The sequence below is a fragment of the Ursus arctos genome, unplaced genomic scaffold (genome assembly GCF_023065955.2).
Source record: "Ursus arctos isolate Adak ecotype North America unplaced genomic scaffold, UrsArc2.0 scaffold_5, whole genome shotgun sequence".
In the NCBI taxonomy this organism is placed as follows: Eukaryota; Metazoa; Chordata; class Mammalia; order Carnivora; family Ursidae; genus Ursus; species Ursus arctos.
The window spans coordinates 62,656,547-62,800,725 of record NW_026623067.1 but is presented as its reverse complement, the minus strand read 5'-3'; the positions used below and the strand labels follow the sequence as shown (position 1 = coordinate 62,800,725).

Here is a 144,179-nt window from a genome sequence, read left to right as displayed (position 1 = left end):
AAGTCAAATTTTTTAAAAAGATTTTATTTATTTATTTGAGAGAGAGAGCACGAGAGGGAGGAGGGTCAGAGGGAGAAACAGACTCCCTGCTGCTGGGCAGGGAGCCCAACCCGGGCCTGATCTCGGAACTCAGGGATCATGACCTGGGCTGAAGGCAGATGCTCAACAGACTGAGCCACTCAGGAGCCCTGAAAGTCAATTTTTGATTCAAATAAAACAGAAGAGAGTTGATAATAAAAGTTTGCCCAAGAAATGACAAATGTACCTCATAGCCAAGTACAAATCTCAATTTACAAATTACTCTTAAGCAAATTATACTTTGACAACATCTTGTACATTTTAGAGATTGCATGATTATAAATGAGAAATTTGAAAATTATAAAATATATTTTATTGTGTGTAACATCTTTTAGAAAATATCCTGAAGAAGGTAGTGTATTTATCATTTATAAAATGAAGCAAAGAAATTGAATTTAGAATTCTTCTTGTAGGTTCACTGAATGAACAAAACTTTCCTATAGATCTAGAAATTGGCATTGCTCTTCCTGCCTGTGGTAAAGCCTTGAATATAGGGACAAGGCAGACAGTTTGAAAAATAAAAGGAGTTTCTCCTCTCTGCTGAGGAAGGAAGCACAAAGTGATTGGAGCACATTGAATTTAGGCCTTCAAGATGAAGAAGTCCTTGTACAGGTATTTCTTTGCCTCTGACACCTTCTGTTGGGGGATAACTCTGCCAGAGGGTTACTCAGGAGAATACTTTTTTTTAATGCAGAGAGGGCTGCTTCATAAACCTGACGAGTATGGCATGGAAAACAGGATATTCTTCAGTTGAGTCCTGTGAGTCATGGCTCAGACGAGGCATGTGAGGTCAATGGCCTGCCTGCTGAGATCGGAGCAGTAGTGAAGGGAAGGATCTGGTCAGTACCATCTCGGAGCAAAACTGCCTCCCCATCAGCATGGTGGCCTGGCCCTACCTACTTTTTTCTCCTGCCTCATCCTTCCAGTCAGTCCAGTTGGGAAGCTGCTTATGCCCCTGTGTGGAAGGGACAGGTTTCTCATCTGCTCACTTTGCTAAGGTGGCATAAATTACTGCTAGGAATCGGCCCTTCAGAGAGCAGGGAACCTTTGCACCAAATGCTCCTGTGACTCTGCGGATCAAGTTGGTGACTTAATAGTCTAATCCACTGGCAATGATTTGGGCACAAATCAAAGGATTTAGAACTGGAAGGGACTTTAAATATTTTACTTATTTATTTGAGAGAGAACGGGCAAGTAGGGGGAAGAGCAGAGGGAAGAGGGATACGCAGACTCCGTGTTGAGCTTGCCCCAGGACCCTGAGATCGTGACCTGGGTGGAAATCAAGAGTCAGGGGCCTGGAACCTACTTAGCCACCCACACACCCCTGGAAGGGACTTTGAAGACTTAAAAAATCCAATCGTATCATTTTATATGTAAAGAACTGAGACCGTGTGAGTGCCACAGAGCTAATTAGTGCCAGAGAAATGGGACAAGAACCCGAGTGTCTTGAGCAGGACCCTTGTAAACGGAAGAGCCTGTCGTTATTTCATGAGATCTGTGAGAGCTGTCTCCAGGCCAGTGCTCATTACTACGTGTAGTTACTAAGTGATGTTGGTAAGAAACATAATTTTAGAAGGGGTGATTTGGGGCTTCGTATTTAAAGAAATGAATTGTCATGAGTCTGTCATGTGCAAACGAGTGCCAAACAATTATCTTAACACTGTTTTATAAAACAATCATAAGCCCCACAGCTTTTCCTTATTGGGTTGTGTCCTTAACTGAACTTATGGAGATTAATACTTCATCTTCAATCCCTCTGAGTGTCTCATGCACACACTGAGAAAGCTAAAGTTGAAACCCTGAATTCTCTGGCTCATATTTAGAGATGACTCCTTTTCCAGTAGATACTCTTTATCTGAACCTTAACATTAGATAGCTGGGCATTCATTTAATGGGAAGATTTAATTTTTGTTCCTTCTAGGCATCCTGCCCAACTTGCAGAGTGGAAATCCTTGCGACTTTTTCTTTTCACTTATCCTGATATGTCTTGGGTAGTCATGTAGGTTTACACAAGGCAAAGAATGTTCAGGAAGCACAAACAGACAGACAAAAACACTTCATTATTAGCATGCTGGAAGTAAATTGCATTGCTTTGGTCCTGCTCTCCGTAAATACAGTAGTTCACCCCCTTATCCACAGTTTCACCTTCTGTGGTTTCAGTTACCCTCCATTAAATGTGGTCTGGAAGCAGATGATACTCCTGACGAATCGTCAGGAGGTCAATAGTAGACTAATGCTACGTTATGATTCCTACGTCATCACCTTGCCGCCATCTTTTCGTGCAGGCATTTTACCATCTCTCCCTTTTTAAAAAAGATTTTATTTATTTGTCAGAGGAGAGAGTGCGTGTGCGTGAGAGAGAGAGAGAGAGCACAAGCAGGGGGAGGGGCAGAGACAGGGAGAAGCAGCCTCCCCAGCGAGCAAGGAGTCCCATGCGGAACTCCATCCCGGGACCCTGGGATCATGATCTGAGCCGAAGGCAGATGCTTAAGTGACTGAGCCACCCAGGAGTCCCCATTTTACCATCTCTTATCAAAAGAAGAAGGGTGAGTACAGTAAGATATTTTGAGAGAAAGAGACAGAGACCATATTTACATAATGTTTATTTTAGTATATTGTTATAATTGTTCTATTTTATTATTATTGTTAATCTCTTACTTAAGTGTATATGTATAGGGAAAAAAATGTAGTATATAGCGTGTTTGGTACTATCTCCAATTCCAGCCAATCACTGAGGGTCTTGAAACATATCCCTGTGGATAATGGGGGCCTATGGTACATCGAAGAACAGAATGCAGGTACTGGCTCTATGAAAGTTTGGGTGGTTTTTTTAAGGTTTTATTTATCTTTTTTAAAGTAAGACTTGGGCTGGAGATATAAACTTTTGAGTCATCTCTGTGTGGATGGTTATAAAGATATTGAGTAGACAGGGGAGCACCTGGAAAGAGAATGTTTTAAGAGTGGATTTGAGTAAATGCTTTGCTTTCCTCTGGGAATGGGTCTTTTAAGTCTTGTCTTAAGTACAGAATAAATGTCTTTGATTCTTGATTAAAGTCTTTCAGGTTTTAGAGCAAGTCGACAAACTGATGAATTGGGCAGAAATGTCCCTAAAATTATGCCACACAGGTGGACCTTGCTGGGCTTGTTGAAAAGTTTTTCTTGTTATTGTTGTTATTTATTTGGGCTTGTTGAAAAGTTAACCAACAGACATGAAAGAAATTTTTAAAAATCTTTAGGGAAAATAAACTTTTAGCTATCTGCTTGATGGGCAGATGGTGCATATGAGATAAGGTCAGGTAAAGTGCATAGACCTGCAAATCAAATTAAATTCTGTGTTGGCAAACGAACTGATTAGAATGATCAAGGATGTCCTTTCAATCTAAAAGTAGCTTGAAGGTGCTTTTTATGTGTGTGAAGAACGAATTAATCTAAAAACAGAATTAACTTAAAACATCCCTGTTGGTTTTTAGTGAGTTGAAAGTGTTTATTTCATTCTTTGTGTTCACATTCCTTCAAAATGTAACATTTAATTGTGGTCATAGGTAGGAGGGCTATGTTTCTTCCTTAAGTTCTTGCTCTTGCCCTATCTGCCAGTAAGTGGGGTTTAATATTCCTTCCCTGATTTGTTAATTCTGTGTTGAGAAATTATCCTTTCAGACAACAACAAACATTTATTGATTATTTACTACGTGGTAGTGATTGTTCTGGATGGTCTTACATTTATCATCTTCTTTAAGAACAAACATACTTGTTAGGCATCTACTTCAGTACTGGCACTGCGAAGAACACATGTAAGTAGGATCAAGAGTTTTATCCTTATGGTGCATATGGTCTGGCTGAAACAAAGAGACAAGAAACCAGGAAACAGTCAGGATACACTTTAGTGCTGTACAGGCTAGAATAATCTGAAAAGTCTGCCTGGTGGAGGTAGCAGCTGAGTTGGGTTTTAAAAGAGGAAGCAGAATGGAGGTGGGGAGGGGACATCCCTAGTGGAAGAACAGTTGGAGAGGTTGCCAAACTTAGTAAAGCCCAGGAAGAAAGTAAGCCTAGCTGCTAGCTGGAGATACCCCAACAGAGCATCTTCCTTAAAGACCTTGGAGCTAGGGGTGCCTGGGTGGCTCAGTCGCTTAAGTGTCTGCCTTCAACTCAGGTCATGATCCCAGGGTCCTGGGGTCAAACCCCAAATCGGGCTCCCTGCTCAGCGGGGAGTCTGCTTCTCCTTCTGCCTGCCCCCCTCCCAGCTTGTGCTCACTCTCTCACTCTCTCTCTCTCAAATAAATAAATAAAATCTTAACAAAAAACAAAAAACCTTGGACCTTAAGCTTGTAACTTTTTTAGTCAGCTAGGTAGCAAAAACTCATTAATAATTTTCCTTTAAGAAAAAAGTAATAGAGTATTTTTGTAGACTATTTGGGAAGGTACAACTGTGTATAAGAAAGAAAATTTAAATTACCCCTAATCCCACTATTATTATTATTATTATATTATTATTATTTTGGTGTATATGCTTCAGGAAAATCTTGTATGCATGCAGATGGACAGAAAAACATGCACAGAACCAACCAACAGCTCCCCAAAAGTAGTGTTTCCATGGTACTATTATATTGTTACATCCATTCTATGGAATACTGTAAATAAAAATATTGGTTATTTACAAAGTATGTAGTACATGCACACAATAAAATACTATGAAACTTTTAAAAAGGTTGAAAGGTAAATGTGGATAGTCAATATGTATACTTTCATAGAAGGAATCCCATCATATGTTACTAGGTGAAAAAAAAAGCATGTTACAAAACATTGAGGAATAACCCATTTATTGGCATTATTTTAATTTTTAAAAAACATACCAGAAAAACCAATAAATGGGGCACCTGTGTGGCTCAGTCAGTTAAGTGTCTGCCTTCCGCTCAGGTCGTGACCTCAGGGTCCTGCAGTAGAGCCCCACATCCAGTTCCCTGCTCAATGGGGAATCTGCTTCTCCCTCTCCCTCTGCTCTCTCTCTCTCTTGCAAATAAATAAATACAATCTTAAAAAAAAAAAAAAAAAAAGAGGGGCGCCTGAGTGGCTCAGTCGTTAAGCGTCTGCCTTCGGCTCAGGGTGTGATCCCTGGGTTCTGGGATCGAGCCCCACATCGGGCTCCTCAGCTGGGAGCCTGCTTCTTCCTCTCCCACTCCCCCTGCTGTGTTCCCTCTCTCGCTGGCTGTCTCTCTCTCTGTCAAATAAATAAATAAAATCTTAAAAAAAAAAAAAACCAGTAAAGATATAGATTTTGGGTTATTTTCCCATTTTTAAATATTTTTCAAAAACATAGTTTTTACTGGCTACATAATGTCATCATATGAGTGTGCAAGAGTTTATTGAGCTATTCCTTTGTTGTTCCAATTTTTCATCATTATAAAATTACACACACACGAATACCATTATAGATTCCTAGAACTATTGAGTCAAGGGAAGTAAACATGTTTGAGATTCTTGCCAAATTGCTTTTTAGAGAAGCCATCATGATTTTTTCATTTCTACCAACAGTGTAGAAAAATAGTCTTCATTGTACTTAAAATAGTTTACATTACTTTTTAAAATTAATAGGAGCAAAGGTATTTCATATCATTTGTATTTGTGTCATTTGTTTTACCAGTAACGTTCAGGATTTTTTATGTTTATCGGCCACTTATAATTTGTATTTGAATAATTTACTTCTTTACAAAAATTATTTTATTTATTTATTTATTTACTTTTTTTCTTTTTTAAGACCTTATTTATTTTTTTGGGAGAGAGAGAGAGCATGAGTGGGGTCGGGGTTGAGAGGGAAGGAGAGGCAGAGGGAGAAGGACAAGCAGACTCCCTGCTGAGCAGGGAGACTGACATCAGGCTTAATCCCAGGACCCTGAGATCATGACGTGAGCCGAAGGCAGATGCTTAACCAACTGAGCCACCCAGGTGCCGCTCATTTACTTCTTTTTAAAAATAGTTATCTTTTACCTATTTTTCTATTGTTATAGTTATTTAAAAAATAATAGACTTTTTTAGAACAGTTTTACATTTATAGAAAAATTGAGCAAGAATTACAGAGATTTCCCGTATACCATCTCTATGTACTCTCCCCTCAGTTGTGTTAATATAGTATATTTGTTATAATTGATGAGCCAGTATTGATATGTTATTATTAACTAAGGTCTATAGTGGGTTTACTTTTTGTGTTGTACATTCTATGGGTTTCAACAAATGTATGACACGTATCCACCATTACAGTATCATACAAAATAGTTCTACTGCCCTAAAAAATCTGTGTTCATCTATTCATCCCTCACTCCCACATAGTCTCTGGCAACCACTGATCTTTTTATTGTCACAATAGTTTTGTGTTTTCCATGATGTCACAAAGTTGGACATCATGGAAATCATACAGCATGTAGTCATTTCAGACTGGATTCTTTGACTTAGTAATATGCATTTAAGTTTCCTTTGTGTCATTTCATGGTTTGAGAGCTCTTTTCTTTTTATTTTTTTTTTATTTTTTTATTTTTTTATTTTTATTTTTTTTAAAGATTTTTTATTTATTTATTTGACAGAGATAGAGACAGCCAGCGAGAGAGGGAACACAAGCAGGGGGAGTGGGAGAGGAAGAAGCAGGCTCATAGAGGAGGAGCCTGACGTGGGGCTCGAACCCGGAACGCCGGGATCACGCTCTGAGCCGAAGGCAGACGCCTTAACCGCTGTGCCACCCAGGCGCCCCTCTTTTCTTTTTAAAGCTAAATAATATTCAATCAATTGAATAGATATTCCATGGTTTATTTATTTACCTATTGAAGAACATCTTGGTTGTTTCTAAGTTTTGGCAATTATGAATAAACCTGCTATAAACATTCATTTGTGAGTGTTTGTGTGGGCATAATTTTCAACTAATTTGGGTAAATACCAAGGAATGTCACTGCTGGATCATATGGTTAAGAATACGCTTAGTTTTGTTAGAAACTGCCAAACTCTCTTCCAAAGTGGCTGTACCATTTTGTGTTCCCATCAGCAATGAGTGAGAATTATTTTTTATAGTACTTTAAAAAACCTATTAATACTGATAACTATAAAAAAAATCTATGCATAAACTGTCTATGAAGGAGAGCCATTTGTTTGCTTCCCTGCCCCCCACCTGCCTGCTTATTGACTGCATTTTTTAAAAAAGATTTTATTTATTTATTTGACAGAGAACGAGAGCACAAGCAGGGGGTGCTGCAGGCAGAGGTAGAGGGAGAGGCTGGCTCCTTGCTGAACAAGGAGACCAATGTGGGTCCTGGGAATCGATCCCAGGATCCTGGGATCATGACCTAAGTGGAAGGCAGATGCTTAACCAACTGAGCCACCCAGGCGCCCCATTATGGACTGCATTTAATACTCTTTTTCAGGAGACAATTTTACTTCCCGGTAGTTAAATTCCTTCAGAATTAGATTTGTAATGCCGGATGCTTTGAATTTTTTATTATAATAGTAATTAGGAATTATTTTCCATGGGGCGCCTGGGTGGCACAGCAGTTAAGCGTCTGCCTTCGGCTCAGGGCGTGATCCCGGCGTTATGGGATCGAGCCCCACATCAGGCTCCTCCACTATGAGCCTGCTTCTTCCTCTCCCACTCCCCCTGCTTGTGTTCCCTCTCTCGCTGGCTGTCTCTATCTCTGTCGAATAAATAAAATCTTTAAAAAAAAAAAAGGAATTATTTTCCAAGTTTTAATAAATTCATATATTGTACTCAACAACACTACATAGAATACATGTCAACATTTTGCTATTTTGTTACACAATAGTAAAATCTTTCACCAATTTTGTAATAGGCACAATTGACATATATAAAACAACCAGGAAGACTGAGTGTGCTCAGCTGAGTTATTTTTAGGTTCATAAAAAATATTTTGTTAATGTAATTTTCAGATTTCTTATCTAAACATTCAGAAGAACAGGATGAGACCTTTAATATTATCAATGCAGGGCTCATCTGTTCCCTCCTTTGCACCCGTACCAAGGAACTCCTAGGACTGTCCTGCAGAAATGAATTCATGTAATCATAGACTTCTGAGCCAGAAGGGCTCTCAAGATGTTTTTTAGTTCAGTCATAAGTCTGACCCATTTTAAGTTTGATGCTTGTCCTAATTTTCCACAATTCCAGATGTTCTACTCTACCGAAGCAGAAAGGTTCACAAGTTTTTCCTTTTTTAAAAAGATTTATTTATTTGAGAGAGAGAGAGAGAGAAATAGGGAGAGAGAGCAGAGGGAGGGGCAGAGGGAGAGGAAGAGAGAGAATTCCAAGCAGACTTTGTGCTCAGCGTGGAGCCGGATGCGGGGTTCGATCTCATGACCCTGAGATCATGACCTGAGCTGAAATCAAGACTTGGATGCTCAACTGACTGAACCACCCAGGTGCCCCAAGTTTTTCTTTCTTCAGTATGTTCTTCCTTTGGTCAAACCAGTTTTCTTACCTGCAGTTAAAAAATCATTTCTTTGTGGTTTTTTGTTCAAAAACATCTGTGAGCATCTCTCTTGAAAGTTGCTAAGGTAGAGCTTAAATGTTCTCACCATAACAACAAGAAAATGGTAATTATGTGAAGTGGAGGATGTGTTAACTAACCTGACTGTGGTAAACATTTTGTACGTGTATCAAATGATCACATTATAAACCTTGAACTTACACAATGTTACATGTCAGTTATAACTCAGTAAAGCTGGAAAAAATGTAAATCCTTAATACACGAAGACAGGTTCCCTCCATCTCCCACCTGAGCTTTTGTGTCATTATTCTTAAATACGCCTTTCTTTTTCTTTCTGGCATTTTCTCTTATTCTTCAACATACATACATACAAGGATTAATTCATTTTTACCTGGGGCTGCTGAATAAGTTTTTATTTAGGAGGGGACTTTTAGGATTTGGAGGATTCTAGGAGGAAGAAAATTTCAAAGAGAAAATTTCAACTAGGGTGAGCAAAGGATGTGAGCGTGATGGAAAATATCATGTTTGGGAAATCCCAAGGTCTCCTTTTATGGCTAAACAGTGTATTTATAAGAAGATGTGGGGAAAGTTGTGGAGGAACCAGATAGTCAAAGGCCCTGGGCTACCCTGGGGAACCGGATTTTCGGCTGTGGGCAAAGATTGGTACACAATCAACTCCGTTCAAAAGCGAATTCTGGAGGTCCACACACCACGTGGGGGGCATTTTGGAGTGGGAGAGCATGGAGGCAGGGAGACAAGTTATAAACCCATTTCTGTTATCCAAGTGGAAGTGGCTAAGGGTTTGAAATGAAGCAGTTGCTTTGGAATTGAGAAGAGAGGCCAATTTTGGAGGATGAACTGACAGGTGATAATGACTAAATAACTGTTTCCAGAATTCTGGGATGGTCAAGTGGTTGATTATGTGCCAGTTATTTCATGCTCAGATTTGGTCTCAGAGGTCTTCCCTGCTCTATACCTCCTCTACATTGTACACTACAGTTCCTAGCTCCCCCGCCTACTGGCTTCTGGTTGGGCACAGCCAAATGGGAGATGGGAAAAGAAGAGAAGCTAAGATATTCCTCCCCTCTCTCCCTGGTCCATGGCATCAGCAGCAGTGGCTGAGTCCCCTTGCATATCTAGCTTCTGCTATGGTCCAAGGTTCCAAATCCCATCCAGTGGCCTTGGCTCTTGGGCACCAGGACACCACCTCTTTGTGTTGTTTCAGCCCTAGGGGTGGTAGCAGCTTCCTGCCGTTGCTTATCTCTGGGTTGCCTCATCTCCCTCTGTTTTCTCTTGCAGCTTTTCTGACATCTTTGTAACCAATTCCCCATGTTAAATTCATTCAATTGAACTACCCAATGTAGGTTTTATTTTTCTGACCAGATCCTGACTGATAGAGGTGTAACGATGTAAAGAATTGGGCAGCACTAGAGATTAAGGTAGGAAAGGAAGACAATTCACTTTTCAATCCGTTTTGTACTTTGATACATGGTGCCTACTGTACTTGCTCCCTCTAGGCCATTCTTCACAAAGCTAGTCAGGGCAATTTTTAAAAAAACCAAAATAATCATATTTTTCCTTGCTTAAAACCTCCCAGGGGCTTTCCATCGCACCTAGAATAAAAGCTAAACTCCTTACCTAGGTATATAAGCTCCTACCTGCACCTGCTTATCTTTCCCTCTTTCTTTACCCTCTCCAGTCACACCGGTCTCTTGCTATCCCTCAAACTCACCAAATTAATTTCTGCCTCAGGGCCTTTGCATGCCCTGTTCCTACTGCTGGGAATGCTCTTTCTCCAGTTTTCCATGTTGTCTTCATGCAGGTCTCTGTTCTTGCGCCACTTCTTCAGAGATACCACCACCACCACCACCACCGAACTCCTTATTCCAGTTTGTTTTCTTCGTCACATGTATTAATCTATGAAATTATATCCCTGTATCCTTCTACTTGTTTAGTTTTGAGGGCAGAAAATTTTGCCTTGTTCCCTTTTCTATTCTCAGCACCTGAAATAGGGTCTGGCATATATTAAGGACTGTGTAAATATTTGCTGATGAATAAATGAATATTTTACCTTTACAAATCGTTGTAGAGCAGAGGAGCTTTGTTTTGTATGTTTTATTATTATTATACTTATTTATGTTATTATTTTACTTACATGATTTCTCTTCCTGAAATGCCCTCTACTGTTCCATCTTCACTATTCATCTTTCAGAATGGTTGGAATCCTTTCCTCTTCGAAACTTTCCCTCCCTACTCCACACAGAGAATTGACTTCTCCTTCCTTTGGGTTCCACTGTACCCCAGCACAATTGACATTTTATTGCACATACTTAATATTTTCACCTTTTCCTAGATACTAATCTCTTATAGGAAGTAGAAATCATGAGTTTTTACCTCTTAAGCTTCAGTACCTAGAATAGTGCCTGACACACAGTTGCACTGGGAACACATTTGTGGAATGAATGAATGAATGAATGAATGGCAAGTACAGGAGACTTGCCAGTTTCGTGTTTCCATTGGTTTCCGTGTACTATGGACCACTGGGAAAGGAAAATGGTTCCATGTCTCTAAAATGGGGATGATAATACTAACCTCACAGCATCTGTGGAGAAGATTGAGATAATGGAAGGAACGCTCTTAGGGAATTATAATGCAAATAAAACTCGTCATTCCCATATTTTGGTGAAAGTGCTGCTTCTACTGATAAGGATGCATCCAGATGTGAATATGGGTTTTACCTGAGACTTGCCCACAAGGAATCTAGAATGTTCAGGATGATTTGGGAAGAAGGTACCTACCTGATGGAAGTAGTGTTAAGACAGACTTCACAGAAAAAGAGGAAAGTGTCCTTAGCAGCAGGTGTTTGGCTTTTTTGGCGGTTTAGTTAATCCTGGGAGGAAGGCCTCATACTGCAGTTTCTAGGGATGAATCTACAGAGCCCATAGTTGGGAGAAGGTACATGCTTGGGGAGGTTCTGCCCACAGCTCGACTTAGGTGCTGGTCTAAGATGCATAGAGTCACATACTTGTATCTTTCTTTTCCCACGTGAACCCAAGTCTCCAGCCCAGCATCTGGAAGGACTGATCGTCGCCTGAACACTGGGGTGTTGGGTTCTGACAGATGCCCTTTTGCTCTGGTGCTTTTAACCCCTCAGCTCCTGTTATCTGTAACTTAGGTGAAAGTGTGTGGTCCACTCTTTCTGCCAACCACCTTTATCCTTTGTTATTCTGCTGTGCCATTTGGAAGCCGAGAGGCTGTTTTGTCTCCAGTTTTATTTTGCACTGAGTATCACTAAGTACCTAAATTTACTATTAAGCAAAGACCAGAAGGGAGAAACAGATTTTAAAACATTTGAAAGTACTTAAGTGCCAAAGTGCTTTTTCTAAGGATAAAACTAATGACAGAAAGTTGTTTTTCATCCAAGAGTTTGTGGAAGACAAAAACAATTCATTAGGACACATCTTGATTGAACCTGGGGGGCATGGTGGGTGGGGACATTGGGTTGAAAGCAGGGGGCTCTGTGTAAAATTGACTGTGGTCTCAGAATTTAAAATGAAGTCATGCGTGCCGAGGTACATTTCCCCATTGTGTCAACCACACCATCCTTTCGTGAAGGGGGTCTTAACCATAATTTCAGGTGCATTTTTAGTTTAAACACTTACGGAAAATCCCAGTTCTATTAAAACCATTATGGATATTTTTGCTGATGCACAGAGCCAAGTTTTAAAAGAAACAACCCGGGGGCTCAGTCAGTTAGGCATCTGACTTGATTTCGGCTCAGATCATGATCTCAGGGTCTTGAGACTGAGCCCTCTGTAGGGCTCCACGCTCAGTGGGGAGTCTGCTTGGGCTTGTCTCCCTCTCCCTCTGCCCCTCCCCCAGCTCGTTCTTGCTCACTGTCTCTTTCTCTCAAATAATTACATCATAAATAAATGCCCCGAGTAGGACCTAAAAAAGTTAAAAAGAATGAATTACCCGCCTTCCCCAATTCCCTGCCTTTTAAAAGTTAAGTATTCTAACAATATGTATGTGAGTGGGTAGCATTCAAAGATTAGTTGCTCTTTTCTGTACTCTCATATTTCTATGTTCTTTCCTCCTTTGTTTTTGTTAATAGCAGATTGCATTTAATTGCATGTTTCCACATCCATCTCCCTCATTAAACTTGAGCTCATCTGGGACAGGACCAGGTCTCACCCATCTTAGATTCATCATTGCCTATGTTATGAGTGTGCCTAGTGCAGAGTTGTTTTTCAAAAACTAGTTGTTGAATGAATGAAACATCATTTTTAGCTCCAGGCCTTTGTTTTGCTCCTGGCCTATTTAGATAATTTTTAGTTGATAACAAGCACTGGTTCTTAATCAGATCAGAAGATGCTCAAGTTCATTTTTATTATTTTTTAAAAATTATTTTTATTTTATTTTTTTAGAGAGGGAGGGAGAGAGAGAGAGAGAGGTAGTGGACAGGGGCAGAGGGAGAGAGAGAGAATCTTAAGCAGGCTCCACACCGAGTGCAGAGCCCAATATGGGGCTTGATTTTACAACCCTGAGATCATGACCTGAGCTGAAATCAAGAGTTGGACACTTAAGTGACTGAGCCACCCAAGCGCCCTGCTCAAGCTCATTTTTAATGAAAGAAGTACAAATTAAAACTCTACTGAGGTGCCACTTTGTCATCTGTCATATCTTTGTGTATGTCGTACACACAGTATCAACCCTTTGCTAGTTGTATACACTAATAGTATTTTTAGGGAAGGCCTTTGGCCATATCTGTAAAAATTCCAAATGAACACTGGAGGCAATGATACATACACGAACATTCACTGCGGCATTGCTTGCAATAGCAAAAGCCTGGAAATGAACTCTATATCCAGAATCGGGGACTAGATACTGGTTTAGGCTTCCAAATGGCACAGCAGAATAACAAAGGATAAAGGTGGTTGGCAGAAAGAGTGGACCGCACGTTTTCACCTAAGTTACAGATAACAGATAATGGTTTAGGCATACAGGTACAGATACAGGGCCTAGGAGGCAGGGTATCAGATAATGGTTTAGGCATACAACAGACAATGTAGTCCAGAGGAAAAGAGAGTAAGGCAGCTCTGTATATACTGATATGGGATGATTGCTAAGATCTGTTGTTAAGTTAAAAAAACAAGATTGAAGACAGCATGCACTGTATGCTACCATATATTACATGAAGATAAGATACCAAGGTATATTTGCATGTGTATGCATAGCTATCTCTGAATGGACTTATGAACCCTAGTGATATGGCTACTTCAGGGAACTGGGTGGATCAGTAACAGGAAGCTATGGTTTCTGTTACTCATAACACAAGGAGTCCTATTTGACCTGCCTTTTTTTTTTTTTTTTTAAACAGTACCATTTTTCTATCACTGTTAGGATTAAGGCCCGAATCCTTCTCACGGCCTGCAAGGTTCTTCATGACAAACGCCCACCTACCTCCCCTGTCTCATCTTCAGCCCCTCTCCCTCCATGCTTGGTCTTCTTTTAGTTCTTCAAACACCATTTGCTTTCCCGCCTCATGGCCTTTGCAGATGCTGTTGCTTTGCTTGCAACAGTCCTCCCCATCATCTTCCCCCGCCTGACTCCTAGCAGCCCTTGAGCCATCAACTTTGAGGCCACTTCATCAAAGTGACCTTTGCTATCCCCCGAGACTAGTGTAGTCCCCTGATAGATGCTTCCATGGCATCCCAAACTTTCCGTATGAAACACGACAATTACAACTAATAAATTACTTGCTTGATGTCTGTTTTCCTCACTAAGCCACAGGGGATGTGTATCGTGGTTACTTGTACACATGTACCCAGAACAGAGCAGGTGCTCATAAACGCTTGTGGAGGGAAGAAATGAAGGGTGGAAGGATGGGAGGAATGAAGGTAGCAGCAGGGAGGGGGTAGGAAAGGTAGCCAGATAAGGGAGAGGGGAGGGAAGGAAGAAAGGAAGTAATTACCAAAACATTAAAGCCCAATGTAAAGAGCTATCCCCTTGGTGTTCTTCATTAGTAATTAGCTTATGGGCCCAGTATTCTCAGACCTATTTGAAAACTATAGTGTTAACTCCATGGTCTTAAAATTTATGTTTTATAAAATTGAGTATTTTGGTTTATTATGTAGTAAAAAATAATTTATCACCACTGATGGATTTTTGTTTTATTTTAGCCTAGAAATCATGTTATTCTGAATATTTATTCTTTTACCACTGAGGGGCAGTAGTAACCTTTTTTCACACAAGAGGTTACGATTTCAATTTTTTTGAGGGGGAAGCTGTTTCAGTATATACATGTGAGGACTTTAGGCTATTTTAAATATTCCACATATTTTTACACCAATGCTGCTATGTTTAAGTATGAATCAGATGGTCTTTGGTTGTATTTAGAATGAGATCAAGCCTCTTACCCTGCCTCCTAGGCCCTGAATGAGCTCTAGCCACACTGGCCCTCTCATGCCAAAGCCAGCCTCGCTTCTTACCTCCCCCTGGAGTGCTGTCCTCATTTAGGTCCCTGCAACTCAGAAGGGCTTTCCAGAACCATTCATCGAAAGTAGGTTTTCCCAGGGACCAGACAGGTTTTATGAGGCTTGAAGCTTGTATAATTTGAGAAAAAGAAACAAAATTATGAATATAAAAATTCACACAAAAGCGAATATTTATTTAGAATAAGAAAATAAAACAACAAGGAGAAAATGAAAATGGTTGTAGCCCAACCATCAGGAAAGCCAGAAAAAGAACATGTGTTTTTATTAATGAACTGCCTGACATAACACTTTTTTACTCTACAATTTTGGCTACGTACTCTTTGATCACGTCTTCATATGACAATGATGGTGTGATATTATTTTCTATACAGCGAATACAAAGATAATTCGTCTTTGGAATAGTATCCTGGATTAAACTGTGTTTTTATGATTGAGAGTTTCAAGACGTTTCCGTGGTTTTACTACTCACTGTTGGTAAAGTCATGCAATTTTTAAGATTATTGTCAAAATTTGGGAAATCTCTGTTGGGCTTTTTTCATATATGGGCTCTAAGACTTTAGGGCATTTCAAGTGTTTTGTTTTGTTTTGTTTTGGGCTGTATGGGGGTGTGTGGCATGTGTGTGCATGCAGAGGCCTCCACAGTAGTGGCTGCCCTTCCTTCTGGGGGCTTGGAAGGGGCTTGTGCAAAGGAAGAGCTCCATTAGCTTCATGGTCAGTGGCCCTCTATCTCCATTCCCCAATTACTTGTCATCACCTCACTTGGTTTTCATTGTCCTCAGTACTTAAGACAATCCAAACTTATCTTTTTTTTTTTTTAAGATTTATTTATTTGGGGGGGCTCTCGAGCGCCTGTGCGCATGCACACCAGTGGGTGGGGGCATGGGAGGGGGGCAAAGGGAGAAGGAGACAAGCAGACTCTGAGCTGAGCACAAAGTGTGGCTCTATCCCAGGACCCTGAGATCATGACCTGAGTGGAAATCAAGACTCAGCCGCTTAACTGACTGAGCCACCCAGGCGCCTCAATCCAAACTTATCTTAATTATGCATTTGCCTGTTTACAGACTGCCTTCTCCCACTTGCAGTGTAAGCTGGCAAGGAACAGAGCCCTGAACAGTGTTGTTCCGGCTGTGCTCCCAGAGCCTCCCACAGGCTTGGCCTAGGCGAGGTTCTCAATCATTTGTTGAATGAATGAGTGAATGAATTAATGTGGGATTTAATATCAGTCTCTAAAATCTGTTCTTAGAATTTATGAATGTTGATTTTTCCTAAGAACCATTTTAATGGAACTTAATTGCACATCAAGTGTTATGAGCACTAATTGTGCTAATTGGATAATTTTCTGAAATGGCAGTTTTTACTTGAAATCATCACAATGTGTTCATTTCTTTGACTAGAAGTTTTGAAAAAGTAAAGCCACAGATGAGAGTTTAGAATTTATATGGACCTCGGATATTTGATAGAGCAGCTTTCAAGCTTTCTTGCTCCATTAGCCCCCCAAATAATTTAAAAACAAAACAACTGACACCCTCACACATTTAATGTTATTAATTTTTTAAAATCATAAATTTAAATATTTGCAAAGGCTGTAATTTCTAACAGTGTAAATTGACCCTTTAATTGTATTAATTAGAAACAAGATACCAAATCAATTTGACTCCTGCCTTCATCCATTTTAAAAATACATTAATGAGCTCTTCTTTAATAGTCTCCCTGAAATCTGTGTTTTCATTCCACTCCTTCTCCTCCTTTCAGTGTCAAGTGTTTTTAGGGCCGAAAGTCTTCTATGGATGGGCCCACCAAATTTGTCTACAACAAAAATATGTATGTACATTTAAATTTAAATTTTTAAGGTTTTGTAATCATAGACTCAAAGTATTAAAAAAATTAGGGGATTGAGTTATTATAAGTACTATTCATACACAGATTAAAAATATAAATATATGACAAATTTTGATATGTAATTATGAAAAGTAAAATTTTATTCAAAATGCATTTCTTAATCAGATGGGTGGAACTAATATTTCAATAAATTTATGTATCCATGTTTGAATATTATTTATGGCTAAAATTACACAGCATTGATTGGATGCCTATCTGTTGTTTTATAGTTTCAAGTTCTGAGAAACCTTATTCACATAAGTAGGCAGACGGGGAAGAATGTTTCGTGAGAGCCCTATCACTCAGTTCTCTGAGCTCCTTGCAAGTTTTACACCGTAAGCTTTACGATAACATACCATCAAGAATTGTTATTAATGCACGCTCAGCTACCATGTCCTGCTTCTGTATTGAGAGCAAAGAACGAAGAACAGCCCGACTTGCAAAAAGATTAATACATCAGTCATTAAAGTCATTCACTTTCTCAACACCAGGATTTAGGAATCTCTCTGTGTTTGGTGTTTCAGGGATTTTCACATCTTTGGACAATCTTGGGTTTTACAATGAAATGCCATAGACAGATTTGAGATGAGTGAAGGGTACATTTTTTAAAAATTTTGATGGTGGGGAGTAATTATTAAAGGAGAGGTGGTAAGGAGAACCCACAAACACCTGGACTAGAGCTGTGTTTTCTGGCAGATTAATGGCAGGAAACAGTCCTTTCAAATGGAAGTTGAGGATCTGAAATTGATGTCCTTGAAATGACCTCTGTTTGTGTACCAAAGTGGAAAGTCTCAGAGTCACATTGCTGTTTGGAAGACCATGCGTTCAGAACCTATTTCAGAACCAGCTGTCCCCCACCACACACCTTCCCTAGGACTTTTTCACTCTACTAGCAATTAATGGTTTTCTTTAAAAAAAAAGTATGCTCAATTATAATTAGCTTGTAAGGTTCCAGCAACTGCAGTCAAGACTAAAATATGAATAAACTGTAGAAGGAAAAGAGCATTAGGCTCTGGCAGTGTACCGTGTCAACTTGTAGAATATGCAACTTATTCTCAGCATGTATTATTTATCTAGGAGCTTCATACTTGGCAACTGTAGTAGGGAGTATCAAGGGTGACCAACAATATTTAAAGGCAATTGGTAAGATTATGATTATTTACAATCACATCCACCAGGGTAAGTAACACACTCTTTTAGAAAAATAAGCTGAAATTAAAATACAAATCCGGTATTCAGTGATTCAGTTTCAGTTCACTTAGCAAATACTTATTAAGAGTCTGCCATGTGCCAAGAATGTACTGGTTGCTAGAGATTTTGACATTAGTTCTTAAACTAATTAGCGTATTGTAGAAAGGCATGTACAGGATGATAAAGAGCAGCTGACGCTGGGGCCACTTCTGGCTTAACTCAGTTCCGTTCTTTTGGTTTAGGTGGCTTTATGCAAGCCTCAGTTTCCTTTTCTCAAAAATGGAAATAATATGTAGTTTCTAGTATTACTGTAGGGCTCAAGGAGATAGGTAAGAAACACTCAGAAGATGGTGACTTGCAATTTTGTTATTATTATCAGCACTTTTTATCCCTCCTCCACCCCAGCACCTGGCATGGTACCTGCACACAGGGGTAGACAGGCAATAAATGCTGTTGAGTCCACAAATAAGTAGACACATAACAAATAACAAACATTTAATATGCCACTCTATCCATAAACAAAGGAATTACATTGTGAGCAAAACAGGTTATTATCAAAGGTACAGTTTTTTACCATATTCAGTCTGTTCAAATGCTAAATAACTTTAAAAGTGTTTATTTCTGCCTTCTGCTATTCAATGAAAGCATAGGTCTCACTTTTAGAAAGCCTCGTGTTTTCAACTGTTCTCCCATCATTTCTTTGTTTCTTTCTTTAAAGCAGAATCTGTGGGGTGAGAATGATTGTAGGCTCTTTTAAAATAATACAAGATAGTTCCAGGAAATCCAAAAGTTTCCTAGAACTATACGGATCTGGTGGGAAAAACATTTCACATTTTTGAGACTTCCTAAGGTGGAAATGGGGAACCAATGCCCTTGTGTCCTGTTGAGGTGAGAGTTTAAAGGACCATGGAGGACATATGTTTTGTAGTGTTTTTCTTGTGCCAATTGGGTCTGGTCTGGTGGTACTAAGGGGAACTCCTTCCCCTTTCCGAGGTGAACAGTGCAAGGGCCAGGCCTTCAGGGTCTTTCCTAAAGATCCCTTTCTGTTTGCTCCCCTCTCCCTGCCTCTCCTTTCACTGCTCTGACTATTCCATCCAGGGACAAGGAAGATCGGGGAATGTGTGCCTTGTAAAACACATGGTGGGGGTCCTATATCCCATGTACACGTCTGGCTTCAGCTTTGGTAGTTGTAACATGCTCTTTACCTTGACCTGGATCCTACTTCTTGCTCTTAATCATTACAAAGGGTATTCGGTTATTAAAATTCGGAGACATAAATAAAGCCCAGGAACTAGAGAGCAGGCTTTTAATTGATCACTCTACCTGGCTCCATTAATCCAGTCCTGAGTATGCTTGAGGAAATAGATTTTAAAGTTTCCCTTAAAATAAATATCATTATTTCTCATTATACTTCCTTTCATATACAAAACAAATTTTAAAGTATTCATCAGGTTATGTTCATAGTTGAGGTGATGTTGCTACTCCCCCTCTCTTGTCCTGTTCGAAAACTTAAGCCCAGCTACTGAATTGTGCAAGCAGTTGAAGAGAAGAATTAGGAAGTTGTTTTGTTCTCTGTCCTAGCTCTGTTTTTCATTCTCTGCACGCCTACTCCTGCCCACAAATCTAAGGCTACAGTCTTTCTCTATTAAAACATATTTGTGCCTACAGTGTACCCACTGGTTCATTTACACAGCTCTGCTCCATCCTGATAGTCATGTGCTTCCGACAGGTGAATAGCTCCGGGCAGTCACCTGGAGACAGTTTTCTGCAATAACACATATGTTTCATGACGGGGCTATGTATCACCCTCATTTTCCAGGCATAAGATGTGACAGGTTCCGGTTTTTTGTCCTATACCCTTAAGATATTTGTACTTTTTTTCATGTGTCTTTTTATGCATGTCTTAGCAAACATTTTTAGTTTTTCTCATCTTCTCAACGATCCTCCAGCTATTTCCTTGTCCCTGTGTTTTTTTCCCTTCTAGTTTGTAATACAATACTTTGTCGTTCTGGTGATATATTAGTCAAAGATGATTTCTGTGGGGCGTATAAGTAAATAAATAAATAATAAACCATGAAACCTGCAGTGAAAAATGGGGATGTTGCAGGAGGAAAACTTTAACCAAAAAAGAGTAATCTGGCTGAAGGCTGGGTTGAGGGCTTGCTGTATTTAGGTAGGTGGAGTGTGTCTTTCTTTCAGCTTCTCTTTCTCTGTTGCTTCCTCATTCCTTCCTCCCCACCTGCAGCCTTCCTCAGCTGCTCAGAAGCTCAGAATGTTTTCCAGCTTCCAGTCAGGAAGAGAAGCAGTCCAGGGAGGACAGCCTTTGAGGTGTCTGCTATGCACACCGTATCTCTGCCTGTCTTTATACTACTCCCTTCCTCACGGGAAGGCTACCCAGTAGCCATTACTGTATTAGATGACTCACCCCCAGCCATGGTGGATTGGACCAAAACAGAATATCTAATCCAAACTGCCAGTCAGATTTTTTTCTCCACAAGTCCTGATACATTTTTTAAAAAAAGATTTTATTTATTCATTTGACGGAGAGAGAGAGAGAGCGTGCAGCAGGGGGAGAAGCAGGCAGAGGGAGAGGGAGAAGTAGGCTCCCCGCTGAGCAAGGAGCCCAATGACGTGGGGCTCCATCCTACCCCTCTGAGACCACGGCCCGAGCTGAAACCAAGAGGAGGACCCTTAACCAGTTGTGCCCCCCAGGCACCCCCCTTCTAACTTTTCTTAATATAGCACTAACCCTGCTGTGATCCCTGCATCATTCTGGGGATTTGAGGGGCAGGACTAGCTCACCACCAGAAACTCACAGCCATACTGCTACTATAGCTCCAGGAGGTTTCTGTTACTGGCAACTACAGTCTCAGCTATTATGCCATCAAATAACTTAATTCTTATTCATGTATTTATAACTTTTCCCAATGCCATGCCTCTGGTAAGATTCTTGCCTAGGGAAGTTAATGTATGTCCCAAAGGCATAACCTTCTTGTATCCTTTGAGTCCCACCTTATTGGTGCCTTATATGAGGCTCGCCCTCCAGAGAAAGCTTACAGTTTTGTGGTTTTCCTCCAGCAGAACTCAGCAGCTTCCGTGTAGGAATAAAGAAAGTGTGTGTGTGGGGGGGGGGTTTGCTCCATGGCTGGGCTTTTCAGGGAGCCTGTGGCAAAGAAGAGAATGAGGAAGGGAAGGTGTCAGTGGGAAAGCAGTGAGAGGGATGACCCATGAGGCCCAGGTTGCAGAGCGCTGAGTGTTTCTCTGCCTTGGCTGTTCCTGGGAATCAGCTAGGGAGCCTTTCAAAGTTTTGCTGGTTGAGTCCCTTCCCCAGTGCATTTGATGTCATTGACTAAGGCAGTTTCGTCATCCTGAGCTACAAAATCTCCCCAGGTGATCCTAATATTTAGCGAAGGTTGCAAAACACCACTGCATGTAAGCAAAAGAAATGAAGTTAAATAGGCACTGGCAGATTGGAAAGGGAATGAAAGAAAGGTCAAGGTATTGGAGATCCTGGGTGTAGGACTGACTGAGACCTGGATTCAGAAGGGAGGCTGCTCTGAGAGCAGGATGTCAGCATTGATGGTAATACTGAGTTTCCGGTGTGGCTCAGAGTGGACCTGCTGCACGGAGGTGATGGGGCTGGTAAGATGAGGCTGCACCCTGGGTCCCTCTCATGGAGGGTTGTCATTTTCTGGGATACTGACTAGAGGCTGAGGTTGCAGGGAGAGCACGTGAGGAGGTGTTCACGCTCTTGCTGAGTGGTGGAGGGACTTGGGGTGGAAGATTGAAGGGACAAGGGTGGTAGGAGACTGGGTGTTTGGAAGACATGAACCTCAAGGGAGAAGAGGCTTTTTGCGGTGAGGGAGGGGTGGGAAAGTGATGGTTGGAGGTTGTCGTGGGGAGTTTAGAGGAGCTGTAACTACCCCCTTCCCTGTAGACAGTTTAGGAGAAGGTAGGTATATAGGAACTCAGTTTTCTTTTTTCTTTTCTTTTCTTTTCTTTTTAAAATTTATTTATTTATTTATTTATTTATTTATTTGTTTGTTTGTTTATTTGACAGAGAGAGACAGCCAGCGAGAGAGGGTACACAAGCAGGGGGAGTGGGAGAGGAAGAAGCAGGCTCCCAGTGGAGGAGCCTGATTTGGGGCTGGATCCCACGACTCCGGGATCACGCCCTGAGCCAAAGGCAGACGCTTAACGACTGCACCACCCAGGCGCCCCCGGGAACTCAGTTTTCCTCCTGTGGGTCTTTCTTTCTTGTGTGTCTCCCTTATTAGTCACATGAAACACTTCGCTTCTGGTCACCAGGTTGGTGGTGGTGGGGGTTCTCCCACACCAAACAACTCTCTCTGGCACCAGCTGGGTGTGCTAAAACTTCACTTAATCTCTAGGTACATAGTGTCAGATTGCACAGGTTAAGGGCTCAGTCCTACAAAACTGCCCGCCCCACCTCCTTCCTTCAGATGCTAATAGCAAGTCCAGGTTCTCACCTGTGCTTCTGACCAATTGGCTGTAAATTGGTATCCGCCACCGTCTCCTGGGGTTTGGTTAATTTGCTGGAGTGGTCCACAGAACTCAGTGAAACACTTATTTGTGTTTACCACTTTGCTAAAGGATATGATTAAGGATACAGATGAACAGCCAGATGAAGAGAAATATAGGGTAAGGTCTGGGAGGGTCCCAAGAGCAGGAGTTTCTGTTCCCATGAAGCTGGGGTGCATCACCCTCCTGGTAGAGGTGTTCACCCACCTGGAAGCTCTCTGAACCCTGTGCTATTGGGATTTTACGGAGACTTCATCACGTAGGCATGGTCAATTATCAACTCCATTGCCAGCCCCTCTCCCCAGGATGGAGGATGAGGGGTGGGGCTTAAAATTTCAAGCTTCGAATCACAGGCGTGGTCTTTCTGGTGACCGGCCCCATCCAGGAGCCCACCCACAGTCACCTCAATAGAACAAAAGATATTCCTAGTGCTCTTATCACTTAGGAGATTTCTAGAAAGGCTTCAGGAGCTGTGTTCCAGAAGCGGAGGGCAGAGACCAGTATATATTTTCTATGATCTCACAGTAGGGAAATGAGCAGTCTGCTGTAAGACAGAGCTGTAGTAGAAGTGAGGTCCTGGAAGAGAGCCTGGTTCTTCAATACTACTGAGGTTTGGTTTCCAGATGACTGAGGATTTCTGTGTAAAATTTTCCAGAATTGAGTGAATAGATTTTTTAGGATCTATCACAGCCTGTGCCATACAAGGGTCACAAATTGGCTGAATTCAGGCTCATTTTGTTTAGATCCCAACAGGCTTTGGGGGAAAAAGCTGAATTTGAATGCCTTTGTGCAGAGCCTGCTGTCTCCAGTTTACCCCAGATCCCACCTTAAGCTTTTTTTTTTTTTAAGATTTTATTTATTTATCTGAGAGAGAGCACGAGTGGGGGTGGGAGAGACAGAGGGAGAGGGAGAAGCAGACTCCCCACCAAGCAGGGAGCCCAATGCAGGGCTCAGTCCCAGAACCTGGGATCATGACCTGAGCTGAAGGTAGACACTTAACAGCTGAGCCTCCCAGGTACCCTCCACCATTAAGCTTTAAACGAGCTCTTTCATGCATATGTATTACCTCCTTGGCCCCAAGATTTTTGCTTCCTTAATTTTTTTTTAATTAGGAAAAATTCTGAATACAAAAGTAAAGACAATGGTATAATGAATCGCCCTATACCTTCCCCCAGACCTGGAGCCTGCTGTTGGGACCCTTAGAGAGGTAAACAGAGCTGTACAATCCACATTTTTGTTCATGTGACATGCTTCACTCTCACCCTACCCTGGCTTTCTAGTCGTTCTTTGTGTTTCTATGGAAGCAGCATCTTTTTATACACTTTCCCACATAATCACTCAATTCATATTTGTTGAGCCCCCCCCCCATGTGTGCCACATCCCCCTTGCAGGCCCTGGAGCTAAAGCGGAGAGCAAAACAAATAATTCAGTGTCTATGACAGGAAGCAATTGGAAGGTTCTGAATTGAGGAGGGACATGATCTGCTTAGTTTTTAAGAGCATCAGCCAAGGGGCACCTGGGTGGCCCAGTAGGTTAAGCATCTGACTGTGCCTCAGGTCATGATCTCAGGGTCCTGGGGTTGAGCCTGGCATGGAGCCCTGTGCTCAATGGGCAGTCTGCTTGTCCCTCTCCCTTTGCCCTTCCCCCTACTCATGCTCTCTCTCTCTCAAATAAATAAATAAATAAAATCTTTAAAAAAAAAGTGTCACCCAGGATACTCTGTGGAGAATAGATCTGAGGAAGCAGGGAGACTGCTGGAGACACTTATGTGATAATGTAGGTAAGAGATGATGGTGGTTTGGTCCAGGGAGACAAGGGGAGGAAGGAAGTGAAAAATGGTTAGATTTTGGATATATTTGGTGGGTAGATGTGACAGATTTTGCTCATGACTTGAAGGTGGGTGTGAGAGAAAGAGAGGAGTGAGGGGGGACACTACGATTTTGGCTTGAGCAACTGGAAGGTGGGAGCTGCCATTTTCTAAGATGCAAGATAGTGTGGGAGGGGCAAGTTTAGGTGGGCAAGGGAAGAACAGGACCTTGTCTCCACAGTCAAGGTGGGCTGCTGATAGGGCTCTGGGAAATATTTTTATGGGATACCTGTCTATATAAACAGTTTGATTTAAATAATGTATTTGATTTAAAATGTGTTTAAAAATTCATAAGCTTATGTGAGGTTTGGTGATTGGTCATGTGATTTAGAATACTGGGTTGAAAAGAGATACTTCTTTTTTTTTTTTTTTTTTGGAAAAGAGATACTTCTGTATTTGCTCCTTGTCCAGCTAGTGTTGGTGAAGATTACCATTTCTCCCTGTTGAGGAACAGGAACTATCTCTTCTTCTTTTTTTTTTTTTTTTTAAGATTTTATTTATTTATTTGTCTGAGAAAAAGGGAGTCAGAGAGCATGAGCACAAGCAGGGCGAGCATCAGGCAGAGGGAGAACCAGGCTTCCTGCTGAGCAGGGAGCCCAATGTGGGGCTGGATCCCAGGACTCTGGGATCATGACCTGAGCTGAAGGTAGATGCGGAACTGACTGAGCCACCCAGGCACCCCAGGAACCATCTCTTCTTGTTCATTATTGTCAAATGTGCCACCTTTCATACTTTCCACCAAGAGCAAAAGATAGCATGGTATTACTGCCCTCAATGCCATGGTTCTTTGGAAGCTGTTTGTATTGACATAATATAGATCTTAGGTCTGCCATTCCCTAATACCATTTACTTAACCGTGACCGTACTGGTCTTCCTGATGCTACATCGTCCATAGTGCAGCTTGGGGCAACAGGCTTCCACTCTCTCAGAGGTGACTGCTGTGCTTTTTGGATTTTTAAAGTATAGATGTAGAATTGTAAAATGGGAATTTTACCTGTAAAAACCTGTAAAATGGGAATTTTAAAGTATAGATGTAGAGGAGTACATCTTCCATCCATGGCATTCGGCCATAAACAGGGCCTTCCTAGGATGTGATTGACTGTGTTCCTGCCCTCAACACACATGCATCAGTAGGCAGCGCTGGAAGAAAGTTTCCATTCACTCAAAGAATGTCCATCCCTCGTCTGGCATGCCTTAATACTAAGTTGGGAGACTAGGACAGCACCATATCCATAAGAGACCAGAGGACATCGATGGGAATGGCCTGTTGACAACGTGGAACAGTGTCTGGAAAGCCCTCAGAGAATGAGGCGTGGCCACCACTAGAGGAGGCCTGACCCAGGGGGTGGGGTGGGGGTGGTACTGTTGGGGTAGCAGGAAGTGGTGATGTCTGGGGAAGGATGTACAGGGCAAAGAACACCCATTGCCACCCCTGCTGCTCTTGACGGCTGTGGCCTGTGGGTAGTGCTGAGGTGGGAACCCCAACAGTTGAGAGCCATCGCGGGGCCCCTGTAGGCTGCTCAAGTCAAGGGCTGACAGCGATCTTTGGTGGCCCAGAGCCCTAAACTTGTGTGTGTCTGACTTGAGTGTTAGCACTATACTGGGAAGGTCATCTCACTTGATTCTGGGACATTAACACTGCACCTGCCAGTGGGAGCCATCCTATTGCCAGGTGCCCCTGCTGGAACTGTGGCCAAACAGAGTCCCAGAGCTCCTTCGGGCACTTGGTGATTCCAGGAGTGAGGTGGAAATGGGAGGAGGTATTGAGGGTCATTGGGCACCCAGAAGGGAAGAAATAGGGACCAGGTCCCCTGCTGACCTGTCCAGCGCTGGGGTACCTCTCCTGGATGGCTCAGCCGGCCCTGACCAGTCTTAGCCACCAGACAGGGACTTAGAAAATTTTGAGGGAGGCATTTCTGATGAACAGGTCCATATTTGGAGCACCCTGCTTGGACAATCACCGCTAGGGGCTCAGGGCCCCGGCCAGGGACTGACTTGTGTCTAATGGTCAGACCGACATCAAATACATGTTCTTGGAGATGGTCCAGTCTGAAGATCTAAATCTGGGCGCCATTAAGATTCTGAAAATGGCTTTATGGGAGAAGGAAGAAGTTCTGAGGCTTCTAGCTCCCAAATGCCACCACCTTAATAAAACCCGAGAAGGAGGTTCTCTCCCTTCCTAGGTAGAAGAAAAACCCTGAACAAGAATTATTGGCTTGATGGTTTCTAGAACTTCTGTAGCTTATGCAAACCTACAAAGAACTCTGAGTCCTGAAAACAGAAACAGTTCATAATATGAAAAACCGCAGACCCAAATCTCCCTAGGCAGCAGTACCTGTGGGGAGGAATGACATTTTTCATTTCCCAGTGCCAGGCCGAGTCTAGGCTAATAACATTTTCCCTGCCCTCTGAACAGTGTTGTTTGTTTTAGTCTGCTGTCTGTGTAGTCAGGGGAATAATTAATTAACAGTTAAGCCTGCTGGAAACATACCACCAAGTGGCACTCGGTAAATATTTGTTCACAGCGGTGAGGATATCACTTATCTATACCATCAAACTAGAAACAGAAAATTGTGGAGTTTTTCTCAGCAAAGTGTTAGAGATCTGTCATCGTATAGATGAGAAACTTGAAGGTCAGAGAAGCGAGGTGATTTATCCAATGTTGTAACAGTGCAGTAGGGGCAAAGCAAGCCTTGTACCCCAAATTCCTGATTCTAAATTTATTCATTGCTTTTTCTGCTACATTGCACTAGTGTTTGTGGGAAATGGCTGAATTCCACTAAGCAAATTCATATGTTGAGACATTAACCTTTCCAAAGAACAGTAAAATCTCATTAAGTCAGAAATAATTGGAAGAAAGGCCAGGATGAATTGGGGGAAAAGTTTGAACTATTTTCAGAGATAATCAGCTTTTTCCTTTCAAGGCCATGGAGTAAATTGGAACAAATAACCACAAAATGAGGCTGAATAGAGGTCTCACTGAACCTGTGTGAAGGAATAAACAGGAATGATTCATAAATGGTACATTAACAGTTTGCATGTAAGTGACGACAACAAAAAATATAGGCATTTGGAGAAATAAATTTTTGTTAAAAATAAGCTAAATGTTTTCCTTGAAAACTCCTTGCAAAAATTTACATAGGGACTTTTACGAGTATGGCAGTCAAACCATGTGTTAAAATTATCATGCCTTTGACTTAGTGGCATGTAAATTAACCTGCTTGGTTTTGCTGTACTCAAATTGGCATTATTTCTGTAGCTCACAGCAGCACAAATGATGACATGTCTCTCACTTTCCATCGCTTTGATTTTTTCATCTGTCCAAGGCCAACAGAATGCCTGCAGCTGCTTGAAAACTGGAGGCATTTTCCATCTATTCCTTCCCTGCCCACACTCCCAACCACTTTTCACCAAATGACCCTCCCCGTCCTGTCACCATCTATGAGAAGTCCGTATTTGGCCATCTGTCAGGTTTTCTGCTCACACACTGACATTAAGTTGTTCCTGAAGAGGTTTAGAAACGTTGGGCCTTGCTGTCTCTAACTCTGTTGTTTAGCAGAACTGTCAGACATCCTACTCCTGAAGCAGTTGGTAGGCATCTTCTGCTTTTCTCTCTTCAGCCTGACTTCTTCCTTTATTGTGTAAGAATTAGGGTTGTCTACCTGGCAGGTAACATCCAGAAGCCTCCGCACTGGGCAAGGAGATGTTATTGACTGACAGGAGACTATTTGGGAAGACGGTCTGCGTAATGAATGCTCTCAGCCAAGCTATGTGCTCAAAGCTGGGAAAAAGGATCTCTTGGGAAAATGGGCGCATATATAAAGCTTTCTTTGCTGGGAGAGTTGTCCTGAATGGGATTCAAAGATCCATGTATCTAAGGAAAAAACGGACCAAAACAGAAAGGAGGGCTACAGATATTTCTGCCATTTGATGTTAGTTTATTCTGATGAAATAGCTTCACTTCAAAGCACAATAGAGCGCCTCAGGCCTTCCCCACTAGTGAACTGCTGCCCCCGTCTGGAGAAGTTGGAAACAGAAGCTTTCATTCCTTCCTGTCCAGTTCTGTCTCCACTCCACAGTGTTCCCATGGCTTCCTTCCCAAGGGGAGTTTGCTACAGTGTAAAGCGTGGGGCCATAAACTGCACAGCATGTGTTCAGTGAGTTTACACTGATCTGAGTAATGCAAAGATTTTTATTTCCTGCCTGGAGGATGAACTCCTTAGTTTTGTGAACTCTATGTCCTAGTTCCATTGTCCTTCTACCAATAGTCCAAACTAAAACCACCTTTCTTGGCAGTCTGGGACCAGCAAGAAGTCCTTTCTGACTTGGCATCCTGCCGTAGGAATCTTATCCTTAAAAGGGAGAGTTTGAACTCCTGATCTCTGGGGTCCCTCTGGCTGATTCTGTAAAAATACCTTTACCAGTGAGAAATGTCTATTTAATTTGAAGAAACTCCTATGTATTAAACAAAACTTCCTTTTATTGGACAAGATTTCTGGAAATAAAACACATGCATTTGGTGGGAGGGTTGAATTTCAAAAAAATTTTCAAAATAGGAAATCTGCCACTAGGAGGCAGTGTTGACATGCAGTTTTATTAAAGCATATCCAATATAGGTCCTTTTGAGGGAAATATTTTTTAAATCAAAGGATGTAACAATGATTAAATCAAAGGATGTGAGCATGGTAGAAAGATACCATGTTTTGTGTGGCAATAAAGTTCTGAAGGGTATTCAAGGGGCATCCATCTTACATAGTAATAGAACAGTGAGTTGAATAAATTTCTATCATCTATTAATGAAATATGGAACACTGAACCTGATTTGAGAGTGAGAAATGGTAGATAGCAACTTTGTAAAAAAAAGAAATAGCATTTACTTTCCTTTTATTGCACCTCAAGCCACGTGCAGCCTCTGAAAGCCATGCTGCTTTGGCTCTATTTCTGTGCACTGGAGGATGAGGGGTGGATTCCCAATGATCTTGGTAAAAAAAAATTCTAGAAATTTCTTTCCCCTTAAATACTGCTGCCCTGTCCTTTAAAACTCAAATACTTGCAAAGTAGGAAGGTTGAGATGAATAAACTGAGGCACAGAAATTTCATGTAAAACGTAAGCAAGTTACAGAATGAAAATAAGAATCAAATACAAATAGCTGAAGAAATCACAATTTTGAAACAGCTAAACCAAGAATGTGTAGAAAACAGCATGAACTCTTCATACATTAAGAGTAGCCATGTTTATGCTAATATCATCTTCACACTTGAGCTCTCATTGGAGAGTAGATATTATCAGGTAAAAATATCATAGTTCTCAATCTAGGAAACTTGGATAGAGTTTGGAGAATCCCTATTTTTTTCTTTATTCTACTTTTTTTTTTTAAAGCTACCAAGGTAACATTGTTACCCGGCCTTACTGACTGAAAGCATTTAGATGCATCAGTTTTGGGCAGGGTGGAGAAAGCCTAGATACGGATACCTTCTTTCCTCTCCCCATTGCTCTGTCATGGGTCAGGAAAGAGAGAACAACTCTTGAACTCTGAGAGGAGGACTCTGGTCTTTTGATACTTACTGATGATGTATCATATGACTGATATCTAAGAACAAACTTAAAGAAACAGCAATGTCCCCCTATCTGAAGTGTTCCATGACAGTGTTTTTCAAACTGTTGGGTCATAAAATCAGTTTGAAGGGTCTCAGCCAGCATGTTTTATCAGTGAGACAAGATGGAAAGGAATGGAATAGAAAATACCAAAATGGATCACACATTTTATTTCAGTGGTTATATGGTACATGTTTTACTGGGCTATTACATAACTTTTGTTTCTTACTAAGGGTCATGTTCAAAAGAACTTGGAAGTCACTTCCCTGTAGCACTTTATCTGTCTCTGTCATGTCAGCTCACATCTCATCCTCCTTACTAGCCTGCAAACTAACTAAAGTGGGAATGAATATCTGAATTACTTGTCATTGGCCACAGCGAATTCCCTAATACCTTCTGTGTGGTATAGGGAACCTGTTTAAGATTTACTTCTTACTTACTTTGCTTTAAGTAAATTTCTGAAATATACTTTTGAAATTGTCAAGTGCTATTTGTAGTTCTGTTTTGTTTAGCTACTACCAATTTTATATGTAGCCTGACATTAACATAAGCATTACTTTAAAACCATCTTTTCCTTATTTTTGGGAACTGTGGCCCAAACATAGAAGTCACTAAAAATGGGTTTCCCTGAGGCTACTGTGCAGATATAAATTTCTGTTTTTCAAAGAGCTCTTTCAGCTGCTGCTCAGTTGTGGCTTCTTTCTGCTGCATCAGCTCGGCTGTTCCTTTGGTCACTCCCCAGGCATCGGGCTTTGACATCGAAGGGTTGTATGGCCTGCCTGAGGCTATCCGAAGATTCTCCCAGTATTCTTTCCTGGCCCTGGGTGAACAAAACACACAACATTAGACTCCTTCCTAAGTATCTATGTCTGTGTGTTACTGAGCTAGAATACCTCCGCAGAGTTGTCTTTGGACGCTTGAGGCTACATCCATTAAAACACATTTATTAATCTGGACTAAAACTTCTTTTTCCCAGGATCTATAGGTCTAAAATAACTTCAAAATAATTTTTTTAAAAGATTTTATTTATTTTGACAGAGAGAGCACAAGCAGGGGGAGCGGCAGAGGCAGAGGGAGAAGCAGGCTCCCTGCAAGCAAGGAGCCCAATGATGTGGGACTCAATCCCTGGACCCTGGGATCATGACCTGAGCTGAAGGCAGACCCTTAACTGACTGAGCCATCCAGGCGTCCCTCAAAAAAAGTTTTTAAATTTAATTTTTATTTTTTAAAGTATTATGTATTTGTTTTAGAGGGAGAGAAAGAATGAGTGGGAGGGGCAGAGGGAGAGGGAGAGAGCATCTCAAGCAGACTCCATGCTGAGCACAGAGCGTAATCTGGGGCTCGATCTCACGACACTGAGATCATGACCTGAGCCAAAACCAAGAGCTGGACTGCATAGCTTAGTCAGTTAAACCTCTGCCTTCGGCTCAGGTCATGATCACAGAGTCCTGGGATCAAGCCCCATGTTGGGCTGTCTGCTTAGTGGGGAGTCTGCTTCTCCCTCTCACTCTCCCTCTGTGTTTTCTCTCCCCCACCCCCGCCGTCATCAAATAAATAAATAAATAAAATCTTATAAAAAATTAAAAAAAAGAAAGAGTTGGATGCTCAACTGATTATGCCACAAGGTGCCCCTGAAATTATTTTTTAAAATATCTGCATAGGGATCAAAAGCTAAGAATTTAGGATAGGAACGTTCTCGGTCGACTTCACACTGCCTCCCCATCCTAACTTCCTGGCACTCTGCCTCATGAACCAGCTGAGCTCACAGCTGCTGTTCTTCTCAAACCCACTATCACTTCTGCACATCTCACCCTACAGATCCAGCCTCCTCCTCCTTTCTATTTTCACTGTCTTCTAGTTCAGGCCGCATCACATCTGATACGATTCTAGCAAAGGCTTCCTCTCAGGTTTCCCTGTCTCAAGGCTATTAAAACTTGCAAACTTAACCTTGGATCACTTGAGAAATTCCAGTGTGATAAGGTCATACACAATTCATGAGAACAAACAGAAGTCTGCCTCCCAGTCCTGAGGTGTGTCTTCTATCAAATCCTGTCTCTGATATTCCCACACTTCTGGTTTCTCAGTACACCATTCTCTTTCCACCTCTCAGTGCTTTCATGTAGGCTCTTCCCTTGTCTGGCAATGTAACTCATCCTTCAAGATTCAGCTCAGGCATCTGCTCTCTTAGAAATTCTTCATTAACCCTCCTCTGCCTTTTGCCCCCGTGGGCATTAGCTCAGACCCCACAGCACCTGTGCGTGTCTTCATACTTGAACTTACTATACCAATTTGAACTTACCTGTTTATCTCTCTGCCTACTAGACTGTTGACTCCTTGGGGACAGGGCTGTGCCTTGTTCTGGCTACCTCAGCGTCCACAACAGTGTCTGATACAGTTGTGCAGAGTCAATGTGCCGAACAGAGTGCAACGGCTCCCTCTGCCTGGGTGCTCATCCTTCCTTCACCCCCTGTGTTATCTCGTGGCTAGTTAGCCCTTCAAAATACAGCCCCCAAATCCCTTCTTCTAAAACATCTTTCTGTTAGACAGAGATAGCCATTCTCTTCTCTTGTTACTTTTTAAATCTGTGCCTCTGTCAAAGCGGTTACTACAGTATAATCCATTGACTTTCTTATCCATTTCCCTGGTAGACGATACAATTCTCTAGACAGCTCTTCATTTATTTGCCCCGTGCTCTGCACATTGCCTGATGTAAAATCTGTTTGCTTATCGTTCATCTTCCCCGCTGGAGTGTAAGCTCTGAGGGCAAAGACCTATCTTATTCGCCACTGTCTTCCCAGCTCCAAGAATTGTGCTTGGCACAGAACAGGCACTTAGTTAATATGTGTTACATTTAACTTACACTTAAATCTTAACAACCAGTTAATTCAATGTTGTTGAGGGTCCACCACATGGTACTATCCCAGAGCATGAAATCACATTTCATTGCAACTTGCATTATTTATATGCCAAATCTTAAAGTCTTCTCCAGAAATCACTACATAAGGTTATTCTGTAAACATCTCTGTGAAAGAATTTAAGAGGGATAACTGAGTACCATCATTAGCTATATTCTTTGTTATGACCTCACTTGGACATATTCACAATCGAAATGAGTTTGGTTTGGCAAGTATAGTTAAGAAGTTCTTACCTTGCTCTAATCCACGGTTTGGTGTGCATGTCCAAACCACTTCCCCAGCTGCCATGTTTGTCCGAAGCTGGGGGCAAAAAGCCCCTTTCGGGGGCCAGCTCCTCTGCGATTGCCCTGATGTGGTAGGGCTCAAATCCACAGCACCCGCCAATGTACCTGACCCCCAGATTGTAGGCCTCTCTGGCATATTTTTGAATATCCCATCTGGTTGCAACTCTGGGCTCCAGTCCTATAATAAATGGAACGAATTCTTTTTTTTTTTTAAGATTATTTATTAGAAAGAGAGAGAGAGAACAAGCAGGGGGAGGGGCAGAGGGAGAGGGAGTAGCAGCCTCCTCACTGAGCAGGGAGCCTGATGTGGGGCTCCATCCCAAGACTCTGGGATCATGACCTGAGCCAAAGGCAGACGCTTAACGACTGAGCCACCCAGGTGCCCCTGAGTGAATTCTTTAAAAAAAAAAATATTCAAAATAAACAGCTATAATAAGTGTGTAATTTTCAATAACTGAAATTAAGTAAGTTGTCAACATCTAATTCTTAACTTTTTATTAAAAACTATTAGGTAATTTGTGTTTATTCAGTTTTAAATGCTGTGGTAGCCAACCTTCAAGATGGTTCCCAATGAACCCTGCCCTCTGGTGTTCTAACCCTCGTGTAGTCCCCTCTCATATTCTATCAGGTTGGTCTGAGAGACCAATAGAATATGTCAGAAGGGATCGTTAGTGACTTCTGAGGCTGGGTTATACAAGGCATTATGATTTCTGCCTCAATCTCTCTTATTCTCTTAGAACAGCTGATACGTTGTGAGAATACTCAAGCATCACAGCAGAAAGGCCCATAAGCTAAGGGACTAAGGCCTCCAGTCAATAGACAGCAAGAAATGAACATCTATTCCCAACAGCCAACTAAGGGAGCTTAGAAGTAGATTCCCTAGCTCCCATCAGGCCTTCAGATGACTACAGACCTGACCAATATCTGGACTGCAACCTCATAAGGGACCCTGAGCAAAAACTGTCCAGCTAGGCTGCTCCCAAATTCATGACCCACAGCAACTCGGAGGTATAATAACTCTTTGTTGTTTAAAAGCACTAAATTTTACAATCATTTGTTCTATGGCAAAAACACAGATGCCAGGGGAAGAAAGGGATGAAGAAAGGGGGGGTAATCAGAAGGGGGAATGAAGCATGAGAGACTATGGACTCTGAGAAACAAACTGAGGGCTTCAGAGGGGAGGGGGGTGGGGGAATGGGATAGACTGGTGATGGGTAGTAAGGAGGGCACGTATTGCATGGTGCACTGGGTGTTATACACAACTAATGAATCATCGAACTTTACATCAGAAACCAGGGAGGTACCGTATGGTGACTAACATAATATAATAAAAAACATTAAAAAAAAAACACACAGATGCCTTGCATTCCTCCGTGGTTCTTCTAGATGGATTATTTTATAATAGCTTACTTCTCTGAGGGTCCCTGTAAAATATAGTACATGATATAAGGACCTTAGAATGGAATAGGAGGCTGGCCAGGCACTGGCCCTGCTTACCTCTCTGGCTTGATTTGTAGGTAGACTCACCCCTACTTCCCAAACATGCTTTCTCCCTTTTCCCAAACTACAAGTCTGCCTTCTTTGTTCAGATTTGTTATGCAGTGACCCAGTGATGGCATCTTCCCCTCCCCCCCCAAACTCTACAGTATCTGAGTAACATTCAGAATAGGAGAAAAGTGTCTTGGACATAAATTGGTCTATGCTTTTAGTTTTTCTAATGAGAAAATTAAGATCTAGAAGAACTAAGGGGTTTTGCTAAGGTTATATGATTTGGCAACAGAGCTGGAACCAGGGCCACTATCTTTGCTGATTTCACCCAGAAGGGTATCCTTTTTACCAAACTATAGGTAAAAGGTTCAGAGGTCTTTTTTGCTTGCTGGTTCCATCTCTTCCTTCTACCGTGGTCCAATATCAAGGAGTTTTTGGCTGTAGGGAGAGAAGCTGAGGGCAAGAGATGAGACGTGCTGCCATCTCTTCACTATGAGAAAGCTCTGTGGCTACAGATTTGTAAATTTGTCAAACACCGAGACATTGAGATGATTTATAAAATGTCTGTCTTACCAAAGGGGAATTCCGGTAGATCGATAAATCCCTGTTTGCTGCAGTCAGGAGTGTGGTAGGCCAGTGGCTGACTCATCAAGTGGCCTTTCAGACGGGCAGCCTTCAAGCCTTCTTTCATGAGCTTCACAGTTTGTAAACTAATTGTGGGGTCAAAATGGCAGTTCACACCAACAATAGAAGCTCCTGCAAGTGGGAAGAACAGTTTAGCTTTAGGGATTCACCAGATAACCCCAGTAGGCTCAGTTCTCCTCCCTTAATCAGGGAGCTTTTATTTGGAACAGTGAATTGCAAATACAGCCTTTGGTTCTTGCTTCCTTGCGAACCTGTCTTACCTCTGGGTGGGAATGATTGCTAATAGGCAGCAAGGGCTTTCTGTGAAAGGTGTTTTGAGGAATCTATTACATTTGAAGTGTCATTTATGCACAGTTGGCTGTCCATCTTTTTTCCAGAAACTCATTACTAGAGTTTTTTGAACTCAGTATTTTAGAAGTCAGTTTTTCAGTCTTTGATACAATAATTTTTCAACTCTCCCAGCTGCTCAGTGGCACCTGTGGTTATCATACCACTCATTTGAGGAGCAGTGTTTCCTTTCATCAGGCGGATTTAATGATATCACTAATAGAGATTCCAGGAGCAGCTAAGCTGATGCCACAGGTCATGGCATCCAGGGTTCAGTGGCAGGCATCTCAGTGGTCCTCACTGGGCTGGTGTACAGTTGCTCCTTCGTTCTTGTTTCAATCCTGCCACCCCTTATGCCTCTGAATCAGGGTTTTGTTTTTGTTTCTGTTTTTTGTCAAGAGCACCAATGACCTCAGTCTTGCCAAGGCCAGTAGTTGCTTCTCTGTTCTCATCTTCCTCAACGTCTTGGCAGCATCCAGTCTCCCAGACCATCCCCTCCTTCATCAATACTCCCCTTCTCTTGGCTTCTCATGCTCTGAGTGTTGCTCCCACCTCACTGGCTGCTTTCTTTGGATGTTGGGTGCGGAGCCGCCGCTCACGGCTGAGACTTTCAATCCTGCAGTGTCGCAGGAGCCCCGTGAGCCATCTTCTTGTCTTCACCTGTGCTTCCTCTCCAGTCTCAGGGCTCTCAGTATGAACTATATCCAGAACTCTCCAAATCCCTCTCTCTAACCCAGACCTTTCCCTTGAGTCCCAGACTTGCATATTTAACAGCTCACTTAACATCTTCACTTGGATCTTGATCACCTTCTTCTTTCTTCTCCTTCTCTTTTGTTTTTTTATTTTTTTGGATGTTCTGCTGCCAGAGTTTCTCTTTCCTTGCCTGACTTCATTACACTAATGAATTAATCATAGGTTGGCTACTTGTTGGATGTCTGTTAGGTATGAGGGTCCTCCTAAGGGGCTTTTAGAAATACAAATACAGGGCATAGTCCCTGACACCACGGATTTCATAATTTAGCACGGGGCTTCCCAAGGTTTGCTCCATGAAAGTAAGGCTCTGTGATCAATTAAATTAGGAAGTAGCTGTTGACTTTGTCCCTTTCTTGGAGACTGCCAATATACACAAACATATCAAAGACTCTGAGAAATTCTGTGTATTGTTCCAATTTTAGTATATGTGCAGCCTGCATGAGCACTAAGGCTCTGAGAAATTCTGTAGTAAAGAGACCCGTTTAACTTGGTTTAATACAGCATTTCCTTCCTTCCTTCCTTCCTTCCTTCCTTCCTTCCTTCCTTCCTTCCTTCCTTCCTCTTTCTTTTTAAGATTTATGTATTTATTTGAGAGAGCGAGAGAGAGCAGGAGGAGCAGAGGGAGGAGAGAGAATCTTAGCCTGACGTGGGGCTCCATCTCACGACCCTGAGATCACAACCTGAGGTGAAACCAACAGTGGGATGCTTAAGGGACTGGGCCACCCAGGGGCCCCTAACACAGCATTCTCTAAATGTATTTCACTACAGAACCCTACTAATGTTCTCACAGATTAGAAAATGTCGACTGAGGATATTCCAAATGAGTGGTATAAGTTTAAAGTCTTATATTTGCTGAGAGGAGGGCGTGTTCACTTGGGGTAGGGAGGATTACGTAAGGGGACGTAGAGGTAGAATGTGAGCTAACATTGGAAGATGGACCGGATTTATTAGGCGGATATTTATTGAGGGACTGTTTTGTGCCAAGTGCTGTGCTAGGCACAGGGCACTCAGTGCTGAGCCAAAGAGACATAGCCTGTGCCCTCTTTGATCTTACAGTCTAGTGGGTCAGACATTAAAGAGATAAAGAAATGAGACAAGCGGCAAGTGCTACAAAGAATATAAATTGGGTACAGTGATGCCAAACACTGTGGCCACCTACCTTGAATGGAATGGTCAGGGAAGAATTAGATGCAGGCCAAGAATCTCTGCCAGTTAACAATGGGGTGATGAAAGCCTCCTCTGATCTTTTTGAAACAAGTTAACTTGCTTCTTCCCTTCCCCCATTTTTATATTTCCAGTAAAAAGTTAGGGTTATTTAGTTTCATTCCTAAATCTAATTGTTATTGTTAATGACATGTACGAAGTGACTTTCATGAAATACCAGGAGTTGGATAAAAATCAGAAATTAAACATAGCCAATCAAAATCTCCCTGTTGCACAGAATGAGCTGGACTCTTCCACTGACTCCTTGCATTAAAAATGAGGCAGCTTTAAAAGCAATCTGTGAGTTTCCCCTGATTGAAATGAAACCTAATGTTAGGAATGGAAATTATTTAAAAAGATAAATTACATGGCTCCTATTTCATACCAAAAATTTTTTAAATTTATTATACCAATTACAAAAAAGTAAAGCATATCAGGAATTTTTTTTTAATTTTATTTTTTTTTTCTTTGTTTGGCAAAGAAGGCAACTGCCTGAAAAGTTATTGTCTAGAGACCTCAACTTAGGGTTAAAATAAAACACACTTTTCCTCATGCTCCTTTTGATTTACTAAAATTCTTCCCATTTCTAGGTGTTACACCTAGGTCTAGTTGCCCCTTTCAAAAGGCCGGTATGTGTGCATGTTATTTTTCTTTATTTTACTTTTTTCTCTTTAGGAGTCAATAATGATATTATCAACACTGCTAGGAAAGCACATTAGTGGTTTTCCTTTTAACAAAAGTAGTATATAATGATTCATAAGTGGACCTACATTTGTACATAGTTTTAAAAGACTCACTAATTGCAAACTGGTCAAAATCCATCATCACCTGCTTTAACCAGGCGCACCGCACACTCGCCGGGGCTCACGCCGTGCAAATCTCCCTCTGGGCCGATGCACATGGTTGCTGCCACAGGTTTCCCAGACGTTTTCAAGGTTTCGACTGCCCACACAGCCTCTTCAACATGCTCAAAATACTGAAATAAGATCAGGTTAAGGTACTTTTTATCTTGTTTCTCCCCAGACAATTAGAAAACTTATTTTATTGCTTAATAATTATCACTAGATGATTGGTCTTCAAACTTTGAGCTGTGACCCATTAGCATTTTTTTAAATGGAATAAAAGGGTGATTACTGTGAACTGCAGTCAGAGGTTTGAAGAACACTTCATTAGATTAACGGGATCATTCAGTGGAAGCCCTAAATTGGAAACATTTTTAAAACCAAATATTTCCTAGCCATGATTGGCAACTAATTTCACATGTTCCTCATGAAAGCAGAAGGTAGAGAAAATGTACTAGGCGCGCATGTCTCATCTTGGTCATATTTTTGTTTACCTCGGCAATCAAGAAGTCCACGTTCTTCTTCATAAAGACCTCTAACTGTTGCTGAAATACTTTTTTAACTTCAGTCTCACTCTTGCAACTAAGGTACGAAGGTGTTTGACTCACACCTCCTGCCACCAAAGCATCTCCCTCATCAGCCACTTGCCGGGCAATGTCACAAGCAGCTTCGTTGACTTTCTGCCCCTAAAATGGGTGAAATAGGATATATCTCATTTTCATGCAGAACTGAAACCAAATTATTATTCAAATGTCCACATCTCAGTTGGATGTTACCATAGAGAGTTTATTCTAGAAGATGACAGTGATAGAATAGTTCAATTTACCAAGCTGAGCAATTTGCAGTAACACCACCACCAGTAATAGTAATGAAAACACTAAATCTAATGATGGTATCTAGGCTATTACATACCAAAGCTCTGTGAGAGGATAAAAATCTTTACATAGAAGGATCTGGTATCTTCCAGTGCCTGCACTTAGAAGAATACCTAGCAAATAGTGATGATGATGATGATGATGATGATGATGATGATGATGATTTGCTCTTAAGATCAATAAGAATAAAATGTAATTAAAATGACTACAGGGGCGCCTGGGTGGCTCAGTCGTTAAGCATCTGCCTTCGGCTCAGGGCGTGATCGCAGGGTCCTGGGATTGAGCCCCGCATCGGGCTCCTTCACTGGGAGCCTGCTTCTTTCTCTCACACTCCCCCTGCCTGTGTTCCCTCTCTCTCTGACTGTCTCTCTCTCTGTCAAATAAATAAATGAAAATAAAATCTTTAAAAAAATAAATAAAATAAATAAATAAAATGACTACAGAATTCATGACTTTTTGTCATGTATTTTCTTAATTAATGGATAAATGTATTGCAAGGTATTTTCTAATTACTGGGACATTAAAAATTGACGCTTGTCTTCAATAAACCCCAGTGCTGTAGCTCACACAGACTCATGGAGTTTTAGAACTTCTTCTTTTGGGGCTCCTGGGTGGCTCAGTCAGTTAAGCATGTGACCTCAATCTCAGGTCAGGTCTCGATCTCATGGTTGTGAGTTCAAGTCCTGTGTTGGGTTCCATGCTAGGTGTGGAGACCACTTAAAAAACAAACACAAAAAAAACTTCTTTTTCATTACAGGGATTGAAAAATTATCACTTTGACAGTGTAGGTAAATGGTTTGCCCAACATGACACGGTTGATTATAGCTGAGTCAGGAAGATTCCAGGGTCACTTTGCCCTTCCTTGTGCCTTTGACCTTCCCCCTACATTGTCCCATATTAAAAAACTGTAAGGATGTAAGAATTTGTAAGGATATCCACTCAGCAACTTAGGAGACTGGGAGAATCATTAATCATTAACTACCTCTTCTTCATTAAATGCCTTTCTGTCAATTTTGGGGACGCCAGCTAAAACTTAAAAGAGTTATTCACACATATTTCGTTTCTGTATTATCTGAAAACTACATTCTGAGTGACTGGGAAAATGCTCTTTTTATAAAATCCTAGTGAAACTTAGCAGGTGTTTGTGTTTGTCAGGAGAATTAACTGCACAAAGTAAGAAATGAGCAATCCTATATCACACATATATCATTTCTATATTATCTAAAAACTCAACATTTTTTTCTATGAGGGCTTTGATGGTGACGTGTGTCAACTATGCCCTTCTAAGAATGCCAGGTATGGCTTTACTCACAGATATTTTCTCTGCAACATAGTTTCCCCTGTTCTCCAGCTTGTCTTCACTTGCGTAAAAGGTGAAGGTTTGCATGACATTGGATCCAGCCCTGAGGAACTCTCGGTGAAGCTGGCGAACTGGGAGATTGAATGAGGAAAACTATTAATTGCTATCAGTTTATAACCCATGATGCTTTCAAAAGGCTATCAGAGAAACAGATATGAAAATATCTGCTTACATTCTTTACTTTCCTGAGAGTGAATGCGAGGTAGATCTGGGGGCTCTTGCTATGAAGAAGAGATTACTTCTACCATGGATGTGGGGTGAAGGGAAGAGGGAGGTCCCATAGGGGAGGAATCATTTAATATTTTTGTTGGGCAGAGAAGGTAGGGAAAAGCATTCCCTACAGAGGGAAGGGCCTGAACAAAAAGGAAGAGGCAGGAATAGGCTTGGCATTTGGGGGTACGGCAGGTAGTCTGAGCAGCTGGAGTTGAGAAGTAGGAGGAGATGCAGTTGGAGAGGGGGACTGGGCCAACAGAGTACAAATGGCCCAGCACATCATCCCAAGGAGTCTAAGCTTCAGACCATAGGTACGTGGAAACACCAGCACTTTGTAACCAATTGAATGATGTGAGTAGCTCAGTGTATTTGAAAGATAATTCTGTTAGTAGAGTGGAATAAGAATTGGAGCAAGGTTCCTAAGCATGGGTCCATGGATGAATGCCAAATGGCAAAGCTTTCACAGGCTAAAGAAAATATGTTGGGGCATTTCCCCACATATAACCAATTATATTCAATTTAAGGAATTATCCTTTGCTCTCAAATAGTGGTCCTAAACTCTGGTTGCCCATTAGACACCCTATAAGCTTTTTAAAAATAATGGATGCTGGGGTCAAATCCACAGATATTCTAATTTAGTTGGGAACTGAATTTTATCTTCTGTTTTATTGAGAACCACCATTCGGAGTGATTGGGAAAATGTTCTTTTTATAAAATGCTAGTGAGACTTAGCAGGTGTTCGTTTTTGTCAGGAGAATTAACTGCACAAAGTAAGAAATCAGCAATCCTGTATCCGGCCCTGAAATCTATTTTGAAATTTCAGTGGCCTTTCAAAGCCAAGGAGTGACTACGTTAGAGGTTAGGCAATTTTTAGGACACTGGAGTTCCTGGCCCTTTAGTCTGGTACCTTTGCATCCCGGGGGCCTAGTAGAGTGCAGAGAACATAGGAAGCTCAGTGTGGTTTTTAAATGAAGAAATCAGTGAGGCCAGGAAGCGTCTGACTATCAGAAAATGGGTTTCTAAGCATGGAATCTCTAGTTCTGAGAGGGAACTTAAAAGCATGCCTGATGAGGAAGCTTCAAACTTGTTTTAATTAGCAACAGAACCAATTAAAGACATTTTATTCGGAGTCCCTGTTCATCAATCATAGAGCTGCTTTGGTTGGAGCACGGTGAAGGGCCTATCGATGAGGTCCCCGTACACTAGGAGGAAATGGTTTCTAAACAGGAAGTCCACCCAGCTGGTCCTTGGGTGGATTTCCAGAGACTCTGTTAAAAAACTCTGGAATGGTGTGCGAATTGTGCATGTGTACATTTTACACGTCATTTTACACCCTTTTCTTAAATTTTCCCACAGGGCAGTGGCCCAACTCCTTGCTCTTAATCGATTTGATTATTCTGCCATGCTTCTTAAAGCTGCAGTGCTTCTCAAAGTGTGACCCAACTTAGACTCACCTGGGGGCAATTAATATGAATTCAGATTCCCCAAGCCCCCCCAGATCCAGCAAACCTTAATTCTTTGCTGAATTCTGTGCTGATTCCACTGGGTGTGACCACAACTTTTGGCATAGACTTTAGTAGGAGAATTAGTCCACTTAAATAAGCCCAAAATACTCAAGAAACAGATGGCCAAGAGATAAATGTGCTGTTTCTGTATTAAGAAAGTCAAAATCAATGTCAGAGCCGTTTCTCTTGAGCTCCTCTAATGTGTAACTTTAAAAAAATGTGACTTGTAAAATTGAAGCTTGTGTTTAAATCACAGTCTTATTTTATTTACATGGCAGAGTTTCCACCAAGGTAGCTTATTGTTAAATACCAGTTTCACCCAAGAAATATTTCATGGAGTTTAACTCAGCAAGCAGACCTTAAGAAACAAAGCGCAGATATATTTTAAATCCTCATTCTTGGATCTTAATTATTCTATTGTGTTCCTTAAAGCCCTTTAATGCAATGCTTCTCAAAGTGTGGTTCACTTTGCTATCACCTGGGGATGGTTATAAATATGTGGGTTCCTCGACCCACTCACAGACCTAATGAATCCAAATCTCTAAGCAAAGGCTGGGAATCTATAATCTTTAACAAACTGACGGTGCAATGAAAATTTTAAGACTACTGCTGTTTTAGCTTCCCAAGCCTACTGAATTCTCTCTTTTCCTCCCTCCCTCCCTTCCTTCCTCCCTCCGTTTCTCCCTCCCTCCCTCTCTTCCTTCCCTCCTTCCTCTCTTTCTCTCTTTCGTTCCTTCTTTTAGGGCAGAACACAGTATTATTTCTATTTTTATTTGGAAATATAAAAGTTGTGTATATTTGCTAGGCTTCATGGTGTGACTATAGCTCTTTTACTTTGAATACGATTTAGGGATAGTGTGATTTAAACACAGAATTTCTATACTTCTCTAGCAGAAATGGATGAATACACTCAAGATACTATCAAGAGAAGAAACAATGAATTTAATAATAGTTAATACTTGCAGTGTTTCAGATGCGTCAGGCAGTATTTTAACGACTACATATAACTTATTTAAATCTCGTAACAATCTTATGAGGTAGATGTCAATATTATCTCAGTTTTATAGAAGAGGAAACTGAGTCCCAGAGAAGCTGAGTAATTTCCCCACAGCCACACAGCCTAGTGACTGCCAGGATTTGATTCACTTAGTCCGGATCCAGAATCTGTATGCTTAATTTTAAAGCTGTACTGTCAATTTATGTGTTTTGTTAGTTTCTGTCTTTTATCACTGAGTTTGCTAAAATATGCTCTTTAATAAACATTAAAGACAACTGTTCAACTTGTATAGTATTCACAAGGACTTCCTCCGGTTTCCTCTGAAAGAGGCAGGCATTCTTTCACAGTGTTGGCTACTGATGCCTGTCAGCTGAGACCTTCATTAGGAAGTGCCCTAGGCCAAAGGGAGCTTCCTTGCAAAGGGCTAAGCCCTCTCCTGGGAGAGGGGAGAGTTGGTAGTCTGCATGCAATGCTGGATCTCTTGGCAGGACAGAGCAAAAATCCAGCTCCCTTGCCTTGATCTGGGGCTACTCTGAAGGGCCTGTCCAACTCCAGAGCTTCCTGGGGGACTGGCCAAGTTGTCTATAACAACTGCATCACAGTGTAATTCCTCCCTCTGCCCAATCCTGCTTCCCCTACTCCCTTCAAGGTGTTATTTCATAAATGCACTTCCCATTAAAACTCCTGAGCACAAATCTCCACTTCTGGCCCGCTGGTAATGAGCACCTACCTCACGATGGGTGATAGAGCTCCCAGCATGCGCTAGGGGTACAGTTGTTTAAAAACGTTCATCTGTGGTAAACTGGGATGAGATGCCCTTAGAAGGGAATGTACTAGCAGGTGCAGTATCTCAGATGTTTGAGAGGTTCAGAGGCAGTAGTAATTATAAGGACTTTAGAATCAGATGGCCATTGTGGGGAACAACCAACGTAGTAGAGAAAGACAGTGAAAGGTTAAGGGTGATTCATCACCAATTTAAGGCAAAGTATGGAAGTCTGATTGTCTCCTGGGTGGCATATAAACTCACCTCTTGTAGCTAGAGAGCAGAAAAAGCTGAGGATCTGGCCCAGGACTGAATTATACAGGGAGAAGAGAGTCAGAGAGGTTGAATTCTCAACCAGGCAAGCCTTCCGTTGCCAAAGTCAGGGCCTGGTTAGGAAGAACTGGGTCCCTGAGATTGGGATGAAGACATATGGGTGGAGTCACTCATGAACCTCAAAAACCTAGATCCCCCTTGAATTCTCTGGGCCTGCAGAAGTGGCCCATTTCTCCCTTTTAAGGATTAATGCTTCCTACTTGCTTTAGGCTGATGTAGAAACCTTGTTTAAGACAGCATTATTTCCCTCATGTACCACCCCAACACCCCTCTTGGCACTTCACCATAAAAGATTTATGGTCAAAAAAGTCAAGTGAGAATAACGTGGGTGGGTACAGGTGCAGGGTAGGTAGATAGTTGAGTTTAAATAGAATGGGACGAGTATACGATGGATTTAACTAGTTGGCAACTGTACAATGGAGGAGGGCTTATCTACAAGACAGTGATTGATAGTGTAGGTAAGGATGGATGATGAACATATGGGGAGAGAATGGATAAGAAATGCTAACATGGAAGGGATGAAGGAATGAAAATCTTGATGAAGTTGAGGAGTGGGAGAATTAGAGTGAGCAGAAAAGATAAAAGGTGGTGCTCAGAGAGTGGGGTCCTTGTAATCTAGACTTCAGAAGTAGACGGTGGTGATGGCAAGTTCTAGGAGTGGGTTGCTGAGGTGGAAGATGGAGGAAAAGTTCATTTGGGGATGAGGAGGAGATCAAGGCACTGACAGGAAGGGTCCTGGAGAGACCATCTGCATGGACATCGAGGTCCCCTAGAGAGGGTCAGGGAGGGAAGGGCAGAGAGGAGGGCAGTGCGCCAGCTTCTAGACTCACCTAGAGTGAAGGGCAGGAACCGTGAGGTAAATGTGGGCGACAGCAACAGGGAGGGCCACTGTGATTATCCAACATGTGACTCTGTCCTTACATACCTAGCACAGTGCCCAGCAGGCAATAATAAATGTTGGGAAATGTACCGTAAATGGATCTGTTTGATGGTATGCTCCTAGACTGGTCATTGTAGTGCTCTTTTGTGAGAACTTAGAATAGAGCTATGCACCAACCTGCTTCTGGGTGTTCCACAGCAGCCTCTGGGGTCCAGGGGCCTGCCTTCACGTAGCCCCTCTTCTCCAGTGCAAAGACAAACCCTCCATCGCCAATCACAACTTCTCCAGCGTTCAAACGTTCTAGGATGCCCTAAAATTATAGATGAGGGGAAAGGAAAGGAGTTACTTGAGTTTTTAAGACAGTTTTTTGTTTTTAGTACTTTTGCTATCATATTCTTGAGAAGTATGATTTCTTTAGAATTCGCATAAAGTATACATGTATTTATAAATTCATGACTATAAGGCAAACGATCAGAATGCTCACATAATGAAAATGTGTGTATACATGTGCTGGGGGTGAGGGTCTTTCAGAACACATTAAAGAATTTAAAAATTTATTTTTATTTTAATTTTTTAAAAAAGATTTTTAAAATCTATCTATCTATCTATCATCTATCTATCTATCTATCTATCTATCTATCTATCTATCTATCTATCATCTATTTTAGAGAGAGCATGAGCAGGGAGGGGCAGAGGGAAAATGAAAGAGAGAATCCCAAGCAGGCTCCACACCCAGTGCAGAGCCTGATATGGGGCTTGCTCTCACAGCCCTGAGGTCAAGACCTGAGCTGAAATCAAGAGTGGGAAGCTTAACCAACTGAGCCACCCAGGCACCCCAGAACACATTAAAGTATTTTGAAGGATATGGTGGGAGAATGTTATCTTTGAAAAATATTTACAGAAGGATTAAAAGAAAAGGTTTTATTGTAAAGCCTCAAATAAATACTTACGCACACATTCTTAAAATGGTGAAAGCTACTCTTATTCTATGGATAAGCAGTCCTTACAGTTGGCCTTGACCCCAGCTGTCTCCCTGGGGGCCTCTGTCAGCCAGGCGGGGGCAGGGCGCTTTGCCACCCCGGGGTCTCCTCCCTCTGTGCCTCTTTTCCCACCAGCCCAACCATAGTCCCGCAGCCAGTCCGTCTGTCTGCTCCATTCCTTCCATCCTTCCATTCATCCGTCCAACCCCAAGTCTAGACGAAGGCGGACAGTCTGGACTGGAACACTCATCCCAACTAGGGAAGAGATATGAGTGTCATTAATCAGGGGCTGGAGCTGCTGGGTTTTTGGTTTTTAAATCTTATTAACAGCCCTTACTCAATACCTTTCAGCCTCTGTGCCTGTTTTGTTTGTTTTTGTTTTGTTTTGTTTCTGAGGATTGAATGGTACATTTTGTTGTGATCGTAGAAACCAAACTGTGGGTGAATACTTACATGGCCCAGCCAACGCGTTAGCCTTGGAGCAGCGGCGGGACCGAGACACCTGCACGCGAGAACTGGGCAGGGAGACGGCCCCGGGACTCCGCGGCACCCGTCTGGGCGGGGGCGGGAAACAGTCGGAGCCCGGGCCGCGCGCCTCCCTGGCCAGCCCCCGGAGGGCGCAGATGGGCGCGCACGGCGGCGCGGGCACAGACGCGGGGTGGCCGGGGCGCGCCCTAAGGAGGAACCTGGTCCCACTGCTGTGGGGGGAGAAAAGTCGTGCGTTTGGGTCTAGGAGCCGCACCTCTGGGGGAGTGCTCTGGCGCTGGGGTGCGGAACTCAGAAGACGGTGGGAATCTTGGAGTTCTGGGGGTGTCCTCGAGTCCGGAGTCACGTAGATCTAGGGCGCGCTCAGGATATGGGCAAGGGTGTTGGGGGGAGCTCAGAGGCACCTTGGGGTCCTGACCGAGAAGTTCTGAGAGCACCTTTTGGTCACAGCCGGGCTCCGAGGACCCCTCTGCACTTCCCGAGGCTGGGATGTGGGGCCGGTGGGCCGAGACTCAGAGCCCGCGCTGGGATGGAGAACGCCCTCAGGTGTCCCGCAGACTCACCCTCTTGGCTTTTTTGCCCCCAACGGGTGCCATCTTCGAGGTGTCCAGAAGGATATTAGGCACGGATGCGGACCGACGAGGGGAGCGTTACCCCGCGCGAAGCCGGGAGCTGCCCCGCCGCCGCGGCCAGGCTCTTTATACAGTGTGCTGGGCGCGGGGTGGGTTTCCCCAGCCTTGGCGCGTCCAACGCGGGCCTTGCGCAGGGAACACGCCTCCCCAGCTTTTTTTATTGAGGCCAGCGGCTAGTTGGGAACTTGCCCTGCGGCAATGATCGAGACTGTTCTCTCAAATCGGTGAACACACAAGACAAGTAAAATAAGAAAAAATAATGTGGTAACCACTCGCTCGGGTTTCTACCTTACCTATGCACGGTACCTCCTTCCCCGCCACACCCACCCCGACCGCATAGAGGGATCCCGACCCTGATTTACTTCTCTCTTGCCTGGGATCATTCACCATTACCCACTTAAGACACCGGAGGAGGCACCTAAGAATTCCATTCATGCACAATTATTTGTCAAGGGCCAGGATACAAGGTTATTGAATGAGGAGGCGATGCCCTGGAAGAACTTCAAGTTTGAAGTGTGATCTGGGTGCAATAAATCAAGTAGTTATGTAAGGGAATACAAATGTAGCATTTACAGAAGGGTCTGATACCAACTCTGAATTAGTGGGTATGTTCAAAATGACCTTCTGCTCTTATATCCAAAAATGCCATGCTGTTTCTAATAATGCAGTAGTTTCTACAAAGAATATCTTTGCAATATTTAATCAGGACAGACTTCTAAGATCTATATATCATAGTGGAAATACACCTTAGGCACTTCAAAATTCAGTTCAAAAACTATGTGTAAAAACCTATAGGCGTCAGAAAAACTGGAAGGAAATAGTTAGAAATGTTAACAGTAGTTGTCTGATGATGGTGGAATTAGGGCTTGCTCTTATTTTATTCATTATATTTTACTGTATTTTCCAAAATATGTTTACAATGAGAACACATAGATTTTAAAATAATAAAAAACATTACTTTAAAAAATGTACAGCATGACAGTAAATATCCTAGAGGACAACTAAAAATCTTGAAACAGAGTTCAGAACCTTTTACCCAAATAAAAACACAAAAGAAAATTTTGTAGGTGAAACAAAAACTTCCATTTCAACATAGGCAAAGAAGGAAAGTACTGTAGTAAATGATGAATTAATAGGAGTTTAGTTTTTAAAATGATGTGCACTCGAGATACAGCTGAGAAAGTAGAAAAGTCCTTTTTGTTGTGATAACTGTCAAGTTTAAAATGGGAAAAAAAATGTAAGGATGATGGATGCATACATTGTAATTTAACTAATGTCATGTTTCAGTTGCCCAGCAAGGATGAGCAATGAGGTAATGTCATCCTTCCCAATGCTTTTTCGACCATTAAAGCAATGGAGTGTCTGAGTAGCTAATAGTTTAGTTAATGCATTAAGTACTTGCAGTTGTACCCTGATGAGTATTGGAGAAAAAAGAACATGTTCGGGGCCCAGCTGTGGCGTCAGGGAGTAGATGTAGTGGTGGGTACCAGGCGCTAGGGGGCGGTGTCAGGGCTCTGACTGTAAAAGCTGAACGCAGACATTCTCAATTTCACCGTTCCAAATTTAGCAAAATTTAGGAGAGATTTTCAGGCATTAGCATTTAATTTAAAAATGCATTATGAATTTTTAGTAGATAATATAGACACATGGCAAAATTTTAAAAAGTTTTTCTGCAGCTGCTCTTCCCAGGATAAGTCCTCTTGGGTAGGTAACCATTATTCCCTATTCTTCCAGAGGAACTCTATGCATATCTAAGTTTATGCATGTATAGATAAGGATTTGTATTTAAATGTAGGAAATTTTAGTTATTTAAACACTTGTCCACCTCCAACTTTTCCAAAATAATTTATGGGTAGTTGTTGAAATATTTTCGTTTTTTCCACAGCTTCTCTGTTTGCTATCCTACCTCCCCATCCCCATCCTAATTAGGGCCATTAAACAGAATTCAGTCACCTAGTAGTTCCACAATAGATAATAATATCCACAGTTCACTGTTTACTATGTGCCAGGCACTATATTAGGCCTTTTACATACACAGTATTATTTACTCCTCACAACTCTGTGTGGTAGGCACCCCCACTTTGCACTCAAGAATTATGAAGGCAGAAAGCTAGAGCAGTTATCAGTGTGACTTCTAAACTTCCTTTGCCCCATTCCCAAAGGACTAAGTTCGCTTGCCTCCCACCTGGGGAGTGAGTGCTGTAATAGCTGTTCTTGGGAGGCTGCCCATGTTCTCTGTTCTCTGTTCTCTGTTAGAGCAATGAGGTGACCGAGGTCATAAGACTGAATCTTTGGCCTCTTTCAAAGCTGTTTGGGGTTAAAAGTAAATCCCAAAGGGAAGAAGGAGGGTTAGAGCTGGAGATCCACCCTGAATCTTTCATTTTATAACCTTCAAGCGGAGGTTGTCGTTCTGTCTTCTGCCGGTACTTTGCTCTACTTAAAGCACCATTTACTCATTCAGTAAACCTTTAAATGTTTCATTCATTCATACAACTTTTCAAACACAATGCTTGCCACAGGAGGTAAAGGATATCTCCTCGCTTTTTCCCAAGGGGAGATAGATGCCATCTCATGTAAGAGTTAAAATGTCCCCTTTTTCAATATGTAGATGAGAAAATGTCAGGACTTTTCATTTTCCATTCAGTTGAGATCATCTTCATTTATTTATTTACTTATTTAAGATTTTAGTTATTTTAGAGAGAGAGTGAGCATGAGCGGGGAGAGGGGCAGAGGGAGAGGTAGAAGCAGACTCCCCACTGAGCAGGAAGCCTAATGCAGTGCAGGATGCGGGGCTTGACCCTTGACCCTGAGATCATGACCTGAGCCCCAAGACCCTGGGATCATGATGTGAGCCTAAGGCAGACCCTTAACCGACTGAGCCACCCAGGCACCCCAACTGGATGGTATTTAAAATGAAACTGGCTTTTCGTAGATCTTTTTAGACTAAAAATGTTGCCTTTAGCCTTTAAACCTTTGAAGATGTTTCATGTTTTAACACCGTGTAGAACAGTGTTTACAAATTGGTGGCATGGAAGTGGAGCCAACCTCTTTGTTCCATTTGGCAAGGCCAGTGTTTTTAGAAAATGTAAATTCCTTTATGTGGAGCCTTCTTGTTTGCCAGTCTGCCCCACGTCCAGTTGTCCTACACTCTTCTGACTCACATAATTACCTTGTCCTGAAGGCATTTGAGTTTTCAATTCTTGCTGAAAACAGAAAGTATATTTGGGGTTATTAAAAACATATGAGATGTTCTTTGGTTTGAATTCTTCCAAAAAGCCCCCAAATTGTAGCTTTACACTCGTTTATATTTTTCCATTGCCAGTAACCACAGCTGTTTTCTTTGTTGCCACTGCCCAGGATCAAAATGAAGGGATGGTGGTGGTGGGCTTTTCATCTACGGCCCTCTTCCCTGGGTGCACAGCCTTTCCTCACTTTATCTCTTCTGGTAGTACTTCATTCCCTCTGTCCATTGCAACAGCCACACTCAGGCATACCAAATCACCTCACACAATTACACCCCTGCTTTTCGGAGCCTTGGTTTATTCATATGTAAAATTCAAGTTGAAGCTAGGTGACTTTTCAGATTTTGTTTTTCAGTTGGCTTGGCATAAACTTAGCTTGGCATACACTAGGGCTTAAAATAGCCTTTTCCCAGGGTGCTCACTTTGCCTTCCCCTTGTAGTCATCAAGCACTCCCTTAAGTTGGCTCGGAGAGTGCCTCTGGCTCCTGTGCTCAACGTTAGCCCATTCCTACTTCCTGCGGATACAGCAGAGTGTTTTCCTAGACTGTTCAGCGCTTCCTTCCACCACGGGTAAAAATGCTTGTCTCCGAGCTCGCAGATGTGCCAGCTTGTACAGAGTCTCCTGAATTCCACAGAACAGTCCTCCAGCCAATGCTCCTGTGGATTCTGGACACGCCCAGTTTCCTGCACTCTCCTCCAGCATAGTAATCACATCCCAGGTTTTCCTTCTAGCTCTGAAATTTTCTCTTTTCTTCAGTTTTTCCTTTAATGCTTTCTAAGCAGGCATATGCCCTCTTGCTTCTTTTCTTTGGAGTCACCTGGTACTTGACTTTAGTCTATTTTAAGATTCTTACCAGTACACAGCACTCAGTTGATTTGGAAAATAATAACATATTTTTAAATAGCAAAATTGGCATCACCCACCAGCTTCTGAACCTCAAGAATATAGGAACATAGATACTTTTCAACTTAACATACGCATATAATAAGAACCCCAAAGAGTAAAAAAGGGCATCCGTAAAAAAATAAGGTTCTCTTTAACTTCCACCTCTCCACTTCAACTTTTTTTTATAACCAACCCAGCTTAAAGAATTCTGGAAAAAATATGGTACTTTCAGAAACCTGCTTCCAGCAATACCAGTACACATGCGTCAGAATAGCTGAAATGGAAAATAATGAGATGTTGGGGAGGATGACGAGCGACTGGAACTTCAGTGCTGCTGGTGGGAGTATAAGTTGGCACAACTGATTAGAAAAAAATGTTTGGCCAGTGTCTTTTAGAGCTGCACATATCTCTATCAAGCAATTCTACTCCTGTGTGAGCGTTCCTCCAAAGACACGTACAGGACTGTTCATAGCAGCCCGTTCATAAATGGCCCAAACTGAAACGTACTTAAACAGCCACCAGCGACAGAATAGATCAATGAATTGTGACATAGTTACCGAAGGGAGTGTTGTACCCAATGCGAATAATTCACATAACTACATGCAACGATATGGAGGAAGCTCACAAGCAGTGTTGAGTTAGAGAAGCCAGACACAAAAGGGCAATCCTGTAAGATTACATTTATGTGATGTACAAATACAGGCAAAACTAAGCTATCCTCTTAGAAGTCACAGTGTGGGTTATGTTTGGGGGAGGGGAGAGTGATGAGAAGGGAAGGGGTCCTTTGGGATGCTGGTAATGGTCTATTTTTTGATCTTAGCATTATGCACATATGTGTTCAGCTTACCCATATTCACTAAGCTGTACACTTAAAACATATGTACTGTTTTTTCTATATATCTTACACCCAAATAAAAAATTAAAAACAAAAATAAAAATGACATAAAACAGTTTCTTGGACTTTTGTGTATCCCACGAAAAGTACAATGAACTACCTAAACTAAAAAATCTAAAATAAGCCAGTCGAGATTTTGAATACAGTCATTTTATTGGTGGTGGGGAAGGATTCAGGCAGGCAGAATTAACTCTAATTGCTTTCTTATTATAAAAGTAATCCATTTTTGAAAAATAAATTCAGTACTTAATATATACAAACGGTACCCAAAATTCAAAAGGTCATTAATTGTTAATGAGATTAACTATACCAGCATGATCTAGAATAAACAATAAAAAGAAAAAATTAAAACGGTATTTCAGGGTGTCAGTTTCATTTTATTTTTAAATGACTGTTAGATCAGCACTGTATAATGTGTAGAAGATCCATTTTTTAAAAGTTAATTTCATTTTAATTAATGAGTTAATTAAAACAGGTAATATGTTCATTTGGTCCAAAATTCTAAAATTAAAAAAGGGCATCCTGTCCCTCATGGCACGCAGCTCCAGTCCACCAATGTTCCAGTTCTTTTGTGACCAATCAGAAATATTTTATACACATACAACAAATATGTATAAACATTTTTTCCTATTTAACCAACCAGTAGTGTACCATAGACACTGTCTTTATCTTGCTTGCTTTTTTTCCCCCCTTAACATATCTTTTCAATCATTTCACATTAATAGACAAGGAGCTTCCTCTTTTTTTTAATGGCTTAATATTTTATTGTATAATGTAGCAGGATTTATTTAGTCTGTCCCTATTGATGGGTAGTAACATTATTTCTAGGCTTTGCCACTTCAAATAAAGCTGAAATGAACAGCTTTCTTCCTATATTATTTCATACATTTGAATAAATATCTATCTAGTAAATCTAGAAGACTAGTTAACTTTGTACCATCAATATTCATTTGCTTTCTGCATGTAATCATTTTAGTTTTGAACTTAAAACAATCAAAAGTGAACTCTGGAGTTCTAAGTCATAAGGGTATTCAGGTAGAAGACATTGATCGACCCATGCGCTCAGTAATTTCTTCAACAAATAATTATTGAGTCCTACTTTACTCTCCCCGGTGAACAAAAGAAACAACATTTGCTGCTGCTCTGGTGTTTACATTCTGGGGTGTGTGTGTGTGTGTGTGTGTGTGTGTGGCTGAGTGTGGGTAGGGAGAGGAGAAAGACAACACACAAAATGGCTAAGTTATATATATGTCAGGAAAGGTTAAATAATGCCATGGAGAAAATAAAGCAGGGATGGGGAGTAGGTCATTCCAGGAAGGGCGTCGCAACTTTCAACAGGGCCAACAGGCCACTGTAAGGACTTGGCATTTACCCTGCATGAGCTGGGGGTTGTGGGAGGATTTTTCCTACCATTCTATTTTTTCTTTCTTTTTGAAAAATATGGTTTTTATTTTGAAATAGCTTTAGGTTGACAGAGAAGTTGCAAAGATAGCAAAGATAGTTCATCTTCTCATCCTCATCATAGAGGTCCTAATATGAGCACACAGCTCTTAAGAACTTAGCTACGAGGATTTCTAAAAGCAGGCTGCCTTACCCGGCTTCAGTTTCCCCTGAAGATATGACCTTATGTTACTGTGGTGCTTTTCTCAAAACTGAGAAAACCAACACTGATATACTCCTATTAACTCAACTCTGGACTTTAAAAAGTTTTCACCAGTTTTTCCATTAATGTCCTTTCTCTGTCCCAGAATCCGATCCAGGATACCACATGGCATTTAGTTCTTAATGTCTCTTTCAGGTCCTCTTGTCTGTGACTGTTTCTCAATATTTCTTTGTTTTTCATGACCTTGACAGTTTTGGGGAGTACTGATCAGGTATTTTGTAGACTGTCCCTCAGTCTAGATTTGTCTGATGTTTTCCTTATGATTAGAGTAGGGCAATGGATCTGGGGAAAGAATACTAAAGAAGTGCAGTGCCTTTCTCCTTCCACAGTATCAGACGGCCTGGTATCCACCTGACTAGGTGATGCTAACCTGGTCATTTGTTTCGGGTGGGCCTGCCATGTTTCTCCACTAGTACTTACTATTTTCCCCTTTCCATTCTTTATTCTTTGGAAGCCAGTCACTAAGTACAGCCCACACTCAACTGATGTACATTTTAGAGGGCCTACTCTGGTTCCTGGTTGACACTAGGTTGTCGACAGGACAAGGGCAAAAGCAATATATCAGGGAGAGTTGATGGAGGCTGGGTGGACGCTGGAACCAGTGCAGCCACAGAAGAGGCAATGAGAAATGTCTGCCTTCCATTTCTAAACTTCCAAGCTGGGGAGCCCTGAGCCAGATCTGTAGGGATGTGAGGATACATATGGATGTAGCAATAGACCACCTGACATCATTTCATTCTTGCCCCTCCAGGCTAGGCTTGGGTTTTACATCATTTCCTTTGCATGTTACCCGGAGAAGATTTTGGCTGTAGATGGGAGAAGGGGAAGTTCAGTTTACTCACTGAGTTAGATAATTTATATATAGCGCAGGGATATACAAGTTCTAAATACATGATACTTTTGTGCTTGCTATTATTTTCACTTGTCCCACAATTATTAATGGAAAGTCGATTATTTATTTCTAGATGTAAGTGAGTGATAATTGTTAGAGGAAACATAGCACAGGGCCTGGCTCTCAATAGATACTTGTTGAATCAGCCAGAAGAAATTAGGCAGCAAGTGACTGACAGAGGAGTGGATCCTCTCACCCAGTGACCTTGGCCTCCAGAGCTCCTCCTCTACTGCTCTCATGGCCATCACTTGGAATTTCCCCTCTTCCTCCTCTTTTTCCTTCAAATTGCTGCTTTCTAGGGATGACCCCTTCACCTTCATCCCATGTTGGGTCAGATGGTTCTGGGGTTGGTTTGTTATGCTGCAGAAAGCTAAAAGCCCTAAAGTTAGAAGTTAAATGTAGAAATAGCTCACCCATCTAGTCTTATTTCCTTCTGAAATAAAGTGAATCTGATCTTGCTTCTTTGCTTTGAATGTCCAGCAGACTTCCTCTGGGGGTCATGGAAGAGTTATTCTTTTCCATCGTACCAAGTCTGCTTGGGATCACGCCCTGAGCCGAAGGCAGACGCTTAACCGCTATGCCACCCAGATGCCCCTGATAATTTTATTTTTAATTTTGTAAGGAACCACTGTACTGTTTTCCTTTTTTTTTTTTTTTTAAGCTTTCATCTATTTATTTGTCAGAGAGAAAGAGAGAACACAAGCAGGGGGAATGGCAGGCAGAGGGAGAAGCAGCTCCCTGCTGAGCAAGGAGCCAGATTTGGGACTTAATCCCAGGACTCTGCAATCATGATCTGAGTCAAAGGCAGACACTTAATGGACTGAGCCACCGAGGCATCCCGAGGAACAGCTATGCTGTTTCCCACAGTGGCTATCCCGTTTTACATTCCCACCAAGAGTGCTCAAATGTTTCAGTTTCACCACATCCTTGTCAATATTTGTTATTTCTAGTGGGTGTGAGTTGATATCTCATTGTGGTTTTGATTTTCATTTCCTTAATAATTAGTGATGTTGAGCATGTTTCCATATGCTTGCTGGCCGTTTGTGTATCTTCTATGGAGAAATGTCTAATCAAGTACTTTGTCCATTTTTTAATCCAGTTGTTTTTTGTTGTTGCTTTTGAGTTCTTTTAACTCTGTAGGAGTTCTTTATATATTCTGGATATTAACCCTTAATCAGATACATAATTTACAAATATTTTCTCCCATTCCATTGTTTACCTTTTTCCCTAATTCTTTTGTTTGTTTGTTTTTAAGATGTTGGGGTTTGGATGATTTAGTGACTTATATAGATCACAGATATCATTTGGATCCACTGGGACTTGAACCCAGGTCTCCTACCCTTTACCTTGTCTCCTTTTTTACACTGTCTCACCCAGTCCCTAACATTTGGTCACATCAACATAAAAAGTAGTTTGTCCTGTATAGGTGAAGTACCAAGTAATAAAATTTTAACTGGTCGTTTGGATGACCTAGGCTCTTGCTGCTCTCCCCAATCAGTCCTCCTCTCCCATCATGCAGTGCTGATACTTACAGAAATACAGAACGCACCTGGGTGACTTTAGTTATGTTTAGATTTATTTTCTTCATCATATCCACCTTAAAATGTTCTATTCTGCTCCTTAAAATGTTTTTAGGAACCAGAACATGTCTTCCACAGGCTATTTTCTTTTTTTACTTTAACAACTGCTTGGTGTTTTACAATGAAGACAGCTGATGGGTTTTTCTACTACATTTTAAAGAAGAGAATTTTTTTTTTTTTTTTTTTTTTAGATTTTATTTATTTATTCAACAGAGATAGAGACAGCCAGCGAGAGAGGGAACGCAAGCAGGGGGAGTGGGAGAGGAAGAAGCAGGCTCATAGCGGAGAAGCCTGATGTGGGACTCGATCCCATAACGCCGGGATCACGCCCTGAGCCGAAGGCAGACGCTTTAACCGCTGTGCCACCCAGGCGCCCCTAAAGAAGAGAATTTTATTAGATGGAGCAAGTTTCCATCCATTCCAAATTAATCCTAAAGCATCGATGCTAATAAATGCAGACCACTGCTGAGTAGAGTGCCTGACACAAAGTAGGTCTCCGATAAACACTTGTCAAATGAATGCCGTGATGCCACAATGAGGGGGGAGGATTTATAGGGGAAGCAGGCTCAACTGTTTGATTTAGCAGGGGAAAAGAAGCAATATTTTCTACATTATGGCCTCTGTGGAAATTGGTTTTATTTGTCTCATTCTTCATGTCTGAGGCTTTGGGACATAGCATACTCAGGAGGGGGCAGGAATAAATCTCTGCAGAAGAAAACGGCAAGCTGGAGTAGCCTCTCTGGGTTGGGTGTTGCAGGGAGCCTAGTAGTGGACCCTTTTGATCAAAGCATCCTGCTTCTCCACTGTGTCGTGGGAGGCTCTGAAAAAGGATTCTTGAAAAAATGAAGAAACTATTTGGACTTTCAACATGATTTCTTTTCAACAAAGACCCTTTGAATAAATCACTAAACTTTCCTGGGCCTCTGTGTCCTCTCAGCAGCAATAATGGAGTTGAACTAGGAGAGCTACTTTCCTTGGGCTTTAAGATGTTATATTTCTAGTTTAGTATTCAATGTGCAGGAAAAGTCTGGAAAAACAACTTGAGCAGGCCTGAGAGTTAAATGTACATATTTTAAATCAGGTCCTAACTGTCATTAAAGTTTCTGGAAAACTTAAGTAGATATTTTTGTTTGCTTTTAAGTTTTTATTTCTTTATATATCTTTTTATATCTTTAACTTATAATCTCAGCTTTAAACTTCAATTATGCATTAAATACAATGTCTATCTCATGCATATGATTATATTTCAAGGTGATAGCATCATAGGGGTATTTCTAGTCAATATGAATACTTGATTTCTGTTTTGTTATTGTGTTCATGTTGTCTACCTGCCTACCAATTTTTGAATATCTTTCCTATGTTTTGGGGTAATTTCCCATTTTAGGAGTCTTCCCTCTCCAGAGCAGAAGCCCCAGCAGTCACTTTCCCATCTTTTCTAACAGCTAGGACAGAGCAGGTCTGCAACGTAGGCCCTGCTAGTCAGACACAGAAACTTGAGAGTCTGATTGAGAAGCAAGCAGTATGATGAGACAGGCATCAAGTGGAATCTCCTTTCTAGCCTGTGTTGTGGCCCACACAGCAGTTACGGAGGGGGTCCTTGCATCTACTGTAATCAGTAGGGTTAGCCATGGGCTGGTTTGGGTGTTGTTCCTTCAGCTCAGCCTGACTCTGGCCCTTTTGGAGATTCTGTGAACTTCTGAATAACCTTTAATAAATGCTTTTTCTGCTTAAAGTTGATAGAATGGGATTTGTTGCTGGCAAACACGAACATCGACTGATAGAGTTTATTTCCAAAAGAGTTCTTATGTGTCCAAGATCTGAGTATTTACTTTCCAAGACAAAAAATAATCTTCAAATTATCTGTCCTTTTAGTCAATAAAATAATATGACTGATGCTTTAGTAACAGTTATTTATCCATTCAACAAATTTTATGCTCAGAGCTGAAAAGGATATGGTGATTAGTTAAGACATGAGCGCTGTCTCTGAAAGCTCACCTGTTTAAAACTAACCATCTGTCCTTGGATAGCTGAATAACTATAATAATACTTAACATTAATGAATATTTACCCTGCTTCAGGCACATGTGTTAATTCATTGAACAGTCCTAATGACTCTGAGAGTAGGTACAACTGTTGTCCCCAAGCTAAGTCATTTGTTCAAGGCCACATAGCTACTAAGCCGCAGAGCTGAGACTCCGACTAAGGTAGTCTGAGCCCAGACTACACATTCCTTTTTTTTTTTTTAAAGATTTCTTTATTTATTTTGGAGAGAGAGAGAGCACAAGAACGAGGGGCAGAGAGAGAGAACCTCCAGCAGACTCCCTGCCTACCACGGAGCCCGACACAGGGCTCTGATCCCATGACCCTAAGATCATGCCTGGAGCCGAAATCAAGAGTCAGATGTTTAGCCAACTGCACATCCTTAACACCACTCTATGGTGGTGTGTTCATGTCATGTGAGAGTTGTGATTTAGATGACACCGTCTATAGTCTTCATGTTCGAAACTGTTTCTTCTTCATTATAAAGTTAAGAATCAGCAGTTATCATTCAACCATGAAAGAGTAGATTCCTCCCTTTTTTAAAAAATAAAACTGGGGGCACCTGGGTGGCTCAGTTGGCTAAGCATCTGACCTCTACTCAGGCCATGATCTTGGGGTCCTGAGATCAAGCCCCATATCGGGCTCCCCGCTCAGGAGGGAGTCTGCTTGTCCTTCTTCCTCTGCCCCTCCCCCTTGCTCATGTTCTCGCTCTCTCTTTCTCAAATGAATAAACAAAATCTTAAAGAAAAAGAGAGAGAGAGATAAAACTGATCCCGAAAAAGGAGCGTAATCTTTCTGTCAGTTTCCTAGGGCACAGCTGAGAGGGACTAGAACTTTCAAAAAGACAATTTAAGGGGCACGTGGCTGGCTCAGTTAGAAGAGCCTACTCTTGGTTTCAGGGTTGTGAGTTCAAGCCCCATGTTGGGTGTAGAGATTACTAAAAATAATAATAATAAGACAATTTAAATGCTACACCTCCCTGTCCTATTGTTTCCTTTTTGTGGCCTATTCTTAACACAGAAGCCAAAATGATCCTGTCCCTTCCTGGGTCAAAACCCTCCCGTGCCCTCTCCTATCAGTCAGGGAAAGCCAAAATCCTTGCGAGGACTGACATGTCCTCACATGATCCTACTCCCCTTGTCTCCAAGATCTCATCTTCTGTGACTTTCCTCTCCCTGTGTCCTCAGCAACCTTGGTTTCTTGGCTGCTCCTTGTGCACATGGGCCAGCAAGGCGCCTCGGGCTTTGACCTTTCTGGACTGCGCTTCTCCAGGAAATCTATGTGGCCATTGTCGTTATCTATTCCAGGGCTTTTCTTGAAAATAACCTTTAGCAAGGGCTTCCTAGGGCCCTCTATCTAAAATCTCAACTCTTGTGGGCTCTGGGACGACCAACACTGGCCCAGGAGAGAGGTCTTTCCCAGCACACAGGACTTTCAGTGCTAAAACTGGGTTTTTCCTGGGCAAACCAGGTCAGTCAGTCACCCTGTATGGTCCCAGTACCTAGAACAGAGCCTGGCTCATAAGAGTCTTAATAAATATTTGTTGAATACAAGGAATAAATGAATGAATGAGTGACTAGGTAAAGGAAAGAAGTATTTTTAGTGGGAGTGTAGAGGAGGTATGCATTACCCCTAAAATCAGAATGTATAGATATATATGTTCATCGTAGCAACTTGTAAGGCTTCGTCAGCATGGAAAGAACCCCAACTTTCATGAACGGGGGACCAGTATCTCTTAATCTCCCAATCAGAAAAGTATAATTTATCAATTTCCCTGCTACTCAAAATGGTTTGGAATACAGTGTCCCAAACTCATCTTTTAGAGAAAATTAAAGTGGCGGTGTTGGCTTCACTGTTTTTAGACTTTAAAATGGTTTCCATGTTTTAAGTGGCATTGTTAAATGTGCACTTTTTTCCATTGCTAATGATCCTGAGTCCCAACCCCCTTCTCTATCCTAATGCTTCCCTCAGCTCTTGCAGCCTGGACCTTCCTGGGGTTGCTCCCTTTGTCGTTCCACTCACAGAACCTGCCAGTCCACTTATTGATGCCCCCTATTTCCTCCCACCAGTCCCCCCAACTTCGGCTCCTTTGAATCAGCACAATCTAATGCTGGTCTGTCATACATTAAGTACTTGTTCTTCCAAATATTTTTGGCAAGAGAATTCAACAAGGCAGCATAAGATAGTGATGTATTCATCTTTGTATCCCTTGACCAGATCCTGGTTTGTACATTTCATTCATTCATTCATTCAACATCTTTTTGAGTCCTACAACATGACAGGCCCTGGGAATACAACAATTAACAAGATATTTCCTCTGCCCCCTCAAGTAGGGACAGGCAAGTAAATAGGAATGATCCAGGGAGTACTGGCATTGTATTGTACTTATTTATGATAAATATTGGGTACTATCAAGCATATAGGAAGGGTGCCATGACTATCATAGGTTAAGCACTAAGTACATGTTATTTGAGTAATGAATGGATGAGCCAGTGATTGAGAGTGGATATAATTTTAATTTAAATTCAATTAGCCAAGGTATAGTACATCGTTAGTTTTTGATATAATGCTCAATGATTCATTAGTTCAGTATAACACCCAATGCTCATCATACCATGCACCCTCGAGAGTGGATATAATTGTTATGAGAGCACAGAACCCTCAGGGTAGGTCATCACCATCAACTGGAAAGATGCTTCTTCCATTTTTCTGTTTTGAAGAGGCCAGCTCATCCGGATCTATACCTGAAGAGTACAACGTCTCTTTCCCCTTCTCTCCTCTTCTCTCCGATCTGCTCTGACGAAATAACAGAATGAAAGGAAAGGTGGCTGCAGAGAGCCAGCAATGCCAGTCAGCATGCCCCATCTCCTTTGCTCAGGACTCTTTAGTAAAATAACTCTGATAGCAGGCCAAATTGTAGCCTTCTGAAATTCTTTTTGGCATTTTCATTATTGATTAAACAGAGTGTGTGCTGGTCTTCAAGGCAGCTGACTGTACAGCCAAAATGAGTTGCTTAACTCTGCTTACGGTTTTGCAGAAGGGAGTCAGACCCTGTCTGTGCTCGTTGTGAAGGGAATTGTTTTTCCAGCTGAACTTTGCTCCTCAGGTTCCGCACATCTCTTCCATCCCTTGCAGCTATTTGCTGGCTTGCACTGTTGATTCTACACACGGCACAGCAGGGTTTATCAGGGGGGCATCTGCTCTTTTAGGTAACTTCCCAGTACAGTAAACATCTGCTGTGGAACTGGAAAGACCTGGTTCAAGCCAGTTTTTAGTTTCACTGAGCAGTCTTAACTTTTGATGATTACCTTGTTCTTTTTTTTTTCTTTTCTTCTTTTTTTTTTCATAATAATATTTTTATTATATTATGTTATTCACCATACAGTACATGCCTGGTTTCTGATGTAAAGTTTGATGATTCATTAGATTACCTTGTTCTTAATTCCCCCTACCAAATCAGAACCTGTAGAAATTTTGTTTTTTAAGAAAACCCTCATTTTTTATGTTGAAATATTTAAAGTAAATTTTAAACAGTAATTTAACGTTTTTAGTATGCATTAAAATATTCATTTGCATCTCTAAAAAGCGAGGACATTTTCCTACGCAGTCAAAATTAATTCTGATTCCTTAATACCCAGTCTGTATCCAAATGTTTCCAATTTGTACCCAGAAGGTCTTTTATGGTAGGTTTGTCAAAACTAGGATCCAGACTATGCATTGCATTGGTTTCTTTCTTCCTTTCTTTCTTCCTTCCTTCCTCTTTCTTTCTTTCTTTTCTTTCTCTTTCTTTCTTTCTTTCTTTCTTTCTTTCTTTCTTTCTTTCTTTCTTTCTTTCTTTTTCTTCCTTCCTTCCTTCCTTCCTTCCTTCCTTCCTTCCTTCCTTTCTATGATTTTATTCATTTATTTGAGAGAGAGAGAGAGCAAGTGGGCAGGGGGGAGGAGGATAAGCAGACTCCCCACTGAGCTCAGAGTCCACAGCATCTGATGGGGCTGGAGGCAGGGCCTCATGACCTGAGATCACAAGATCACCACCTGAGCAAAAACCTAGAGTTGGAGGCTCAACCGACTGAGCCACCCAGGTGCCCCACATTGGTTTCTTATATATAGATGAGGAATCCCAAGGTACTGAACTGTGGAATAGACCAGACCAGCTCTCCTATTGAATATATGATTCTCCTGATTGCTTCCTTGTGGTGTTGTTTACCTTATTCCTGTATCACTTGTATCTCCGCTAAATTGAATTAGATTCCACTCAGGTACTTTTGGCTGGTATATATCATTGATGGTGCAGTGTTTCTAATACTGTGTCATGACAGGGAACCCATGATCTGATGATTTCTTTTCTTGCAATTAGCAATCTTGATATAAATTTTAAAACTAATTAATTTTATTGAAAAAATAATAACTACCCATATTAAGACACTAAAAAAGGTATCAGAGAAAAGGAAGTCTTCCTACTGTACCATAGTTTTGTTAGGGTAGCAAGTTAGTTAGGTTCTAACAGGATACCCAGAGGCCAGAATAGAGGAAGTCATGGGCAGCTATCAGGAAAGTCAGAGGCCTGTCATGGCAGCGCTCCACAAGAAGCCAGATCAAACTAGACAGGCCCAAGATGGCAAGTGCCATGACAGGAAACCCTTGACCAAGTAAGGAAGAAAAGGCATGAAACCCTGCTTCCAAAAAATTCCTGCTCCAAGAAATGAATATCCCAACCCCTGGGTTAAATCTGTCAATAAAAGATAGAAACCCAAACCCCAGGTCAGCAGCTCTGTCTCTCTTGAGTTTACGGGCTCTCATATTCGCTCAGAGGATGTACTTTTGCTTTCATAAACTTTCCCGCTTGTGTTGTGTGTCTGTCCTCGAATTGCTTCCTGTGATGAGACCAAGAACCTTCGTTGACTTCTTTGCGATGGGTTGAGTCAAGGCCTCAGGCCCTGGGATCTCCCCAGTTCACCCGGCAACGGTTTCTGTCACTAGTCCCCTTTCCATAAGAGGGAAGCATTCCTCCTGGAAATATTCTATACAAAACAGCAGGAGCACACTTTCGTTTAACAGCCTGTCTAGGAGAGCCCTCCATTTCGGTACATGTTGACGTAATGTATTCTTCTTAGTGGCTCCACGTTTTATCATCCTGGAGATGTTCCTTAATCCACTCAACTAATGTTTCATTATGAATATTTTGGTAATTTCCAGATATATACTTTTGCACAAATATGAAAATAAATATAGGTTGCATTCCTAGAACTGATACTGCTAGTTCAAGAGTGTGTGAATTCTTAATTTTGATAGCCGTGGCCTAATTTCTTTTCAAATAGTTAGTACCAGTTTACACTTCTACAAAAAGCCTATGTGTGACAGCATCTTTTCCCCTATACCCTTATTAATTTTTTGGTTTTTATCAGTGATAGGTGAAAAAAGATATTTCATTGTTTTGACATGTATTTATCTAATTTTGGATATGTTGCCTATCTTTTCCTACCCATCAGAGGTTAAGGAAATATATATCCTAATCTATAGGGTAAGGAAAGTTTCTCTTAACTTCTCAAATGTGTGCAGTATTTGTGGCAGGATATAAGCATTCAGATTGCTTTAATCTGTAAATCTATTATCCCTCCTTTCCCTCTACACGGCAAAGCTCTAAGGCAAATATTTCCCCCACCTCCAAGTTAGATGTCTTTTCGGAAAGTGGACCTCATTTTTCTATTGATTTTGGTCTAATGTCCTATTATAACCCACAGAGCAGGAGGAAAAGAGGGTTTCTCTGAAAACCTTGAAAGGTTGTGGGCATTGAGGGAAATGGGGAGAAGGCAATACAATGTCCATGTGCAGGGTGCAGGAGCTAGGAACTGATCCCCAGAAGTTGCCCAGAAAAGAAGAGGATCTGTTGCCTGGGAAGGGAAGAGTCAAGTGGGGCCTGGCAGGTACCACATTAAGGGATAATGTGTCAATGCTCAGAAGCTGCTTGAAGTCCCTGTCAGTACCTGGAAGCTCACATCACCTCTCCCAGGTGCACTGTGCTTCCTGGTGCATCCGACTCACAGCATCATAGCTTACAGTGGAATAGTGATGGTTGAACAATGGTGAGGCTGCTAGTGCTGACTTTAAGGCTTTTCTTGGCCCCCAGCTGCATACAGCTCCCTGCGTAACACTTGTAAGCCCAAGAAAATGTGGTGGAATGGAGCTCTGAACTCCACTCTCATAGGTGAGCCCCACCCTCACAATATCTGCATAGATGGGGAGACAGTTGAACTAAGACAGCTCAAGACCCCCTCCTGGAACAGCAGTTACTAACCCTGTTACACATTATTCCCACTTGACTTTACCTTTGTTTAGAGTGTTTTGAGTTTTGTGCAGACATTTAAATTTTTTGTATGGTAAAATTTATGTTTTTTTCTTTTATGGCTTTTCTTTTATGCATTTATATTTAAAACTTTGATCAACTTTGAACTTGTTCTAAGAGGTCCAACTTTTTCTTTCCATATGATTGACCAAATGTCCATGATTATTAAACAATCCAGCTTTTCCTCACTGACCTGAAATGCCCACTTTATCATACATTCTATTGATCTTTCTTTTTTAAAAATGCACATATCCAGTGGTTTTAATCACTCCAGCTATGTTACATATACTGATTATTTGGCAAGGCTACACCTTCCTGACTACCTCTCTTTTTCTTTTTCTTTTTTTTTTTTTAAAGATTTTATTTATTTATTCGGCAGAGATAGAGACAGCCAGCGAGAGAGGGAACACAAGCAGGGGAGTGGGAGAGGAAGAAGCAGGCTCCCAGCGGAGGAGCCTGATGTGGGGCTCGATCCCATAACGCCGGGATCACGCCCTGAGCCAAAGGCAGACGCTTAACCGCTGTGCCACCCAGGCGCCCCTACCTCTCTTTTTCTAATTTGCCCATAACCCTTATGGTTTTTCTCCTGATATGAACCCAAAAGTTTGCATGTCTATCTTCCCTCAATCCTGATGATATTTTTCACTGGGTTTATACTACATTTATTAATCAATTTAGAATAACTTAACATCTTACAAAATTGTGTCTTTCTCTTTATAAGCATGTATAGATTTATTCGTCTTATTCTGTATCCTACAGTAGCATCCTCAAATTCCTTTCAACAGCTCTTACACATTTCTTGCTAATTTTTTCCATAGATACTTAATCATTTTGCTGAAAGTGTAGAAGAGATCTTTACTTCCACTATACTTTCAAAATACTTGTAAAGTATATGTAGAAGACAATGACTATTATATATAAAATTTTTAAAGATATTTATTCATTTATTTATTTCATCTATCAAGCTGTTGTGCGAGCATCCACTCATGGAGTGCGGGGTTCAGGACCAGGGACTAAACTTAAGTAGAGACTTTGATGCTGGATGTGGCCAAAGGAGAGTCACCATGAGGATGAGGGGATTGGGAACCAAGTCACTTAATTGTATTACACTATATTATGTTCACTGAATGCCTACTGTATGCCAGACACTCTTCCTAAATATCTTGTTATTTCACTTAATCCTCATAGTAATCCAATGAGGATGGTTCTATTGTTATCGTCATTTAAGAGATGAGAAAATTAAGATGGAAAAGTTAATTGTCCAATTCACGGTGCTAGTATGGCAAGGCACATCTTAAAAGTCTATGTCTTTGGTTGGGGGAAATGAGGAAGAGTAAGTATAGGGAAGCATGATACCTACCTTTAATTTTTGAAGAGCTATCATATGGAAGAAACCATACGTTTTTTCTATGGGTGCCCAGACATTAATATGTGGACAAATAGGCAAAAGCCGTTGATGAGTAGATTTCTGGTTAATAGATGCAATAACTTTCAAAGAATGAAATATATCTTTAAAAAATCATATGTGATCTTGCAAGGTAGTGAGTTACTACTGGAAGAGTCCAAACAGAGGCTGGATGGCCCTGGTTGAGGATGCTGGCAAAGATACTCAGGCTTAGTGACTTGTATTAGTCATCCTCAAAGACCCCCAAGGCCTTGGGATGGTGGTAAATGACTTACCCTTTAATTTCTAGCATGGGGGTTATGTGTTATGGGTAAATGGCAACATTTAATGAGTTCCCAGTTATCTACTTCACAGAAACAGGATTGAAGGGTTGATTCATATTAAGCAAAGCTGATAAAAATCCATGAAACTCCACAACACAAAAATTTGGATAGAGTCTGATAAAAGCAGCAGCTGTGTATGTGCAGTATAGTGCTTGTGAACGTGGATTCTGGAGCCAGATCATGTGGGTTAATATCCCAGTTCTACCATTTACTAACTGTGGACCACAGGCAAGTTAACTTAGCCTTAGTTTCCTCACATTTAAACTACTGCGTTAAAAACACTCTCATATTTTAATCCCAATAAGGGACAAATGAGTGTGACTAGATAGATGGATGGATGAATGGATGGATGGATGTGATAGATAGAGTGTGAGAACGAGAGAGAAGCAATAGCCTAGAACATAATAAGTAATAAATGTTTGCTATTATTTTCCAGAGAATGTCCATGATATTTTAAATATTCAAACACTACAACAGGTAAATCATCTTTAATTTTATAAATTGTCACAAATTGATGCATTGTTTTAGAAAAAACAGCGAGATATTGGCACATGGCAAATAGCACAAACGTAAGTCAAGAAGATAGCAGATCAAGATAGATAAGAACTCTGACTTTTAAATAAGTCTTCTAAAGCTGTTGACCTATTTTTACTTATTTTAACAATCAAAAATAAGTATTTCATTGGGCATCTAGAACATCTATTATTAGGCCCAGCACAGTGCTAAATACTTTAGGGAAAAATATAAGAAGAACATCACATTGTCCTTGTCCTTAAGCTGTTTATAATCTAGCGATTTGTGATTGTAAGGACACATTTTTTAAATTTATGTTTTTTATTGGGGGTGGAGGGGCAGAGGGAGAGGGAAGGAGAGAATGCCAAGCAGGCGCCATGCCAAGTGCAGATGCAGGGCTCAATGTTGGGCTGGACGCAGGGCTCGATCTCACAACCCTGAGATCATGACCTGAGCAGAAATCAAGAGTCGGACGTTTAACTGACTGAGCCACCCAGGTGCCCCTCATAAAGACACATTTAAAAAATTCTAGGACCTAACACCTTTTTTTTTTTTAAGGACCTACCACCTTTAAGTAAAATCATCTTTGAAAGTAATCACTTTGGAAGGTTATACACTTATTTCAATAACCCTGCCATTGCTCAAAACATTTTTTGCATCTATTCCTTTGGGATTGCCCTTGGAGTCATTATACAAATCATGGAAGAAAAGCAAACTCATTGCTCCTCTATCTTCCTCAAGCACCCAGCTTAGTTGCCTGAATTAATCAATAGATTTGGTGTTCAGTGACTTCTGTTTATTTTTAAATCTCAAATTTACCCTAAAAGACGAGTTTTGCTGTTCTTGATGACTTTCTGAAGAAGGTACCACAGCATGGCTGGACAGTAAGTAACTGGAGGACCAGGGGCCTTTCTCATCGTCTTTGCATCTCCTGCAGCATCCAGCTGGGGGCTTGTCCGCAGCCGGAGTGCAAGGTGCATATGTTGACCTGAACTGAAGGGCCAGGAGCACATTCGCTGTTCAGCTGGAGAAAGCAGGGTGGGTGAAGGGTAAAGGCAAGGAAGAGTTCCAGATTTCTTTCTGTGCTGTCATTTCAGTGTTTTCTTTCACCACTTCTTAGGCATCTGGCTGTGACAATGAAGGACAGAAAGGTCTGCCCGAAGCTGGCAGCAGATTTTCCCAATACTCCCTTCTAGCCCTGTGTTTGAAAAAAAAAAAATTAATTAAAAAATATATGCCAATTTTCTAAGTCCAGTATGTTTTATATATATTTGTGTGTGTGTGTGTGTGTGTGTGTGTGTGTGTGTTTGCCAAACATACACACAGGTGTGGTGGATGATCAGGCTAAAGTAGAACTTCAGTTTCAACGTACAGACTGGAAAACTATGTCCATTAAAGCCTTTCTCACATTTCTATCAAAAGCAATCATTGGAGACACCTGGGTGGCTCAGTCAGTTAAACATCTGCCTTCAGCTCAGGTCATGATAACAGTCTCCTGGAGATCGAGCCCCACATGGGGCTTCTTGCTCTGTGGGGAGTCTCCTTCTCTCTCTTCCTCTGTCTGCCACTCCCCCTGCTTGTGCTCTCTCTCTCCACCCCCCATCATATAAATAAATAAAATCTTAATAAAAAAAAAGCAATCATTGGGTTTCATACCACGTTTCAGAAAAAGACTTGTTTGAAATCTAGAGGTATTTAGAATCACCAGGAAGGACAACTAGACCCCCCAAGTAGGGGATATCTGGAGTGACGTGCTGAAAAAGCCAGGGTCTGAAAGGGAAGTAGCAGACAGAGAAGAATGCGATGCCTGTGGCATGAGAAGTACAGGCAAAAGTTCCCAGTGGAAGCATGTAAGGAACCATGGCAGCACTCGTGAAGATCTGCCAGGCCCAGAAAATGCGGACTTCCTGTTAGGCTGCAGGCCAAGTACAGTTTACTCCCCCTTGCCATCCTCTCTTCTCTCCCTTTGAATCTGAAGAGGTCAGAAATCCTGGTTAGCAAGATGGGAAGGGAGAGCTGGAAGCATAAGATGGACAAAGAAGGGTCAGCCTGGCCTTCCATAGTTTCCTGCCTATTGAAGACAACTGCTGGAAAACAAGAGAAAATATAAGTTTCGTGTGTTCCAAATTTTGATTTTATGTGGAACCGAACACTTTCTTTTTTTTCTTAAATCAGGCTCCATGCCCAGTGTGGAGCCCAGTGTAGGACTTGAACTCACAACCCTGAGATCGAGACCTGAGCTGAGATCAAGACTCAGACACTTAACTGACTGAGCCACACAGGTGTCCCTGGAACTGAACACTTTTAATTACTGAATTAAGATTGTGTTTGCTAAATAAAGTGGTCATGGAGCTTTCTATTGCCTAAGACTACCCAACAAAGTCTTGGGGACACGTCAGTATTTTCAAATAGGCAGAGAGGAAAGATATCACCCAATGAGCAGGTTTAAAGAGACAGGGAGACAAAATTAGAGTTGCATTCTGATTATTATATTTCATGAATCCTGTTTGTTTAATATGACAATTATAACAATATTGTAAATGTTATTTACTAGCTTTACATTTTTATAATAATCTACAAAGCTTGAAAGACTTAATTATAATTACAGAGCAGAACACAGTGGTTCTAATCCTTGATGATGTAAAAGTAATGGTATCACTTAAAGAAGCCAAGAGGTAGATGAGGGAGGAAGAGTAGAGGGGAGCAGAAAGAGTTAATTCTTGTTTTACAGAGTGGAATTAAGAGATACTGCTTTACATCAATGGATAAAGAAATAGGTGGTTAAATAGAACATTCAAACTTATAAAGATAACCAACAGAAGAAATAAAAATGTAATAAATCATTGGAAAAAGTAGAACAGGGAGAAAAGGGGAATGTTATATGATTTAAACGCCTCAGCTTTTGTAAAGGGTTAGCAGTAATCACAGCTTAAAATTGGTAAAACCAGACATAAGGTATATGACTTCAAAACACAAATGGCAAACAGGTATCACCTCTGGGAATGGAACTGGTGTAAGGAGAGGGGCAGCTTTTAGTTTCAATCTTACATACTCTATACTTTTTTAATTTTTATTGCATGCATAGGGTTTCTAACAATAAATAAAACGAGATTAGAGAAGAATAGTAATGTTAATTAAACAATTCCTACCTGGCTCGAATCCAGGGTTTGGTGTGCATATTAAGGCTACTTCCCCAACTACCGTGTTTGTCCGAAGCTGGGGGCAAAAAGCCCCTTTCGGGGGCCAGCTCCTCTGCGATTGCCCTGATGTGGTAGGGCTCGAATCCACAGCACCCGCCAATGTACCTGACCCCTAGATTGTAGGCCTCTCTGGCATATTTTTGAATATCCCATCTGGTTGCAACTCTGGGCTCTAGTCCTGTAACACAATAGTCACAGCATTTCTGTTACTGTCCCTACATTCAAATCACAGGTGCTCTGATAGGCACTTTTGAAAATTAAAACACGTTGAACTTTAGATTATGCTCGTTTTTTTCATTAACATTGACTGTTTTTGTCTTACGCAGTCTCTTTTCGTAAGACTGCACCATAGCTGTTCATTATAGCCGTTTCCATGTTGTCAGCACAAGAAAACGCAAGGACCGCTCCTACGCCCTGAGCTTACCAAAGGGGTATTCCGGGAGATCCACAAACCCGCCTTTGCCACAGTCAGGGGTGTGGAAGCCCAGGGACTGCACCATCAGGTGTGCTTTCAACCCTGCGGCCCGCAGGCCCTCCTTCATGAGCTGCATTGTCTTCAAGCTGGTGCTGGGCCCAAAGCGGCAGTTCACGCCCACGATTGCAGCCCCTATGCAAAGAAATAAAGAGCTTTTACATTTTACTTATTTTATTTTTTAATCGTTGGAAATTGCCTTGGAGATTAGTTATCTTTCTCCACCTCCCAACTTTTACCAAGAGGGAAACCAATGCCAGTTAGTTCTTCTGTTCTGAACTGCTCTTACAAGATTAAGCAACCATTGTTAAATTTGATAAACAGCTGAACTCATGATCACATTATGGGTCCCAATTACCTGCCTTCACCAGCTTAACAGCACATTCTCCAGGTGTCACACCACGCATGTCTCCGTCCGGGCCTATGCACATGGTAGCTGCCACAGGCTTACCCGATTCTTTTAAGACTTCCACAGCCCATATGGCTTCTTCGGCATGCTCAAAATACTAAGAGAGATTTCACTTTTTCTATTGGTCCAAACGTAAAGCAGATTTTGAAAGGTGGAATGCAAATGTTGCAAAATAGTTATAAAAATGACCAAGTATGTGTGGTAAAACTTGCTGAGGAACAGGTCTTTAGCAAAGTGAAGAATACTTTTCTGAGTAAACATTTTAATTCCTTTTTTTTTTTTTTTTTTTAAAGATTTTATTTATTTATTCGACAGAGATAGAGACAGCCAGCGAGAGAGGGAACACAAGCAGGGGGAGTGGGAGAGGAAGAAGCAGGCTCATAGTGGAAGAGCCTGATGTGGGGCTCGATCCCGGATCGCCAGGATCACGCCCTGAGCCGAAGGCAGACGCTTAACCGCTGTGCCACCCAGGCGCCCCAACATTTTAATTCCTTTAACAATAAAATACAGATTTTCATTCAGAGATCATCAATTCAGCAAGATGAAGACTGTTATGGAAAAAAACAGAAACAAAAACAAAACCCACAAAGGTTTTTCACGTAATTGAGTATTTAAAATCATAATTTTGAAGGAACAAAGGTTATTTTTTTAAAGATTATTATCTATTTGAGAGAAAGAGAGCAGAGAGAGTGAGAACACAAGTGGGGGGCAGAGGGGTAGAGAGAGAGAGAAGCAGCCCAACGCGAGGTTCAATCCCAGGACCCAGGAATGAAAGTTTTACTAATAAATTTTATTATTTTTTTGAAGATTTATTTATTTGAGCGAAAGAGAGAGCATATGTGAGTAGGGGGAGGGGGAGAGGGAGAGAGAGAGAGAATCCCAAGGAGGCTCCCCACCGAGAGTGTAGCCCCATGTCTGGCTGGATCTCATGACCCTGAAGATCACAACCTGAGCCGAAAGTGAGTCGGACACTTAACCAACTGAGCCACCTGGGCGTCCCTTACTAATAAATTTTAGACTCATCTTTTATGGAGCTGCTGTAATCTCTGAAAAATAAGGAATGGTTTATTATACTTTCTACTTCAAAGTGATTTTATATTCACTCCCCTTTAGAGGTTCATAAGTGCTCCATGAAGTAAGGAGAAATATGATGATTTCCCCCAGGGAGACCACTGTGGCACAGAGCAAGGGAGAAGAGCTACTGAGTTTCTTTGTTAAGGGTGGACAGGACACCTTGCCGGTAAACCAAAGTCATTTGCAGGGGTCTTCCTGGGAACCCCCTTAAGGGCCACAATTGAAAAGTTGACCTTAACTAAGTGAAGAAAAGCCAGCCAAAATCTCCCCGTGTTCTTCCTTCTTGACTTAGATTCTGCAGAAGCGGTGGGTGAGGAATAGCAGAGAGAGTCCACAGAGAGGTTCTTACAAAACAAACTTGTGTTCCCATCCGTCTGGAGAACCTGTTGGGTGGTTTGCGCCCATCTCTGCAGATGATTGTTGCCAAGTGCGTTTGCTGGGCTTGGGTGGCCCTGAGCCTTGGGAAGGGTGATGAAGCGAGCTTTTCAATAGATTCAGAGAGTGATAAGGGAAAGAGCACCTGGGAGACTATTGTCCTTGTTGGGGGTAGAGACTTGGGCTGAGAGCTTGACTCCAAGTGGTACCAAAGGTGGGAAATGGGGAATGAGGGCTTTGTAATTTTTGGAAGTGGAAGGAAGAGAATGTTCTGGGCCTTCATGTCCAATCAAAGACCATATTCTTTCTTCAAAATATCACTCACATGTTATAGCTTGAGTGAGAGCAGAGGGATGGGAGTGAGCAAAGCATGGACAGAGGAGGGCAAGGGAACTACTTGGTACTGAGTATTATTAGCAGGGCCCGCACGAACCTGAGCAGCCACCTACCTCCTAGGTAGGTTCCCTCATAGTCTCCAGCCCCTGCACAGCTCCTTCCAGCCCTGCCCCTCCCACAGGAGAGGTTGCTCCCTGAAGCACTGTACCCTTCTCACCCAACTTCGTAGGGTCCCCTGTGAGTCGGCTGCTACAACCACCCAAAGAAAACCAAGGCTACGGTCAGGCCTGTCCTGGGTCTGCCCTTTGACTTCACTAAAACCTAGCATGCAAGTGAGAGGGTGTTTGCCTTGACTGCAGGGCATGTACATAAACCTTTGACCCTGTACCCTGAGGAAATGAGGGCACAAAGCAGTCCCCTACCCTCATGAAAGCAAAGATTATGTAGTGGGATTTGTCAGAAGAGAGCAACTCCTTTCCCTGAAGTACTAGGCTTACCTCTGCAATCAAGAAGTCCACGTTTTTCTTTATAAAAACCTCGAGCTGGAGTTGAAAGAGTTTTTTAACTCGAACTTCATCCTTGTGGTGTCTGTACAGTGATGTCTGGCAGATCCCCCCTGCTACCAAGGCATCACCTTTGCCAGCCACTTCCCTGGCAAGGTCACACGCAGCCTCGTTCACAGCTTCCCACTGAGGTCAGAGAGCAAGGGTTCAGAACAGATACAAAGGGGGCAATGAGCAAGTAAGAGGAGTCCAAGGCATGGTTTAAACTGCAGTTTGAGGGAGGATGGGGTAACTGGGTGACAGACATGAAAGAGGGCACGTGATGTGATGAACATTGGGTGTTATATGCAACTGATGAATCACTGATCTCCACCTCTGAAACTAATAATACATTCTATGTTAATTAATTGAAGCTAAATAAAATAAAATTTAAAAAACCCTGCAATTTGAGACCAGCAGACTTGGGCACCTTCTCCTTTACTATCAGTGAGCTTCTATTTCCATTATTGGTCTCCCTACATGGCATTTTAGTAAATGTTTGTTTGCCTCCCTCACTGGACTGTGAGCCACTTCAGAACAGGCTCTGTGCCTTTCTTTCATCTTTGTTTTCAGCATAGAGATTGGACTATAACAGGTGTTCAGTAAATGTTGGTTGGTTGACTGAATCAATGGGCATGAACATTGACAAGTATGAACACTTTACATGTGTAGAATACCTCGCAGTACTTCCACAGTCTTCCCCTTCTCTACTTTTCTCAACAACCTGATGCATCTAAGCATAAGTGGTCTCCATTTTGCGCAGAGAAAACCAGTGCTCCCTGCAGCCAAGTGTCTTGCACAAAGTCACATGCCCAACAGGTGGCAAAGTTGGGCATCAAACCCAATTCTTCTCATTCCCAGGCCAGTGCTGTATTCCCAAGGGCCACCCTGTCTCCAGATGGACAAGTTAGAAGACAGTGAGATAAGGTGAGAAGGGCATCTACAAAGTGTTCTTTCTCTACAAAAAAATAACACAGGAGGACCATGTCCTTCCAATGGCCTGTTCCTTCCCAGTCCTATCTTCCTCTCCACTCCAGCTAACAAGGCAGAAAAAAAGCTCATTTGTGTAGTATATATTTGTTTACATAATGATTAATTCCTTAATAGACATTTTATGTGGAGTTTGTAATAAAGTGTAGTAACATATCAGGTCAATTCCATACCTTTTCTTCAAGAGGTTATTTTTATTATACATGATCCCTGACGTTTTCCCTGCCCTCCCTCCACCCCCACCCCCATCAAAAGGCCAGCTTACCTTGCTTTCCATATGGTCCTCACTGGCAGAAAAGGTAAAAGTCTGCATGACATTTGATCCCGCTCTCAGGAATTCTGTGTGAAGTTGACGAACTACAAAGTAGTTTTTAAAATTTAAGTTAAAAAGATAAAAATCATCGGAGCTATCATTTGCAGCAAAAGTAGCTTACCTACTCACAATCTCTTTCAATTAGACACAATTTCAAACCTAGTTCTTATACAAAATTGCAGATTAAGGTCAGTAGAGTTCAAGGACCAGGACATGGCAGAGTAATACTAAATTGGGACTGTTTGGAGTGGCCTCATATTGCCCTGTCCATGGGCTTCAATGGTCTGGTGCAGTCATAGGCAGACATTAAGGTCTGGTTGGCCAATTGCCCCTTGGTTTTTTGGTCTAGAGAGGGTTTATTCATTTGCCTGTGTTGTGGAGGATGTAACTGGTTTTCTTACAGTTGGGAAATCCTTACATGAGGAAATTCTCATAGTGGACAAGGTGTGTGTGTGTGTGGTGCCCCCACCAAACTGATTCAACAGCAGGCAGCTGGAGAAATGCAGTCAGGAGCTTCTGATGGCCTATAAGGACATCCTTCCCACTCTCTTTCTTCATCTCTCCCCTACCCCAATCCTCATCCTTGCTATTTCAACACTTTCTTTCTGGTTTAGCAAAAAGATCTAAAATTAAGAACAAGTTCTCCGTGGGCCAGGTGAAAACTTGGTGCTAAGTGCCAGAGAAACAAAGCTTGGTCCTAACATATAACTCTGAGTGTCTGATGAAACGATAAAATTGGCCAGTGGATATGATGCATTGGGCTTTTCATGCGGGTTGACACACAAGTCCTCACAGCTAGCCCATGTCATACCCTCCTGTGACATGGGTCAAGACCCTGATCCTGGGGCACTTGGGTGGCTCAGTCAGTTGAGCAACAACTCTTGGTTTTGGCTCAGGTCATGATCTCAAGGTCGTGAGATTGAGTCCGTGTTGGGCTCCACGCTCAGCATGGAGTGTGCTTGTCCTTCTCCCTCTGCTCTTCCCCCCACTCACACATTCACTCAAAAACAAATAAATGAATCTTAAAAAGAAAAGGAACTGATCCTTGAACAAGTAAAATGACTTGTCCAAAGTCACACAGCTTGTGGGTGGAAGAATCCAGCATGACCCCAGGTTTCTCAGATACACGGTGCATATATGAATACAACCAGAGCAAATCAAAAGTTCCATTCCCAGCTTGTTTCCATTTCATTCTTTCGCTTTATTTTCCACTTTAATTTAGGAGACTGCTCTCAAAAAAATAAAAATAGAATTAAAGCTCTGGTTTGATGTTACTCGCCAATCCCATCACAGTTTTTACCTCCAACTCTTACTGTTTTGTTCTAGCTCAGGGGATGAGGTGAAACGGTGTTGATTTCTTCACACCCCTCTCCCCCAACAAAACCCAAATGTCTACTATCTATGCTGTGCTAATCTGGTGGTTACCATTAATCCTCTCTACCAAATACGCTATTATAGTATAATATAATGTGAAGCAATAACAGTTTTACTATGTTAAGGAAACTCTTGAATGTCCACAGGGTGAATATTCATGGAACAAATATTAAGATGGTATTTTAGCACTCCCTGTACCTGAAGATGCAAGTGGGTGTGTGGAAGGGGGCAGCTGGGGAGCGAGAGGCCATTTTCTTCTATGTGCTTCAGCCCGTGTACTGTCACTGTCTCTACATCTTGGCGACTGTGGTAAGTGAAACAGTCTTTAGACAACACTCAGAATTATTTACTTATCTTCTCTCAGTCAGATTTAAGCGAACTGTGACTGTCTAAACTAAACAGTCTCGGGGGATGCCGCCACTGACCTGCATCGGGATGGTCTACTACTGCTTCCGGAGTCCAGAGCCCAGCCTTCACGTAGCCCCTCTTCTCCAGAGTTATGAGAAAGCTGCCATCTCCAACCACAACCTCTCCACTCTCCAGACGTTCCAAAATACCCTGAAGAAAAGAGGTATGTATCTTAGGTGATTTTTCTTCCTTTTTTTTTTTTCCCCCCTAAAAGCAGTCTCCAATTTTAGGAAAAGTGGTACTATGTTCTTTTAGCTCCAGTTCTGTTAAAATCCTCAACGTCTAATAATATTTCAGAAAGATTGAGTATATTATATTTCTTGGACACTCCAGGTATTCGTTTTGTGCAAACTGCTGTGAATATTTTTTCTTAAATAACATTTAATCTGAGTCAAATTATAGTGAAAGTGCTGATTCCATGATAGTTATTTTGGTTTTTCAACATGTTTGTGTCAGACATTGATAGCTGCCTAACTAAATATATTTTCTCTCCTCTTCTTTGTTAATGTATTTCATTTGAGGAGACAATGTCCCCAACTTAAATTCTTAGGCTCCCTTGCTCCTGGGGGTGGCCACATGACACGGTGTTGGCCAATGAGACATAGGTGGAAGTCAGTTAAAGATTTCCGGAAAAGTTTTGCTTTCCTGATATAGATGGGCACTCCCTTTCGTCTGGGCATTTTTTTCCTCCTTCCTGTCTGGAATGTCACCACAAGTCCTGGAGGTATAGCGTCATCTCTCAGCCCTGCCATTGAAAGCCACACACTAAGGCTGGTGGAGCTGACTAACAGCTGGTGTAACTAGCAGTGGTGTGTGTGTGTGTGTGTGTGTGTGTGTGTGTGTGTGTGTGTGTGTTTTAATGACAACTTTGAATAGTTGCAGCAGCCATGGATTGCAAGACCTCATGTTAGGTGAAAAAAAAAAAAAAAAGCCTCTTTTTTGTGTAAACCTCTACACAGAATCCTAAGGGACGCACAGCTTCATAACGATGCCCTACATTTTCCAGCATGTTCACATACATGTTTTCATTCGGTACTCCGGACAGCTCTGTGAGCTAGGCAGGGCAGACAGTTTTTATTCCCATTTTATAAATGAGGAAATGGACATTCAGAGAGGCTAAGCGACTTGTCCAAGATCACAGAACTAAGTAAGTAAAAAAGCAGACTTCAGATCTTCTCAATTCCTAATCCAGTCTCTTTCTAGTTTTGACAGAGAGGGCTCCCGACTCTGCTGTTTTTCTATACTTTATATCTAAAAAATGAATTTTAGCTGAATGTGGAAGAAATGTTAATATTTATTATGATTCTCACCTTTTTCTCTATTCCCTCCATACAATGCAATTTGCTCTTCTAATTTTGTAGTTCTGGGACATTAAAAAGGACTTCCATTTTAAACTTTCACCAGACCTTTCCACATGCCAGGTAGAGTTCCAGGCAAGAGGAATAAACATTGGAATAAGACAAGGTCACTGCCCTCATACACCAAATGATTCTAGAGGGGAAAAACACTGGCATACAATCTGGGTGTTATAGGATAGTATCTCACCTCCTACATCCAATCTGTCCCAGGGTTATGACGAGTGTATCTACTTAACAATTCTGAGCACTGTCCCCCTACCCCTTCCTCACTGCCTGTGGACTGTTGAAATGGCCTCCAATTCACTGCAGCCCATGCTGGCATAGCTTCCATTTTTGCAGAGTGAAGTCTTGCCTGACCTACTCTTATTGGGGATGACCTCCTCCTTTGTGTTCTGCCTAAGGCCAAACACCCTCCATTCCTGCATCTATCACCTGTACGGCAGTATCTGGTTACCTACCTGGCTCCTCTGTTGGGCTTTAAAATGCCTGAGGCTCAGGTGATGAATCTCATTGGTCTCTATCCCTACCACCTCATACAGCAGCTAACCACCTTGACATACCATGCCAAGAGTTAGCAGACAGGTAAGACTTTTGAAAATGTCTCTTGTCTCATAAATGCTGCAGGTTTGGTCCTGAGGAGGGGGGCGGAAATGAGACTCTTTAATAGAAAATTAGCTAAGGTTTTAAGAAAATTATAAGGCTTATTTTGATTGTATCTTCATGATAATAAGTAAAGTTCAGACATTTTGATCTGTTACCTAGATGTTTGTCCAAAATTTTAACTTTTGCCAGTTTTCTAAACAGCCATTAGCAAAATAACTCCATCGTCAAGATTTGAATTTGGAACATCTTTCAGTCCCTCCTTCACTGCTCTGTTTACCACCTCAATTAATTACTACACCAGGATGATCTAAAGACAGCTCTAATAAGACAGAGGACAGTGTAAGATAAAGATCACGGTAAATTAATTTGCAGTACATTTACTTTCATTCCATTCTCCCTTTCAGTTTGGCAGTGAATCTGCCTCGGAGATGAGAGGGAGCTCCGAGAGGAATTTATGCTTCCTTTTTGCAGATCTCAGTATCTAGACTTCTGGATTTAAGGTCTGGCTTCCGGGCGCCTCTCTTCACACACAGAGGAGCAGACCAACTTCACCCTCTGGCCGGAGGCCGCCAGACATCCATTCTGCTTCAAGCTGCCACCAGGACTGCTCTTGTGGATTAATGAGGCTACTGGAGGTGTCCCCTGTGGCAATTAAATGAATTCTTAAGATGTACCTGTTAGCTGACAGGAGAGGTGAGATTAGCTGCTTCCCACTAACATTTTAACTCTCAGGTCCACCTTAGCGTGGGTTACCATATGATAATCTTGGTGTTGCAAGAGCGGAGGCTGGGAAGAAATTGGACAGGGACAGCATTTTTTAAAAACCTTTTTAAAAATGAGCTAAAGGGGGGCGCCTGGGTGGCACAGCGGTTAAGCGTCTGCCTTCGGCTCAGGGCGTGATCCCGGCGTTATGGGATCGAGCCCCACATCAGGCTCCTCCGCTATGAGCCTGCTTCTTCCTCTCCCACTCCCCCAGCTTATGTTCCCTCTCTCTCTGGCTGTCTCTATCTCTGTCAAATAAATAAATAAAATCTTTAAAAAAAAATAAGCTAAAGGTGAACACAGTATTACAGAAAATTTGGAAGAAGAAATCAGCACAACGTCTTTATCTTTTTATTAAGCTCATTTTCTTCAGTGCCCATATTATACTTTTATAATAAGAAAAACATCCTTTTGTGAGGTAACATTGCCAAAACAGTTTGCTTGTTCCCATACTTAGCTTTTTAATTGGCTGCCTAACAACTTCTTAAGTGGGTGCACCTTTATTTAGGGAGCCCGCCACCCTTGGGCATCTTGGTTGTTCCCAACCTTTTAGAATAAACAGATCAGTGGCTCACATTTCCACGTGTATATAGCTTCTCCCTTCCCCACCCTCACTGAATTTGGGGGCACAGGTGGGCTGCTTTAAGAGATCCTGGAGATGTCCTGTGGCCAACTTCATGGCTTTCCTAATTTTGTTTTGTCACCCCTTCTCCTCACCAAGCACACACCCAGCAGAGAAAGGGGGCGGGGGACAAGGCTCCCAGTTGGTGAGCAGATGGGGAACGAGCCTAGAGAAGGAGCCAGGGAGACCGGTCTGACTGATGAGAAGAGGCCGAGCCCCTCCACCCCACCCTGCACACCCCCTACCTGCTGCACACTCCCCTACCCACCCCTCCTCCGCAGCCTCAGCTCTGGGAGGGTCTGCAGCCCGGACTGGTTTCAGGCCAGCCCTCCGCTTGCAGGGCCAGGCTGCCACCCTTCCCAAAACATGAGGGAACTGAGCTCTGGCGCCCGTTGAGCCGAAGACCTGACGGTGTAAATGGGCTGAGGGTAGAAAATGTGAGCATGGCCCCTGAATCCGAAGCTAGATTTCAAATCCCTGCTTCACCGTGGACTAGAATGGGTGACCTTAAACCAGTTGCCTCTCTGGGCCTCAGTTTCCTCACCTGAAAAACGGGAATAATCATGAAAATCAGATAATTTGCATAAAGCAGTCTGCAAACGCGGGGCACTGGGTCAGGGCTCCATACATGTTACCTGAGATTGTTATCTAATCCTGTCGCCAAGATGGTACTGTCATCCCCGGCAACTGGCGATCGCGGAAACCGAGGCCCAGAGCCGTCCAGGTGCCCGGCCAAGGCCGCAGAGCTCGGCCAAGGGCTGAGGTGGGGTTTGAACTCCGGACACTGGGAGCCCCGCGGCCAGAGGGTCTGAATACCTCGCGGACGCCCAGAAACTCACCTTTTTCTCCCCGGGGCCTCCGGCCGGTGCCATCACGGCGCGACTGTGTGGGCGCCAGGTCCGGGAGAGCGCGCTAGCGGTCGAGCCCGCCCCTCGCCCGGGGGAGGGTCCCCCTCACCCCCCCGCGGAGCCGCCCCCGCCGCCCCAGGCTGTCGGCTGGCCTCGGAGCAGGTGCCCGCGCCCTGGGCCTCCGCCTCCGCGGCCTCGCCATGCTCCGCTTGAGCGCACAGCGGTTGCGGGGCCTTCCGCTGCCGGGCCTCCCGCTGCGGGGCTCCCCTGGCCGCCTGCGCTCAGCCTGCGGCCGCCAAGGGTGAGTGGGGGCCCGGCCCGCGCGGAGGCCCGCGGCTGGGCGGCTGCCGGGGCGGGAGCGAGGGCCTGAGGCAGTGTGCCGGGTCAGGGGCGCTTTGGCTTCCGACAAGTTGGCATTTGGATTTCTCCTAGATTTCTGTATGTTTTCTTTTACGTGCACGCACGTACAAAGTGAAAAAGTATCAAAGGGTTCCCAGTGCGAAGCCACTCCTACCCCCACCGTTTTCCCCAGTCAAGTGTTGACAGTGCCTTCTGTATTTTTCCCCGAGATTGTCTATGTGTAAGCAAACAGGGGTATATATGTTCCTCTTCGCCTTAAATACACCTTGCTTTGTACAATGTGTCCTGGAGAAGTACACGATCCAGCTAGGAAGAAAGTCATGCAAATAAATATATTAAACCACTGAGCAATAATTGTAAAACGAGAGAAGAATGTATGCGGTGAGGAAGTTAAGTGAGGAAGTACGTTTTACTCCATTTGGCTCTTTTCAGCCTGGAACACATTGGATGGTGATCCAAGGTTTATAGAAGCTAAACTTCATGATGATTATGGTTTTTCATAGATTAAAATGATTATAGGTATGTTCTTTAGACAGAAAAATTATTCTCTAGATCCTTTGGGAAAAAAGAAAAAAAGAAGTCATGTTCAATTCTTTAGTTCTATTAGTTATCTACAATGGACCGGAATTATATGGAGTGGGGCTCACATGCCTCCTCTTCCCTCCCCTAACCAGGTTGCATCAGTCAGGATTTAGATGCCCCAAATGATTAAAGCAGTACTATGCCAACCTCCCAGGCACTGTTACAATATTAGAGAAACCAGAAGAAACACATTAGTCAGGAAAACTATAGCTACCACAGCCTAGTAAAACTACCATTGACAAAAATTGTCTTCCAGAGAGGAAAACCCACCCTCATCTGCAGAAACAAGGTGGAAAGACAAAGCGGAAACTGTGATCATTGGAGGCGGCTGCGTTGGTGTGAGTCTGGCTTATCACCTCGCCAAAGCGGGGATGAAAGATGTGGTCCTCCTGGAAAAATCCGAGCTCACTGCTGGATCTACCTGGCACGCAGTAAGAAAAGCACCTCGAAACCATCCCACACACTGAACTGTGCACCAGTGCAATCACTTTTCTTCCCCTTCCAACTCCCCACTTCAAGCTCTTCAGAGCCAGTTTCCTTTCAGTAGTGGTGGAAGGTGCGATTACAATTTAGTTGGTGTACTTCTAGGGTGGGATCAACTTTTCTAATGTCTTTATCTTGGGTTCAACCCTGGCTCTGCCATTTTCTACCCAGCTGGCTTGTGGCCAGTTACTTAAGCTTCCATTCCTGCTGTGCAAAAGGGGATGTCAACAGCACCTACCTAACAGGGTTGTGACGAAGGTTGAGTTAATATGTGTAAAGGTCTTAAACAAGTGGTAAATGTTTAGCAAACGTTAGCTTTTGTGTGGAAGGATCCTGAGCTGATCTCAAACATAGCCGGAGACCTTTGCCTAAACGCCCCTCATCTGGGTTTCGTGGTCCTTTTGTTTTTATGTATGATTTTTTTTAAGATGTTGTTTATTCATTTTGAGAGAGAGACAGACAGAGCACAAGCAGGGGGAAGAGGCAGAGGAAGAGGGAGAAGCAGACTCCCCGCTGAGTGGGAAGCCTAATGTGGGGCTCAATCCCAGGTCCTGGAGATCATGACCTGAGCCAAAGTCAGACGCTTAACTATATGAGCCACCCAGGGGCCCCTTTATGTGTGATTTTAATTCTGCACTGTGGATTGACAACTTGGCTTCATGAGCTGAGAACTATGAGGACTGGGAACATGTGACACTGCTTTTATGTTGTGCTAAATAGACACACAGCCCAGTCTGTTGGACGCATTTAATGATACACATAATTGTTCCCATGCTACACAGTAATTGGGCTGAAATGGAAAGTTGCTCAGGTAAATGAAGTGGTTGACACTGCTCTCATACCAGTATGCCATCCCAATGATTTCTGAAGTTCGCTGAGGATGAGAGGAAGTTTTTGTGACTATTAGTACAAAATTCTTTTGGAGAAAGAGTTGGGCAGTGTTAGCCACTGCTTCTCCTCCCTTTCTGTCTTTAGTTTCCCTCTGCTAAGACTAGAGGAAACAGTGCTTTTTAGAGACTTTTGAATCTTGGACCCCTTCTAGGTTTGGGGGTGTCAAGCACTGAAAGGGCTGCCTGTCTTCTTTTGAGATTGGGGGAGAGCGCAGCCCAGATTTAGGCCCAGTTGGCCCCAGCATCCCCAGTGGTCTCATAGTCAGACCTCACCCATGGACTGGATGGAGGCTTCTAGAAAAGTCAGACCAAGCTCAGCTCCTCTCCCCTGTCTCCTTCCCTCCAGTCCCCTCATCCCTCAGTCTGAGTGGGAGGTGCAGGCACCTGGTCCTCCTCAAGTATCCTTTCAGAGCCTTTACAGGCACATTGGCTCTTGTTTCCTCAGTTGTCCCTCAGCTCGCTTCCTCCTACCTGGAGAGAGGGGTCTGGGAAGCCTCCAATACTCCAAGCTCTTCTCCCCTCCCTGAACTAGACTTTCTAGGTAGGCATCATGTTATCACGCAGAAGGAAGCCTGCATTTCTCCTGTAGCTCTTCTATAACTTCTCCTTAGTGGACATTCACTCACCCTTTCAACAGTATTCACTGAGAGCCTATATTGGGTCAGGCCAGCCCTGTTCCAGGAGGTGGGGACACAGCAGTGAAAAACGAATGCCTGGCTTCAGAGAGCCACATTCTGGTGCAGCAGACAGAGAACACACAGGCAATGCTTGAGAGTAGTCCGTGCCATGAAGAAGAGTAAGGAGGGGTAAGGGGATGAAGAACAATGGGACGGAGGAGTCAGGAAGCTGCTTGGAGGAGATAACACCTTAGCAGAGCCCAGGAAGAAGTGAGCGAGGGTGTGGTGAGGCTGTCCAGGCAGGGGGAAATTTAGGCAAGTGAAGATATCCTGAGAGAGAGGGTTACACCCTTTTAATACTTCCTGATTATTAAGGAGGGCATATGTTTTAGTATTTTAATTACAGCTTTGCTCATTTATATTTGATTGATTCGATGTGGCCTCCATTTTGGAAATAGATTACTGGATTCCCTGCATTATTACTTCTTAGACATCCCATGAATGAAAAAACAAAAGAGCAACATACTCTTAACCTAAGTTTTTTCAAGAAAAGTGGGCAAAGTTCTTAAGATGATAGCTTCTTGTTAAATGTTAACCGTGCAAAGTAATTTCCCCTTAACCAGAGAGATGCCAGGGTAAGCAGGAAAGGCACGTTCCTGCTTCGTGCACAAGGTGTTATACTATACAGTTTAGAAAGAGAGACCCGGGCAGTGTGAGCTCAAGATGGACTCATGCATCGGGAGCCAGATTATTTGACCCCCTGGGAATAAACGAAAAAGCAACATGAAGAACTGCCACATATTCAGAATTTTTAACTTGGAGAAGTATTTAGAGCAGATTTGAGAATGTGGAAGGCTGGGGAGCCAGCTAAAGGGGCAGACTACAAAAATCCAGGCAGTCTCATTGAAGTATAACATGTGTTCAAGGTTAAACATATCTGTAAAGTGCAGGAATCAAGTACTTAGGGAGGAAGGCACAGCTTGCAAATGAATATTAAAATTGGAGTCACAAATCCCCAAATCCTGAAGTTTTGCTACATTTTAACAAGACTGCTTTGTCAGCAGGTGCCAGTACTACCTACATAGAACATTTCATGAAGGATGGAGGGAAAGGGGAGAGGATGGAGCTCCCAGGAGAGGCAGCCCCGGGGATGGTGTCAGAGTGAATGTTCTGGAGAACTGAATGTCCTGAGAACTAAAGATCTAAAGATGCACAATGATCCATTTGGGGTGTAGGAAGACAAGATTAGAACTTTCTATTCATTTTCATCTAAAAATGTAACAAAGAAATTAAGCTTTACTGGTCTTTATAAATAGCCTTCACTTGTGATGCGGGTGATATACTGGGTACGACTCCAAGCTTGACTAAAAGGAAATTTGGCACACCACAAAGGAGGCGGCCCCATAGTTTCTTTTGTCTTTAGTCTACCATGACATAACGCAGGTCACATGCTATAGAAGATCATTGTTGTGATGAATTTTATAGAAACAGGGCTTTAAATAATACAGTTTGTGTTGAAAGGAAGAGGGAATGAACTTGAAAATGTTGTACCACATCTCATATAATTGAAAGGATTCTGAAACGAAATTTTTCTTTTACCAAAAGACAAGTGTCCTAAGTTTAGTGACCTTTGTAGTGATGCGAATGGCTGCTAGTCATTTCCGCATAAAAGATACACATAGAAAAATAATAAATGCAATCTATCCTTTCAAAGTAAAAGATGATATTACAACGGAGAGATAACTGCTTTTTGCAAAATAGTTCTGTTGGGAAGAGAGCATTTTGAAAAGCGATGTTTAGAAATGTTGGCATCATTATTAGATTTTTCTGGCCAAAAATGATATGTGTCATCTACAAAAACTCATATATATATATATCTTATATATATATATGAGATAAATTTTTTAATGCATCTAAAATTTTTCCAAAGGATGCGTTTCAGTGGGATTTGTATGCATTTATTCAAGATATAAAAATGCAATGACTTCCAATTAGCTTATACCAACAACTGATGGACAAGAGAGTATGAAACATGAATAGTCAAGTTTCAACAGAAACGTTTGTGTAGGTGGTGACGGGGTCAGAGGAAGTGGGGTCACGATGCACAGGGTACAGTCAAGAAAGTGCCCTTGTCCCACTCAGACCTTTGTATCATTGACAGCGAGGTTCTGTTAGCATAGCCATTCAAACCAGTCTCAGAATAAAACAAACCTGGGATTAGGCCTTCAAGCTGCCGTTTTACCAACGCTAATCCTATATATATGTCAGTAATAAAGCATGTTACTCACATAGCTTTGTTAAAATATTAATAAATCTGTTGACTGTTCAAAAGCTCTTCCATATAATAAACTTTAAAAACTCAAAAGCTTTTTTACATAAGTAAAATTTTAAAATGCAAAAGCTTTTCTACACAATACACAACATAAAAATGATTTAAAATACTTAATTCATTTCAAGTTGTTTTTGTATGTTTTATGATCTCTTGCTATAGTAATGCGTATTCATATGTCATGTTAGAATAAAGAAATCCGGGGCGCCTGGGGAGCGCAGTCGTTAAGGCGTCTGCCTTCGGCTCAGGGCGTGATCCCGGCGTTCCGGGATCGAGTCCCACATCGGGCTCCTCTGCTGGGAGCCTGCTTCTTCCTCTCTCACTCACCTGCTGTGTTCCCTCTCTCACTGGCTGTCTCTCTGTCACATAAATAAATAAAATCTTTAAAAAAAAAAAAAATATTAAAAAAAAAAAAAAAAAGAATAAAGAAATCCATGTATTTTAGCGGGTGTGCTTACATTTTTTTATTGGCTATGAGTGTGTGGAGCCTTTGGGTTATATAATGGCTTGAGGTTAGTCACTGGGCTTTTTGAGGTTGTAGAAGTTCATGAAAGAGAGGGCACGATTATTAAAGGGATAGAGCATCACTAGCTTTAGTGACAATTGGTGATTTTTCTAATGCCATCATTCCTTCCCTACTCATTCATTGTTAGCCGACTGTAAGGAAGAGCTTTTTCTTCTCCCTGTTTCTTTGTGTATTTATTTATTCATTTAATCAACAAGGATTCATAATTCTGATTTTATTCAAAGAGTTATAGTTCTTAATGATTATTCTTGTCTCTGTTTCATCTTCCTCCTTTTATCTTCTCTTCTGACTTTAATTTTCTCTCCTCAATTCAAAGGTAGGCCCCTTCCTGTCCTCCTTGTAGACTTGTGACCATTCTAGCATCTTCTCTTAGTTCTTTTTAAAAAGATTTGTTTACTTATTTTAGAAGGGGGAGAGGATCAGAGGGAGAGAAAAAGAGAGGGAAAGAAGAAGATTCCACGCTGAGCGTGGAGCCCGACTTGGGGCTCAATCCCATGATCCTGAGATCCTGATCTGAACTGAAATCAAGAGTTGGCGGCTTAACAAGAGTTGGAGGCTTACTGTGCACCCAGACGCCTTTTCTCTAAGTTCTCATGGCTTTCTCTACATGCTCTGGCACTTAATTATATGCTCTTGATTTCATTGGTTCATATATGAAAGTTTCATGACTTCAGTCAGGCTACAAAATCTTGAAGGATAAGAACAATGTTTTTGGGGCACCTGGGTGGCTCAGTCAGTTAAGCATCTGACTTCAGCTCAGGTCCTGATCTTAGGGTCCTGGGATCGAGTCCTGCATCGGCTCCTGGCTCAGCAGGGAGTCTGCTTGTCCCTCTCCCTCTGCCCCTCCCTGACTTGTGTTCTCTGTCTCTCAAATAAGTAAATAAAATCTTAAAAAAACAAAACAAAACAAAACAAAACAATGTTTTCTCCTTCAAAATTCACATTTAATATATCCTTGCTGAAGCCTAGAACAGAAACACAGTGTTCCCTAAACAAAGTTCATTGGGCTAAATGTCTAGAATAACAATTTTACAAAAACGAACCCATGTGACTTTTTCAGATGAAGGATTATTAATTCATAATTCTATGAAAATAGCTTTCTGGAGAGGGGAAGAGGATTGATATAGTGCAGATATACAATTTTCTGGTGGTCTGGTTTACCCCAGGTTAAGCTCAGAGGATCTTGAGTAAATGGTGAATGGAGCCCTACACCAGGGTTTATGAATATCATTTTTTTCAACTGATGGGAGATATATGGAAGACATACCTAGCAGATACCTGAAGGCTAGGGATTCTCCATTATTGCTCTAGAAAAGCTCATATGCATGCTAGATACTAAGCTTGTAGAGGAGAGTGGGATATTTGAAGGTGAAAGAGCCTGACTTGTACTTCCATTAGAATGGGGCTTGGCTATGAGCGCACGTCTAAGCCCTGCGAGGATTAAAAAAAAAAAAAAAAAAAAAAAAAAGCTGTGCATGTGTCCAAATGCTTCAACAAGTACTTGATAGAAGCCCTAGGGTTCTGGTCCATAAAGGATGATCGATGAACTTTAAATGGGGTGCTTTTGAGTTTGGGAGAACCAAATACCTATGACTATCACAGAAGAACCTTATAAATCCTCCCAAACAGATTTTATTTTGAACAGATTGTGTTCTGATGAGCTTTCCAGGATAAATTAGCTGCAAAATGGGGCCCCAGATACTTAATTTAGAGAAGCTGCTTCATATAATTGCTTAGGATTCTTTTTTTGGATACTACGTTGCATCTGCCCGAGTTAGTAAAAGCAGCTTTGGCATGCTACTATTTAGATATTTTTTGTGAGAGTAATTAATAAGTGTTTATTCAGCAAATATTTGTGAGGTACAATCTATGTGTTCATCAGATAGGGTAGGCTTCAACAAAGGTCTGTTCACCAATTAGCCAGGCTCTAGTTCTCAGGATTTTCCAATTCTTGAATTTTGAAATTTTAGGAAAGAGAACAGGAGGGCTGTTCCATTTAAGAGAATGGTGGGGATTGGGTCAAGGAAAATTTTGCTAGTCCATGCTCCTTCTCCTTACGGAAACACATGATTTGCTGGTTTGGGTCCACGTTGTATGCCCCCTCACTCCCATATTCCTCCTAACAGCATACATTCCTAAACTTCTCATCTGAATTATCCCATTTATGAACCTACAAACACTCTTTCCTTAGTAACTTTTAGAGACTTAAATTATACATTCATTGACTGACTTCATGTTACCTACATGGTTCAGATTGCTTCTCATAACTCTGCCATGAGTCTCATGCCCAGCTATGCTCAAACTGGAGCTGATGTGTTCTCATCCCAAAAGAATGGCTGGTGCTTCTCAGATCCTTGCCAGTAATAAATTATTGCTTAACATAAACTACTAAAACTTAGAGCATGTTGTTGGCAGGAATGTGGATAAAAAGGAACCCTTGTGCATTGTTGGAGGGAATGTAAATTGGTGCAGCCACTATAGAAAACAGTATGGGGGGGTCCTCAAAATATTAAAAATGGAAATATTATATGATCCAATAATTCCACTCCTGGGTATTTATCCAAAGGGAAAAAACCCACTAATTTGGAAAGATATGCACCCCTGTGTTTATCGCAGCATTATTTGCAATAGCCAAGATATGGAAGCAACCCAGATAAATGGATAAAGAAGAGTGGTATATTTATACAATGGAATATTAAGCGGCCACAAAAAAGGATGAGATCTTGCCATTTGTGACAACACGAATGACCTAGAGGGTATTATACTAAGTGAAATACGTCAGATGGAGAAAGACAGATAACATATGGTTTCACTTATATGTGGAATCTAGAAAATGAAACAAATTAATAAACAAAAAGTAGAAACAGATCCATAAATACAAAGAACAAACTGATGGTTGCCAGAGAGGAGGGGAACTGGGGGGGGGATAGGCAAAAGGGGCAAAAGAGAGTGAGAGATACAAGCTTCCAGATTATGGAATAAGAGATGGGGATAAAAAGTTCAGCATAGGGGGGTGCCTGGGTGGCACAGCGGTTAAGCGTCTGCCTTCGGCTCAGGGCGTGATCCCAGCGTTATGGGATCGAGCCCCACATCAGGCTTCTCCGCTATGAGCCTGCTTCTTCCTCTCCCACTCCCCCTGCTTGTGTTCCCTCTCTCGCTGGCTGTCTCTATCTGTGTTAAATAAATAAATAAAATCTTTTAAAAAAAAAAAGTTCAGCATAGGGAATACAGTCAGCAGTATTGTAATAGTGTTGTACGGTGACAGAGGGTAGACGCACTTGTGATGAACATGACAAAACATAGAGTTGTTGAGTCCCTGTGTTGTATGCCTGAAACTAATGTAACATTGTGTGTCAACTCTACTCAAATAGAAAAAAATTTAGAGAATATTATTATTATTACTTTTTATTTAGTAGTTTCTTTCCTTCCACTTTTAAGGCAGGTTTAACAACTTACTTTCATCCCGGAATAAACTTGAAGAAGATACACTATGCTAGCATCAAACTTTATGAGAAATTGGAAGAAGAAACTGGACAGGTAAATGCATTTAACTTGAAATTGTCTTTAGGTCCATTTCTCAGAAATATGTAGGATTTCTGAAGAACTTTGACATAGCCTCATTAAAGCTGTGTGTAGTGACATTAATGGTATGTGAAATGTTTGGCATGGTAGAGAAATCTAATGGGTATTTAAGGTAAAAACCCTGAGTTTGCTTTACTATCCATTTAATTTCTTGAAGTACATTTCCCATATAACCAAACCCTCTTCTTGATTTTTTTTTAAATAAGGAAAGGATAAAAAGCAGCTTTCAAAAATACCTTTAGTCAGTTGCTATATCTAGAAACTAAGAAATCAGAGCATTTCAGCAACTGGATTACAAAGGATCTGACAGCAGTCCTTACCAGGTTGTCACACAGTTCTGAGAAGTACTTCACTAAAAGCCCCTCACTTTTATTTTTATCTCTTCTCATACTTATTAGTGCTCTCAAAATAAAATGGCAAGTAAAAACTATCCATAGGCTAAGATGGAAGTTTACTTAAATTTTTCTTACTGTTTTCCTTGCCTGAAACTATCAAAGGGCTCCCCACAGTTTGTAGGCCAGAGACCAAAGGAGGAGGGTCTTCCCCAGCAGAGCCTTGCCTGCTTTCCAACATTTTCTCTTCCCACTCTTAGCTGTGCTCATATGCTTCAGCTATTCTTAATTACATTTATTTCTGGAATGTGCTGGGCTCTCTGCCTGAAACAACATCTTCTCGGACCCCATCTGAGTATTCACCCTCCACCCTTCCCCGAGGTCACCCCCTTTGAGAAGCTGTCCTTGACTTTCCCCATCCACCAGTCAGGCCAGCTGAGGGCACACGTCTTGGTTCTAACAACATATAACATTCTTTTTCTCTTTGAAGATTTTATTTATTTATTTGACACAGAGAGAGAGAGAGAACACAGAAGCAGGGGGAGCAGCAGGCAGAGAGAGAGGGAGAAGCAGGCTCTCAGCTGAGCAGAGAGCCACACATGGGGCTCGATCCCAGGACTCTGCAATCATGACCTGAGCTGAAGACAGACGCTTAAGCGACTGAACCACCCAGGTGCCCCAACATATAACATTCTTATAACACAAATCTCTCTCTCTCTCTGTTGTGGTAGTTACTTTACTGGTTGGACTTCCTAGGGACTATGAGAAACTTGGGGGCAAGGAATCCATCTTTTACCTCTGTGACCCAGTGCCTAGCCGAGTCCTTGGCCAACTGAAGGACTTCAATAAATGTCAAATAAGTATTTATTCCCATTCACACTTCAGCTCATCACTGCAACATTCTGATTCTTTATATTCCTTCCTCGAATCCTTTGTCTTTCTCTTTGTCACGTGGTTTTCTTTTACTCTTACATGAACACTGTGCCCTGCTATTGTAATTATGCTTGCGGCTGTCTGCCTTCACCCGCAGACTGTAAGCGGCATGCAGGCAGGCTCTTTGCTCCCTGTTCATTACAGCATCTCTGGGGCTTACTGTAGTGTCGGACACAGAGGAGCCAGGGATAAGTAGTTGCTGAGTGAATGTCTTTTTGTAAGATGGAAAGATTTTATATAGTTGTCTCTTGCACTGCAGAGTAAATCTCTTTTCTGTATGCTCGCATTTTCATTGTGCTGAAGAAGAACCATGTATGAATGCCAAAAAATGATTTATTTATGTGTTTTTGTTGGCATGATTGTCACAGGTGGTGGGATTCCATCAGCCAGGTAGCATCAGAATTGCCACAACTCCTGTAAGGGTCGATGAATTTAAATACCAGATGACTCGGACTGGCTGGCATGCAACAGAACAGTATATTATTGGGCCTGAAAAAATTCAAGAGATGTTCCCTTTACTCAACATGAATAAGGTATTTATCTTAAGGGTGTTTTCACCATTTGTTGACTTGAATTAGGATTAGAAAAAGTTACTTTAAGAAGCCTGTTAAAGGTAGGAAAACTCTGTGCACACATTTTGAATGGTGAATTCAGATGATTAATGCTGGAATCTGGGTATGTAACAAGGTGGGCTATTATGTATGCTGAATGAAATATAAACGCATAATGAAAAAATTTTATTAGTTTTCCACCTGTGACAACTGAGGAGGCATTTTCAATGCCTTTCTGTTACTGTGTATTCCAGATCTAGGGTTTTCCATACATAAACTTCTGTTTGAGAACTACAGAGAAAATAATTACCTGGTGTGATAAATATGTATATAGAAAGGCTGTCTCATTAAAACTTTTTTAAAAAATCAAATTTAGAAGTGCCATGCTATGTTGCTCCACAAAGACCATGCAGCTCTTAACTGTACTTCCAACAGGCTCTCTATCAAGTATTGATCTAGTTTTAACCACATTTGGCTGAGAAAACCCACTTGGGAATTCAGTGGGTTTTTTTGTTTGTTTTGTTTTTTTGGCTAGGCAATAATCCCATTCAAAGAATAAGAATGGCTAACACTATACAACACTACAGCACAAATTTACATACCAGGTACTATGCTAGGCCCTTTATATGCATAATTTTATTTAATTTTCACAATAATATTATGCAATATATATTATTACTACACAGGAAATTGCAGTTTAGATAGTTACATAATGGACTCAAGTTCACCTGGCTAGAAAGAGCTGGAGCAGAGGCTTGAAGCCAGCTCTCGGGACTCCTTTGTATGCATACTCAAACACACCACCAGGTGCTGCTGGTGGGAGAAGCAGGGGGCTTATGTTCCTCCCTAGTGACTACTGCTGTTATCTGAACTGAACTGAGGCAGCACCTCGTATCATTGATCTGGGTGCTCGGGTTGTTCGCCCTCGTGAGTCTATAGGCTGCTGGCCTTCTCTTGTCCGTAGTTTTGTGTGATGACAATGTGGTGGCAGACTGCTGTTGCACTGTCTGCATTGAAATTCCATTGCTGTAAAGCTGTGCTTATTATCTGTTTATATGTTACTCTTGGAATGCTTTGCTGGAAGTCCTCGCCGTCACAGAGTTTTCTCAAAGATATTAGGCAATGGAGATATGTGGGAAGAGTATTCTCTGGAGCTGGGGGTAGGGTGCCAAATCAAATAGATACCGGATTACTGCAATGAGGACATATCCATTATAAAATACCAACGTGACATTTAGAAGTCTACAATAATATGAATTCCATTAAAATCAAAACAAGCCTCTTGCACTAAAACTGTGACAAGAGGTTGGATTAGTAATCAAAAGCTGCCCACAAAGAAAAGACTGGGCCCAGATGGCTTCGCTGGTAAATTCTACCAGACATTTAAAGAAGAATTAATACTGATCCTTCACAAACTTTTCCAAAAATAGAAGAGAACACTTCCCAACTTATTCTATGAGGCCAGTATTGCCCTGATACCAAAACTAGAGAAAGACATCACAAGAAAAGAAAGACAGGTATCCCTTGTGAATATTGGTGCAAAAATCCTTAACTAGCAAACTGAATTTAGCAACATATAAGGATAATGCAGTATGACCAAGTGGAATTCATGCCAGGATGACTTAACATCTGAAAATCTGGGGTGCCTGGGAGGCTGAGTCAGTTAAGCGCCTGCCTTCAGCTCAGATCATGATCTCAGGGTCCTGGGATTGAGCCCTACATCGGCCCTCTGCTCAGCAGAGAGCCTGCTTCTCCCTCTGCCTAGTGCTCCCCCTGCTTGTGCTCTCTCTGTCTCTGTCTCTCTCTGACAAATAAGTAAATAAAATCTTAAAAAAAATAAGATTTGAAAATCAATGTAATGTGCCACATTAATAGAATAAAGGACAAAACACATAATCATTTCAACAGATGCAGAAGACATTTGACAAAAGCTCCTTGCTTGCATTTGGTGCTCAGTAGATTTCTATTGAATGAATGAGACCTAACTATAATACTGCACAGTGTTCCCTCTATCATCTTGGTTCATCAGACTGTCATACTTCTTTGTTTCCCCATGGTACCTAGCCTGATGTCCTAGCGCAACACAGGTATTCAAGCATTAGTTGTTAAATGACTAAGTCAAGTATACATTTCCCTGACACCTATATACATTTAACATGTGAAGTTGTTAATAGTATTGAACAATAAAATATAAATAATCGATCAATTAGTATTAGATTGAATGCAAATGTCAGAAACCAAAATGATAATGCTTAAACACGATAGAAGTTTCTCTTTCATTTAGGCAGTAAGGATTTGAGTGGTGGCTATTTTCCATGAAGATTTCAGGAACCCCCATTGCCTTCTAGATCATTGTTCTGTCATTCCTAGGGTGTGACTCTTCTGTTCTTAGTCCAAGATGGCAACAGCTAGAGCTCCAGCCATCATGTCTGCATTCCAGACAATAGGAGGGAAGAAGGGCAAAAAAGAAGGGACAAAGGGCATATGCCAGTGGTTTTGTTTTGTTTTGCTTTTTAAGTAGGCTTCACGCCCTGTGTGGAGTCCAACTCGGGGCTTGAACTCAAGACCCTGAGATCAAGACCTCAGCTGAGATCAAGAGTGAAACGCTTCACTGACTGAGCCACCTAGGTGCCCCATGCCAGTGGTTCCTAAAAAACGATTCATGAAAGCTGCCACATGACACTTCCATTTGTATTTCACTGACCAAAACTTAGTAATACTTCTAGCTAACAGTTGGAACTAATAACTGCCAACTATTGGAAGTTGTTCCTAGTGGCTGTGTGTCTAAATAAACATTCAGTTTCCATCGGTATGGGGGGCAGGGGAGAGAATGGTTGTTGGAGACAGTTGCAAGCCTCTATCAAATAGCTTATCTACTTAACACTCACTGTGAGTCCTGCCCCTGCCTGAGCTTTGATAAAGGAAAAAGAAGTACAGACCAATCGATCGGAAGCTGTGATTGCACTTTTAAGGTCCAGTTTTACTGAACATTTCCTGGCAGGATATAGTTACACTGAATAATGGATGTGTTTTTGTTTAAATACTGACTCTTTTATGATTAATTTAGATTTTAGCTGGACTGTATAATCCTGGAGATGGTCACATTGATCCTTACTCTCTAACTATGGCCCTAGCTGCTGGGGCTAGGAAATATGGTGCCCTTTTAAAATATCCCGCCCCGGTGACTTCTCTGAAACCCAGGTCAGATGGAACATGGGATGTTGAAACGCCACAGGGATCTATGAGAGCGAATAGAATTGTGAATGCTGCAGGTAAGCATCATACATATGTATAATTATATATATATATATATTTTTTTTTTTTTTAATTAGTGGGTTTTTTCAAGTGGCAAAGTTTTAAGACATGTGGCCATAGAATAATGTTTTACACTATGCGCATTGTTGGGAAACACTGTAATGTTCCCAAGGTGAACATTTTGTCTGTTCCTAAGCTACAAAGCCCTCCCTCTATCACTTTGTTTTTGGCGTGTGATGCCACTCTGCCCTTGGTTACGCATAGAAAGCTGGTGTTCTTCTCCATCCTGTTTTCTACCCCAGATCATGTTTTGTTAATGATGCTGCTTTTCCCCTTCTATGTCCACTCTTTCTTTATACTAATAATCAACGTCTCGTGTGCAAATTTGTGAGCACCCTTTTTGTTCTCAGTTTGCTTTTGGGGGCAGATTTAATCATTTGTGTTCTCTCCCACCATTTCTGATTGGTTGACTCCAGTCAAAAATTTTTACCCCTGGGGCACGTGGGTGGCTCAGTCGGTTCAGCAGATGCCTTTGGTTCAGGTCATGATCCTGGAGTTCTGGGATGGAGCCCTGCATCGGGCTCCTCTGCTCAGCAGGGAGCATGCTTCTCCCTCTGCCCCTTACCCCGCTCATGCTCTCTCTCTTAAATAAATAAATAAGATCTTAAAAAAATGTTTTACCCTTTTCCTTTCAGAATATTATTAAATGTATTTCATAACCTTTTTTTTTTTTTTATGTTGCTCTGTTACAACTTAGACTCAGAGTAGTGAGGTTGAAAGGGATATTTGAGATAATCTGACAAGCCACTCATTTTCCATTGTGGAAACCAAGGTCCAGAAAGGTCATGTTACTTGGCGACACAATTATGTTGGAGCCAGGACTTGGACCTGGGTCTTTTGACTCCTGAGTTAATACAATTTCTAACAGGTCATTTACCTGTGAAGTCATTTTCAACTATCACACATACAAAAGTGAGTTCTTGTGCAAATGAAAATGCTTATGCAGTCTAAACTGGGCTAATAATTTGTATTTACCTGTGGTTCATAGTGGTTAATTTAAAACCCAAAGTAAGCAGGAGGCAGTAACTGATTTTCTTGTGGTCTGCTCTTTGAGTCATTGCTTAAATTATAAAATGAAAACAATCCTTATTATTTGTCAAGTCAAATGATATGCTGTGAAGACAGGTCAGAAACATGGACCCTTAAGTTCTTTCCTCTAAATTGTAACTTTTGATTGATGTTATTTTGTTTTTAACAAAACACTTAGTGGTTCTAGAAAAGTCATGTCTTCAATATTTAAGAGTTTAAAATAATATTTCTGAGTTTTTCTAATCCATGCACCTCATTTGAAAAGCATAAAAATCTCATGCTTTCTTCAATATCATTTGAGATTCAAAATTATGTAAAAGGACTTGTCGAAAAAATAAAAGCCAAGGCATAAAACATTGCTTTGCTTTTGAACCTCACCATTCACCCCCCTAATCCCTATCTGTGACCTCCTCCATCACCATCGTTAGGCACCAGTGATCTGAATTCTGTTAGAAGATCTAAGATAATGAAATCATTCATCTTTTTTTTCCCCATGTACTAAGGACTCTTTCTAATCTTACAAATTTATGGCCTGACAGGTTTATTCCCTAAAAACACTGGACTGTTTTTAGAGTGATAGCAAACTAAACAAACTAAACAAACACACTCTGACCTCCATTCCAGCACCCAGGCAGACATCACTAATTGATCACTGCACTCATTTCAGATGGGCTTGGGCATGCTCCACCATTTCTCTCAACATAGTGTATCAGGCAACCACTCCCAACTGATACTTTGAGAAATAATGTAGAAGGACTTATTTAACACATTTATTTATCATTTTCCAAAAATGGTAAGCTTTGATTTACATAATTCATTACCACTGTAATAAATTTTTTCTTTACTGTGAGGAATAAAGAATCACTGATGGTAAAGATAGAATAATTCTCAAGGAGATCTCACCTAAACAGTGAGTTACCAGATGAAGTTTTCTATGCAGCTATGAAATCTTGTGGTGTGATTGGGGGAGGGGATGGCAATGGCAAGAGGTTCTGGAAAACAGCTTTTCTGGCGCTGGCCTGGGAAAACAAATCCCTGGAATTAGATTGATGGTGTGGCCCTGCATGGAACTGAATTCCTGGGATTGTTCTCCAGGATGTCCTTCTTTGTCCTTTGCTCCTGAAGCTTTTGACCCAGCCACATCGACTCCCTTTCCCATCCTCAGTTCTTGGTAATCCAGGCAGCTCCTTCTTGAAAACTGTGTGAAGAACCATGCTGTCTCAGTGTTCAGTTTTTCTTTTCTTCCTCCACCTCTTCTCTTCCACTGGGTAGAAGTTACTGGAGGAAATCTAACTAATTGCATATTTATAGTCCGTGGATGGTGTAGAGAGGTGTGTATTTAATTATTTGTAAGTCTGTTTTCAAAAAAAGTTTATTAAAGTATAAAAGCTCCCCAAAAGGTAAGCCTCAGTAACTGAGGGCAAAGGTTTAGGCATGCCCACATCTAGAATTGAAGGTAACAGAGATCGGTTTTATGAACAAAGCAGCCATCAGCGGAAGGCATTGTGCTAACATGATTTGAGAATGCGTGGCTGATGGAATGTACCCCAGAGTTTCTCAGTGAGACCAAGATGTCTCACAAATTCAGGCAAGGCCTTCAGGCCAGCTCTGAAATCTAATTAAAGTAACCTGGATATAGACTTGGAAATGTGACCCCAAAGAAAAGATATAAATACCACTATTATCTACTCAATTGAACCATAACCTACTAGGAGTTTCTTCATATGAAGTCGTAGCAGAAGGCAGCTGAATCGTCAGGATATTCATGACAAGGAAAGTCTAGATGTAAAAAATGTGTCTGTTTGCTAATGTGTCTCCAGCACAGTCCAGGGCAGTGGGGCTCTCTGGCCTGGAGACACATGTATTGCCAACCCCATGACCTGGGCACATTACTCCTTTGTAAAATGGAGATAATAGTGCCCATCTCAAGAAGTTGTTATGATCAGTAAAGGAGCTAATAATATAGAGCACGCAGAACAGAACCAGTACCACATAGTAAGCACTAAAAAATTACGTATAATAATTATGATTATAATTATTTCTTTGAAAGTCTATCCGTGCCCTCGCCACCCCTTGACCTGACCCCCATCCCTGGAAAACTAGCATCAATTTACTGTAACTTCTTGGTGCAGTCTTTAAGATTACCCACCTCCTTTCACTTGCTTTCTAGACATACAGCACCCATTCTGCTGTGGCATTTGGTTCTCAAGCTAATGCATGTAAGAACTGCCACGGGCCGTTTCCGAGACTTCAGAAAGATTCTAACTGAAGTGGTCTGAGTGGGGACTCAGAGATGTATGTTATTATATTTTATTTTATTTTATTTATTTTTTAAAGATTTTATTTATTTGACACAGAGAGAGAGCACAAGCAGGGGGAATGGCAGGCAGAGACAGAGGGAGAAGCAGACTCCCTGCTGAGCAGGGATCCTGATGCGGGACGATCCCAGCACCCTGGGCTCATGACGTGAGCCAAAAGCAGACGCTTAACCGACTGAGCCACCCAGGTGCCCTCAGAGCTGTATTTTAAATAAGTATTCCAGGTGCTGTGCTGTCTGCCTCAGATGTCTGCAAAACATCTTTAGAGACACAGTACTACCTAGATGTTCGTCCCGGAGAGAGAATGTAGTAACCTTATTCGTGAGCAAGGAGAGCTGAAAACCAGTTTCAGACACTCCTAGCATCTTGGGATAAAATAGACTACCTTGCCTTTGCTACCTGAAGCTTTTAAAATTTGCTTCATTCTACCCCGCCTAATGTGTAGCTCAGGGGCATAAACAGAAGCTATTTATTGTGACGTAAGCTTTTTCTCTGCATGGTGAAGAATATTTTCTCCTGACTTCATTGCTAATTGACTCATTAAGCCTGAAATAACTTTGTAAACCTTACTTAGGAATTTTCCTAACATGGTAAATCAGAAATATGATTGGATCATGCCAACAGGAAGCCCGGGGTTCAGCCAAAAAAGAATTGTTTAATTTTGCCTGATACTCTGCTTCAAAGAATGTCACTGTATAAACCATCATCGTCACCATTTAAACCATCTTATACAAGTAAACTTGTCCATGAACCTTCACTCCTCATTTTAAGTCCATTTCTGTTAATTATTGCATTAAAAAAAATGGATGCCATTTCCAATAACACTGTTATTGACCCTTCAGTTGTTTCTCAGGTCATAGTGGTAGATTTTAGTGGTTCTTCCATATTTGTCTCTCTGCCCTTTGAACTTGGTGGGTGGGGGATGTAGCAAGAGTTGAAGTGTCATGCTGCCAGATTTAGGTTAACTTCCTTGACATATAGAGGAAGAAAATGCCAGCAAACACCACCACCGTAGGGTAGAACAGCATAGAGCTTGTTACAGAGTTTGAAATCCTATAGCTCTAGACTACTTATGCATATGTTTCCACTATATTTTAATGATCAAGTGCATTAATAAGCAAGCAATTAGACTCAGAAATTCATAAATATGTTTGAATAGGACAGAATTTATTTTCTTCAATTTATGTTTTTAATTGAAACAAGTGTACTGAGGATACCATCGTGGTTTGAATTGCCAGGCTAAATGTTTTGTTTTTTATATTTTAAATCTTCTATAGTTGCATATAACTAGAATATATGGCTTTCCTGTATTTTCCTACAAAATCCTGACATTGGAAATTCACATCTTCTTACTAACAAAAATAAATTAAATCTGTAAATTATTAAAAGACCAGTAAGGGACTCTAATGCCCACAGGTATGATATTTTGTTTGCAGATAGATATCCATTTCTGAGACTTTAAACAAGGACGGTCAGTTTAGCCGTTAGGCCAGAACAAAACAACAGAACACAAGGATGATGTTTAGATAGTTGAATAGAAATAAATTTGGACACATAAGAGTACAAAATCTGGGTTCCCAGACTGATTGATAGTTGATAATTCTGTATCTAACTCTGAACCTCATAATGACAGAGGCTCCAGAACTCCTTAGTAGATTCCTAAAAAAGCAGAAACAGAAATAGTTAAAAATTAAGAGTGCAACCTCCAAAGAAATAACTTGAATAAGATTCTGTAATCATTTGAATGATTACTCAAAATTATTATGAAGCGAACAAACAAACAGAACCTCTCCCCCACCCCACCCCCCGCCAAATAATCCACTGATGGGTCACGTGACATCACTTCCCTGCCATATAATCATTCTAGATTCTGAAATACCTTTATGCAAGTAGAGATGTCTTAGATTAAAAAAAAAAAAAGTCTTTCCATAGCAAGAAAACCGATAAGAAGTGATGATTCCAGGGCTCCCAGTGGGACCTTGGGCATATCTCTTTCCTTCTCTGGACTTTAGGTCCATATCTGTATACTGAAGAGTCACCTGGGGGAGAATCAAGGATACTTTCAGCCACAGTTTGGTTCCTTCTTTTGCAAAGGTAAAAATAACATTCATCCCCAGCAGTAAGCCAGTCCCAGCACATGCTGTGAAGTGAGATCCATTCTCATACAGGAACCCCCACCTGCTTCTGAGCCCTTTCCTCTTTGCTATGGCTCCTCAGCCCTGCTGCTCTGGACTCCTGGTTCCTTCATGCCTTTTGCAAGAAAGGATCTTACAAATGTATTCTAACTAAACTTTTACAATAACGGATAAAAGTTACTGTGCTCTCTCTCCCGAAGTATATACGTTTTCAAATTTTAAGTTAACAGTACAATTCTGTATTTGTAGAATCTTAGGCATCAGTAACTTGAGGAGAGGAGGGCCTAGAGGATGGAGGGACTGACTTTCAGGGCTTTCCTATGCACAATTTGATCACACAGGGCCCCTCACTGCTTGATCAACTCTCTTTCAGGAATAGAGTCAGTCCATTACTGTCTTTCTTATCAACATTTGTACATTTTATGTATTTGGGTTGTTTATTTTTCCCTTCAAGTAAATTTGTTTTTGTTGTCATTTTCCTGCCTGCCTCTGCTTATGGGCAAATGCTTTTTCAGGAATGGAGTTCCCTTGGATTATAGATATCTTTAAAACGCTGGGGCAGGGTAGAACACTTCTCTTCCCCCACAGTTTTGCAATGACAAAAAATTTAAAGTCATTATGACGTTCTTTTGACTTTGCCATGAAAAAAAAAGTCTTCTAAATGTTTTATTTTAAAAGAAATTGCCATATCAGTGTCAGATGTGGTACATTTACATATGTGCTAATATTTAAAATGATTTTTTTTCTTTAAGGACTTTGGGCTCGTGAAGTAGGTAAGATGGTGGGACTAGAACATCCTCTCATTCCAGTCCAGCACCAATATGTTGTTACATCGACTATACCTGAAGTGAAAGCTTTGAAACGAGAACTGCCAGTGCTCCGTGACCTGGAAGGATCCTATTATCTCCGACAGGAAAGGGATGGGCTTTTGTTTGGTCCATACGAAAGTCAGGAGAAAATGAAAGTGCAGGACGCATGGGTCACCGATGGAGTCCCTCCAGGTGGGTTCCATAAACGCAAGTGGGTGCAGGTCAGGCACATATGTTTTGTCTTCTCTGTGGCTGGGGGCTGGCTGTAGAATCAGATGACACCATGGTATGAGACTACTGGATACCTGGGACTGGAGGTGAGTAGTCTGAGGTAAGCTCTGTTCTCATGCCCTTTTGAACAAACACAGCAGGAAGTTGAGGAAAGAGAAAAGAGGCAGTTGGTGACTGAAATTGAAGAAACGTATCTACTGCTGGTTTGGAAGGCTTCAGGTCATTTTTGCCTTCCCACACCAACCTCCTGCCTCCCCCCTTTTTCCTCAATCCCCTACCTGTTTGGTCTAGTTTCCAGATTTGGATATGGTTGTTATTGTGTTTTGACAGTTGGAAACATGGAAACATGGCAGGTTTCAGAGACAGGGTTTCCAGCCTGCTAAGAATGAAAGCCTCAGAGGGCCTCACAGAGCAGGATAGGTTGACCTGCAAACTGAAGTCCTCCCCTACTACATAAATGGATTAGAAGAGCCCTATGCTAAACCAGGAGGAACTATAGTTTCTCTTTCAAGTTCTGTAAGGGAGATGGACCTGTTTTTGTTTTTCATGAAACATTTCTACAGAGCTAGATTAAAGATGGAGGTTATGTAAGGAAGTAACCAATTAAAACAATCTATAGAAAGTGCTAAAATCTCATTGGGACTCTGAAATAAGGGGTATAAAAAAATGGAGGAAATTGTACTTTCTAGAATTATACTTTTGATAATTATACTTGGGTTGGGAATGAACCTCTCTCCTACTCCTCAATACACCTATGCCCATGTGACAACAGATGATCACTCAGCTGCCTTCCACAGAAGTTCGGCCAGCTCCAGCTAGCTGAGGGCTTTTGTCTTGTGTGGGCTCTGCACATTTGGGCCTGTGTGGAGTAGCTCCTGATCTCAGAGCGAGGGCTCATCACCACCTGAGAGCCTTCCTTTCTGCTCTTCCCTCATGCTGGCAGCCTCCCTTCCACATAAGTGTTGAACAAATATTTAAATAATTCTAGTTGGAGGGAGAGCCAGGGTGTTAGCTGGCCTTGGGTGCGTGCACGTCCTGGTCCAAGCCTAGTGGTCTGCAGGCCTCCATGCAACCGACCCAACGCACAGTTCACAGGAGGAACAGAAGCTGGCTGGCTGCTTTGTGGGAAAGCTCCCAGTATTGGTGGAGAAGTTCTTTCAGAAGCTCATCTGTGGCACTGCCTTCAGTCACAGTGCCTTTGAGGACTGAGAAAAAGATTGTGTTCCAAGACCCTGACTCTTTTCTCAGAATTCTAGAACTGCATACCTGGGGGAGCAAGCTTGAGGAAGGAGGCCTCCAGGCCCTTCTTTCTCTGCTGAGAGCTGAAAGGCATCTGGAATCCATTATCCTAGACCCTGGAGTCGTTTTCTGTTTATCCCCTGTGTTCTGACATAACTTTGTAAGCTCCCATTTGGCCTTACCTGGGAGGATAGAGCAGACTTTAATGGTTAATTGAAGGGTAAAAGCTCTCTCTTGACAAACCAATCATTGTTTGTTTTTTTAAAATTATGATTGGATTAAATGTTGAAAACTGTTAATATACCTAGATTTAAACTTATTACTAATAAAAGGGGTTAACTTTCATGATTTTATCCTTTCAACAAAAATAACATTATTGTTCTCAGTAATGTGATGGGAACCTATCTGTTGATAGTGAATATTAAATTTAGACTTAAAAAAAAAAAAAAGGAAGTACTTCCCAAAGACCTTCTTTAAATATAAGCTGATTCAGATTTAAGTCACTTTAAACTAATGTCAGGGCAGCTGCGGCATCCTGACCACAATGGTATGTCTCTTCAGGGTTTGGAAAGGAGCTCTTTGAGTCTGATCTTGACCGAATCATGGAACATGTTGAAGCTGCCATGGAAATGGTTCCAGTCTTGAAAAAGGCTGACATCATCAATATTGTCAATGGCCCTATCACCTATTCTCCTGACATTCTGCCTATGGTAGGGCCCCATCAGGGAGTCAGAAACTACTGGGTGGCTATAGGTTTTGGGTGAGTATCTCCATTTAATTCAACATTTGTTACAGAGCCAAGGTTCTTTTCTTCTTTTTTTAATGAAGTCAAATATTTTAGATTAGTCTTGTCTCATCTTAATCTCAGGCCAAAGTAGAAAATAGGGGAGGGGCAGAGAATTTTCTTGCTTTCATGACTGTTGATACATGAGGAATAAAATATTTCTCTTTTTAAAAGATTTTATTTATTTATTTATTTGAGAGAGAGAGAGAGAGAGCCAGCATGAGCTGGGGGAGGGACAGAGGGAGAGGGAGAAGCAGACTCCCCGCTGAGCAGGGAGCCCAGTGTGAGGCTTGATCTCTGGACCCTGAAATCATGACCTGAGCCAAAGGCAGACACTGAACTGACTGAGCCACACAGGTACCCTGAGGAATAAAATATTTCAATTTAAAAATCCTTGCTATGGATTATTAATAGTTTAATGACTTGTATAGGTTTTAAAGCTTATCACACAGAAGGGCAATGATTTCCTGGAAACTTCTCTTTGCATATTTCCTGCTATTTCCATTATTCATGTCTCTTTTCATGCCATATATGTTCAGGTTGGTCAATTTACCCCAATTTTACAAGGATGTTTTCATAACACAATGTGACAAAAATAATTCAAAATATCAAATGAATAAGTATCTGATGCATTTTTCACCATAATTTATGTTTGTCCAACATAATTTGCTTCTTTATGACTTCTCAGGTTGCTTACTATTTATATGATTCCATTACCCATTTGATGTTTCATCTTTAATATTTGTCCCATTAATTTGGTGAATATTAATGTCAAGCCCACTTTATCATCATATCAGAGCTTCTAATATTCTATTTTTCTTTCCCATTTTATTTGGCCATTTATTCAGCTAATATTTAATGATTGCCAGCTCCGTGCCAGGTCTCTTGTTAGGCACTGGGCTGCAGCTGAAGACAAGACAGTGAGGTCTGTCCAGAGGCACAGGGCTGGTCAGGGTGCTGTCCTGTCAATACGGTAGAGAACTGAGGGAGCAGCAGCGGGGACTGAGAGATAGGAGACACACTTATTTAGACTTGATGATTGATTGCATTAGGTCTTGAGGAAGAGAAAAAAATAGCAAATGATGGCAAACTATCTAACTTGATCCCTGCTTGGATGCTGGGACTATGGGGAGAGAAAACCAGAAAAAAAATGAGTTTCATTTTTGAGAGTTTGGGTTTGAAGTGTTAAGTTTACGTCTGTGGGACATCTAGAGGGAGGAAACCAGACGGAGACATAGGGCTGGAGGGCAAAAAGTAACTGAGGGTTTAGGTAATCACCTGCAGCGTTCATATGCAGGCATGAGCATGTAGGAATGGTTTCTCATGTATGTTAATTGAATATCTTCTTTGGAGGGTTGCCTATTCGTATCCTTTGCCCATTTTTTAAAAAATTATTATTTGTCAGGGCTCCTGGATGGCGCAATCTGTTAAGCACCTGGCTCTTGGTTTCGGGGGTCGTGATCTCAGTGTCGTGAGATTGAGCCTTCGTGGGGCTCTGTGCTCAGTGGGGAGTCTGCTTAAGACTCTCTCTCCCTCTGCCCCCCCACATGCTCTCTTTCTTTCAAATAAATAAATAAATCTTTTAAAAAATTATTTTCTTTTTATTGTTAAGTTGTAGGAGTTCCTTATTTATTCTAGATATAAGACCTTTATCAGATACTTGATTTGCAAAATTTTTCTCCCATTCTTTGGGTTGTCTTTTCACTCTCTTGATGGTATTCACTGAAGCAGAAAAGTTTTTAATTTTGATGAAGTCTAGAATGTGTATTTTTTCTTTTTTAGCATGTAGTTCTGGTGTCATATATAATAAACTATTTTCTAATCCAAGTTCATAAAGATTCATACCTATGTTTTCTTCTAAGAATGTTATAATTTTAACTCTTACATTTAAATCTTTGATCAATTTTGAGTTAATTTTTGTATGTGGTGTGAGGTAGGGATCCAACTTCATTCTTGTGTGCATAGCCAGTTATCCCAGCACCATTTATTGAAAAGACTGTTCTTTCCTCATTGGATTGCATTGGTTTCTGTGATATCTTTTTTTTCTGACACCACTTCTGACGCCAACATCCAATTTTCTTTTCTTTTTTTTTTTTTTTTTTAAAGATTTTATTTATTTATTTGACAGAGACAGAGACAGCCAGCGAGAGAGGGAACACAAGCAGGGGGAGTGGGAGAGGAAGAAGCAGGCTCATAGAGGAGGAGCCTGATGTGGGGCTCGATCCCACAACGCCGGGATCATGCCCTGAGCCGAAGGCAGACGCTTAACCGCTGTGCCACCCAGGCGCCCCAACATCCAATTTTCTAATTCTCCGACACAACTGAGTGTCCGACAATTCAATTCTGATACTAACTTCCAGAGTTAGTGCAGATCCCACTGGTTAAGGACTCAGTTCCACAAAACTGTCTCCACTTCAGACCAGTTACAAGTTCTAGGGATGATCTGTACCTCTGACTGACTGGCTATAACTGTGGGAGTTCCTACAACCCCCTTTTCAGGTTTGATAACTCATTAGAATGACTCACAGAAATCAGGAAAATACTTACTTTTACCCATGTGTTATAAAGGATACAACTCAGTAACAGCGGAATGGAAGAAATACAAGGGGTGAGGTATGAGAGGGAGGGAGGTGGCACAGAGTTTTCACGCCCTCTCTGCCACCTTTGTAGCACATCAGTAGGTTCACCAACCTGAAAGCTCTTTGAACTCTGTCATTTAGGGGATTTTATGGAGGTTTCATTACACAGGAATAATTGATTAACTCATTGACCATTGATGATTAACCTTTTTTTTTTTTTTTGATGATTGAACTTCTTGTGACTAGTCCCTATGCTGAAGCTATTTAACCCCCCAAGTACCTCTCACCACACCTTGAGCCATCTCATTAGCATACAAAAGACTATGAATTCCAGAGGTTATTAGGAGTTCTGTCTGTGCCAGGAAATGGGGACAAAGACCAAATATTTATTTTTTATTATACCATGACATCTTGTCAAAAGTCAATTCACATATATGTATGGGTTTATTTCTGGACTCCCAATTCTATTCCATTGATCTATAGGTCTGTCTTCATGCCAGTATCACACTGTTTTGATTACTGTAGCTTTGTAGTAAGTTCTGAAATTGGGAAGTGTGAATCTTTGTTGTTTTTCAAGATTGTTTTGGCTATTTTGGGTCCCTTACATTTTCATATAATTTTTAGGATCAGTTTGTCAGTTTCTGCAAAGATGCCACCTAGGATTTTGATAGGTATTGCATTGAATATGTAGATCGACTTGGAGAGTATGGCCATAATACTAAGTCCAATTCATGGACGTGGGATGCCTCTCCATTTATGTAGGTATTTTAAAATTTCTTTCAACAATAATTTATAATCAGAGTATAAGTTTTATACTTCTTTTGCTTAATTTATTCCTAAGTCTTTATTATTTTTGATTTTGCAACTGACTCAGTCATAGAATTATTGATTTAGTCAACAAATATTTGTGGTTCATTGGCCATGAGCCATGCTCTGAACAAGCAGACAGTATCCTAATAATGGAGCATCTATTACTACTTGACAAGGACATTAGGAAGTTGCTTTCTTTAGAACCCCGGTTACTGATTATCTAGAAATTGTGTCTCATTGCATGGGGCTGATGTTGCATTCCTGCTCTGATTGTTCTGGGTAATTTTCTGAGATTGTAGACACTGGAAGGTGGATAGGGAAGATGACAGTTGGGGGACAGGCAAAGTGCCTCTCTCTTTGACAGATTTGGTCTGAACCAAAAAGGACTTCTTATTATCTAAAAGTTGAGATTGCTAAGATATTTCTCAGGTCATATGTATGGAATGCTCACTTTGGCTGCCCCTCCTGGCTTAACATCTGTGATCCTTCCCTGGTTCTGGAGGCCTGTGGTTTTCATACCTGTCTGAGCAGCAGAATCATCTGATAAGCATGTTAAAAAAGAATCTCAACCTTGAGATTAGTCACTCGCATGTGTTTCATCCTCCTTTACATCCTATCTGTGAAATTCCAATTTGTCAGGGGAACCCATGAAGTTGTGTTGAATTGGAAAACCAACAAGCAAACAGATTCCCAGACATTACACCTATAGATTCTGATTCTGTGGTCTGGAGAGGGGTCTGGGGAATCTGCATTTCAATGTCCGTCACCCTGCTACGACCAGTCCAGAGAATTTGGGGAAATTACCAACTGTCTACATATATGCCAGTGTTCTTTTACCTTACTCACAGATCACCCTCAGTCAAGGCTGTTTTACTTTTGTTTTGTCACAGTTCTAACAAGGTTTTCTGCTTCTAGGTGACTAGCACCATGCCCCCAAAATGTTGAATGAATTGTATTGAATTGAATCTAGTTTTCTTGGCTTAGAACAGCTTATAAACAGCAAATTAGAGGAGGGATGCTATAAGATATAACATCTGACAGTTTAACCGAGCTATCATACAAAGCAGATGTAAATAGTCAAAAAGCATAGTAGCTGGGCCATTTAGAAGAAGATTAATGCCAGCAACAGAGGAACCCAACTCTCCTTTCCTCATCAAGTTCCCTTCCACTTCACCTTCGCACATCAGTTCCTTATGAAAATCTTTATCAGTTGGGCACAGGCATACTCTGTTGTTGGTTATACAAGGACCAACAGCCACCTTGTATTGCTTGCCTGCTATGTGCTTTTCAGTGCCATGTCAATGAATTCTCCACCAGCACCGTAAAGAAAGTGTGCACAAAAGAAGACTAAAGCTCAGGGTGGTTACAAAATTTGCCCAAGGTCACACAGCTAACACCGGCAGAAGAAAAACCATACCCAGATCTCTCTTACTCCATGCTTACATTTAGCTACTAAGACAGGGGCTCTCAATAGATGTTTCGTAACACTCAGTTGTGTGTCAGTTTACATATAATTTGTTAATGGTTAGAGAGCTGAAGTGTGTAAAGGATTTACTTTTTGAAAATAAATTAGACTTGATTCAGGATTTTCCCCAATTAACAGCACTCTGCCCCATTCGTTAGCTCATATACATTGTTAAAAGGGAAAGAACATAGTGGTGTAGCAGTGAGACCAAAGGAAACCACTGCACAGCCCTGGCTTTGCCCAAAGAGTCTGTCAAGAGCATGAATACTGTCTGTCACGTGTGTCTTGGCTGAAAAAAAACCAGAACCGTTGAAGAGGTAAAGTCCAATAATAGGGAGTGTACCCTGGGGTCAGATGGCTGAGTCTATATCCTGAATCTGATCTTTATTAAAATGTGACCTTATTTAACCCCTGTGTGGGGGCTGGTTTTCCCATTGGTGAAATAAAATTGCTAAAGAATAAATCAGCTGGTACATATTAGATGGAAACAATGCCTGGCAAAGAGCAAGCGCTCAATAAATGTCAATAAAACTTTACACAGTTTTAGGCCTTGTAAACAGTATCTCTAGCTCTCAAAAATGATGGCTTTTGTATATCATACGTGGACCTGGATGAGTGAATTTTAAGCAAATATTTAATAATTTTTATTGCCTTCTTGAAACTTAGTGAAATTGTTTATGGGTGATTTGGATGACCCATGTCACTTTTTAAAATGATTCAAAGAAGTATAAATTATTGCCTTTTTATTCTACTTGAGAAATAGCCTCATAACAACTTTAGTCATTCCTTTTTTTTTTTTTAAGATTTTATTTATTTGAGAGAGAGCGTGCACATGAGAGAGCACAAGTGGTGGAGAGGGAGAAGCTGGCTGCTCATCGAGCAGGGAGCCTGATTCAGGGCTCCATCCCAGGACCCTGGGATCATGACCTAAGCCGAAGGCAGACGCTTAACTGACTGAGCCACCCAGGCGCTCCAGTCATTCATTTTTATAAAATAGCAAAACTGGTATCTTGTGGGAAAAGTTAGTTAACATTTACAGACTTTGCTAAGGTCCTTGCAAGCTCTCAGAGTGATTCCGGCTGTTGGACTCCATTTGGGATGCTGGAGTTTCTGGTATTTGGAGGTCTGCTCATGCAGCTCCTTTTCTTGGTCATCCCCCCATGACTTTCTGCTCATCCAGTTACTCAGCTGCTTCGCTTGACCTAAACCACAGATAGAGCGAGTGGTAGAACTGCACGCAGCCAGTATGAAACTGTGATTCCTTTATCTCAGATCAAATTATCTGCCACAGTTATGTTCTTGGTTTTAAAGCATCTTCATAGAGAAGTAGAAAACAAGCCTACCTTTGCCACCGAGTGACCCATTCATTGTGAAATACAGGAAACAGTGGTCCTTTCCCTCTCCTCCCCACAAGTCCCTGGGTGAGTGCCTCTTCCTCTGACTGCGTCTGAGATAAAGGTTCCAGGTCCCTGCACAGAGGTCATCGCCTAAGGGGACCTGAACTAAACTGAGTCTGAGAAGAGGTGGGTATGCGCTCTCAGTGTACAGTTTCTCCTGCAAGCTTCCTGTTGCGCAAGATAATCCTAGCTCCACATGGCTGAGAAGATAACAGCTAAGTCTTCCTCTTTGTTTCCTTTCTTCCATTTTCCTAAAGTGAGCCTCTTTCCTAGCTAAGAGTTGTAGGCTATTTTGCAGGTGTGCATCTCTTGAAACTATGGAAACAAACTAGCTATCAAGTCAGGTCCCTTTAATTTGGACGCCTAAACATGTTTTGTTTTTTTGAGGAAAAAAAACTAGCATAAACGTTCTGTTGTTGACTGTTCAAAATAGCACAGAACACTCCAACTTGGAGGACCTGTAAAATAGTTGGACGTGTTTCATTATTTGAAAACTACATATGTTAGTAACAGTGTATTTATCTCTGTATTTGAAAGGTACGGCATAATCCACGCTGGTGGGGTAGGGAAATATCTCAGTGACTGGATCCTGCACGGGGAACCTCCATTTGATCTGATAGAATTGGATCCCAATCGCTATGGCAAATGGACAACAACTCAGTACACTGAGGCCAAAGCAAGAGAGTCATATGGATTCAACAATATTGGTAAAGTGCAAATTTACTGTTGTCTACAAAGTGTGTTCAGAATCGACTTGCAGTGCCTCTGATTTTAGCTGCTTGCTCTTCTGTGCATTGTGGTAGGAGTGCTTAGGGATTCTATTAAGTATTATGCCTTTAAGACACAACAAGGAATCTATATGAACATGTATATTTAATGTGTAGAGTGCATCAGCGATTTTAAGTTCTAAATCTACTTTTACTTTATCCTTGGATAGTTATATAAATGACAATTCGGCTTTTTTTACAAAAAATTTTTAAAAGATTTATTTATTTGAGAGAGAGAGTGAGCCGGGGGGAGGGGCAAAGGGAGAGGGGAGAGAGGGTCCCAAGCGGACTCTGTGCTAAGCTCGGAGCCCCACGCAGGACTCGATTTCAGGACCCTGAGATCATGACCTAAGCTGAAACCAAGAGTCAGTCGCTTAGCTGACTGAGCCACCTAGGCGCCCCTTTACATAATTTTTTAAGTTGCAGTATAGTTGACATACGATATTATGTTAGTTTCAGGCGTACAACAATAGCGATTTGACATTTGCATGCATTGTGAAATGATCACCACAAGAAGTGTAGTTACTATCTTTTACATAAATTTCATACATATATATGCTTCTGGATGTTAAGAACTGTGTTTTCTATTTTCTGAATGCCTTCAAAGTTGTTTATAGTTTTGGTTACGTGCTATTTAGGTACTAGTTTTCCTTTTTCAGTTGGTTATCCTAAAGAAGAACGATTTGCCGGGAGGCCAACTCAGCGAGTCAGTGGGCTTTATAAAACCCTGGAGTCTAAGTGTTCCATGGGGTTCCATGCAGGCTGGGAACAGCCACACTGGTTCTACAAACTGGGTCAGGACACTCAGTACAGGTAAGTGAATGACATAACCTGCCTGTGGCTCCGAATGTAGAATGAAATTGTCAGATGGAAAGGAGGGACATAAGAGAAATGTTGTCCCCACCCCCTGCCGCCAAGTGACTTCACCCCATTCCAGAGAGCATTGAGCCTTTTCCTACAAAACATTTTCTCGCAGTGGAGGCATCCCATAGGACACTGGCTTGCATCTAGGACCCCTGTGGCCTCCAGAGTCTTATAGCCAGCTCAGGTAAAGCCTCCACTTGGTATTTTCCAGGAACTCAGAGGAACCTTCCTCATCCCCTCTACCTCCCCACATGGCTTCAGTTGGCTCCTAAAGATGTGTTCTGGCTTAGGACGCCTGGTCAAATCCCATCGAATGGAAATAGTATGACAATATGGATTTTCTATTGATCAAGGAAGAGCTCATAGCAACAGCTTTTTAGTGTGCGTGCAGTGAGTCATGCAAATTATATGTACCATTAATAAATTAGGGGGGTAGATCATTTACTTCACATTTCACATTAAGCTAAAGCATAAAGCATGTCACTAAAACAATTCTCTGAATTCCTCTAAAGTTGTTGTCATCATTGTTGGATTATACACCATTGTTGTCATTTGGGATTAATAGTGATTATATATTTTTTCTCATAAGAATCCATAAACCGAGGGGCGCCTGGGTGGCTCAGTCGTTAAGCATCTGCCTTCGACTCAGGGCGTGATCCCGGCGTTCTGGGGATCAAGCCCCACATCAGGCTCCTCCACTATGAGCCTGCTTCTTCCTCTCCCACTCTCCCTGCCTGTGTTCCCTCTCTCGCTGCCTGTCTCTCTCTCTGTCAAATAAATAAATAAATAAAATCTTTAAAAAAAAAAAAAGAATCCATAAACCGAGAGAAAATAAATAGCAAATCTAGAAATTGTTACCTTTCTCTCTCTCTCTCTTTTGGACTTGTCATTTTGCTTATTTAAGCAGGTTTTGAAGTCTACTTTAAGACCAGATCTAAATGGTACAAAGGATAGTAGAGGCCCAGTTGTTGATTAATGAATTTGGGCTCAGTAGACAGTCTAGAATATCTGGGGGCAAAATACTGGTTCAGTTTTTCCTAAATGACTCAGGTAAATGCCAGATCTATTCTTCATTTTTGCTCTTTGGATCTGACCTGTTTCTTCTATTATTTTAATAATTAAACAACTGAAAACTCATTTAGCAGACAGTTGTCTGTTCTGTAGTTAAAATACCACATTAGAAGTTAACTCTGTCAAGTAGAAAGGACCCTGAATGAGTCAGTAGACTTTTGTTCCAGGCCAAGCTCTGTCATTTACTAAGGCAAAAGCCTTGGAAATCAGCTTATGCCTTTTCTCTAAAAATGAAGATGTTGGACCAAGTCCTTGCTTATTCTGATTGTGGACCAACAGCATGAGCACCACCTGTTAGAATGCAGAATGTAGGGCCCCGCCCCAGACCTGATGCCTTAGAATCTGCATTTTAACAAGTGTGAGTGATTGGTAGCTGCACCAACGTTTGAGAAGCACTGGACAAGATAGTTCTACCCCATTATATTCTGATTTAATTAGGTCCAAAAAATGTGATTTTTTTTACATGATCCTCAGGTGATTCTAATATGCAATCAAGATTGAAAACCCCAGGACTGGTAGACTTCTGTGCTTTCTTCCAGATCTGAGAGCCCACATGTCCCATCTTAATTGCTAGTTAATGAATACTATGTCATTCACTACAAAATGGGTCAAAGAAATAGAAGAGTACCTTTAAAAAATCAGTTTCTACCCTATATGTATGATTCACAGAACAGAACTTAAGGTTATACTTTTTTTTCCCAAATGGGATTTCCTAGATTAATAGCATTTAATAAATAGTCTGTATTTTTTTTTAAATGATTGACAGTTGTTTTATGACAAACATTGTATTTCAGGCCCAGTTTTCGCCGCACAAACTGGTTTGAGCCTGTAGGATCTGAGTATAAACAGGTTATGCAAAAAGTAGGGGTTATTGACCTATCACCATTTGGCAAGTTTAACATCAAAGGCCAAGACTCTGTTCGATTGCTGGACCATCTCTTTGCAAATGTCATTCCAAAGGTAAATAACCTTATATGGGTACAAGGGTCAGGATTCTGGCCTGCTTAATTCTCTGTCCTCTCATTTTTTTTTGTTAATTAGTATGTTATTTGAATGCTGGAGCTCTTCAACCGGCCATGAATATTCTAGCTAATTTTCTAATTTAAATTTTGTCGAACGAATTATCATCCAAGTACCTTATGACTTTGCTAAATTGTGTCAATAGGGAACTGCAAAATTGACTCAAGTGTAATTTTTATGACAAATAGTTATAATTATCATTGAAACTAAGAACTTCAAAATTAATCTTGGGCTTAGGTTTAAATATAGTTCACACAATTGATATAAATGGTAAGATTCAGATGTTTTTCATTGTTGACACTGCATTTTTATTTCCATGTTGTGTTAAAAGGATACGTAAGATTTTAATTGCATCCTGAGGTAATTTTAAATTCTTTTGTGTAGGTGGGTTTTACAAATATAAGTCACATGTTGACACCAAAAGGTCGAGTGTATGCTGAGTTGACCGTTTCTCACCAAACTCCTGGGGAGTTTTTACTAATAACTGGTTCTGGATCCGAACTTCATGATCTTAGGTGGGTACACACCTAATAAGAAAGTTTTATGTGGATTATATGCTGACTCAGTCCTGCAGTGAGGTTTTCTTTTCCCAATAGCTGAAAGTACAACTTTAATTCTTAAACCTTATTGTTTCAATAAACGTCATGTTTTTTATAGGAAATTATTTGAATTGAGGGACCCTGTCCCCACCCCCCCAAAAGGTAATCCATCCATAGGGTTTGCTGGTTCTAAAAATATTAACTCCCAATTATTAGACATCATCAATGTGTCAGAACTCTTTTTAGACATTGCCCCAATTAATTCTCCTAATAGATGTATCTGCAAGGTCTATATTATTCCCATTTTCATATGAGAAAACTGAAGTCTGAGCTAGAGTAACTTGTGTGAGCCCCTCCTTTTGATTCCGATGCCTGTGTTCAGTCCACTTCAGTAAGCTGCCTCCCTGGGTTTTCTTCCTCCTCCTCCATGCTTTGTGCTCTCTGGCCCACAGCTAGACCTAACTCGTTGACTTGCCAAGTCAATCCTTCACGTGAGTCTTTGGTCTACAATTTAGTCTACTATCAAATCTGTGGTCTCTAGTATTCCAAAAATATTTCCAGTGCTATTGTTTAAAAAATGTCTCACTCTGAGATTCTCACTATGGTTGTAAAATGATGCAAATTATACCCTTCAAGCCAAGATGTAACTTTGTAGCTTAGCTTTCTGTAAATCCAGAGGACCTTTTTAAGTAGCTGCAGGGACTCTCAATAAATTATAAACAAACCCTAAAACTGGCTTCCAATAACTCATCAAGACTTAAAAATTGAAACTAGTCTTTAGAGTTTTTATTGTTTCCTTCTGATCGTCAAAGCAATTATGTGTCTGGTGGCAGGCACATTATTAACCTTTAGCAGCACAAATGTGCCTCCCGTGTATATGTATTAAAGAAAATTTGGGTTTAAATTAATTTCCAAAGATTGAATCATAGTTTAAATGCAATAGGGCTGTCACTATTTAAAAGAATTATGTGGCAGAGCTTACTTAAAATGAAGGATCCTTCTGTACTGTGAAAAATTATCCCCAAGTTTACAAGTGGGTAGTTTAAAGAGAATCACTTAACATCTCTGGGACTCAGTTTCCTCAACTTAAAAAATTAGGTTATTATACGAAATGACACTCTGGGGACTTCCTGGTAATTCTAGACACAGAACATGTCTTCAGAGAATTAATATGTTACCAACATGCATTATTCAAGCAAGATTTAACACAATGTTTATGACTCAAATGCAGATGGATTGAAGAAGAGGCAGTCAACGGTGGATATAATGTTGAAATTAAAAACATAACCGATGAGCTTGGAGTCCTTGGTGTTGCAGGGCCCCATGCAAGAAAGGTTCTTCAGAAACTGACCACTGAAGATCTTAGTGATGAAGTTTTCAAGTTTCTTCAAACCAAGTCTTTAAAGGTTTCAAACATTCCTGTCACTGCTATTAGGATATCTTATACTGGTAAGAATTGGAAAACAATTCTATAAAATTTAAGAGAAGGTCTCTAAAATTTAAAAGAAGCTAGCACAAATGACATGCCTGTGCTCACACACAGGCATCCACTGACTTTTGTCAGTATAACTTTGGAGGAAGCTTTCTCCTGTCCAACTCTTAAAATTGTTCTGTCTATTCACTCCTAGTCTGGAAGAGTCATTTCCCAGATTTCCAATCCTTGTTCCAATCCCATGGCTTCTTATTATTCGGAAGGGTAGATAAAAAAGTTGGAAGAGGATAGCTTTTGGAATAGTTGGAAGGGTTGACAGCATATTTAGGTCAGCTGACTGTTTCTAGGAACATTCAAGATGGTCTCCCATAGGGGTGACGGGGCGGGGGGGCGCTCAGTAGGTTAAGCGTCTGCCTTCAGCTCAGGTCATGATCCCAGGGTCCTAGGATCGAGCCTCACATCGGGCTCCCTGCTCAGCGAGGAGTTTGCTTCTCCCTCTCCCCCTGCTTGTGCTCTCTCTCTCTCTGTCTCTCTCTCTGTCAAATAAATAAATTTTAAAAATCTTAAAAAAAAAAAAAAAAGATGGTCTCCCATAGATAGAATCTCTCATAGGGACCATCTTAAATATATCAGGTACCTTGCTTCAAGTATTACCATTAAGGCTTTTTTAGGGAAGTCTTCTTATAGCACCTAACCTTGTGCATAGTATGTATTTGAAATAGAAATGAATGAATGCTCTTCAGTTCCCCATTGGTGCTGTGGGCTCACTTCCAACTTCCTCTCGCCCTCCTTGTTCTTTCATAGAAGGAGTACTTGGTGCCCAGGCATTCATTCAGTTACATGTTACTCATGTTCTGGTGGTGTCCTGGAAAAACACATCACCATCAGCCCTCAGCTTTGGGGAACAAGGAGAACATACATAAAGTATGAAGGCTATAGTTCTTCTCTGGGCTTCTGCTGTCCGCTTTCCCCATCCTTCTTTCACCTGACCTTCGCAAAGTGGTGACTGGCGTAAAACATAAGCAGAATAAAAAATAAACAGACTATTTGGGTTGGGTTTCATTTCCTTTGGTTTTTGCCCATAGCTCTCATGGTGAATAAAAGGACCACGTGGGGAAGAAGAGGGGTGTGGGGGGCATTAGAGTTAATGGCTGTCCCACAGTGAAGACCATTTGAATAATTGTCAGTTGCCTATATTTTTAAGCCTTGTGATTTTGGGGCAAGGAGTTAGGGGTTGAGGTTTCCTTCCTTCCCTCCTTCCTTCCTTCCTGCCTCCCTCCCTCCATCTTTCTTTCTTTTTCTTTCTCTCTCTTTCTCTCTTTCCCCTTCCTTCCTTCCTTCCTTCCTTCCTTCTTTAAATAAAGATTTATTTGTTCATTTGAGAGAGAGAGTGAGAAAGCAGGAGCAGGGGGAGGGGCAGAGGGACACAGAGAGAAAATCCGCAAGCAGACTCCCCACTCCCCACTGAGCACAGAGACTGACCTGGGGCTCAATCCCAGGACCCGGAGATCATGAGCTGAGCTGAAACCAACATTTGGCCACTTAACTGACTGAACCACCCAGATGCCCCAGGTGTTGAGGTTTCTAAACCTCGAACCCCTTATCATGATTAACTATGCCATGCTAATTACTTAATATTATGAAGCTGAGGTCAAAGGTCCAGATTAATTCCTGTATTAACTTGTTTCTGTGTCATGAGATATGTCCTAGATATCACTTCTCTGTGTGGGAGACAGGAGGGGGCATGAATGCCTCCGTGATATGGCATGCTCCTTTGCAGGAGGAGTTTGTTGCAACTTTTTTGTAAATTGGTGTTTTAAAACTCAACCGTGTCTAGATTACATAAGCGGACTCTGTCCATTTATTTATGTGTTTTAGCTAATGCACGTTAGACCGAGTGATCACTGTTCTTACTCTAGTGTGGTATTTGTGGGTTTGTTTCAGGTGAGCTGGGTTGGGAGCTGTACCACAGACGAGAAGACTCTGCAGCCCTTTATGACATTATCATGAATGCAGGCCAGGAGGAGGGAATTGACAATTTCGGAACATACGCCATGAATGTTCTAAGACTGGAGAAAGCTTTCAGAGCCTGGGGGTCAGAGGTTTGAAACGCTAGCATCTTCATTACAATTTTGTTTATTGTATCTGACTTTTGTGTAAGAGCGAATTTTAATTGCGTTAACATTGGCTCTGTTATGTCAGAAATGATGTGTTATTAGATAACTTTATTTAATTAAGGGGAGATGTTTTTCTCCTTCATTTCCCGGTTGAAAGTTCGGAGGAGTTATGACACACTGTTTATTCTGCTTTAATTCCTCCCGTTTGGCGGAGAGCCCTGGACCTCCATCTCTGTGTGTGGAGCTGCGGCTGCCCTGGGGGCCTGCTTACCCCCCAGTAGCCGAGGGGCGCTTTTCAAACTCTTCCTCTCCCTTTGTCTCGTTGCCCAGTCTCATTTTCTTTTTATGTACCTTTTGGGGAAATCACACCAAAAGGTGTCTTTCTGAGGAAGAGAGTTGGTGATCTAGGATGCGTTGGTCCAGCCTGCTTCTACCATTGATAAAGGGAACTAAGGATTTCTGTGTGTATAGTTATACACCATTTTCAGAGGCACGATTTATTTTACTTTCTCAACTCTCCCTGGAGAAATTATTATTGGTGATTTTTGGGCAAGGGGTTTGGAGTTGGGGGGTATCTAAATTACCCCTGTTCTATATACACAATCACCCTGAGAAAAAGTAAACAGCTTGGTCTGGATTACACAGAAGTGGCCAGACTGTGGTTCAAACTCTGTTCTGTTTTATCTCTAATAGCAGGCTGTCTCTAGACCGCTTAATTTTTTCATATTTACTTAGAAGTTGTTCTTTGAGTTTGAGGCCTAACAAGTGACATAAAGGATAGTAGTAAAGGATATACTTCAGAGTGGGGTCTCTTGGGTTTCAATTTATCCTCCATCACATATTAGCTACATGAACTAGAGCCTCTGTTAACTTCTTAAAATGAAAATTATCTTATTTCTTTTTAAAGATTTTATTTATTTGAGAGAGAAAAAGAGAGTACAAGTGGAGGGTGGGGGGCGGTGAGGAGGGGCAGAGGGAGAGGGGGAGGGAGAAGCACACTCCTCACTGAGCAGGGAGCCTGATGCGGGACTCGATCCAAAGACCCTGAGATCATGACCTGAGCGGAAGGCAGATGCTTAACCAACTGAGCCATCCAGATGCCCCTAAAATGAAGATTATCTTTATCCTACAAAGTTATCAGAGAGGTTAGATAAAGTTCCTAGCACGTAGTGAATTTAATTGGAGGGCAAGGTGGGTTTGAAAGCAGAGACAGGGCCCTTGGGACATCCAGACTGTGGGCAGAAGCAAGTGGGCTCCGAGGAGGAGAGGCAGCTTCCAGGAGCCAGGGAAAGAGCCAGGGCTCTGGGGCAATTTGCCATTGTTTTGCAGGAGAGGCGCTCTACTAGGGGATTTTCAGCCTACAGCGGGGGCTTTCGATGAGGCCGCTGCAGGGAGTGAAATAGAGGACGGCTCTGTCCCCACACTCCTCAAGGAATGAAGCAGCAGATGCAGCCTTTGGGAATTAGCCATTTCTCCACCCTCCGGCCTTTCATTTTCTCTTGCTTGCTCTCCGCAGCCCTCCGCCTAAAAGCGCTTCTTCCCACGTCCATCTGATTTCCCAGCGGTGCCAGCACGCCCTCTAGTGGTACCACACCAGTCTTCTGTGCTTTTGTTTTCTTTTTTTCTAGAGAAATCCTGAAACTTTGAGCAGATTAAAAAAATAAATTTAGAGTTGCTCAAATTGATTAGAAATTACGAGAGACCACATTTTTTAAAAAGATTTTATTTATTTATTCGACAGAGAGAGAGACAGCCAGCGAGAGAGGGAACACAAGCAGGGCGAGTGGGAGAGGAAGAAGCAGGCTCATAGCAGAGGAGCCTGATGTGGGGCTCGATCCCAGAATGCCGGGATCACGCCCTGAGCCGAAGGCAGACGCTTAACCGCTGTGCCACCCTGGCGCCCCGAGAGACCACATTTTATATCACCTAACAAGTTTAGATCACTCGTCTGGTTTATATGAGCGCTATGCTGTCTTTTTAAAAAAGTTTGGCTACTTTTTATGGAGTTTCGACCAGTTCGCTTGGTTGAAAAGGGAACAATAACAAAACGAACAAAATCCAGTAACTTCAGATCTCGTCCCAAAGAGTGGCTTTAGCTTCAACTTAAAGTGTATTGTAATTCCTCAACCATATACGAAAAGGCTGAGATTCAGCCTCTGTTTCCTTTTCTCTTTCTCGAACTCCGTCGAAGCCATTTTCCCACCATCTGCTTTCTCCTCGGCCTGTCCTGATTCTTGGCTAATTGTAAGAGAAGGAAATTACCTAATAACTTTTCAAGACCTAACTATGTAAAACTATTATGTAAAAACATATCAGAGTCTTATTTTGGGGAGGATCAGCATGTTGTGGTATCCCTCAGATATTTATTAGTAAAAGAGCCATGGGATCAAACTGAATTTTAGGGTCTAATATGCTATTCCAATGGTAATATTTCCTGACAGGCTACATCTCCATTTTAGATTTAAAAATTACTTTAAAGACCAGTCTGTAACTTTCCTTTCAGAATCTATGTTCAAAATCCAAAAGTGCTTCTCTTCCCTAGAAAAAGAACATATGAAAGTGATGTTACTGAAATAATTTTTCACTCATCTAAGATTTAAACTGTGTCCAGGGGCACCTGGCTGGCTCAGTTGGTAGAACACATGACTCTGGATCTCTGGTTTGTGAGTTCGCCCCTATGTTTGGTTTAGAGATTACTTGAAAATAAAATCTTTTTAAAAAAACGTGTGCTTCCCTTTTAGATGAACTGCGACACAAATCCCTTGGAAGCTGGACTGGAATATTTTATAAAGCTAAACAAGGTATGTTTACATTCCAAAGTGTTCTTGAAGTAAGTCTTAAAATTCTGAGGCTGTTTTGTGACGGAGCCATGCTTTAAAATGTAGCCAAGTGTGATTATAGGACAAATGACTTGAACATAAATAGTAAGCATTGCTCAGGTGCTTTGTATTATTAAGCTTTTGTCAAACCAGGTATCAGTTCCAACTATTACAGTGTGCTTGTAGATGTAGGATAGCAGAATCCAGTAACTTTAAAGAGTAATCTGAATTCTGGGATGAAAATTACCAAGGATAAGATGTCAGTAGACATTCTCGTCAGTCCTGGTGATTTGTGAAGTCACACGTTAGCTCCTCAAACATACAGCATTAATTGACTCTCCCCGGGTGCTGACAGCATAAAGCCACCTCAACGGAGCTATCCAGCTGCTTATTAGGCACTTTTTTATATGTAAGTGTAACATTTCAAATGTGTTCAGCAGAAAATGGGTATTTACTGAGAAACCAATACAAGTATGATAGCTGATATTAACAGTCCAAAGGGAATCCCCACATTGGTAGTTCTCAAAGTGTGGGCCTCAGACAGGTAGCATCAGCTTCACCTGGGAGCTTGTGAGAAATGCAGATTCTCAGATCCCACCCCAGGCCTGCTAAGTCAGAATCTCTGGCGCTCAGGCCAAGAAACCTGTGTTTTAATTAGCTGCAGGGGAACCTGGTGCACCTCGTTTGAGAAGCACCATCCTACATGGTTCTTGTGGAAAAGCAAATTTATCACCACCTCAATGATCTAGACAAGTCCTACAGCTAATAAATGAAGTGAGCCCTTTGTTATGGACTGAATGATTTTGTTCCTCCAAAATGCATACGATGAAGTCCTAACCCCCACGTGATGGTATTTGGAACTGGAGTCTTTGGGAGGTGATCGGGTTTAGGTGAGATCATGAGGGTGGGGTCTCCACGGTGGAATTAGTTCTTGCGAGAACGGGAAGACACCAGCACTCGCTTTTCTGTCCGCACGGTGAGGACACGGCGTTGAGAAGGCCCCCGTCAGCAAACCAGAAAGAGCATACTCACAGGGGAGCTGAATCGGCCGGCACCTTGATCTTTGACTTCCCAGCCTCCAGAACTGTGAGAAATAATTACCAGTAGTTAAAGCCGCCTAGTTTGTGATATTCCGTTTTAGCAGCCCGAGCTGACTCAAACACCCACTGAGTAGTGTCTTAGTTACTGGAAAAGAACTTCACAGCGATGCAGTTAGTGGAAATAGTGAAGGAGAGGACAACAGCTGCTGCTGTGTAGGATACTTGTCAGAATTCCAGAAATAAACTGTCCTGTTCAGGTGCTAATAAGCTAAAGGAAAGGCCATTTTCCCATTCTATGGAACTATGTGAACACATGCATATGAATCAGGCTAGGGAAACTTTTTTTTAAGGCCCCTGCCTCAAGTTCCCAAATTCTAAGCTAAGATATTAACATAAACATGTATATTTATAGTATTAGATTTTAGGAAAGAGAACCTCCTTAAGGGTTTTAAAGGGACTGTCTTTCTGTACATTTTTCCTATGACTTTTACTTTTATGATGTACCATCTGCCTCCAGGCCAGAGAAAGCAGGTGCTTGGAATTTGGGCAGACCCCTGTAGCAGATTGCTCCTTCTGATAACAGAAGTCTTGGTTTAGCTGTTTAAAATAAGGATAAAAATGGCCTGACTCTTGAAAGCACTAAAGTTCTGTTGTTGGTCACCACTAGGTAAATAGACAACTGACACTCTTGCTTCACAGTGTTTGGGTATTATTGTTTGGGGAGAAGGCATAGATAAATGAGCTCTTTGTGTTGAAATTGGGTTTTTGAAACTCCCTTTATGATTATAAGCAGGTGTAGATTGTGTATTTATTAGTTCCTTTAAATTATTTCAATAACCAAAGCCCAGCTCAGAACTAAGCTGTTTAACAGATAATGATTTTGGTTTATGGTTTGCTTTTTATGATTTCTGAATTGTTGCTTCTCATCTTCTCATTTTGGTGTCACAGAGTTCATTTCTAATGCTTTCATTGGGTGAAGGTCCATGTAGCCCAAGGACCTGGACCTAACTGAGCTAGTCTCTTTCAATTTTGTGGACTCGGGTGGTTAGTGGCTAGCCTAGTGATGCTAGCCAATTTCCAGGACTGGCGACTAGGTTGAATCCATGTTGTCCAGGTCCAATATGGTGGTTTCACAACTTTACCTTTGTTTTGTAGCAGTCTCTAATATGAACCAGGTTTCTGAAAAACTAACATTGTAAGCTAACCTGTGTAACTTCATAATTCACATTCTGTGTCTAAAAACAAAAATGTTAACAATCTGGCTTCATACTACATTATAAAGAATACATAATGCAAGTTCAAATTGCTTTGGAAAGTTAATGGTCTATGAAAACTGAAGCAGTCGCTAAGACAGAGGAATGTTGATATTCCATAAATATACCAAGAAAAACAAAATTTAAGAAAATCCTAGCATTTTACAATTGTTTAAAATCCTTTTCTTTCCTTCTCTTTGAAGCAAACATATAGAATTCCCTGCTTGGCCCTTCAATGTTTACACAACAATTGTATAAGCCATAATAGGAAGAAAATTACTATGGGATGCAGGCTATGTGGGAGCTAGGAGGGCCCCCAGAGATGGCTCAGTACCACCTCCTTTGAGGGAGAGGAGACAGAAGCACAGAGAGGTGAAGTGATCTCTGACTTCACCGTAAGGCTTTCTCACCCACCACTTTCCCCAACAAAGTCCTTTCCCATCAGGGGCTAATCTGCCTTGAATAATTGCCCAGCCATGTTCTTCTGGCAACATAATCCTAAAATATGCATGCACTATATTTTATTGACGCCTCCCACAGTGATGTGTTTGTTGTAACTGATTTTGTATTTTAAGGTAGGATCAGAGTACCCCTTTAACCATACTCAGAAGGGAAATGGGTGGCGGAGCAGGCCTCTGTAGAGAGAACTGTGTTCTTGTCGAAATGGGTACGAGAGTAAGAGAAAAATGGAGTATTGAGAAACCTCAGATGGCAAAGGAGGATAGTGCCTGGTACTTGCAGCCTTACTTCCGAGAGTTGTTTGAGCTACAGCCTCCCCACGGCATGGGGTTGTGTGAAGTGCACAGCTGTGCACAGTCAACATTGGGTAAGTACTATTGTTAACACCTGGCCAGGCTGTAGGTGTAGCAGTTGAAGACCTAACTCCCGATGGCTCTCGGATCTCGCGAGGCTTGAAACGAAAACAGTAGGACACATTGTTACTATTCTGAAGGGGTCCGGGGCTCCAGGAGGGTCGTGTAGCCGTACCCAACAGTGCCATCTTGTGGAGAGTGAGCATAGAGCCTGGAAAGGAACCATTAACCGGAGCTGTGATACTGGCAAAAAGAGTTAAAGAGATATTTTGAAATCTCAACTAAAGTCCCTTTACCTGAGACAATTTATATCATTGTTATTAATGGTATTATAATTCCAAAAGAAGCTACTTCTTGGGGAAAATTAGTGGTTCTGTTTTTTTGGTTTTCTTTTTTTTAGTTACAAATATAGTGCATTAGCCCCAAGCAAAAGTCAGCTGCCTTAGGATGGAATCATACATACTATTGGAATTTTCCTCTTGGAAATATTGAAAAGTGTTCATTTAGAGAGAACCCCAGCCAAGATTCAGAGACTGAAGTACAAATGTAACATGTTTAAGGAGATTAAGAGAATTTTTAAAAGATATCCTCCACCCCCAATTTCTTTTTTTCTCACTTATCATAGGCTTCTAACCAGTACAGACAGAATAAAGTGATGATAACTGATGTCGGGAAACAAAAGCAAAAGAAAAATTATTAAATTTCCTTAGTTCCTACAACGCATTGACAAGTCCTTGAAACGGGCAGAGTGACCTTCGTCTAGGGACTCAGCTGCCTTGATGTTAATTCTTTGCTAATGGCAAAAGGCAATCTTAGACCAACCTCCAGGACCCTGTAAGTCTACTTTAACATATAAAAAATTCCTTTGGAAACTTCCTTTATTTCTAACCACCAAGATGCATGTTGGCAATCATCCCCCAATCATATGACCCACTGGTAGACATCTGAAGAGTCTCATGACTGAGGTTTTTGTTTTGTTTTTTTAAGATTTTATTTATCCGTCTGACAGAGCGAGCAAGCACAAGCACTGGGACGGCAGGCAGAGGGAGAGGGGGAAGCAGGCTCCCTGCTGAGCAGGGAGCCCGAAGTGGGCTCAATCCCAGACCCTGGGATCATGACCCGAGCTGAAGGCAGATGCCTAACTGACTGAGCCACCCAGGGACCCCTCATGACTGAGTTTTTACTAAACAGTAATAAATTACCTTTTCCCAACAATAGCTAGCCTCCTCAAGGTCCTGGAAACTTTGCTTCCAAAATTCCTTAGAGACTTACACTACCCCTAACCCGCTCCCAACTTGAAAGTATATAATGAGCCACTTCTCATGACCCCAGTGCAGCTCTTCCTGCCCACGGGTCCTGTCCCCATGCTTTAATAAAAACACCTTGTGCACCAAAGATGTCTCAATTCTTTCCTGGCTGTCAGCTTTGAACCCTAATGTCTTTTTCTACATCAGTCACTGCAAAGTAGAAGACAGTGTTCATAGAAAATACAGGGTTTCTCTTTGAGGGAAAACTATTTAAAGCATAACTAGTGAGCAAAACAAAACAAAAAGAGGCAAAGCATCACCAGGCTTACTACATTCTAACTATTCAAGAAGTGTTAACATTATTAAAACATCACAGTGGATCATTAGAAAGGAATTTCTTTTTTTCTTTTTTTTTTGTTTTTTGGGTTTTTTTTTAGGATTTTATTTATTTATTTGACAGAGAGAGAGAGACAGCCAGCGAGAGAGGGAACACAAGCAGGGGGAGTGGGAGAGGAAGAAGCAGGCTCCCAGCGGAGGAGCCTGATGTGGGGTTCGATCCCAGAACCCTGGGATCACGCCCTGAGCCGAAGGCAGACGCTTTAACGACTGAGCCACCCAGGCGCCCCTAGAAAGGAATTTCTAATGTGTGGTATAAGTACCCAACTCTGGGGAAATTTTAGGTATTATGGTAATAGGGATTGAGGCAGAAAATTTTCAGCGACTCTCAGTTTTGGCTATATGTTGGAATCATCTGGAGGATGTCTTGTAAATCATATAATGCTTAAAAAATCTGAGGTTCATTCTGCAACCCAGATCAATTTAAAAATCTCTCGAGGTAGCGATTCAGGCAGTGTTTTGTTATGTTGTGTTTTCAATTCCCTAGGTGATTCTAAAGAAGGTTGAGAGTGATTGTGTTAGACCAGTGCTTTTCAACAGGCTGTGTATTACTATCATAGAGAACTTCTTAGAAATTGCCTTACGTCGTGGTTCTCAAGTGTGGTTCACAGACTAGCAGCACCCGTGTTTCCTGTGGATTGGTTAGAAATGCAAGTTATTGAGTACCATTTCCCCAAATCGGAAACTCTGGGGATGGGGCCCAATAACCTGTTTTAAGAAGCCCTCCAGGTGGTTCTGCTGCTCTTTCAAGTTTGAGAACACTGACCTACCCCAAACCAGGCAGATTAACTCTGGGGTAAGGTCTGGGTTTCTTGGTTTTATTATACAACAAAGATTGACAACCACTCTCTTAGTTCTTTAGCCTTATGCCTGCTGTGCTCCCGTCAGTAAACAGGAGAACGGAAAGACAAGGGATTGGTCAGAGGAAGGTGCTGTACGATGCGTAGTGCATTGGAAGCAAGTAAATCTGTGAGCTACTCTGGCTGGGGTGCAGTTCCTATATTCTGCCCCAAATCTGTCTAGCTCTCTTTCTTGTGCGCGTGCGTTCTTCTTCTTCTTCTTCTTTTTTTTTTTTTTTTGAATTGGGAAGTAAAATAATTTTTTTTTTAAAGTCACCAAATTCTAGCTGTGTGGCTTTGGGAAAGCCATTTAGTTTCATTTTGCCCCTGAGACTGCTCGTCTAGAAAACGAGGGCTCCCTTTTAAGTCTAAAAACCTATGAAGTACCACTTAGCAGAGTAGTTGAAGACCCTTCATATGGTCTCCATATGAATTGTGACATTTCAATTAAGCCATCCTTATTCTCCTACCCATTTCCATTGCTAAATGATAAAGGAAAAGAAAAGGAAAGAAAAAAAGAAGTAAAACCTAGGCTGAGAGAGAGTTTATCATTCATGAAACATTTGTCAGAGTATATTAAGCTAATAGCCATTGAATCAGTATCCTTCTATACATCCAATTTCTGATAGGAAACAATACTGTTTCCACCCTAAAAGCTTACATGTGCTTTTCAGCAGCCTGCTTTAAAATTTGCAAGTCTGTGGAAACCCTCATCTAGAAATGAATTGAAGTAATTCTTTAGATTGCTTTTATTATTTTTTATTTTTTATTTTAATAGCTTAACTAAACATGCAATAAATGGACATATTGAAAGTGCACCACTTGCTAAGTTTTAATGCAAGTATACACGTGTGAAACCCTGACCACAATGAGGATGGTGAACCCATCCCTCATCCCCAGAAGTTGGTTCAGGCCTCTCTGCCGTCCCTACCTCCCAACCCTCCCTACACCCCCACCGACTCCCCAAGGAACTTTTTGTCACGATACACCACTTTGCATTTTCCAGAGTCTTATATAAATGGAATCCTACAATATATACTTTGGTTTTGGTCTTCATTCTTCAACTCGGCACAATTAGTTTGAGACTCATCTGTGGTATTCTATGTGTTAGTAATTCCTTCCTTTTAATACGAAGTAGGTTTCCATTGTGTGTATATGGCACAATTTCTTTATATACTCGATGAACTTTGGGGTTGTCTCCAGCTTAGCACTTTTCTCTTGGGTAAATATCTAGGAGTGGAATGGTTGAATAAAGTGGCAGATGTATGTCAACTTTTTAAGGAACTGGTGCACGAAGTGGTGCACCATTTCATGTTTAATAGCCGACCAGCAGCCCACTAGAGTTTCAGTCCCTCCACCACAGCCTCGCCAAACACTCGTCATGATCCACCTTCTTAACTTCAGGTACTCAGTGAGATGAATAGATGGGTCTCATGGATTTGATTTCCTCAATGACTTGATGTTGAAAATCTTTTTATGTGCCTGTCCACCATTCCTGTTTCCTCCTTTGTGAAGTGTCTGGTCAGGTCTCTTACTCTTTTTTTTTTTTTTTTTAAGATTTTATTTGTTTATTCAACAGAGACAGAGACAGCCAGTGAGAGAGGGAACACAAGCAGGGGGAGTGGGAGAGGAAGAAGCAGGCTCCCAGTGGAGCATGGAGCCCGATGTGGGGCTCGATCCCAGAACCCTGGGATCACGGCCTGAGCCGAAGGCAGACGCTTAATGACTGAGCCACCCAGGCTCCCCCTCTTACTCATTTTTCATAGGGTTGTTTTTGAAAGTTCCTGATGTATCCTAGGTACAAGTCTTTTATTAGACACATACTTAGCAAATATTTTTTCCCAGTCTGTCTTTTCATCTAATAGTGTCTTTCAAAGAGTAGAAGTTTTTAATTTTTCAATTTTTAAAGTTATAAACTTGTTCTTCTTATGGATTATGTTTTGGGTGTTGTATTGAGAAATCTTTGCCTAACCCAGTCATAAAAACTTTTTGCTGTTTTCTCCTAGAGGTCTTACCAACTTTTTATGATTAGGCCTATCATATATTTTTAGCTAATTTTTGTATCTAGTTCTAGATGGAAATTGAAATATTTTTTAGCCGATAGACATGGAGTTTCCAGTACCATTTGTTGAAAAGAGTGCACATTCTGAACTGCATCGCCTATGTACCTTTATCAAATATAAAGTTGTCCAAATGTGTTGAGGACTATTTCTGGACTCTTTCACTGGACTCTGGACTTTAATGTCTTTCTTGTTTCCAGTAGCATATTGTATTGATTACTGTAGCTTGAATCAGATTGTGGTAGCCTTGCAACTGTGTTCTTTTTATGTTGTTTTAGTTATCTGAGGTCCTTTGAATTTCCACGGGTTTTAGAATCAGCTTGTCAATTTATCAAAAAAAAAAAAAAATCCTGCTGGAATTTTGACTGGAATCGCATTGCATCTGTAGGTCAGTTCAAGTCTTCCAACTCATGAACAAGATACATCTCTCCGTTTACTTTGGTAATTTTTAATTTCGAAAATGTTTTGTAGTTTGCAGACTTTGCATGTCTTTTGATAGGTTTATCCTTAAGTATTTCATATTGATAACTCTTTACAGGGTCATTTTAGTTTTCAATTTACTGCTAGTATAAAGAAAACAGTTGGTTTTTGTATATTGATCTTGTACTTTGCAATTTCACTAAACTCAGAAGTTCTAGTACTTTTTTGTATTTTTTGTAGATCCCATTGTATTTTCTACATGGACAGTCATGTTGTGTACAATTAGTTTTTCTTTGTCTTCGCTAATTTAGATGACTTTTTTTTTCTTGCGTTATGTTACTGACTAGTACCTCCACTGGTTGAACTTTGAACTGTTAAATAGAATTGTTACTTCTTCCTGATCTTAGGTGGAAAGCCTTGAGTCTTTCATTATTAAGTATGATGTTAGCTGTAGGTTTTTCATAGATGGTCTTTATCAGGTTGAGGGCATTCCTTTCTCTTTTTTTTTTTTTATTGTTTTGAATTACTATATGTTGCTAAAATGTCATTATGATGTATATCAAAATGTGCATAAAATAGTAGAAATAATATAACAAACATCTGAGTCCCCAATAACTTGTTTTATTAAATCTTGTTACTATTTCTGGGATTTGGATTTTTAATAAGTGGGGTATCTTATTGGATCCATAATGCCAAAGAAAACAGTTTCATCTTTTCTCACTGCTTTGCTTTGATTATATTTTATTTTTTTGCTTTTAAATGTTAACATATTACAGATGTAGTACTCAATTTTTATTTCACTTTATTCTCACTGCTTCCCTTCCCTATTCCATGTTTTTTTTTTTTTTTTAAGTTTTTTTGTAAGTAAGCTCTATACCCAGTGTGGGGCTAGAACCCAAGATCAAGAGTCACATGCTCCGCCAAGTGAGGGAGCCAGGTGGAAGGCGTTCCTTTCTATTCCTAGTGCCAAAAGTTTTGTTTTTAATCAGGACATGAGATTTTGGCAAATGTTTTTTTGCATCTACAGAGATAATCACATGGTTTTTATTTTTTACTTTGTCAAGCGATGAGTTCCATTTATGAATACTCAAATGTTAACCCAACTTTTCATTTTAAGGACAAAATCCACTTAGTAATGATGTGCTGTCTTTTTCTATATTGTTGGATTTTATTTGATAATTTTTTTTAAGTAGGCACCACGCCCAGCACCGAGCCCAACACCAGGCTTGAACTCCTGTCCCTGAGATCAAGACCTGAGCTGAGATCAAGAGTCAGATGATTACCCAGCTGTACCACCCAGGCGCGCCCCCCGTATTTGATAACTTTTAAAAGAAATTTTGTAGCTACGTCATCCTTCTAGGTTGTGTGACAGCTTGCAATGATTATTTTTCTTTTGAGTGGAATGGAAGCTTCTCGAGTACAAGTTCTGGCAGTACAGAATAGCTTTTGTTTACTTGTTTATCCCTCACACCCTGCTCAGGGCTGGCACATAGCAGATGCCCAGCGAATACTTTGCTGTTGAAAGTAGTGTCAAGAGCTGATGCTGGAGAAGTACTGAGACCTCAACATGAAGGGTCTCATCTGTCAGGCTAAGGAATTTGAAGTGTATCCTGGTGGCACCAGGGAGCCACTGAAGAATTTTGAGAAAGGAGTGACATTCAGATGACAGAAAACAGATTAAAAGGGAATTAGCCCGGTGACTGGGAGAGCACTTTCCTAATTATTGAAGAAATCCAGTAGAGAGATATCGAAGGCTCAACTAAAGCTGTGGCCATAGGATGGAGAATAAAGAGGTGTGAGTGATTGGAAGAAGGTAAGATGGAGACCATATGAGGGAGTGTATGTGAAGGGAGTGGAGAGAAGGATCCAGGATACTGATAACAAACAGGGAAATACCAAGGGTATAAATGGGAGATTAGAAGGACTTGTGGGGTTGAGGGGCTGTGGGATAGCCAAGTGACAGCTGAGCACATGGGTTTGAGGACCTCTGCTCTGAAAGCATGGATTTGGGTCGTTCATATATAGGTGGTGATTAAAGACCAGGGGACTGTTGGGAACCCCTCTTCTCTAGCACCCTATACTTAGATCTGCCATGGTCCTTGGCACATCCCGTAATTCTGGCTGCCTCAGCTAGCCTGTGAGCTCTTTGAGGACAGGCGTAGAGTCCTCGGGGCTCGCACTGTGTCTGGTGATGAGTGGGACCTCAGTAAGTATTGGTTGAAGGCTGTGAGTTATGACTATGCCACTTGGCCTAGAAGTGAACAAGTTGCTTAACTGTCAGTACTTCAGTTTTCTCATCTGTAAAATGAAGAAAATATCCTCCTCATAGGTTTATTAGAGGAGATACAGAATATTTGGTACCTCCATACATGTTAGCTTCTTCCATCTTACTGAATTGAATCTAAAAGTACCTAGGGAAAGAGTTATATTTGAGTATTTTTGAAGACCCCAGCAAGAAAGATCTTGGGTCCCTGCTGAAGAATAATAACAGACTTAAGTTGCTACACTAATAATTTAACATGTTGCTAATAAAGAGATAATGAAATTGTGGTCATTATAAACATATGGGAAATGTTACAAAGCTCTGCATAGTGGAAAAGGAATGGAGAGTTGAGAAGCCTGGATTCAAGGTTTGATGCTAAAGTCACTTCATCACCCCGGGCGAGACCCTTAAGCTTCCTGCCTGCTTCAAAGCTGTGATTCTCATGATGTGAAGATGAAAGGAATGATGGTCTACTCTGTCTTGATGGGGTGGTGGGTCACTTGATTCACCCCCTAGATGAATGAACCCGTGTACGGCTTTATCAGTTGGAGTGTGAGACAAGCCCAGACGTAGCTAGTATTCATCAACTGACTGAAGAAAGCTAAGATTTACATAGGCTGCAGCTTAGTAATGGCCACACGCTTTATAGAGGCATTCCTGTCACTGCTGTTTTTAAATGATGATCCCTGAGCCCCATTTAAAATAACAAATGTTTTGGGGCACCTGGGTAGCTCGGTTGGTTAAGCGTCTGACTCTTGATTTAGGCTCAGGTCATGATCTCAGGGTCGTGAGATCGAGCCCTGCGTTGGGCTCTGCACTCAGTGGGGAATCTGCTTGACAGTCTATCTCCCTCTCCCTCTGGTCTCCCACCCTGCGTGCATGCTCTCTCTCTCAAATCTTATATAAAAGAGAAAGAAACGTTTCAGTAAAGTATTGAGGGGATAAGTGGCAGAAGTCTGTCACCTGGATTTCCATTTCCACTCTGCCACTTACAGTGACAGGTGACTAGCTGGTCTCTCCAACTCTCTCCACACCTGTCAGCATAGGAGCACGATTCTCCCATTGGTGCTATACCTAGTTTCTAAGGGGAGCTTTCTTGGGATCCAGGATGTTACACTGACTGTCTTATTTATGTCTTTGGAAACTTTTGATATTAAGGTAAAAAGGATTTTGGACAATTAAATGAAACTGATGATTTCCTTGAATTTTCTGATAGGTTTTGATTCCAAATAGATGGTATAGAAAAGGTCCTGAACTAGGTTTTTATAATGTCCCTCCTGGTCTGTGAGAACCCACTACGCTGACTCTCCATATCAGATTCTTCTTACCACTGCTTCTGTTAAATTCAGCTTTAGCTACACCTTGCAAACTCTCCATGAACCCAAGAATCACAACCAAAAATATACTGGTTTAATTTGTTTTGTTCCCATGTGCTTTGGGGTAATAGGAGTACCTTCCCCCCCCCCCCAAGATTTGTTTGTTTATTTAGGGAGGGGAGAAAGTGAGAGGGAAGGGGAAGGGGCAGAGGGAGAGGGAGAAACCCGAGCAGACCCCCCACCAAGTGGGGAGCCCAACATGGGGCTCGATCCCATGACCCCGAGATCACGACATGAGCCGAAGCCAAGAGTTGGAGGCTGAACCCGCTGAGCCACCCAGGTGCCCCATGAGTGCTTTTAATAGAGCTAATAAGATGAATAATTATATTTCACGTAAAATCTTAATTTATCATCGTTGTGAATGTTATATTTAGAATATATTACAGATGGTTATTTTAATTGCTCTTACTGCTTTTTAAAATTAATAAATTAAAAAACATGAGCCAAGACTATTTTTGAGCTATAGTCTCAGTGCCCCAGAAATGTATGTTTCTCAAATATATTAACAGCTATTTATACAGTTAATTGGACAGTGACTCATTAAATGTATTTCCGTCCTCAGGTCATCCTGATAGCACCAATTTTAATCACAGCACTTAACTTCAGACATATTTTTCTTCTCTTGTTCATAATTAAAAGCTATTGTAATAGAGTAAAATCTACAATCTCAGGAGAAAAACCAAGTAAAGGAGAATGAAACGGCATTACCCCACTTCAAATCTTTCCATGTCAGGCGCAAGGTTAGCTTGGGAAGGGGGAATGGTCTTCAGAGGTAACTGTTACCTTTCATTGGTGTTTTAAGTATGTGTTCCTTACTTTTAATTGGGTTTTTGTGGTTTTTAGTGTATTTTCATTCATGTCTAAGGGCAGTATTGCTGACCAGATCACTTCCTAATTCAGGGATATGCAGATACAGATGTAAGATTTTATTAATAGTAACCTTCAGAGTTGGTTGCAGAGAATGATGCAGTGAGCATCATTCAAAAATGGTTCAGAGTACCCCAGAAATAATTTAAAGGAACATTCTGTTGAGTATTTACATAAGCTGTGCCTTCCAATGATGGACTCTAGGTATAGTCACTTTGAAAAATGTACAGATAAAATCTAAAGGTGGTGATTTGGTTTCCATGTAACTAACCTCGGGAAAGACCCTTAACTTGGTTGGGCCTTTCTCTTCCATAAACTGGGTATAAAATTACTTTTCTCCTAGCAATGTCATGAGGATTAAAGGAGGTCATGAATGTTTATCCCTCAGCAGAGTGTCTGGAGCATAGCAAGTGCCTAATAGATTATCAATAGTACTTACTACTTATTTTCCCTGAATTTATTAATGTGTCTCATCTAAAGTTTTCTGAGGTCTTCCCCCACTTTTCCTATTTCTTGTGATCCGCTGACATCTTATGCTCCTGCTTAGTCTTGGGTTAAATTGTGGTTTTGACTAAGGTAGAGGTAGCCCCCCCCACCCCCGCACATTTGGTTCCTCTCATTCCACCACACATGCCCAGGTAGCTCTTGTCTAGCATCCCAAAGGGACCCATTTCTTTCTTCTTTCTTTTTCTTTTTTTTAATAAGGTGAAAAAACTTAGATTTAGTCGTCTGGACTAAGTGTAGATGACCCCAATTTTGTTGGCAACATCCAAGCATCATAGTCAGGAGCCAGTCAAACATATGCCTTCTTTTCTCCATCGGGTCTGATCAGGGTGTTGGCCTTGGTCACATCAGTGTCCTAGAGCTTCTTCACAGCCTGTTTGAGCTGGTGCTTTGCGTCCTAGACATCTACAGTGAACACAGGTGTGTTGTCTTCTATTTTCTTCATGGCTGACTCGTGGGCAGGGGAACTGGATGATGGCGTTGTGGTCAAGCTTGTTTCTTTTGGAGGGATCCATTTCTTTTATTTATTTATTTATTTATTTATTTATTTATTTATTTATTTATTTTTAAGATATATCTATTAGAGAGCAAGGGAGTGAGTGTTCGTGTGTGGTGGGGAGAGGGGCAGGGGAGAGGGAGAGAGAAAGAGAATCCCAAGCCAACTCTGAGAAGAGCGTGGAGCCCAACCTGGGGCTCGATTTCATCACCTCGAGATCATGACCCCAGCTGAAATCAAGAGTTGGACGCTCAACCAACTGTGCCACCCAGGGGCCCCAGGAAGGGACCCGTTGCTGAAAGCTTTGGTCGTGGCCAGCTTTTGCCACAGGGGTAGCAGACATTGGCCTAAGTGGTTCAGGACTGGGCATGTTGTGATGTGGAGGGAAGGAGTCACATCTCCTCAGGGGCCTGCTAGAAGCCACAAGCACATAGTCTGTTTATCTCTCAGTGCCTCCTGCCTAACACAGTTTCTGAACACGGTGGGGGCATAACAGCAGTTGAGTAAATAATTGAAAGAAAATTCTCTAATAGGGACTCAGGAAGACCCAAAACCTTCAAGATCTAAATGACTATCTAACGGGGAAGATCCAGATTCCATTACAGGAGATAAGGAGGCTGCTTGGGATCTCCTGGCACTGCACAAATCACACAAACTAGCTTGTTGGCCGCTCAGTATGTTGGAAGATGTTTTTCCACACAGCGTATGAGACTTGTTTTTTTTTCATTTTAAATTAATTCCTATATCAACAAGAACTCTCAAGAGCACCCCTTGTCATCATATATCCATGGTAGCAAAAAGATCTTTTTAAAGGTCTTGCTTTAAAAAAGATAGCAAAAATTTATTATTCTTAAAGTTCTTTCTGTATTGAGAAATGTTTTAACTGTAATGAACTTTGGTTTTGTTATTAGGCAGAACTGGTTCTGAACTCAGGTTTGGCTGCTTGCCACTCAAAAATCAATCCTGGAGAGAAAAGGGTGGTGGGAAAGGAAGGTGCCTGCTTTATTCGGGAGGCAGCAACCTGAGAAGGTGGTGGGCTAACATCCCCAAGACCATCTTCCATGTCTTGGCGAAGGCAGAGGGTTTACAGGGGAAGGCGAGGGACCTGGGTGGTGGCGAGTGGGCTACCCATATGGGAGGCTGGTGCCCAGGTGGTTAGTTGCCCATTGACATGACCCTGAACAGACTTGTTCGCATCAGTGGCGGCTGTTTATGAATTTGCCTCCTCGAGGCCAGTGGTCTCAGGTCTCAGGAAAAGTAGGTTAGTTTGGCTCCCCACTAAGGAACTTAAGTCAGCAAGCGAAGAGTGCATCAGCTTGAAGCCAGTTAACCCTTGAGACCCGTTGGAATGCTGTGACAGTTTGTTACGACTTCTGTTATCATGAATTTGTCCTACATATGAATTCAAATGAATCAGACTTTTTCTGTGGGTTGGTTGTTTTGTTTTTTTCCAGCAGTCCTGTCTTAAATAACATCACGTCCAGCTGTCTTTGATTTTTTAATCCGGCTCATAATAAAGCTTTATAATTGGTTCTCACCATCTGGATTACACTGGGGAAGGTAATCGGACTTTCATTTTGCAATTATTTTAACCTTGGCCAACGGAAACTTTCAGTTTCCTGTCAAGGTCAGCAATTTAAAGTAGCAATATCTATAGAAATCATATTTCATACATCATTGTGGGCTTAGCCTAGAAGGTCCGAACCGTAAAGGAGTGAACTGGGAGGTGTCAGGCAGAGGGTATGTGAGGACCCTCCCGCTGCTTCACTGAGAGGTTAAGGAGACTTACTGTGCCCAACCCTGAGTGTTTTGTGTGCAGAAAGAGCTGTATAAATCCTAAATGTTGGTGGCAGAGGCCATTTTTGGCATGAGATACTCTTCTCTTTCTTCAGCCAATGAGGAAATTAAAGTTGTTTCCTTTCTTCTTTCATGAGAACTCTTCTGAGAATTTCCCCCCTCGCATTGTAACCTGTAATTAATCTCCTTCATAGAGATGTGATTTGTGTATTACAGATCGCCCATTTCCCCGGGTAAGACCAGAGATGCTTGTTTGGCTCCCTTACGTAGAAGGCTTAGCCCATGCCCCTCCGGGCTCAGCCTTCCCTCCTTCCACTCCTACTGCTCTTGGCCTCTGACCAGTTTCTCACCCTTACCCCGTGTCCTTGGCATCCTGGTTATGTAGAACTCTGTCTCCTTTCTTAGCTAATTGTCTCCACTGAGGAGTCATCACTCACCTGTTTGTGGTGGCATGTGACTAATCAATGTAGAAGTCCTGAAGTTTGCATGATTTCTACTTTTTTTTTTTTAACCATAAGAACAGACTCAAGGTTATCCCTGGAGCAATGTCACCCGCACTTGTGTTGCACTGGGAATAACCCTGAATGTGCCCAGGGGAGCACAGTAGGAATAGGAATGTCATCCATCATGTGTTGGATAGAAGGAGGAAAAACAAGGTTGAAAAGCGTAGTGTTAGGGAAAACACTCTTTGATCAAAATGTCTACATCTAACTTTGTAACCCACACAGGGCCTAGCATGAGGTGTCACACGTAGTAGGGCAATAATACATTCCTGAATGAACTGATGCAATCCAACTGTTGACACATTTCTTGGGCCACTATTCTGAAGAAGGGGGAAAAAAGTGCACCATTTTGGGGTTGTTCTGACATCACATTGCAAAGACACAAATATCCTTCTTGAAAGAGGCTTACTGTAGGTAGAAATTGAGTAGTACTTGCTCACTCCCATCCGGTAATGCTGTCCAGAGCCATTAGATCCAAGGGTCGCTTTCATAATCCCCCATCGCAGTATCATGCCTTCTGTTTTTCTGCCTAGGTGGTTCTGGTAAAATTGTTATCACAAGTTATTACCCTTAAGTCTAACCTATTCTGAAGGAAAAGGTGGCTGATACTGTCATTTGAGGACTAAGAAATATTTGTCTAGACGTTTGATCCAATCTGTATTTTTATTTGATGTGTAATTGGCGAGAAAATCGCAAAGACAAATTTAAATGCTTGCATCTCTAACCTTGTCACAGTGTCTGAGCGTTCATTCATCATCATTATCTTGGATTCCTGCAGCCAGCAGACTTCATAGGAAAGCAAGCACTGAAACAGATTAAAGCCAAGGGGCTGAAACGGAGATTGGTCTGCCTCACCTTGGCAACGGACGATGTGGATCCAGAGGGAAATGAAAGCATCTGGTATGATGGCAAGGTGAGTGCCGAGGACCTCGTGGCCAGGGGCCACTGCAGTTTTTCTGCACCAGAAACCCTCCTTGTCTCGGTTGCCTTTCAGAGTTCTGTTTTTTAGGGGTTGGTTTTGTTTTTTGGGTTTTTTTTTTTTTCTGTTTATTTATCTATTGGTTGGGTGACACACTTTGATTCTGAGCTGACATTCAAGAAGCAGAAATCAGGTAACTGAAAGGAAAATGAAATGCTTATTTTTAAAAACATAAACTTCTCTATGTTTTGATTAAAGAAAATAAAACTAAGGACTTAAAATACAGTGGGCAGTGAGGAAGGTATAATTTTGAGGCTCAAATGATCTACTTGCTTACCAAGTCCGTATCTGTGAATGCAAGAGATGGATTTTATAAAAAAAAAAAAAATGGCATTCTGGTTTCGCTTCTTAGAGATCTTTGAGAAGGAAGTAATTCTACCCTTAGCACATCTGCAGAAAAAAGTTCCAAATGAAAATCTCCATGACAACAGAGGGTAGAGCCTTAGAAAGTAAAGTGAAAGGTAGAAACTATTTAGTTCTTCAGAAAGAGTGAATGTCCCTTCTTCCCATTTGGGAATGTTGTTGAATTCTGTCTGTTGGTATTCAGTAAAACCAGATAACTTCCTGGTGGAACTTCATGCTTTTGACTTTTTACAACTATTTGTAAGAGCCAAGTTTGGTTTATGATTTTGCCGTGCGTTGGCTGGGCTTATCAGGCAGATGAAGTACTCTCCCCTTAGACCAAGGGGTGAGCACATGGCCATCGAGGCTCATAACAGCTGTTCCCTATTGAACAAGGTAAGCTTGGCCAAGACCCAAAGACTCAGAGATTTGGTTCCATGGGTTTTTTTCTCATTCACTGCAGCCTTCTTGATCCTTGTTTTCATTTCCCTCTTCTCTTCAGTGACAAAAAGAGCACTGGAGGTGGGGAAAGCCAGTGGCACCAAATCTCGGTGTTTGGATTATTAAAAAAAAATGGCCGTGTGGGCCGAGGCGTGGATCGTTTCATGTACAACTAACATCTACACAGTTTCTACTATGTGCTGGATATTTCTTATGTACTCATTTAATTTTACAACATCCCTCCCAGGTAGGATTAATCAGCCCATTTTAGAGATGAGGCTTTGGGGTTCAGAGAAGTGAAGTAACTTGCTTGAGGTTACACAGCTAGTGATGGACAGACTGATTTCTGACCCGGGCATACATGGACTTTGCATTGCTCACCGTCCGTTCTAAGCCATGCTGAATACTCCAGTTAGCTCTCCTCTCTGTCTCTGCTCATGTCCCGCTGTATTCTCTTCAGCACTTAATCATAGACCCACAGTTGTCCGACATCCCAGAAGCAGGTGGATGTTATTAGACCCTGTGAAGCTAACAGACTCTTAGATTTCGAGCTCTTTCCTCAACACCTTACCCTTAATTGTGCTGAGTTCATTCTCTGTGAGCTCTTACCCCACTGTCTCCCCCTCCTTTCTGTTCTAAATTTCTGGTTCAGATCTCTTAATAGTACTTCACATTTGCCCACGATCGCCACTGTAATCACCTCTGCCATTAACTAGCTGCTTCACTTGACCTGATCTTAGCCTCTCTGGGCCTCCATCTTCTCATCTACAAAATGATGAGATCACGTCTTGGGTTCTTTGCACCTCTAATTAATTTTTTCCCTGGTCATCAAATTTCCCCCACCTCCTCTTCTGTTTCTCATTTTTTTCACTCTGTTCTCAGCCAGTTTTCTAGTATGGTCCACACCAACCCCTGCACTGGCTTTCTGTTTTGGCCGTGGGATTACAGATGATGCTATTGTGGGTTTTGTTTGTTTGTTTGTTTTTAGAGAGAGAGTGAGAGTGTGCAAGGCAGGGGGCAGAGGGGCAGGCAGGGTCAGAGAGAGAGAGAGAGACCACGAGTGGGAGGGGCAGAGTGAGAAGGAGAGAGAGCATCTCAAGCAGGCTCCATGCTGAGTGTCGAGCTTGGGGCTCAGTCCCGCAACCCTGAGATCATGACCTGAGCTGAAATCAAGAGCTGGATGCTTAACTGACTGAGCCACCCAGGTGCCCCTGTTGGGAAGTTTTAAAGAAGCTGTTTTGTATAAAGGATAAACTAATACAAGTAGTTTCACTAATCTTAGCAACTGGTTAAAGCAATTGTCTCTTCAGCAACTGCAGACTTGTATAGAAATGAGATTCTTTATGCATTAGGATGAATGTTGTCCTTCAAGTAAGTAAGCCTGTTTTTTTTTCTTCCCAATTATGTTGCCATTGCTAAATATTTTTCTGAAAATGGCTGGAAGAGTCCGTTTGTAAGGCATCCAAAAGAATTAGTTCTGTCACTCATCTTAGTCATGTTATTTTTTTTAATTAAAAAATTTTTAAAAGATTTTATTTTTAAGTAATCTCTACACCCAGCATGGGGTTGAACTTAAAACCCTGAAATCAAGAGTTGCGTGCTCTACCCACTGAGCAAGCCAGATGCCCCAGTCATATGTTAATTTTGGCCAGAATCTTTTTTTTTTTTTTTTATGTTAGTCACCTTACAGTATCCTTAGTTTTTGATGTAATTTTGGCCAGAATCTTGATTATGGCCATGTGTACTTTATTCATCAAGCTTGGTTAAAAATATTTTATAGTTCCAAAACAAAAGATGTTTTGTAGAAATGAAGTTTGGAGAGTTGAAAAAGCAGTCTTTTTTTATTATTTAAAAACAAAAGCACACAGGGACAGCCAAAGAAATACAGTGTATCATCCAACTTAAATTACATTCTCTCCTTCAAAGGCCGTCTACCCTGTTAGCTCCCCTAAGTCAGAGGGGTCTTGAATTTTCACAGAGAAACAAGAAAAGGCTAAACGTAAATGAGGATATTGCTTATGTTGGTAAAAGGAAAGCCAGTGTTTAACAAAGAATATGAAAACCTGCTAGGCAGAGGGTGGGTACAGGCTGTTCTGGTGAGCAAAAAGAAGGAACGGGTTTAATTGAATCTGGAAGATTTTAAGGTAGAATAATATAAAAGTGTTGCTAGGGAAAACCTTTCCTTAGAAATTTAGTAATAAGATACAAGGAGAGTCTGGACTTCTAAAATACTCTGGGCTACCCAGCATTGGGTTAGAGAGAAATTAAAGGGGAAACAAAAGCAATCTAGCAGAAAGCAGACATTCATTAAATGCATTAAAAATAGCACTCGTGCAATAAATATGGTATTTCTTTACATTACTCATGCAGCAACAACTACAAGATGAATCACTGCTGGGATTTTAAGAGACGCGACGTCCTGGGGAAATGGTTCGCATAATGCCTGAAGAGGGATGGTAGGTTTTTGACCCAGTGAGTCAGGGGATTTAGCCAAGAGCCTTGCTTTGGCCTCTTGTTTTCTTAAGATGCTTGCCCAAGCAAATCAGGTTACCTCTCCAGGGCTCCAAGCACAGACCTCAGGTTACAGCCTAGGGAGTGAAAGCAAGGTTACCAAGAAAGTCTTCCAAAAGCTGTGATTAAAACTCCAACCTTCCTGACCCAGATCCCTTCCTTATTTTACTTAACAATGTTCTAAAGGAAAAAACCATTTTAGGGGCGCCTGGCTGGCTCAGTTGGTTAAGCGTCTGCCTTTGGTTCAGATCATGATCCTGGAGTTCCCAGATTGAGCCCCCTGCTTGTGCACACCCTCTCTCTCTCAAATAAATAAAATCTTAAAAAAAAAAGAAAAGAAAAAAAAAGAAAAACCATTTTAAAGCATAGGTGTTCTCTCAGCAACACCTTGGCAGTTAATAATCTACCAGAGGAGCTTTTACTAATGAATACATTCTTTTTTTTTTTTTCTTGGTCAACCGGTTCTCCCCATAAAAAGTTCAGAAATGATATGGAGAGCTTCTGATTTGGGGTTTCAATGAGATAATTACAAACTGGGGCTCTAGAGCCAGGAGTCTGTATTTAATGTCGTAAACGTGTCGGCATCTAAAAGATGAGAAATGTTGTAATAAGACCGTTGACTGTAGCGGACTCTTCGCTGAGGCAGCTGAAAAGATCACCAGGCTGATTCACGTCCGTGAATATTTTGAGCACCAGCTACAAGCGGCTTGCTGTGCGAAACAGTAAGGCTGGAGGATTAGCGCAGTGTTGTGTAGCCAGGAGAGGCCATTTTGAGTAGGGCTATATATCATGTTTTGCTTTTGTTGTCTTCCTTCTACAATTTTTAGATATGGTGTTTTAACCTGACATTTTCTATCGCCTTTTTTTTTTCTTTCTTTTTTTTTTCATTTTACTGTTTTTTTTTTCACCTTTTCCTTTATACCCAGTTTTGACTCATCCTCTTATCTTTATAACAAGCCTGATTAGATTTTTTTTGTTTTTGTTTTTGGTGTTTTTTTTTTGCAGCGTAAAGCCTTTGTTTTCATCTCCTCGGTTTTGTTTCTTTGCTCAGTACTCTTCTCTGGTTTGCCATCCCACGTGATTCCATTTGATCCTCCCTAATGTTGGTTGCTCATGCCAGATCCCATGTCTCCACTCATCCTGGAAAGTTTCAGCCCCTCATTTCCACCTACCTAATTCCACCCACCTTCCAAGTGAACGAATCCTGGCTTGATGATGTTTACTTCCTTGGCTTCTTGGTTCTATTTTCATGGATCTCTATGTTAATTCCTCAGCTAGTCTGGAAGCTCCCTCAACCTCACTCATGCTCTAGAATGTCCAGCAAAACGTTTTGTACATGGTAGATCTAGAGAGGGCAAAGTTAATATTAAGTGCCTAGCAATTGTCAGGAATTGCTAAATGCTGTGTATTCATGGAATGTTCACTTCACATTGACTAATGATATATCAGTCGTTTAATTCAGCATTCTTTCGGCAAGCCATTTCCTCAGCCCCAACAGGAACAGTTGACTGCATTTACGATTGGATTTTTAGAGTTTTTTTTCCCTCGTATCTAGTATTGCTGTGCTAGTTGGATGATGGAAGAGAATTTTTTTAAAGTCTAAAATGAAAGCATTTGAGTCTTCCTCCCATCAGCTCTCTTGGCATGAAACTGAGCAAAATAGTGCCAGCTATTATAAAAAAACAGGTGTGATTTAAAACTGAGAAGTTTGAGGCTGTTGATAGGTATTTTGAGAATTGTTTTTCATAATTTGTAAGCCTACTATTCTCAAAAGTAAAGTTTTCTTCCTGGTGTTAGCCCCACACACAGTAATCCCTAACACTTTCAGGTTGTAAATTAAACCTACTTTTGAAGTATTTAATCTAGAGAAGAGGAGCACAGAGCTATGGCCAAGATGCTGAAGATTGCTGGTCTTGTTTTTCAGGTGGTTGGCAACACGACATCTGGAAGCTACAGTTACAGCATCCAGAAGAGTCTGGCATTTGCCTATGTCCCTGTAGAGCTAAGTAAAGTAGGACAACAGGTAGAAGTTGAACTGTTGGGCAAAAATTACCTAGCAAGCATCATACAGGAACCCTTGGTATTGACAGAACCAACCAGAAACCGGCTTTGTAAGAAAAGTGGGAAGGACGAAATTTGAAAAAGTCCTTCAGTAGGCAACTGAATTGTGTTAGGTCTATGACTGTGCCAAACATCATAACTGATTTTGGGGAGAATACAAGAAACCAAGAATTCAGTTCAAAATCCTCAAAATCTAGATTTATAATCTTAATAAAACCTTTTTCAGTTCTTTCCTAAGCAAGAGAGAATAATGGGTTAGTGATTTACATTGTTCTTTCAAATAAAGATATTTGAAATGAATGTTTCTATTAACCTATATTGTTTGTGAAACTCAGCAAAATATTTAGGTGTTCGCTAATATACAATCACTATGATAACTGAATTAGAGAATGTTGTATAATTTTAGGAATATATGCTTATGGTTCTTGTACCTGAAAACAAATTGTTTTACATAAAAACAAATGCATTTCTAATGATGGGTTTGTTTCATTGAGAAACAGTAGTTGAATAAGGGATAGTTTTAATTTTTCATTAAGACATCTACGATGAAAATAGTAACATTTAATATTGATACATAAATTTTTATTCAATTCTCTGAAATACTTATTTTCTTAATGAGTTCCCTGCCAGCAGTATTATGGGACATCATTATTGTCCTTTCAAAGGTTGTTTTAGAAGAGTGACTGCAAAAAAGAACAGTCTTCCAAGGAAGCAGTGTTTGTAGACCTTCTGAAATGAAGCTGAAACAGAGACTGTGCCAGTAAAAACACAGTTTGAATACTGAACACCTCTCTTTGGGAACGAATTAATGCAAGTTGACATTAGACGTGCCGTTCTGAATCTCCTTTCACAAAGCATTTGACAAAGCAGGTCGAACAAGAGCTTAAGAGCTGACAGGATTGCCCTTCCCACTGTGTGCAACAAGAAAAAAATGTATTTAGAAATAATTTTCTGATAAATTTTTCAAAATTAAATTTA

The 144,179-nt window shown here is 41.4% G+C and overlaps 3 protein-coding genes across 9 annotated transcripts; 1 reads left to right on the top strand and 2 right to left on the bottom strand.

Annotated features, from left to right (window-relative positions):
* Nucleotides 1-30,278: 30,278 nt before the first annotated feature.
* BHMT (betaine--homocysteine S-methyltransferase) lies at nt 30,279-48,084 on the bottom strand. The gene is made up of 8 exons (XM_026498733.4): nt 47,536-48,084; nt 45,684-45,816; nt 40,768-40,886; nt 39,075-39,266; nt 38,567-38,714; nt 35,384-35,566; nt 33,272-33,500; nt 30,279-30,943 (listed from the first exon to the last, which is right to left on the bottom strand). The coding sequence occupies exons 1-8, from the start codon at nt 47,566-47,568 to the stop codon at nt 30,757-30,759; spliced, it is 1,224 nt and encodes a 407-aa protein (XP_026354518.1). The 5' UTR covers nt 47,569-48,084; the 3' UTR covers nt 30,279-30,756.
* Nucleotides 48,085-67,343: 19,259 nt separating this feature from the next.
* BHMT2 (betaine--homocysteine S-methyltransferase 2) lies at nt 67,344-81,184 on the bottom strand. Of its 3 annotated transcripts, XM_057307256.1 has the most exons (9): nt 80,857-81,034; nt 79,219-79,479; nt 76,894-77,026; nt 75,047-75,138; nt 73,747-73,938; nt 71,414-71,561; nt 71,008-71,190; nt 70,533-70,761; nt 67,344-68,581 (listed from the first exon to the last, which is right to left on the bottom strand). In XM_057307256.1, the coding sequence occupies exons 2-9, from the start codon at nt 79,222-79,224 to the stop codon at nt 68,500-68,502; spliced, it is 1,065 nt and encodes a 354-aa protein (XP_057163239.1). In that variant the 5' UTR covers nt 79,225-79,479; nt 80,857-81,034; the 3' UTR covers nt 67,344-68,499. The 3 variants fall into 3 exon arrangements, with proteins under 3 accessions (XP_057163239.1, XP_026354519.2, XP_026354520.2); XM_026498734.4 differs by lacking the exons at nt 79,219-79,479; nt 80,857-81,034 and adding an exon at nt 81,061-81,184; XM_026498735.4 differs by lacking the exon at nt 80,857-81,034 and having other exon boundaries at nt 79,213-79,474.
* On the top strand, nt 76,875-143,501 carry DMGDH (dimethylglycine dehydrogenase). 5 transcript variants are annotated; one of them, XM_057307253.1, is made up of 16 exons: nt 76,875-77,039; nt 82,268-82,442; nt 90,295-90,393; nt 92,072-92,236; nt 95,322-95,526; nt 101,804-102,052; nt 103,892-104,090; nt 110,903-111,072; nt 111,792-111,945; nt 113,862-114,027; nt 114,472-114,602; nt 115,858-116,075; nt 118,003-118,160; nt 120,917-120,976; nt 137,646-137,780; nt 143,065-143,501. In XM_057307253.1, exons 2-16 carry the CDS (start codon nt 82,383-82,385, stop codon nt 143,278-143,280), a joined length of 2,385 nt encoding a protein of 794 aa, XP_057163236.1. In that variant the 5' UTR covers nt 76,875-77,039; nt 82,268-82,382; the 3' UTR covers nt 143,281-143,501. The 5 variants fall into 5 exon arrangements, with proteins under 5 accessions (XP_057163236.1, XP_026354228.2, XP_048077103.1 ...); XM_026498443.4 differs by lacking the exon at nt 76,875-77,039 and adding an exon at nt 81,193-81,370; XM_048221146.2 differs by lacking the exons at nt 76,875-77,039; nt 143,065-143,501 and adding exons at nt 81,208-81,370; nt 141,000-143,032.
* Nucleotides 143,502-144,179: the final 678 nt, after the last annotated feature.

Bases quoted from the DNA above. Each gene is read 5' to 3' on its own strand.
- BHMT (XM_026498733.4), bottom strand. From the start codon at position 47,568: ATGGCACCCGTTGGGGGCAAAAAAGCCAAGAGG. The intron at 45,817-47,535 runs GTGAGTCTGCGG...CTATAATTTTAG, and splicing joins GGGGCAAAAAAGCCAAGAGG to GGCATCCTAGAACGTTTGAA. The intron at 35,567-38,566 runs GTGATGATGGAT...TCCCACTTGCAG, and splicing joins GGTGCGCCTGGTTAAAGCAG to GAGCTTCTATTGTTGGTGTG.
- BHMT2 (XM_026498734.4), bottom strand. From the start codon at position 81,093: ATGGCACCGGCCGGAGGCCCCGGGGAGAAAAAG. The intron at 70,762-71,007 runs GTAAGCTCAGGG...ATTGTGTTACAG, and splicing joins TCTCCCGGAATACCCCTTTG to GACTAGAGCCCAGAGTTGCA. The intron at 68,582-70,532 runs GTAGGAATTGTT...TTTCAAACACAG, and splicing joins AAACCCTGGATTCGAGCCAG to GGCTAGAAGGGAGTATTGGG.
- DMGDH (XM_026498443.4), top strand. From the start codon at position 81,270: ATGCTCCGCTTGAGCGCACAGCGGTTGCGGGGCCTTCCGCTGCCGGGC. The intron at 92,237-95,321 runs GTATTTATCTTA...TGATTAATTTAG, and splicing joins CTTTACTCAACATGAATAAG to ATTTTAGCTGGACTGTATAA. The intron at 116,076-118,002 runs GTAAGAATTGGA...GGTTTGTTTCAG, and splicing joins TATTAGGATATCTTATACTG to GTGAGCTGGGTTGGGAGCTG.